The 144179-nt window shown below is 35.2% G+C and overlaps 7 protein-coding genes and 2 pseudogenes across 14 annotated transcripts in view; 3 read left to right on the top strand and 6 right to left on the bottom strand.

Annotated features, from left to right (window-relative positions):
- The first annotated feature begins 23203 nt into the window (after window positions 1–23203).
- Window positions 23204–33733, top strand: LOC132636829 (uncharacterized). Of its 3 annotated transcripts, none has more exons than XM_060353866.1 (14): window positions 23205–23564; window positions 25565–25620; window positions 25753–25927; window positions 26397–26498; window positions 27788–27859; window positions 28748–28864; window positions 28982–29059; window positions 29815–29877; window positions 29998–30094; window positions 30887–30965; window positions 31066–31280; window positions 31711–31856; window positions 32262–32384; window positions 33226–33733. In XM_060353866.1, the coding sequence occupies exons 1-14, from the start codon at window positions 23487–23489 to the stop codon at window positions 33376–33378; spliced, it is 1554 nt and encodes a 517-aa protein (XP_060209849.1). In that variant the 5' UTR covers window positions 23205–23486; the 3' UTR covers window positions 33379–33733. The 3 variants fall into 3 exon arrangements, with proteins under 3 accessions (XP_060209851.1, XP_060209849.1, XP_060209850.1); XM_060353867.1 differs by having other exon boundaries at window positions 23206–23564; window positions 25733–25927; XM_060353868.1 differs by lacking the exon at window positions 26397–26498 and having other exon boundaries at window positions 23204–23564.
- Window positions 33734–35904: 2171 nt separating this feature from the next.
- On the bottom strand, window positions 35905–42021 carry LOC132636828 (cytochrome B5-like protein). Its single transcript, XM_060353865.1, has 6 exons — window positions 41863–42021; window positions 41660–41745; window positions 41491–41528; window positions 37052–37129; window positions 36844–36935; window positions 35905–36378 (listed from the first exon to the last, which is right to left on the bottom strand). Exons 2-6 carry the CDS (start codon window positions 41739–41741, stop codon window positions 36312–36314), a joined length of 357 nt encoding a protein of 118 aa, XP_060209848.1. The 5' UTR covers window positions 41742–41745; window positions 41863–42021; the 3' UTR covers window positions 35905–36311.
- A 4611-nt stretch (window positions 42022–46632) lies between these two features.
- On the top strand, window positions 46633–52530 carry LOC132636827 (senescence/dehydration-associated protein At4g35985, chloroplastic-like). 2 transcript variants are annotated; one of them, XM_060353864.1, is made up of 5 exons: window positions 46633–47270; window positions 48351–48466; window positions 49491–49657; window positions 50410–50494; window positions 50977–51302. In XM_060353864.1, exons 1-5 carry the CDS (start codon window positions 46698–46700, stop codon window positions 51068–51070), a joined length of 1035 nt encoding a protein of 344 aa, XP_060209847.1. In that variant the 5' UTR covers window positions 46633–46697; the 3' UTR covers window positions 51071–51302. The 2 variants fall into 2 exon arrangements, with proteins under 2 accessions (XP_060209847.1, XP_060209846.1); XM_060353863.1 differs by lacking the exon at window positions 50977–51302 and adding an exon at window positions 52087–52530 and having other exon boundaries at window positions 46637–47270.
- Window positions 52531–56664: 4134 nt separating this feature from the next.
- Window positions 56665–85607, top strand: LOC132636826 (uncharacterized protein C3F10.06c). Of its 4 annotated transcripts, none has more exons than XM_060353860.1 (7): window positions 56665–56976; window positions 81082–81239; window positions 82488–83181; window positions 84134–84234; window positions 84371–84479; window positions 84882–84941; window positions 85172–85607. In XM_060353860.1, the coding sequence occupies exons 1-7, from the start codon at window positions 56694–56696 to the stop codon at window positions 85339–85341; spliced, it is 1575 nt and encodes a 524-aa protein (XP_060209843.1). In that variant the 5' UTR covers window positions 56665–56693; the 3' UTR covers window positions 85342–85607. The 4 variants fall into 4 exon arrangements, with proteins under 4 accessions (XP_060209843.1, XP_060209845.1, XP_060209842.1 ...); XM_060353862.1 differs by having other exon boundaries at window positions 56764–56976; window positions 81087–81239; XM_060353859.1 differs by lacking the exon at window positions 56665–56976 and adding an exon at window positions 78176–78488.
- On the bottom strand, window positions 60099–62943 carry LOC132636824 (putative late blight resistance protein homolog R1C-3; annotated as a pseudogene).
- On the bottom strand, window positions 67695–69741 carry LOC132638789 (uncharacterized). The gene is made up of 5 exons (XM_060355557.1): window positions 69366–69741; window positions 69221–69289; window positions 68549–68620; window positions 68399–68471; window positions 67695–68082 (listed from the first exon to the last, which is right to left on the bottom strand). Exons 1-5 carry the CDS (start codon window positions 69377–69379, stop codon window positions 68008–68010), a joined length of 303 nt encoding a protein of 100 aa, XP_060211540.1. The 5' UTR covers window positions 69380–69741; the 3' UTR covers window positions 67695–68007.
- Window positions 85608–85711: 104 nt separating the features above from the next.
- Window positions 85712–88634, bottom strand: LOC132636825 (putative late blight resistance protein homolog R1B-16; annotated as a pseudogene).
- Window positions 88635–128057: 39423 nt separating this feature from the next.
- Window positions 128058–133559, bottom strand: LOC132638788 (pseudo histidine-containing phosphotransfer protein 1-like). The gene is made up of 7 exons (XM_060355556.1): window positions 133478–133559; window positions 130552–130635; window positions 129632–129759; window positions 129490–129558; window positions 128829–128900; window positions 128679–128751; window positions 128058–128361 (listed from the first exon to the last, which is right to left on the bottom strand). The coding sequence occupies exons 2-7, from the start codon at window positions 130606–130608 to the stop codon at window positions 128287–128289; spliced, it is 474 nt and encodes a 157-aa protein (XP_060211539.1). The 5' UTR covers window positions 130609–130635; window positions 133478–133559; the 3' UTR covers window positions 128058–128286.
- A 7931-nt stretch (window positions 133560–141490) lies between these two features.
- Window positions 141491–144179, bottom strand: part of LOC132638787 (pseudo histidine-containing phosphotransfer protein 2-like) — a 12559-nt gene continuing 9870 nt past the window's right edge. Inside the window, exons 3-7 of one of the 2 annotated variants that reach the window (XM_060355554.1) lie at window positions 142841–142968; window positions 142694–142762; window positions 142106–142177; window positions 141956–142028; window positions 141491–141863 (exon numbers count right to left, since the gene is read on the bottom strand). In XM_060355554.1, the coding sequence (XP_060211537.1) occupies window positions 141789–141863; window positions 141956–142028; window positions 142106–142177; window positions 142694–142762; window positions 142841–142968 (417 nt within the window). In that variant the 3' untranslated portion in view covers window positions 141491–141788. The remainder of the gene's footprint in view (window positions 141864–141955; window positions 142029–142105; window positions 142178–142693; window positions 142763–142840; window positions 142969–144179) is intronic. The other variant, XM_060355555.1, reaches the window with a different exon arrangement.

Genomic DNA, 144179 nt, shown 5'->3' with positions numbered 1-144179 from the left:
ACTTAATCTGCTTCTTCTATATATGACTTTCCTGGTTTGGTTCTCCAATTGAAAGATTTGAAATACACTTTCTCCTACCGAGTCTCATGCCATCATCTCTTTCTACTCAACAACACTGAAAAGCGCTTTCATGCGTTAGCATCTGTTGTAGTTTTAAATTTTTAAGCATATACCAACTTCATCATTTTAAGAAAATATGTATATACGTTTCTTCACCGTTTACATTTCGTCTTCTTGATGTTATTCCTCATTATTTGTGTGAGACGTATGTATCTAAATTAGTGCATTTTTATCCTTACCCAAACGTATAAGTTTTAAATCTTTTGGTTTTATGATTTCTTTAGCAGTTTTTGTGTTCAATTTAAATCGTTATTTCTTTTTTCCCGAATTTCTCTTTAAATTTTCTCTACGCGTACCTTTACCATTTTCTGGACTTATTATCATTATTTAAATGTCTTATTTTTATTAAAAAAAAATTCATATTGTCTCCTACTTCTTCATGTGGACCTCACCTTCATTTTTTTAAAATTAATTGTTATAAAAGAGTGGGTGGACGATGATTTCATTCTCAACCCACTCTTCTATAATAGTAGAATAATATATATATATAGTAGAAATATGAGGTGAGCCTATTCATGCTTGTGTAACAGAGCTCAAAGTAGTTGCAAACTTTCATAAAAACCAATGGCAGTTAAAGTAATAAAGGCTATAACTATAAGCAAAGGGTAGAACTTAAATGCGTCCCACAATTTCAGAAAAGTTGTACACGGTTTTTTTCAAGCAGTAATTAAATTAAAGTGGACTGGGCTTTTTGTCCAATAGAAGAAACGTGCAAGTATAAAGCAGTTAGCTACAGTATCCTTAAAACATGAAAATCCGAAAATACCCTTGGTCGACGAGGATTCTTAAGTCCCCACCCATGCTTCTATTATAGTAGAATAGAAATAACAGAATTAATAACAATTACAGCACTGTTATAAAATGAAGCTAAAAAAGTCACAATATTAAAGGATGAAAATCATAGAAATAGAATGACAAAAGAGGAGAGATTTTTACTATTCTTCCAAAATATGTTACAAGTCTATTTCATATGAAAACTTATGTCTCTATTTATAGTGCTACATATGCATTCAATGTATGAGAAAATGGAGGAACCATTAAGATGGTGGAGGAAAATGGAGGAACCATTAAGATGGTGGAAGAGAAGCATTATATTTGTGTATTGGACATCCATAATATATTTCATAACACTCTCCCTTGGATGTCCATAGATGATGTGTATCGTTAAAAACCTTATTCGGAAAAATCCTGTGGGAAAAAGCCTCAATGAAGGAAAAAGAGTACACATATCTAGTAATACGCTTTGAGAGTTGTCTCATTAAAAACCTTACCAAGAAAATCCAATGGGATAAAACTTGGTTAAGGAAAAAAGAGTACAACACGTATTTCACTCCCTCTGACGAAGACCAATATTCAGATGTCGGAGTCTTCGCATTCCAATCTTGAATATCATTTTCTCAAGAGTTGAAGTTGGCAAAGATTTGGTGAACAAATCTGCAGGATTGTCACTTGAACGAATTTGTTGCACATCAAGATCATCATTCTTCTGGAGATCATGAGTGAAAAATAACTTTGGTGAAATGTGCTTCGTTCTATCTCCTTTTATAAATCCTTCTTTTAATTAAGCTATGCAAGCAACATTATCTTCATAAAATACTGTGGGTATTTTTGTATCACACTTCATGCCACATCTTTCTCTGATGAAATGTATCACTGATCTCAACCACACATATTCTCTACTTGCTTCATGAATAGCTATTATCTCAGCATGATTCGAAGAAGTAGCAACAATGGACTGCTTTGTGGATCGCCATGATATAGCAGTACCTCCACATGTAAACAGATAGCCTTTGTTAGTATAAAAGAGACTCATATCGCTAGTTCCCTTCAGATATCGCAATATATGCTTAACTCCGTTCCAATGTCTTCGTGTAGGAGAAGAACTATATCTTGCTAGCAAATTAACAGAGAACGCTATGTCAGGTCTTGTAGCGTTAGCAAGATACATAAGTGCATCAATTGCACTAGGATATGGTACTTCAGGACCAAGAAGCTCTTCATTTTCTCCTTAAGGTTGGAACAGATCTTTACTCACTTCAAGTGAGCGACAGCCATTGGAGTACTTAAAAGATGCGCATTGTCCATGTAAAATCTTTTTAAAACCTTTTCGGTATAAGCAGATTGATGGATAAGGATCCCATCTGTCAAATGTTCAATCTGCAAACCAAGACAAAGTTTTGTTTTTCCCAGATCTTTCATCTCAAATTCTTTCTTTAAATATTCAATCGCTTTTTGGAGCTCTTCTGGAGTTCCAATTAGGTTTATGTCATCAACATAAACAGCGATTATAACGAACTCTGATTTTGCTTTCTTAATAAAAACACATGGACAAATGGCATCATTTATATATCCTTCATTTATCAAGTACTCACTTAAGCGATTATACCACATGCGCCCTGATTGTTTTAAATCATATAATGATCTTTGTAATCTGATTGAATACATTTCCCGAGACTTTAAACCAAATGCTTCAGGCATTTTATATCCTTCAGGAATTTTCATATAAATTTCATCAAGTAAGCAACATAGGCTGTGACAGCATCCATCAGTATAAATAATGTGACATTTTCTGATGTTTGAACTGCTGGTCCAATAAACATTACGTTTATCAAGATGCATCATTTTATTTGGTAATTATTTCTACATCAACATGCTTTAAGAGACGTAGTACTCAGATCCTCACAATCTTATACAATATTGCGTGCCATATTGTATCAAAGATATCGTCGACAAGATATCATTTTGTATCGGTTCGCAATTCGACATAACTTACTGAGATCTCATCACTTCATCATTTTCAGGTACCTGAACCTCGCATAAGGTTTCATGAAGTGTTATGTCGTCGGCTCTTCAAGAGCATTTTGTCTCCTTATTATGATCATTTGCTCCTCCACTTTTCAAGGATTATTATATTTAGAACCAATTGGTCTGCCATGCTCCATACATGTTGTAGACTCTGTCCTTCAGGGACATTAGGAGCATTTTGCAGATGAAATATGAAATAGTTGGGTCAGCAAATGCTTCCAGCATTTGACTTGAATTATCTGAGGATCATACTAATGATAATTCACAACATATTTCTTAGCTGCTTATTCTCTCCCCCTTATTTTAGTGACATATGTCCCCATTTTCTTTGGAAAAATCCATCTGTGTGCTTCGTGGTATATCCATTAATCATGTACCGCGCATCAAATGCTAAAAGATGGAAATATCTAGTTCCTGACCCTGAACCAAATATGAGGGGAGAATTTATCAAAATTTATTGATCTGAAGCATACAAATGCTGTTGTATGCAATATATCATATCTCAGACTAACATCTGAAACTCTGTTCTCATAAGCAATGGTTTAGCTGTATTATGGAAGCATCTAATGCCAAACCAACTTACATATAAACCAACATTATCAAGATGATTGTCTTGATTACGTATTCTGAAAATTCTGCTTCCAACTCAATCATTTTGAGCAAGCAACTTTGTAAATGTCAAACTGCCAGTTGACAATAAACATACATGTCACCGTCTCATAGATGCATCTATTTAAGACATCACGTTGCAGGTGAAGGGGCCCACATTCACCTTTTATATTTTTCAGAATTTTGGGGATTCAGTCCCAACATTAGCTGTTGTAATCAACTTATCATGAGAATAAGCAACACAAACAAATTTTTGAAGAATCTTCTAGTTCTTCAATATGTTTTTAATACTCAATTAGCACATCAGATTTAAATCAGGACAACCAAAATGGTATTTCCAACTAATAAAATTATCTATATCCGTAAAACTTAAGTTTACCATGACGAGTGCTATTTATTTTAGTAAACTTCTGGTTTAATATTGCATGAGATTTTATGTCATAAACTTCTGGTTTATTGTGACATGTGATCCATCATACTCGGGTAACGTTTCATATACATATTCTTACCCGTAGTAACTTAAAAATATTCAATTTTTCAATCATTTGTAGTCCCAATGTGATAACCAATTTTATTGCTAGTAAACTTCAGGTTTACTACGATTTATAACAATTACGATCTGGGATAAATTGTGCAATCATGTATAACCTCTTCAAGAGACTTTAATTTATTTTTCATAATCAGATATTATTTGAACACTGTTGGTGTCATGACACTCGTAAACAAACAATTATCTCTTCTGGAGTCCTTGATTTTTGTATCACCAAATATTGCGTAGATACTGCTAGTATCATGGGAAAAAAAATTGGTTAGACACCACTGGTGTCATGAAAGAAACAGTAATTAAATGGACATTATTAATTGTAAATTACGAAAAGTAAACATTATGTTCTAACTTCAGTATTTCAAATATCTCCTTCAAGGAGACTAGCCATTAAAATCTGAATATTTTGTATCAAAGCAGCAACCACATAGTAATCACACCCTTCAGGAAAGGGATACACCAATATTTATTTCCTTCAAGGAAATCAATAACAACTAACCATAATTTATCAATGTGGTTATAGTAGAAAGCACTTTACTCTGCTTCCTTTTTCTTTAAAATGATACTTTAATAAAATTATGCAAGATGTTTCTATATACGACAGGTACGTGTTGCAATGCCTTAATTTCATACCACACAAATAAAATGTATATTCCTTGTATTTTATCTCTCTAAGAGATAGGTTGTGGTATTTCTTCATTCACTTCGGGAAATGAATCCTGATTATTCAAATGTGCTTGCTATATGACATTGATCAATAACTCGTTATTTTCCTCAAGCACAAGAAGATATTGCTTCAGAATATTTCTCAAATATTTTACCGATTCTTTCTGCTTCATGAGTAAAGTTTAAAGTTTTACCACTTCGGGAGCAAAGTTTAAAGTTTTACCACTTCCGGAGTAAAGTTTAAATGTTTACTACTTCGAGAGTAAATTTTAAGGTCTTACTACTTGAAGAGTAGATCTCGGAGTTATTTACTACTTCAAGAGTAAATTTCAGAATTCTACTACTTGGGGAGTAGAGCTCGGAGGTTACAACATTCGGAGTAGAGTTCAAAGTTTTGCTACTTCGGGAGCAGATTTATGAGTTTACTACTTCGGTAGTAAAGCATAGAATATTCGAAATATTTCTTCTCAATTATTCTACCTCTTCTGGAGTTGAGTCGTGATTTCTTCACAACCAAGAGCACGTCTGTATTTATAAGTTTTACTACATACTATCACATTCACTTCAGGGAATAGATCCGTATTTGTAATATTTATTAGAAGTTTCATTCTTCAGGAATGAAATATATCTGAAAGTGGCTTAATCATATCAAATAATGATAGCTTAGTACCTCTTTTAACATATTGTTACTTCTGGAGCAAATCAAGACATAAATATGATGTAGAGAAATTTTCTCTAACATATCTTTCAGAGTATACCTGACTTCAAAGCAATTATTACTTTATGAGCTAATATGTAGCACCGTGATATATTAAATTTACAAAATTATTATAGAATAAATTTACATATTGATAGACAGTAACCAAAAATTGCATCAATCATAATTTTGATGTCTCATCACGTATTGCTTTTCAGGAGCAATAATGATTTCTCTTTATTCAAGTTCTGCCGAAGTGCTAGCAAATTTGTTTCTACTCATAGTTAGAATCAAAGGTATATAACTTGAAGAATTAAAAAGATATAAATAAGGGGAGCTAGGGCATGACTTTAGCTGGACATGTTCAAGCAGTATAACAAAACATAGATTAGCCACTCCTAAAATGGGAATCCAGCCATATACAGATCAAAATATCCATGTTTATAACTTCGGCATACTCATCCATATATAAGATTGTTTCATACGTGAATTAAATTTGGATTCCAAATATGGTATATAAGCTTTCGTGATAAACATGGAACAACATAAAAGATGTTTTGGCTATTAGACATGGCAACGTGAAAAATTCAACATTCGATGACTAAAGTGTGTTTTATCTTGAAGAGTTTACAAAAGTATTCAGTGAATATATTGAAGAGTATTACTTACCTGGAACCCTCGCATAAAGTCACGGTATTATCAACACTTAAGGATGCTACTGGCAACATTTTACTATCTCAATTGGTTAGAACTTCGTGCTGATAACGTGTTATAAAATGAAGCTAAAAAAGTCACAATATTAAAGGATGAAAACCATAGAAATAGAATGACAAAAGAGGAGAGATTTTTACTATTCTTCCAAAATGTGTTACAAGTCTATTTCATATGAAAACTTATGCCTCTATTTATAGTGCTACATATGCATTCAATATATGAGAAAATGGAGGAACCATTAAGACGGTGGAGGAAAATGGAGGAACCATTAAGATGGTGGAAGAGAAGCATTATATTTGTGTATTGGACATCCATAATATATTTCATAACAAGCACAATATTGTGCGCGTGTACTAATTAATAACTCCCTAATTCAAGGGATCAATTTTAATCCTTATTAATTTATTCCTTATTCGGTACTCTCTCTCATAATTATACTATCTCAAATTTTCTTAATTAGCTATAAAATAAAACTATTTTCCTTAATAAGGTTTATGTCTCTCTAGCTACTCTGTTTTTTTTTTTTTTTTTTTTTCTTCTAGCTGCAGGAGCTATGTATTAACATATGTATGCAGTTAAACTATTTTACAGATAAATTATATTTGAAATACTGTACAAGTACAAATGTAAATAATATACCTGATTTATACCTAATATTTTATGTTTATACATGATTTATAATGTATAATCATCACATATATTCATAATTTATCCCTAAATAAATATAAATATAGATGGAATACAAAATAAATACACATATAAGTTTTATACTATAAATATTTTGCAAATCTATTGGATATATGCACAAGCTTTTTTCCCCATATTTATGGTATATTTCTTATATCTTCATTATACCATGAATATACCATAGGTTTTTGTATATTAATTGACCGCAATCATGCGTACTCTAAATTTTTACTTATACAATATTTATATCATAAAAAATAAATCATAATATGTTCTTCGTGGTTTCTTAATTTTAGTGATGTAGTAGTGTTTATGGAGGAGAGAGAAGAGAAAAAGAAAAAAAATATCATACTCCCTCGGTTCACTTTTATTTGTCCACTTTTGACTATACACACCCCTTAAGAAATAATAAATGAAGTGCATAATTTAGCAATGTACCCATATTAATTGATGCATATTTTTATTGGATTTGAAAAATGATTTGATGTGAGTATTTAATACTATGGGTAAAACATGAAAAAAAAATTATTTTCTCTTGATATGCTAAATGTGACAAGTAAAAGTGAAAATTTATTTTTAGAATATTTGACAAGTAAAAGTGAACAGAGGATGTAGCATTTAATCCTTAATTTACATTGGGAAGAGAGAGAATAGAGGAAAAAGGGTATTTTGAATTATTGGAATATAATGAGTAAGCTGATGGAGGTTACGAATTTGATTGAAATTTAATGTGAATCTTAGGACCCATTTGACCATAAGAATTATTCACCTTTTTTCCGTTTTTTTTTTTTTTTTTTTCAAAAATTAGTGTTTGGCCATGAAAATTCCGAATACAGCTTGAAGTTGTATTTGGAATCTAAAAAAAAAGAAAAACTTGTTTTTCACAACCAAACCTTGTTGAAAAAGCACATTTCAACAACAAAAAAAATACAATTTGCAAAAAACTATGGCCGAACACAACTCCAACTCCATCTCTGAAAGTTAATGTAGGTTACTTTTTTTTTTTTGTTTAAACAGGATACTTTATTTATGTATTCATATTATTCTCATAAAAATTACGAGGGAGAATATTTCAATTTGTTTTTACTTTCTTAGTTTTCTTTCCCTAAGATAGAGCTTTATTTTCTTATCACAAGTGTATCATATTAATATGTATGATGTATCAAAGAGCAAATTATAAGTCATATATGCTTCTTTACACGTTAGCAAAATCTTTAGTGAAGCTACAGTGGAGTATTCAAGAACCAAAAATATTTGTGACATATATTTTATAAATGTAGAGATCGATTCAAGATTTAGATGTGTGTGTGAATTTCAAGCACACGTAAAATTTTTCTTAAACTATTGAATGCTCGAAAGGAAAATCACTCCAAGTAGTACTCAATTGCTGAAATCAAGATTTTCACTGAAGAGAGAAAATATAAAGAAGTATACATAAAAAAATAAAAATAAAAAGTCAAAGAGAAAAATTTCTATCTACCAACATAGTAATAATGTTCCAATCAAGTAGTGTCAACCAACACTCTATGGACAAATGTAGCTCCCCCACCGATAACAACATCATCGAGTCTCAGCAACTATAGTAGAAATTCGGATATGTGCCACACACAATCCATAAAGAGTAACATATTTCTTTTTTTTTTTTTTTTTTTTTTTTTTTATTTATGTCAAAGCTTGAACTCAAAATCTTTAATTAGGTAAAACAATTATAGAAATGGGGCCGTTAGGCACATGGGCAACTAGCTAAGTGGTCAACTACACATAGCTATTCCTTCAAATGGTACTTCTCTTGCGCCAGGCTGCCCCAGTGCTTTGTGCCAGTGCTAAAGATTTGAAGGGCAATTTGGGGGAGTAAAGTGTGCAGAAAGTTTGATCATTTTATAAATTTCTAAGATTATAAAATATTTTATATATTCCTAGAGTATCAATAAAGTTGCGTAAACCTATTCATGTTACTTGCTTGTACTTTGTATTCTACTGTATTGAAGTCATTTAGGAATCATATATTGTCATAATTAGAGGCGAATTTAGGTTTTTCAGAACATGGATGCACCACTAAAAAAGAAGAAAAAAATATTGATCCCTTACTTTAGGTCAATAACTCAACATTCAACTAAGTACACCATTTGACCCTCTTGTTGCGTGGATATCAGCAGATAATATTATACCAATTTTAGAAAATATATACATAAAATACCTGGTTTTACAAAGAAACCATGAGTTCACGTGCCCTTTTGTTAGGTCATAATAGAAAGGCGCTGACTTTACCACGTAGCCTGATCAAGATTGATTTGAGTTACATGAAATTAGAAATGTAACATAGAAAATGACCAGAGCCAAACACCAACATGACTATGACTAATATTAAACTATTTTCTCGACTATATATATGATCCATTGTATACTAATAAATCAGTAGCTAGTTGACAAGTACAGCTGTGCCAGCTGTATGAAAAATGAAATGTTACATTGGTGTAGTTAATAAGTTTGTAATAACAAGTTCAACAAAAAGATGGAAGAAGAATTTAAACGCATATTCCATCAATTGATATGGACCAAACGGCTTAATTATGTAAAGTACCGCTTGCACCATTGGGCAAATCTTTTTCACACAACTAGCTAGTTCTAGTCCAACCAAAAGGGGTGCAGCTGAATACTAGTGAATATAACTTTTTGTTTTTGTTTTGTGGATGTTAGTAAATTTGTGTTCAAACAGTAAATCGGTAAAAAATAGAAAGACATAAAAATATTTAAGATCGTAGAATTCACAAGGTGTCCTTAAGGAATTTAATTCCCTCATTGTATCCGAGGTGTTGGATTACTTCCTCCCAAGATAGAGCCGATATACTTGTCGCTGGAGTGACAATACCTCAAACGCCAAGCGAATAACACAAGACTCGATTTTTATTTGCAAGAAATACGCAGAAGGAGTTCTGAAAATTTGATGCAGAAACTGAGGGAATGCCTCTCTATTTATAACCACAATTTTGAGTCCAAATGGTGCGAAAAAACACCAGTTCGGAAAATGGTGTCCGTCCGTAAAGACCGTGTGTCTTTTTAGAAATTATCATTGGAATTCCCCCGAATTTCAATTTAAGCCGAAGCCGAGCGACGACAACGATGCGAGGGGGAGACAAATGAAGGACAAAGTTCCTATACAAAAGGTACTTTGCTCAAATTTTCATTTCCCCTTCATTTTTCATTCACACTTAACTTAACTCTTAACTCCATAACAGATCTGTGAATTTTGGACGTCAAGTGATTGAATGATAAATTTATCTTAAGTTTGACGTTTAGTTGAAATGGTTTTAACTTTTTTTTAAGAGACCAAAAAAAGTATGGCAAAAAATGATTATCATCATTCTTTTTTTCTTTAACTATTAGATATCTGAAATTTATTAGTACGACTAATTTGAATTTGCATCGAACATGTTCATTAAGAGAGTAGAATACTTCATACCAAAAGGTACTCTATTTCCAAGATCCGAACCCGGGATCAATAGTTAAAAGTTCGGAAATATCGAGCATCCAACATCTAGTATTGATATCTACTTCATAATATGTGTTTGACTTTTAAGTTTTACGATTCATGCTTTAATTTGACGCGTGCAAGCAAATAACGATAATGACATTATTAATTTCCCGATTAAAAAGTTTGATTTAGAAAGTTTTATTTACTAATTAAGACCTGGAGATTGGTTTTTAAATTATTAAAGAAGAAGATTTCTTGTAGTACTTGACTAAATTATGACCAAATCTTGAAAAATCGAGAAAGAAATAAAAATGGATAAACATGGTAGGGTCCAAATTATTATTTAGACTTTTCTGGAACTACGTGTTTCACATGAATAGAATATTGCACTTAATGTGATATATCATACTAGTAATTTCTTTTGAAAAGGACAAGACAAACACCGCAGCACGTGTAATTCCCACTCGCCTAATCCTAAAGACAACCCTTTACATATACAGCCACCAACGGTACCACAATGATACAATCCTCCATGTTAGGCAAAAAAGTGAAAATACCCTTTCTTGCACTTTATAAAGATTCTATTTACTTTAATTAATGCAATTTTTTAAGAATTATTCAAATAATACGATTACTAATATTACTTTCAGTTTTAGAAAATGCATGTCACATAGTCAGTGGCGAAACTAAATTTTTTATCGAGGAGTGTCAAAATATTGTCATGTTTTCTTCATCGTTGTATTTCCTTTTTCATAACTGCTTTAATTTGCTGCACTTGAGCTGAGGGTCCTCCCGAAATAACCTCTCTACCTCTACGAGGTGGAGGTAAGGTTTGCATACACTCTACCCTCCCACGATCTCACTTGTAGGATTACATTGGCAGTAGTGGAGCCAGAATTTTTCCTTAGAGGGTTCAGATATATGAAGAAGTAAATACACGAATAAGCCAAGGTGGTTCAACATTTACTATATATACATAAAAAAATATTTTTAACCTTGTATATATATCATAATTTTTCGCCGACCTGGAAGCTACATAGCTTCCCCGTACACTGGATATGTTGTTGTTGAGTGTCAAAATATGAAAAGCCATACATATAAAGAAATTAATGAAATTCAATATATATATATATATATATATATATATATCTTTTCTAGCGAGTACATATAGCTCCACCACTGATGTAATTGGGATGGAAATGGGTCCACTACTTGATAAAAGCACTCCTTTTCAAATGATTGAGTTGTCAAACGCATTTTATCTTTCAAAACAATATTCCTCGTCAAATGCTCTTTTTGGTTGAGGTAATCACAACAACAAATAGTTCATTCCAGAACCTCGAGAGCACGAGACAAGATGTCAATCGAGAATTCAAGGCGGATTAATCTTTTGGCGACGGGTCCATCCGAACTTAATATCTTTAACGTGTTTACGTGAAAATTAATTAATCTTTCAATGAAATATTTGTATTTTAAAGATATACTCCATCCGTCTCAAAATAAGTGTAATCTTTATAAAAATTACACCATTAAGTGGGCGTTTGGCCATGAAAATCAAATATGTTTCACTTTAATTGGATTTTTGAAGTCGGAGATGAAGTCGTGTTTGGTTATAGTTTTTGCAAAGAATATTTAGTTGTTTAAATGTATAAAAAGTGGAAAAAGTTTAAACAAATTTTTAGGTATTTTTCAAATTCCAAATACAACTTCAAGTTACATTTGTAATTTTCATGGCCAAACATTGATTACCAAATAAAGTGACTAGAAAAAATTGAAAAATTTTCATGCCCAAACGGCTATTAAGAAAGCAATAAATGTTGGGTTTAATAAATAGGTTGAATGAGAAGTGGAGGGAAAATGAGTTATTCCCTCTTGCTTTATGAAATAAGCATTTGTCACTCATAGGTGGTGGAAAGAAAAGTTCTTCTACTTAAAAGTAGAAGCACTCCTTCTTGTTGCTAAAGGATCAAGAAGAGGGTCTCCCCTCGCGCCGTCATCGTCGCTCGGCTTCGGTCTCGGTCTCGGTCAAATGATCTGATTGATTGATAATCTATTTGGACCAAATTTCCTTTAATTTTAATTTAATTAATTATTATTTAATTAATTAATTAAAACTTTCAGATCCTGACCCGTTAGTGACCCGGATCCGCATGTCTGACCCGCGAACCGTTTCATTATTATTTATTTATTTAATTATTATACTGTCATTGAGTGGTTCGCCTGATATCGGAGTTTTTGGTACCAATACACCGGTGAGTGAAATCTTTCTATCCTGGGAGGATATATTCCACATTCAACCTCAGGTACTCGAGGGGAATAATTTTCTTAAGGACACACTGTGCATTCAGTGGGCTAGATTTCTTTTCCTTAAAAAATATTTCGTATACTTTTATCTGATTATTTTTCCAGATTCTGTTTTACATTGATTTATACTTTCTGATTTTGTAAAGTTACTGGTTTCTGGAAATTTTGCTAAGTTACTGTTTTCAAAATACAGATTGATAACAATCTTAAGGAAATTATATTTTATATATTAATCTGTATTCTGTTTTGGAGACTAAAACATGTGTGGTTTTCTACTCCGTATGAAAGTTTGTATTCTGACTTGAAGATATAAAAACATCGTTGGAATATTAAAGTTCATACTTGTACAACGATTTGAAGAGCATAAAAACTTCATCGTTGTTGTTGTGAAAAGTTTGCTATTCTAATTATTAAAACAGTTTGTCAATTTTGACAGTGAAAAGAAATGACAATTGAAAGCGCTACTACTTCTGCGACTGTTGCGGCAACAAGCCGAACTGCTATGCCACCGGCGGAAAAACCGGGCAAATTTTCTAGAGCCAACTTCAAATGATGGCAGCAAAGGGTGTTCTTTTGGCTTACCACTCTTGGTATGTAGAAGTTCACTAACGAAGACCCTCCTGTGCCTGCCGCTGATATGCCGGCCAATGAAAAATTTATGATTGCTGAGGCGTGGAAATAGGCAGTGTTGCTCCCAAACGCACACGCAAGTATACGTGGTCGTACAAGTAATATAGACTATTAAGTCCAGATTCTACTGTTAAACTAATTCAAATTCGAATGAAACTATTCAAGAAAGTGAAAATCAAGATGTTTGTTGTACTAAACTAAAACTGAAAAGTAAACAATTTGTGATGGGTATTTTTGTGACTAGGAATATTTTGACAAAGATTGTAAGAATTATCAGATGAGAGAAAGATCTAGGGTCATGGCTTTCGACAATCCAGTTGATCTTCGGACAATTCCACCTATTTCAGTTCCTGGGTTACTAGTTGACGGGTTAATTATACTTTATGATATTCTCTCGAACTTCTCACAAGCCTATAGATGTTACTATAACGCCTATATCTCTATGGTCATCAGAGGTAACAAGAACACATTTATTTCACCGTATTCAACTAAGTAGGGCTAAGGGGTATATCTCTATCCTCAATAGCGAAATGATTAAATCGAACAAACTCTATTTATTCTTATTACGTACGCGAATTCCCTTTCTCAAGTTCAATTCACGCACCACAGATGGTGTCTAACTATTGGCCAGATAATCAAACAATTGAAATCAAGAATAAATAAGCAACCCACAATATGGAAAATCAATAGATAATAATTGTCATCACATCAACTTTCAAGTCTTTCGCCACAACCCTAGAATTAGGAGGTTAGCTACTCATGGTTCGATCATAGACAAAAGAAGCCATGAATAAACTAGGGTTGAAAAAGATGAAAAATAAAACAACCTAGAGAGATAAAAAGGAGAACGGTGGCTTACAAATCCTTGAATAATCGCAGAATACCGTTCTCAGCTATAAAAACGTGTATATATAGGCTAGGGTAAAAATAATAAATAAGGAATTCAAATCCTAGTCTAATCGGGAAAATGTCCGCAGAGTCCCGCTTTCCTTCCGCATCACGGAAGGATCGCGCAATGGTTTGTAGCTTCACGCCTTCTTCACGCGATGCAGATCGATCGCCTGACTTTCTGGAGCTTCTCGCGATCCTTCCGCGATGCGGAAGGAAGGCGAGGATCTACAGTCGATTAACTCTCCTTTTAGTTCGTCCTTTGCGATCATCGACTCGTCACCTCAGCCAATCGACATATGCTACGAATTCCAATCATTTCAAGCACATTTTCCATCGTTTGTCGTCATCGTACCTATACATATGAAATGTAACGACATAAGTTCAAATACGACGGTTTCGTCATGAATTAAGCGATAACAGTCATAAGAAGAAGTTGTAATACGACACAAAACATGATATTTGTGCCAAATATCAGGCAGCTTTTCTATGCAAGGGCTACATCCTAAGTGCTTTGGAGGATGATCTGTACAACGTCTACAGTACTATGAAAACTTCTAAAGAATTGTGGGATGCACTTGAGAAGAAGTATAAGACTGAAGACGCATGCTTGAAACAATTTGTGGTTGCTAAGTTTCTAGACTATAAAATGATAGACAGCAGAACCGTTGGAACCCAAGTTCAAGAGCTTCAACTTATTTTTCATGACCTTATTGCTGAAGGCATGGTAGTTAACGAAGCATTTCAAGTGGTTGCAATGATTGAAAAGTTGCCTCCTTCGTGGAGAGATTTCAAAAATTCTCTAAAGCACAAGCGCAAGGAAATGAAGTTGGAAGATCTTGTGATTCGTCTCAAGATTGAGGAAGATAACAAAACAGCCGAGAAGAAGTCACGTGGGAATTCAACGGTTATGGGAGCGAATATCGTTGAAGAGGCTGCCCCAAAAAGTAAGAAAAGAAAGAAGTCCATCGAACAAAAGAAAGAGCAAGTCAAGAAAAAGTTCAAGGGCAACTGCTATAATTGTGGGAAAGCTGGCCACAAAGCCCCAGATTGTCGTCTCCCGAAAAAGGACAAGAACAAGGGTCAGGCGAACATTGTGGAAAAGATGAATGATGACATTGATGATCTTTGTGCAATGCTATCGGAGTGCAATTTGGTTGGAAACCCAAAAGAGTGGTGGCTTGATTCTGGTGCCACACGACATGTTTGTTCTGTGAAAGAAGCATTTGCAACCTATGCTCCCGCAGGACCCGAAGAGGAGCTTTTTATGGGAAATACTGCAACAGCCAAGGTTGAAGGATATGGGAAGATACTTCTGAAGATGACTTCCGGCAAGGTGCTGACTCTCAACAACGTTCTGCACGTTCCTACAATTAGGAAGAATTTAGTTTCAGCCGCACTACTCGTCAAAAACGGGTTTAAGTGCGTGCTTGTTAGTGAGAAAGTTGTAATAAGTAAGAATGAGATGTTCATAGGAAAGGGCTACCTTACCGAGAGCCTTTTCAAACTTAATGTAATGGTTGTTGACAGTATTAATAAGAATTCAGCTTCGTCTTACTTATTAGAGTCAAATGATTTATGGCATGTTCGTTTAGGACATGTCAACTACAAAACCTTGCGAAAATTGATTAATTTAGAAGTATTGCCTAAATTCGAGTGTAATAAATCAAAATGTGAAATCTGTGTTGAATCTAAGTTTGTTAAACATCCATATAAGTCTATTGATAGGAATTCAGATCCTTTAGACTTAATCCACACATATATGTGATATGAAGTCAATACCATCTCGCGGTGGGAAAAAGTATTTTATAACTTTTATTGACGATTGTACTCGATATTGTTATGTGTATTTGCTTAATAGTAAGGATGAAGCAATTGACGCATTTAAGCAATACAAGAACGAAGTGGAAAATCAATTGAATAAAAAGATAAAAATGATTAGAAGTGATAGGGGTGGAGAATACGAATCTCCTTTTGCAGAGATATGTTTAGAATATGGAATTATTCATCAAACTACTGCCCCCTACACACCACAATCAAATGGAATTACGGAAAGAAAAAACTGAACATTAAAGGAAATGATGAATGCTTTATTAATAAGTTCCGGTTTACCGCAAAACTTGTGGGGGGAAGCTATCCTTACAGCTAATCGAATACTCAACAGGGTGCCCCACAGCAAAACACAATCTATTCCATATGAACTATGGAAAGAAAGAAAACCCAACTTGAAATATTTCTAAGTGTGGGGTTGTTTAGCAAAGGTCCAAGTTCCTTTGCCCAAAAAGGTAAAAATCAGACCAAAAACTGTGGATTGTGTTTTTATTTGCTATGCTACAAACAACAAAGCTTGTCGGTTTTTGGTTCACAAATCTGACAATCCCGAAATTCATGTTAATACGGTAATTGAATGAGATAATCTGAATTCTTTGAAAACATTTATCCGTATAAAACTGAATGTGAGTCATCAAGTGAAAGATCTAAACGACCGCGGGAAGAACCAAAAGAAAGTACACCAAGTGAAGAGGATCCAAGGCGTAGCAAACGTCAAAGGACATCTACTTCCTTTGGACTAGATTTTGTGACATTCTTGCTTGAAAATGAGCCTCAAACATTTAAAGCAGCGATGTCATCTTCTGATTTAGCATTTTTGAAAGAGGCAATCAATAGTGAGATTGAATCAATTTTGAACAACCATACATGGGAATTGGTTGATCTTCCTCTTGGAAATAAACCTTTAGGATCAAGATGGATTTTTAAAAGGAAAATGAGAGATGATGGCACTATTGACAAATATAAGGAAAGACTTGTGGTCAAAGGTTATAGACAAAACGAAGGCCTTGATTACTTTGACACATACTCGCCGGTAACAAGAATAACATCTATTCGGGTGTTAGTGGCACTGGAGGCCGTATATGGTCTTGAAATCCATCAAATGGATGTCAAGACAGCTTTCTTAAATGGAGAATTGGAGGAAGAAATTTACATGGAACAATCTGAGGGTTTTGTGGTTCCTGGTAAAGAAAGGAAAGTGTGCAAAATTTGTTAAGTCACTTTATGGACTTAAACAAGCTCCCAAACAATGGCATGCGAAGTTTGACCAAACAATGTTGGCAAATGGATTTAAGATTAATGAGTGTGACAAATGTGTTTACATTAAAAATACTCCAAATCATGAAGTCATTGTAAATGCTACGAAACGTATGCTTGCTAGCAAATTTTACATGAAAGACTTAGGAGTTGCTGATTTGATCTTAGGAATTGGGATCCATAAAACTCCATAAGGTCTAGTATTATCACAGTCACACTATATTGAAAGAGTACTTGACAAGTTCAAGTATTTAAATTTCAATGTTGCAAAGACTCCAATTGATGCAAGTTTTGCATTTCAAAAGAATGAAGGTGAAAGTGACTCACAATTGGACCATGCACGAGTGTTGGGAAGTTTGATGTATATTATGAATTGTACACGACCAGATATAACATGTGCTATTAGCAAGCTGAGTCGATTCACGAGTAATCCCAATCAAACTCATTGGATGGCAATGAAACGAGTCTTGGGGTATTTGAAACACACCCAAGACTATGTTTTGCATTATAACAAATATCCCGCCGTGATTGAGGGATATAGTGATGCAAATTGGATCACCGGATCATTTGAAGTTAAATCCACTCGTGGATATGTTTTCACAATTGGGGGTAGAGCAGTGTCTTGAAAATGATTCAAACAGACGTGCATCGTCCGTTCTACGATGGAATCTGAATTTATAGCTTTAGACAAGGCTGGTGAAGAAGTTGAATGGCTCCGGAATTTCGTAGAAAATATTCCATTTTGGCCCAAACCTCTGGGACCTATATGCATACATTGTGATAGTCAAGCAGCAATAGGTAGGGCAGGGAGCGTTATGTACAACGAAAAATCTCGTCATATATGACGGAGACATAATACCGTGAGACAACTACTCTCTAATGGAATTATCACTATTGACTATGTAAAGTCTAGAGATAATGTGTCGGATCCATTTACAAAAGGCCTAACTAGAGAGGCAGTTGAAAGATCATCTAAGGGAATGGGTTTAAGGCTTAGGACAAGTCATCATGGCGGTAACTCTACCTAGCAGATTGGAGATCCCAAGAGCTAGGTTCAAGGAGATCAAACAACTCAATCCATTTTCGTGATGAAGGCAATGTTCAGGAACAAGGACAAAACGTTAAGGCTTTTTAACGAGTTAATAAAGCTTAAGTTTTTTAAGTGGTTTCTAAGTTTGACAGGTTTGACCAAATAGTGTATCTACACGATAACACGTTTAGGAATCACCTATGTGAGTGTGAAGTGTAAGCCGCTTCAAAGAGGATGATTATAAAAAGCCCATTCTCTATACACTCATGAAACCAGGAGATGTTCATGGCTGAAACGAACACAACCGTGAGAACCATAGATGATTGAGGGTTAATTGTGTGACTTATGTTGTCTAGGTATACAACAAAGTTTGACGGTTCAAATATATCACATCTACCGATTGATCGAGTATATCCGATATAAGTTCACTACGAAAAGTTCAAAGGGAAACCTACTTATCCAGATGCAATTAATCTTCGCATGCATATCACACAATTGTCCGTGCATTCCTTTATCTTATAGCCATTCCCCATTCTTCCTATCTATTAAACCCAACAATAGATACAATGTGGAGTTTACTGAACTACCTTATTTGTTAGATATATTTTTAGAACTAAGTAGTATTAAAGATGACTAGTTCTTTAATACTAAGACATAGTTAAAAATAGATATCAATTTTACCGGGCAATTTGCAGAATTGCCCTTCTTTTAGGGCGGTCTTTAAATTTTGCCCCTTATATTTGTGATCTTTAAATTTTGCCTTTTGGCTAAAATCCATGGGTTCCAGGTTCAAACCCCCACTCAGTCAAAAATTTTAAAAAAAAATCGCAAGGCAGAGTTTGAATTTCGCTATGCCCCCACCGACAAAATTTTAATTATGTTTAGGCAAAAGTCTGCAGATGGGGGCAGACTTTTCCTTGAGGCATATATTTTTATTTTATTTTATTACTTTTCAAGGTAAACTTTTAGTTATGCCTTAACTAAAAGTGTGCTCCATGAGACATAACTAAAAGTATGCCCCCATAAGGTGGAACTTTTCCTTAAAGAATAACTAAAGTTTTGCCAGACCCGGCATAACTATAAGTTCCGCCTTATACTAAAAGTCTGCCCATAAGTATGCCGGACCCGACATACACTTGTTAGGGAATAACCAAAGTTATGCCGGACCCGGCATACTCATGCCTCATTGGCAGACTTGGCATAAGTATGCCGGGTCCAGCATAACTTTGGTTATTCCTTAACAAGTGTATGCCAGATCCGGCATACACGCGACCCAAACCTTGCCTTGCGATTTTTTTTAATTTATGCTTGAGCAGGGGTTCGAACCCAGAACCTCATGATTTCTGCGCGAAGCTCAGGATTGCAATGCGAAGGGTAAAAATTAAAGACCAGCAATATGGGGGGCAAAATTTAAAGACCACTCCAAAAGAAGGGCAATTCGCGCAAAAAAAATGATTTTTATCTTGAACAAACATTTATTTTGGAATTATTTATTTTAGCTACTGTGACATTTTGGAACGGATTTAATGCAAATTCTTCTGATGGAGCTAGAAGCAAGCATAGACTTTCGTGGAACTTGCATATGTACTCTATAACATCATCAATCAAATGACAGGTGGATTAAGACATTTTATGAGTATACTGTCACGTTTCGTGCTATCATTGGTGGAATATAATGAGAAATTTCATATAGCCTCATACGACAAAGAGTGTAGATGTATTTATTTAACTAGCGTGCGTACTCGCACGATGTGCGGTGAATATAAACTATTTAATTTTATGCTAAATCTTTTTATATATTCATAAGTCATATTCCTCTATATTTCTACATTAAAGTTTTTTATGTTTGTATTCCTTGTTTATCGTATATGTATTATATTTATTACTTGGTATCATTACATTGCCAAAGCTTGAAATTCTTTTGTTGTTCAAAATTTCTTATTTTTAACTCATCTGTTATGATTTCAGTTGCGTGACTTTATCCATAATATAACTTTTCAAATGATTTTTCATCTCATATTCAAATAAAATATTATCCAAATATATCTACACTATAAGAAGATAATTTTAGAAAAAAATTCTTTTCTACTATTTTGTCTATTGTTATTGCATTATACATTACTTAATCCAATCATATTTCTCTCAAAATTGGATTAATAGATAACTTATCACTATCATTAAAAAATAATAAAAAACATAAAATCAACCAAAAGATCAAATAATAGCTTGAAATTACGACAAAAATTAAGCACTGCCATTGTCAATTCCTACTCCTCCATTCAAGTTCCAAACACTACAAAAATAAATTAATGCCTTCTGTAATCCGAAGTATTATGAGATGTTCTAAAATTCAAAAAGCAACTAAGAAAACTAAATGCTTATAATAAAGTTTCTTTTTTTCTTTTTTGCTAATATGATATGAAAATAAGTAAGCAATATGACCTGCATTAACATAAAAGATTTTCAAATAAGAACACTAACGATAGAGATTCTTTGGAGATATTGATGAAAAATTAAGAATATGAAAGTAACTTATGCAACAAAATGGTCGAGAAATAATGCAAATTAGATCATAAAATGTTATATCACAAGATAAAGCTACATGAGATCATTCATTCGAAAACAAAACTAAAAAAGATTATTCAATCAACTCACACAAAAATAAATAAATTATATCTTCATCATTTCTCATTATTATAACAACTCTACTACTATGTGTTGATAATATCGTATGAGTATATTAGGTGAGTCCATTATTATTATTATTAACAACTACTACTACTATGTGTTGATAATGTCGTATGAGTATATTATGTGAGTTCATTATTATTATTATTATTATTAGTAGTAGTAGTAGTAGTAGTAGATCATTATTAAATTAGGTAATTTTTTGAACTATAATTAATGCAAATAGAATTTGTTGTCAAGTAGCTTGTTCATATTACGCCACTTGGCTTAATATTAAGCTAGACTACTCTCCTTATATAGAGAGAGATATATAGATTAATTATTATTATTATTAATATTAGTAGTAGTAGTAGTAGTAGTAGTAGATTATTAAATAAGGTAATATTTTGAACTACAATTAACAACTTCTTTTATAATTAATTTAAATATAATTTGTTGCCAAGTGGTTTATTCATATTACGCCACTTGGCTTAATATTAAGCTAGACTACTCTCCTTTTATATATATAATATAGATATAGATTTATAGGACATTTTCCCCTTTTTGGAACAACAAAACTTCTTTGATCTCTAAGGTCAGTCACAACTTTGTATTGCACAAATTCATTACATCATTCAAATTTAAAAGTTTAATATACTATATTATCTGTCAAAATAATTTCCTTCTCACTAATCAACCTATATAAGTTAATTTAATACATCTAGCACTGCTTTAGGTTGTGTTTGGTACGACGGAAAATATTTTTCTATTTTTCTTTATTTGATTACACTAAATATTTTGAAAAATGTTTTCCTCAAAACATGAGAAAATATTTTCCTTAAAAATTTGAGGGAAAATATTATCTGAATCAATAAAAACATATCAACGCATTCCCAACCCACCCTCTACCTGCCTACCCACCCACCTCCCCTAATCCCGCCCCATCCAATCCTACCCTTGCCCTACCTCACCTGCCTCCCCCGCCCTCATCCTACCCACCTACCCCACCTTGACTACTCTCACAGTCAGAAATCGCACTCCGACTTTAAAAATCACATAGTGTTTTGCTTTGAATATATGCAAATATTTTTCAAATGATATCTTTTAATTTTATACCAAACACAAAAAAATGAGTAGAAAAATCACTTATTTTCTCGCGGATTTTTTTTTCTGATCATACCAAACACAACCTTAATTTAAAACAAGGACAAGTGAAGCATATTCTTCTCTAATCACCCCCACAAAACCCATTTCCCCCCTTCAAAATATAAAATTAGGCGGTCTCTCTGACAAATCTCCCTTTTCCCTCCTTTCATTCATTTCTTCCCTCTCTCTCTCCTAGTGTTTCTCTCTCTTCTCCCCGTCCAAGTACATAATACTCCATTCGTCATGGTATTCGACTGAACACGAAATTTTAAAATAAAAGAAGTTTTTTAAAATTTGTGATCTAAAATAAGTATTAGTGTGGCTATAAATCACATGATTAAAGATAAAATGAGTATTTTGAAGTTAAATTATTACTAAATATATAAATATGTCTCTCTTTTTTGGACTGACTAAAATAAATGAAAATCTTTACCTTAAAATCAATAAAAACATACCACACATCCCCTAACCCACCCCCGCACTATCTACCACCCCTACCTACCTACTCCACCCACTCCCACCTACCTGGCTATCCTTCAACCACCCCATCCTCCCCCCTACCCCGCCTATCCTCCACTATCAGAAGTTGAAATCTCAATTCAAAAATCTTATGACGTTTGCATTGACATTTTTCATTTTGAGTACTAAATACAAGAAAATGAGTTAAAAAAATCACTTATTTTTTTGCAAAAAATATTTTCCGTCGTACCAAAGACAACCTTAATATAGATAAGGACCCGTTGGCCATAAGAATTATTCACTTTTCTCCAGATTTTTTTTCCCACTTTTTTCAAAAATTAGTGTTTGGCCATGAAAATTCCAAATACAACTTGAAGTTGTATTTGGAATTTGAAAAACAAGAAAAACTTATTTTTCACAACCAAAACCTTGTTGAAAAAGTACATTTCAACAAAAAAAAAATACTATTTGTAAAAACTATGGCCAAACACAATTCCAACTCCAACTCCAAATTTTAAAAAAAGTGAAAAAGTTTTTGATTTGTATGGCCAAACGCTTACTTAATATTTTCTCTTCAAACTAACGTTTCAAACTTTTTTTCTTTTCCGTTATCACTATTTAGCAGTGATATAAAAACAAGGACAAATGAGGCATATTCTTCTCTAATCACTGCACAAAATCTATTTTCCCCCCTTCAAAATATAAAATTACGCGGTCTCTCACAAATCTTCCCTTCTTTCTCTCTCTAATACTATTGGTGTTTCTCTCTCTTCTTCCCACATCCATGCTGATTGATCTGAGAGAAACAACACTGAAATTAACTTACAATTTTTAACACAAAATTGTTTCTCTCTCAGATCTAGGGCATTATTTTTGCCCTAGCACATCACATTTTTGAGATATACATACATATATCTCATTTAAAAAAAAAAAAAAAGTTGTATATTGTGTGTGAAAAAAAATGTCACCGTTTGATGCGTTTTTATTCAATGCTAGTAGAGCATTGTGTCGTCCTCTTGCGGTTTTCATTCAGATCCAGGTATATATTGTTTTCGTTATTATTTAGCTGTTTATGTTGTTCGAAAATTGAAAAATATATTGCTTATTGACTGTTTTTCCGTTCAAAAACTGAGAAATATAACTGCTTAAATTGCTTATTGTTTTCTGCTGTTCGTTTTTAAGGTTTAGATTCCGAAAACTGGGAAATAAATTGCTTATTCTTTTTGCTGCTCGTTTTTTCGTTATAATTTAGCTGTTAATTTTGGTCGAAAACTGAGAAATATAACTGCTTAAATTGCTTATTGTTTTCTTCTGTTCATTTTTACGGTTTAGATTCCGAGAACTGAGAAGGCGGCTCAAGTGTGAGGCTAGTAAATCCTTTTCTTTAGGCTCAAAAAGTTTAAGAATAATACTACATTAAAACAACAAGTATGAAAAAAATAAGAAGAGACAAACACTAATTTTTATGTGTATGTGTGTGTATATACTTAAGGCCTCATATTAAAATCTGGCGTTATGCCACTAATATTGTTGGGACGCCCTTGCATTAAGATCTAATGATTTCATTTAAATTTGAATCCTTTGTTTTTCATGCTTTCTGTAGCTTAAAATTTTGATGCCAATGTAGTTTTGTTGATGAGGAATTTCGTTGCCAATTATGTTGCTGAGAAAGGTTAAAATTATAAAAAAAAAAAGAATTTTACTATTCCTATCATGTTGTATTCACTGTAATTAAACAACTTAGGAAGTTTTTTTTCTTCCTTTTTTCTGTTAATTTTACTTACTATGTTGAATTCACGGTAATTAACAGCTTAGGAAGTTTTTTCTGTTCTTACTTTTACCTGTTAATTTAAATTATTATGTTGCATTCACGGTAATTAACAGCTTGGGAGTTTTTTTTCTGTTTAGACTTCAGAACTGAGAGTAGTTGAAAAGCCATTTTTTTAACCCTCATTGGTTAGAGTTTCTTATCTGCACGTTGAAAGTATGAGGATAATGATATTGTTAATTCACCTTTCATTACAAGTTTTTTGGTAATCGATTGTGTTTAGAGAAGCTTATTTGGCAAGAACTTTTGGTTGTATGTGCATATGATTTATCATTTAAGTAGAGAAGTAATTAATAAGCTCTCATCACATTTCAATGACTCCACAGCTGTAACAGAAGGCTTTGTATGCCCTTGCTATGAATGACTGCAACAAGTTGCTCTTAAAAAACTTATTTTGTACAAATTAGCCTTAGCGATAAAACAGAGAAAGAATTTGATAAAAGTAGCTCATTGGTGCTTGTAGCTATGATGTCCTTTCATATTGGGTTCAATAGGGCAGGACTGATACATGGATAAACCAAGAAACTAAAAGCTACATACAAGTATAGCCAAATCAAGATGAGATGGACGGCTGTTCAGAGGCTGCAGAGGGACTACCACAGGAAAGCCCGCCCCCGCTAGCTAACTTAAATAGAGATTCCCAGATAGCAGTAATCTCTATGTTGAGCATAAATATTCCATTAACCTGTAAAAAGTGGGCCTAACCCTTGGGGATACCTATGATAACATAATGCATGCGGCAATTGGTATAGTGTGAAATTTAACAAAGGGAAAATGGAATTTATTAGGGTACAGATTGCTGAGTGACATGATTTAAATTAAGTCATGGTATGCTGTCTTATACTATAACGTGCATGAGAGCTATCCATATAAGGTTACTAATTAAAAAAACTATCTATATCTCGTTGTTTGGATGAGAATAAAAAGGTTTTGATATGCCTACAGACAAACGGAACATATGTGTAAATTTGCAGTTGTCTGTTAATGGGTTCTTTGCTAATCAAATGTTTGGCAATGTGTTTAACATGAATAAATCTCTGTGCATCTGCTAAAATGCTCTGCTTTTTATCAGTGTTTGTGATTTAATTATTTGGTCTGTGACTGACAAATTAAGAATACTATATTACTGATTCTACTTTCCTGACTTGTTTCTTTATCTATTCTTCTCCGTTTTTTTTTTTTGAAATTTTATTGGACGTTGCATCTTGCAGGGATGTTTTATCTGCTTAATACTGGCTCTTGGATGGGCTTTAGCTGCTTATGTAAGGTATGAGATCTTATGATTTATCTTAGTTGTTTATGGTGGACACTTTTCTTGCTGATTATTTGTAATCGACTTAGGTCATGAATGGATTCTAAGATTAGTGATTTTCATGCAGCTTTTGGTTTCTTTTTGCAGGGGCAGGGAGATTCGACGCATGAAGAGTAGTATGAAGAGTGGAAATAGCTTTGCATTCCTTACATTGGACATTAATGAGCTCGAGCATTCAAAACAGGTCAATTTGCCCCGAGTCTCAGTTGTAATGCCTTTAAAAGGGTTTGGAGAGCACAATCTGCATAATTGGAGAAGTCAGGTAAACGATGAGAAACCTTTGAGCTTGGAGTTTTCTTTGAGTTTTCAATTAAGCTGAGGTACTTGACTTCTGTTTACGCTATGGTTTCTTTATAGCATATATTAGCTTGAAAATAATCTCACGTTTGCTGCATAATTTCTTCCTCGTTTCTTCTGAGAAGCCCGCAGGACAGTATAATGGACTCAGTCACATGTTAATTGTTGTGTCTTTTAGTCTTTGTTGTTAAGTTTTCTACTTTTTGCTATACTTCTTGCATATGGGCGTGTTTGGAATTTTATAATGAAAAAATTCATACTTCATTAAAAACGAAGAAATTGTTGTCTTTTAGTCTCATTTGGTATCTAATTCATATTCATGTTGTTTTTGGATATATGATGAAGACCTTAAATTACATGCTCCTTTTTTCTCACTTAGTCCAAATATTTTATAGTCTGCTGGGTCTTTTTATGTTCCCTTTTGAATGGCGCAGATCACATCTCTTTATGGTGGTCCTGTGGAGTTCCTTTTTGTGGTTGAAAGTACCGGTGATCCTGCTTATCATGCCGTGAAGCAATTATTAGCGGATTTTAAGGTGTTATATTGGGGCTTCTTTTATAGTGTTTTGCCTTAGCTTATTCGCTTTCGTTATTTCGTTTGTATTGCTTTGAATTTGCTTGTCCCTGTGCCGAGGGTCTACCGGAAACACCCTCTCGACCTCCCAAGGTAGGGGTAAGGTCTGCGTACACTCTACCCTCCCCAGGCCCCACTTGTGGGATTTCACTGGGTATGTTGTTGTTGTTGTTGTTGTTGTATATTGGGGCTTCTTTTGTGTTCGAAGAGTTGGTATCTGTTTATATCTTGTTATTGCTCACTTCTCATGATATTTGTTTTCTAAGTTGAAGAAACGAATATCTCTAAATTGAAGAGTTGGTATTTCTAGTTGTTAGTTTAATGTTTGCCTTTTGATTTCCATAGCCTATTCAGCATTAATTTGGTGTTTACTATCATTTTGATTTGCATAGCCTGATATTCTTTGCAAAAGATTTTGCATAGCAGTAATATTCAGTACAATATTTCACGAGAACTGATTATTGCCTTTGAAACTGGAATATAGGTTTTGTCTTGATGTCCTGGTTATATTTTTCATCTTTGGCTCAATCCTCTGTACTCCCTTCTTTCCCTTCTCTTATCGTTATCTTCCCCTGCCAAGAAACCTTTCATTTTGTTCTTCTACTTTATCTTTCTCAGAAAATGCTGTCCAACAGTCACATGTTAATTGGAAATGGACAAAGTAGAGCATGAGAACGATTTGAAGTTTGCAAATAAAGGAATTTTCAAAAACAGTTTAAGACTTGTGATAAAAGGCATACAGGAGAACAAAGAAGCAAAAGATCCAAAAAAAAAAAAAAAAAAAGGAAAGAAAGAAAGAAAAGGAGCATGGAAGAAGAATTAGAGGAGGTAGTATATGCACATCACCGCCGGTTACTTTGAATGACGGATGGATCCAATGATATACCTTTTTTTTCCTTCCTAAAATGATAAGCAACTATATTATGAATGTCATTATTTTAAAGAACCTCCAAGGTATTCGACTATTCTCTCCTTTCCTCTCTCTCTTGGGAAATAAACCAGATTTTCCTATCACTCATTAGATCCTCTCCGGAAGAATCAATCTCTTCTATTCTCTGATCATTGATCTCGTGCCCAAATCAAAAGAGTCATAGTTATTTGAAGGATGGAAGTATTTACCTCAATTATGTCCTTGATTTTTCCCGTGTCTTATAGTTAGAATTTTACCTGTCTGCGTGTCTATGTCAAGCTTATGTTGCATGTATGTGTTGCATTCTTAAACTCTTCACTTGTTTCGTATTCTGCCCACAGGATGCTGTTGATGCTAAGGTTATTGTTGCTGGTCTGTCAACAACTTGCAGTCAGAAGATTCACAATCAATTGGTACGTATCATGATATTATTGTTTACCCTTGGAAATCTTGAAAAGCTCTTTTTCGCGGTCCATTTTTCTTTATACTGATGAGGCAAATCAAGCTTTATCTCTTTTGGAATGTAAATTTTTTTAATAGTTGAGTAAAATTATTTAGTAGATGCATTGCATTATAAGTGCCCAAGTTTTCCGAGTTTTGCTATGACGGAGTAACAGGCATCTTTATTACCATTCTTTGCTTTTCTAAGATGGAACAATTTTTATTATGAGAGTTCAGTTTTGTGCTTTTCTTATTGATGCATGAGTTATAAGCGATGATACTCTAAACTTATCATTAAGAGAACTCCCATTCGAGTTAAATGAACTCTTAAATTTCATATACTTTGTACTCTGAGTATGAAAGTCTTGAAAAATTGGAAGCATTTAATGGTAGACTGAACAAACTGATGAAAGGGAAGGCCATTAGACAGGTAAATGATTCTTTGTTTTCTATTTCAACTGCCTCTAGACTTCTATAGGTAAAGAAAGAAGTCATCTAGCTACACGAAAATCCTTCCTATTTCTCTCTGCCGCTGCTTTTGCTCTCTCTCTCTCTCTCTCTCTCTCTCTCTCGCTTGTCTTTCCAATGTCCAAATTATGGTTCTTCAGTTTCTTATTGAGGGGCAATTTGGATCATTATTCCTTAAAAGAGCCAGTTTGCAGTCAGTTCTTGTTCGAGCTTATAGAAGCCCATTTGATGTGACTGATGGACGTAAAGAATTTGAAGAGGAGGGACGAGTCTAGCACCAGGGCGGCATTTGTGAATCAAAATTTAACGTTGGGGTGGTCGCTTTAGATAGATTGTTTTATGAACTAGTACTTCTTTGGTCTTCTTACTTAAAACAACGCCGTTTTTTGCAGGTTGGGGTGGATCAAATGCATAAAGACACCAAGTATGTCTTATTCCTTGACGATGATGTTAGGTTGCACCCTGGGTCAATTGGAGCCCTTACTACTGAAATGGAGAAGAATCCAGATGTAATTTCTATGCTGAAGCAACTTTATGCTCTGGCACAGTATGCCAGCTTGCTAATCAAATCTTCATTTCATCTATTATGGTAGAGAGATGTAATATTTTGTCTTTATGCTTGCTAGATCTTTATTCAAACAGGATATCCTCTTGATTTACCATCTGGAACTTTGGGAAGTTACTGCATTTATGAATATCACATGGTATGCCCTTATCTCTATTTTCATGTTCTATATATTGTCTGTCAAGTTTGTTGTTTGGTTTTTGCTTCTATATATTGTACTTCATCTCTGTGTAATGTGGACGGAGATTTTAGGGTAAGCTGGTCTATCAAATATTGGTTGTAGTCTTTGTTTTCATTAATTGAAAGGTGTTAGATTAGTACTTTGTCCACTCAGCTATTTGTTTTTAGTTTTAGATCCTGGTCGATCCCAACTTGTTTGGGATTGAGGTGTTGTTGTTGTCTGTTGGTTGAAGTTTTTATTTATCCATAATATTTTTATCTCAAGAAAAAGCTATGGTAAAGACTTTATTGTTGACACACAAATCTTTCCATGAAGTAATCTAGTTTGCACTTGTTGTTATATTAATGTAAATTGATGCCGTATACAGTGAGCTACGCACTAGATCTGTAATTCTTTATCTGCACAAAGAATTGGTTTTCATGAGGCTCTTTTTTGTTTTCATATCTTGAGTGGGAATGACCTATCAAAAAAAAAAAAAAAGGAATTGTATGGGAATGGACTCCAGCTCTTAAATGCTGTTTCCTGACCAACTTGAATCTTCTCCTCTAACTCTGACAGTTTATGAGCTTCCTATAAGATTTGGGGTTATGCGTCTGTGTTGCCTATGCATGTCTTTAGTTCAAATGATTTGCTTTGCAAAGGTCCCTTTTTAAGTTAGTTTGTAGCTTTGCTGACTTTCTTTACCCTGTTGGTTCATTGCCATTTATTTACAGCCATGTTCTATGGGATTTGCTACTGGTGGAAAAACATTCTTCCTCTGGGGAGGATGCATGATGGTTAGTTTTTACCACTGAATTTGTTCCCTGTTTCATGAGTATAGCCATGTTCCCTATCTTACAAACATGTTACCTATATAGCATCTGGTTACAAGTTATTTTGTACCTTTTTAATTCCAGATGCATGCTGACGATTTTAGAACCGACCGCCATGGTGTAGTGTCAAGTCTTCGAGATGGGGGCTACTCAGATGACATGACTCTAGCAGCTATATCTGGTAAAGTTTACCTTCCCTAAATAAATATGACTGCACAAGAGTGGGAATGCAACTACCCGCAAGGGTGGCTCAGTTGGTTGAGCATGGGGCTTTCATAATTGAGGTCTCAGGTTCGAAACCCCCTGCCTACAACAACAGGAGATTTGCCTTCTGGGTTGAGCTCGTCGCACGGGGCGTGCCTAGTGCGGGTTATCTCTCCTGTGTGGTTTGCGAGCTATTGCACAGGAGCTGGGTTTACCCTTTGCGCACCCGAAGGGTAGCGGCTGCAGGTTCTCATGTCATCAAAAAAAAAAAGAGTGGGAATGCAACTGGTGCATATCCCCCTCGCTGCTGTCGAGAAAGCAGAAGTCCAAGGAAAATAGAACTTTGAGTTTTTGTCTTATTCTGCAACTATTGACATTTTAAGAATTGTCCTAATTACGCATCTCTTCACCTGCAAATTTGTACAATGATCTAGTCTTCTCTGAACTTTTGTTTTTTTCCCTTTTACGTAGTGATATTCTTGTCATTGGAAGATATTTCTCAGGACATATGTAACTTAATAGTTATGTGCAGTTTTTGTTGCAGTAATTGTTTTGGTATATTTACTTTTGCTGATTATATAACCCTCTAGGAGATGTTAAATATTGACCGTTTTAATGACCACTGGCACTGTGGTGCTTTGGTACTTCTCGTTTTTAGATTTAGGTGCTTTAGGGACTGTTGTGAGACATTATTCTTTGCAATATCTCTCTTTTTTGGTGGAAGCTATCATTTCTTAACCCTTTTTTGTTTTTTGCTACTTTTTTCTAGGGGCACACAAGAGGCTCATTACGTCACCACCAGTTGCAGTCTTTCCACATCCTCTTGCAACTGATCTTACCTTCCCTAGGTTTCTGAAAAATAGATTAAAGTCTTTATGGAATATTGATATACATTGTGATAACTGCTTGCTGTTGGCTCATCTTATATTTTCTTGTGGTTACGTGTAGATATTGGAATTATTTGAGGAAGCAAACATTTGTACTGGAATCATATGCAACAAATGTTAACTGGATCATGAATCGGGCTCTATTTACAGTCCACTGCTATCTGTCTTGGGGTTTTGTAGCTCCATACGTCATGGCAGGGATCCATGTGGCAGCAGCACTGAGATATTATTTTAAAGAATACTCCCTTGAGGATACTGTGTTGACCTGTAGTGGTGGTGAGCACACTTCTCTTGTGTAAGTAGAAGTAGAGTGGATTGTGGTAGCCATTTTGGTCACATTTTTTTCCTTTTCCCCAGAACTGTTACTTGCTGGAAACCTTGCCATGTCCTCAGTATTTTAGTGTAATGCTGATATAATCCCGAATCTCGGTATTGGCTGTATATTTACCAGTATGCTATTCCCAGTAGTTGGAATTACTAACTCTTTTTTGGGTGGGTGGTTATTCATGAATGTTAAGTAGCTCTTAATTGTTCTTGAAAATCTGTTTATCCTATTATTAGTTTATTGTATTCATTTTCTCTCTAAAAAGTACAGTAAAACTCATATTTTATATTTGGGAACTGGTCACGTGTTTTCCAGTTATTGCTTATTTGGTTGCATATTTCACCCTCTTTAAATTGCACATATTTTTTTGTACTTTGTCAGGGTTGTTACTCGCTGGATGCCATGCCATATGCACAGTGATTGAACTCCTGTCCATGTGGAACTTGACAAGAATTGAAGTTCACTTGTGCAATACGTTGTCTCCCGAGGCACCTCAACTATCACTTGCTTCTTATAACTGGTGTCTTGTAAGTTCATTCAGACTTCGCCTATGAACCAAACAGTTCATTTCCTTTTCTTCCACTTTCCATTGAAGGTCTGATATTTTTCATGGACTACAAGATTTCTGCTGAACTTAGTCTTGCTAACAACTATAAGATTAAAAAGTGGATACATTGGCACTTGAATCAGACAACCACGAGTGGTTAAAATGAATTTCTTAAGAAGCTTATTTATTTGTTATATATTGAAAACAAAGGATTCATATAGTCAAGCCCGACTAGTTTGAAATTGAGGAATAATCATGGACCAATGTGGTTTAAAAATGATCTAGATTTTAGCATGAAAATCCTGTATACTATGTTCCTGTTTGCTGTAACTTTTGATCACGATACCATATTTAATGATTTATTTTATTATGTCCTATTGAGCAGGTATTCATTGCAATGCTGGTTGACAATTTCTTATACCCAGTATCTGCAATGCGTTCTCATCTTTCTCAGTCCATCAATTGGTCTGGCATCCGATATCATTTGAAGGATGGGAAGATATGCAAGGTATGCTTTCCAAAGCCCTTCTGCTTTCAGAGCAGCATTATATTCTTTCATATACATCTGCCTGTTCTAGGATTCGGAGTTCTCTTTATCCCTCAGACTAATTGCTTCAAAGAAAAGCTAGATGTAGCAGAGAGAAATGTTTTCTACTGTGTCAAAAGGGAGCACCCTTTTTTTTTTGGATCAGGAAAAAGAAACTTCCCTTAGCTCTCAATTTTATATTTTCTGTTGAATTATATAATGGTTCACATTAGGTGTACAAGGGTATCTATAGGAGTTTACAAAGATCTTGAGTTGGGATACTCCAACCTTTAATGTTTTGGTTTAGATGCTCAAATTACTTCACACGGTTTCATATTCAGCCTTTAGTAAGTCCATTCTTGCTCTCATATGTATTAAAAATTCACGTGTAAACTCCAAGATCAGGTTACAATTGGAGGAGAGTGTTGAGTCATATAATGTCTCACTGTCCTCACATTATAATGTCCTCATTAGGTATATAAGGGTATCTTAAGAGGTCTATAAAGATCTTGGGTCGGACTACTTCACCTACTAACTTAAAATTTTGGGTTAGATACTCACCTTTCCACCATTCTTTTTTTTAAAATTTATGTTGCATACCTTTATAGGACACAGCTAAGTTGCCTACCTTTATCACAAATGATTGATTTTCTGATGTTCTGCTTTTATATAAAACCGTTCCATACTTCCGTTGTCCTTCGTTTGGTATCTGTTTATGCCAAATACTCTAGTGGTGAAAATTAAACATGTCGTAGGTGTCTGAGTTGGTCTATTTTGGTTGAACATATTGAATAACAATTGAGGCCCGATCCCTTTTTTGCAGATTGACAGACACAAGCATTTGGTTCCCAAAATTACAGATTTGGCAGGAAAAGATTTGCTTGGAAAACAAGGATCAACACCTAAGGTTGCTATTATTAGTTCTTTGTCCAGAACTCTAGCTCAGTGGCGACAACCGAAGAAATACGATATTTAGATAAGTTCCAGTCAGTGGTAAATTATGTGATTCTTTTGATCCCTTGGTGGTAGTGGCCAAGGATTTGCATGACCATTTTTTTTTTGGATTATTTATCCCTTCTGATCTAAGGGCACATCATCGGGATATAGGTTGTCAGTGTAAGGCTTATTGTTTCTGGCGATTAAATTCATCACTTCATTCTTCTCATTCAGGTCTACCATGCTTTGGGCTGGTTTTTGTAATTGTAATGTTATTTGTAATTTGATGTCCATTTCAAAGTTAGCTTAAGATGTATTTGGGTGGCTGACCAATAGATAACAAGTGTAAGGTTATGCTGTTTCTGGTTATTAAATTCATCAGTTCATTCTTCTCATTCAGGTGCATGTTGGACTTGTCTTGTTATTTCTCATTGAGGGTCCATGACGAAATTCTTTTATAAATTTTTGAGCATCTACTCACTTCGGAACTACTTCAAATATGAGGTATTTGAAGTTAGGCTTGACAAATTCTAGTTTCAGACAAAATTGGAATTTTGTTGGTTTTTGAAATGTCTAACACGAGGCCATGATGATATTTTTGTTTGAACTTTAGGTACATATGGTGAGTTTAGCCATTTTTTACAAACTTCTGAAGTAGGTAGACTTGAACAAATTTTTAAAAATTGGATACAAATAAAGTAGTGGTGTTAAATAGGCACCTGTAAATTTTATTAATTTTGGTGCAGTATTTACTAAGTGGGTTTTTTCATCGAAGAAAATAATTTTGGTTTGGCTAAGGTTTTGAGTAACATGAATAATGAATTTATACCTTAAAATACCAATGTGTAAAAAGCGTAAATGCAAGTGAGCTTGGACTTTTCACCTTGTTCAAAGTGTTATACTCTTATATTCAACTCAACTTCCTTAATCACCTGAACAATTGTACATATCCCACAACTATTTGTCTCAAATAAAGACATATATTCAACTAGTCTTTCTTCCTTTTACATTTTGTTACAAAGAAGTGAAACACGAAGCTAGCTAGCTTAAAGATCGTAACGGCAAATAGGGCAAGAATGGCCATTCTCTTTCCATTTTGCAATGCAATCTCCATGAAACACATGTGAACAAGGTGTACACTTCAACTTTCTCTTCCCAAGCTCTTCGAAACAAATCACACAATCATCACTCAAAATATTTTCATCAAGAAAACAATCAACGGTTAATGTTACACCAACATACATCTCCAATTTTTCGCGACATTTGTTAGACTCATCATCAACAATTTCGTGTACTTTGCCTATCATATCATGGATGATAACACGACGATAATTATTCTCAAACTCCTCACCCCAGTTCTCCAGTTTTTCTTGCATGGCATGGTAGAATATGTCATATGACATGTATACAAAAGGGTGAAATTCGAGAAGTGAATTGGCAAGAAGGACACGGTGATATTGGAATTGTGGAGGGTCATGGGGTGGTCCATACCAATATCGTTCAAGTGTACGAAGGTGAAATTGAATGGATAAAAGAGGCAAAGAAGGAGAAATATTGATATCTTTATTGATGCTTAATTCTTCTTGTGGTGATTCTATTTGCCAAATTATGACACAAGCATCCGAGGAGGGATGGTGGTAACCGAAAATAGTATCCATATTCCTTTTTTTGTTTCCCACTCGGTGTGAGAGCTGACGATGGTAGTTGTAGGTAGTAACTTGTGGTAATGGTGGCTGATAATAGTGGTAAGAGGTGATGGTAGATGGTGATTGTTGGTGGTGGCGGTGACTATTAGCAGGGGTTGATGATATATGGCCGTGGCTGTGGTGATCGCGGATGCTGGTGTGTCATTCAATTTGTGTCGATAGTTATGCTGTTATAAATTTTCATCGTTATTTGATTCAAAACTTATAATTAAGAGATACTTATAACTGCACCACAATCAAAACATAAGGAAATGGTCTGAAACTAGTCTTATGTATTTATAAGAGTTGAGAAGCAAATCCTAAACCAACTCAGCTTAGGAACCTGAATTTAATAAGGAAAGCCTTAGTTAATTTTGTTCAAAGAAAGACCCAAAATAAAATTATTAAAAGAAAAAGGAAAAGTAAAAGCGAATACCTTTTGCCCTTTAGAAGATGGATTATCATAAATAATAAATAAGTTAATAAAGTGGATATTGTTCTCCATCCATTTCTTGTTTGTGTAAGAACTAGAACACACCAGAAGAAGCTATTTTCTCTCCCTTATTTTATCGCGGGGTTTGAATTAGCTCCTCCCGATTGTATCTCTTTCGAGATGAAAGAAAAGATTGACAATTTGTATGTTAAATTGAAACTATTTTTCAATTACTTTACAAACACTAGTTATATTCTAATTAGCAGGCTAAAATCATCCCATACAAGGTGGGGGGCCGGGGGGGGGGGGGGGGGGGTTAAAGAAAAGCCGGAGTTGAGCCAAACTCAATCGTTGCTCACTTCTTTTTTTTTGTTGGAAAAATTGATCATTCTTGCTCGGTTTGACAAAGAATATGGCCTATTTCAAGCAAAAATTTCCTAATAACTGGTTAGGTTATAAGTTGCCACTTTGATTCTATGGCAAAAGTCATTATCTGAAGTAAATTGCAGTTGCAAAAAGAACCACCACGTGGGGGATTCTTAGTCAGCATAACTACTCTGTCAACTTGAAGGGGGCTAAGGAACACAAGGCATGGAAATTGGAAATAACAATAACTAGATGCCAAGGCACATACACCAAAGGGCATGAAAAATTGGGTTTCAAATCCATGCTAAGCTGATTAACAAAGTAGATGACAGTACAACTGAACTCGGGAAAATCAGCAATGCAGAGCTTGATATGGGAAGATGGCAATAGGTCTTCGTAGACATAACTGATGCTTCATCACGAGGCATGCGAGCCCCTCGACTCTTGTCTTCAGATAACATTTTCTAACCAATCAATCAAAGCAAGCAATTATTTTTCAAGATCTCCGATGCAGAAGTCATCAATCATCTCAAATACTCGTGTAGCATGTTGTGGCCTGTATGGTTAATAGAATCTAGCTATTTAGATAATACATCCAACAATGAAACTTTTTCTAAAAATAAGGCAACGTAGGGAACTGAGAACCACAAATGGAATAGGATCAATTATGCTCGATGATAAATGACCACGGTGTCCAGGCTAGCTTGGGCACCTCGACTATTCCACCTGGTACTTGCTACCTCTCAAGCCCCACCAGCATAGGTATCGAGTAACTTTGCCCACTAAGGCTTATTAGCCAGATGGGAAGAGTGAGTAAACCAAGACTTTGATTTTGATCATGCATAAGTTCACACAAACTCATATATAACAAGAAAATTTGGATTTAGTATAAGAAGATATTTGGAGGACACTAAAGCAAAGAAACAAATGTGGACATTTTTATTTGAAACAATTTATCTCCTCAGACAATTTCCTACTGTAACTAAATTCGCGAAAGAAAGATATTTTGACAAAGCCTTACCCATAGAAACCTTCAGTTGAATCATCTCCAGCATGTGCTAGGATAGCATCACCCCCTGGGTGTTCTTCGACATACGAGGTAACATCAAACACCTAAAAATAGGAAAAAGCGGAGAAGAGAATATATTAGGAAAAGAATGGTATAAGAAATGTTAATTTGTACAAGTTTAAGTAATGTTTTATGTGGTGAAGAAGAGAATAAAAAAGACCTTATCTTTGATAATAATCCAGCAATCAGTTCTGTTGTTATGCAGTGCAACTTCGGCTTTGCTATATGATTTTACTGCCTTCAGTTCAAAAAGAACATATCCGAAATGAAAGAAAGAAAGAAAAGGAATTAGTATAATCACAGAACATAAGGAAAAATTTAAAGACGAGAAAGAGATTATGCACAATGGACGAAGATTATTAGATCGGTCAGTTATGAAGCTTTCTGCAGTTATCTAGCAAAAAAATTCGATAGCAAGAAACAACAACAAATAGTCCAAAGCAGGTTTGCTGGATCCTTAGAAAGATTTTTGATGCAAGGAAATGGTTAACTGGGGATTCTCCTTTGCAATCAGTACTGCACTCTTTAAGTGGGCCACGAGGATTTAGTATTAAGAAAAGTTATGTATCCATGATGCCTCAATATCCAAAAGCTACTTGGAGCAAACTGGCTCTTAACAAAGGGCTCATTTTCATCATTTTCACAGCAATTGCCACATGGTAAAATCCTTCAATGCTTCTTTTATTGCCCTTATCCCTAAAAAGAAAGGTGCTATAGTAATTAAAGACTTTAGGCCTATCAGTCTTATTGGTAGTGTCTACAAGTTGGTGGCAAAGGTGCTGACTGAAAGATTGAAAAAAGTGATTGGGAGATTGGTCTCAGGTTATCAAAATGCTTTTATAAGAGGCAGACAGATCACTGATGCAGCTCTTATAGCAAATGAAGTCTTGGATTGGAGACAAAAAAGTGATGCCCCTGGTCTCTTATTCAAGTTGGATATAGAGAAGGCTTTTGACAAACTCAACTGGCAGTATCTCACTTCTATTCTAAGGCAAATGAGGTTTGGTGAGAAATGGATCAAATGGATTAAATACAGCTTTTCTACAGTTAAATTTTCTGTTCTGGTCAACAGAAGTCCTGTAGGGTTCTTCTCCCCTAAGAGAGGCATAAGGCAAGGTGACCCCCTATCTCCCTTTCTCTTCATTTTGGCCATGGAGGGTCTCAGTAACATGCTGGAAAAGGCAAAGCAATTGCAGTGGATTGGTGGTTTTGAAGTGGGTAACAGGCCTGGTCTTACCGTTCCTGTTTCTCATCTTCTCTTTGCTGATGACACCCTTATTTTTTGTGGTGCTGAGGAGTCTCAAGTGAGGTATCTCAACCTCACCATTATGATCTTTGAAGCCTTATCAGGGCTCCACATTAACATGACTAAAAGCATTATTTACCCTGTTAATATGGTTCCAGATTTAGAGTTTCTGGCCAGCATCATGTATTGTAGCACTGGCACTTTCCCCACCACATATCTAGGACTCCCCTTGGGAGCTAGTCACAGATCAATGGAGATTTGGAATGTGGTCATTGAAAAGTTTGAGAAAAGATTGGCCTCTTGGCAACAACAGTACCTTTCTCTTGGCGGCAGAGTAACACTCATCAATAGTGTCTTGGATAGTATTCCTACTTACTTCATGTCTCTGTTCCCAATACCATCAGAGGTTCAATATCAACTTGACAAACTAAGGAGGACTTTTTTATGGGAAGGTAATAGCGAAAATCACAAGTATCATCTAGTCGAGTGGGACAAAGTAACTCTTCCAAAACATCTAGGTGGTCTTGGTATAAAGGATTTAGCATTACACAACAAATGTATGTTAATGAAGTGGCACTGGAGGTTTAACCAAGATGATGCTGGTCTTTGGAAGGAGATTATCCAAGCTAAATATGGTAGCACTAGCCATTGGTGCTCCAACCCAATCTTAACTCCTTATGGAACTGGTTTATGGAAAGATATCAGGAGATTGTGGGATGAGTTCTTTCTCAACACTTCCTTCCAAGTGGGAAATGGGGCTCATATTCTATTCTGGAAAGACAAATGGCTTGGCTCTATTACTCTTAAGGATGCTTTTCCCAGGCTGTTCCTTATAACAACTAACCCAGATTCAACAATTGCTCAGAACTGGGAGGACAACTCATGGAATTTGCACCTAAGGAGACACCTAAATGACTGGGAAATAGAGGACATGATAGCATTGCTTGGGTGTCTACAGAACAGTCCAGTTCTCACTCAGAAAAATGACAGGCTTAAGTGGGGCAGTAACAAGGACGGTTCTTATTCTGTCAAAGAAGGCTACCTGCTTCTGACCTCCAACAAGGACCTAATTGATCAATGGCCTTGGAAGCTGATTTGGAAAATCAATTTACCGCCTAAAGTCTCCTGTTTCTGCTGGATTGCTCTAAAAAGGGCTTGTTTAACTCTGGACAACCTCATGAAAAGGAAATTTCATCTTGCTAATAGATGTTACATGTGCCATTGCACCTCTGAAACCATTAACCACCTATTCTTACACTGTCCAGTTGCTACAGATGTGTGGAATATGTTCCTCACTTTGTTTGGTTTGCAATGGGTTATACCGCACACTGTCAGGGAAGTTTTTGTCTGTTGGAGTTCTTGGAAAGTTGGGAAGGTCATCAGAAGAATCTGGTCTATGGTCCCTGCTTGCATTTTGTGGTGCTTATGGTTGGAAAGGAACCAAAGATGTTTTCATGGTATTGTAACTGCCAGCTCAAATCTCAAGGCCAGATGCCTGACTACTCTTTTTAGCTGGATTAATTTTACCCCTGCATACAACCCAGACTCTTTTTTGGATTTTATTAGCTCCTTAGTCTTATGATAGATTCTTGGATTTGCCAGCTCTCTAGACTTACGATAGGTTTTTTGTTATCTTTGTATGAGCTGATATTTCCTCCTCTTTTGTAACTATGCATCCCCTTGATGCCTTTGTGATTATAAAACACTTTACATCATCAAAAAAAAAAAAAAAAAAAAAAAAAACAAAGGGCTCATTCCAAGACATCATTTCATTATGTGGATGGTATTGCATAAGAGATTGTCCACAGTTGACAGAGTTACTATATGGGGAATTTCTGTCCAAACAGACTGTGTACTGTGCAATACTCAGCTGGAGGAGACCTTTGAGCACGTGTTCTTTACTTGCCAATACTCAAATTATGTGTGGTCTACTCAATTGACATGGCTAGGCTATAACAGGCCAGTTAGTGATTGGGACCATGAGGTTCTATGGTTAAACCAGAGGATGAGCAGCACCAGACCAAGAGGTTGCATATTGAGTTTTTGTTATGCTGCAGCAGTGTATCAGATATGGGCTGAAAAGAATGGGAGGAGATTTCAAAAGAAAGTCACTGGGAGCAATCAGAGATATCATTATTCAATTGCACATTGAAGTAGAAAGGCATGGAAAATGGCAGAGTCAGTTGCAGCAGTACAATTCTTATCCAGTTTAATATTAGCTTAGCTGGTTAGTTGACTAAAGGTTTACATTTATTTTGCCGTAGATGAATGTATAAAGAGGATAGATGAGAGAGCCAGTACTGAGTCCAAATAGCACTGGTAGATTTGTAAAGTTGACACTTTTGGTTGAATGAAAATTTAAGCTTTAACCAAAAAAAAAAAAAAAAAAAAGGGATAGTCACCGGATTTGTCAATTGCTTCAAATACCAATATACAATTTTTTTTTTTTGGTAAGTAAATAGCAATACACTAATATAACAGATATATTCATGTCTTTTACAAACAAAGGGAAACACAATCGTTTCATCCAGGGCATCCTTGTGCACGAAGCATCCCTGTTGACACAAGGTTTGGGGAAGGCCTGCAACCCAAGGTGGTGTATAGGAAACCAACCCTAACACAAGCATCAGTGGTTGATTCCAACTTTGCAAATAAGCAAGAGTAATATGAGATATCAAACCATTAACAACAGTCTTACTTATTTATATTCTCACAATGTCAGCATCCAACATGAGTTAACCAATTGTATGGGAATATTTGGCAATCTTTATGGCTTGAGCTAACTTTTGGAATTAAGTTAGGCCAATTTCGATTTTCTTAACATGGTATCAAAAGTAGACCCATCCCTATTGTTCGGCTACCCAACTGGGCCATCCATGTCATCTTACTCTACGCTCTAGATATCCAGTTCTCAGCATGCCGTGAATATTAAAATCTTACGTATTACACATGAATTGTAGTTTCCTTATACGGTCTCGGGCAATCCTCACAACTTGAGTTGATTGACTTTAGGAGTTGAGTTACACCCAAGATCAAATTTTGTTAATACACCGTAAGAACCATTAAAACTAGGGTTGATTTCTCATATGGTCACTCAACTAAGTAATACAGTAGTTACTATCTCAGAAAGTCACCTTTCTTCTTGATTTCAATTTTCTTAGGTGACTTTAGGATAATAACTATTAGTTGAGTGACCATCTGAGAAATCAAACTCACTAAAACTATTAATTTTGACAAGCATAGTTATTAAGTTAACAACTGAAATGAACTAAAATTTAACAACAAAACTACTTATCATGAGCCTAATCAGACAACCAAAAAAGGTTTTATATCACTGTAAATTAAAGTAGTACCTTATTTTGAGCATTCAAGGTGACCTTTTTGGGCTGATCTGTAGTATATAACACAAATGAAAATAATCATATCAAATTCATAATATAAAAACAATTACAAACTTGAAAATCAGATAGATTCAAAGCCAAAAAGATTAAAAGAGAGGTTAAAATTGTGTACATAGCTTACCAGATTTACTGTACAGTCTTGGTATGACAATAAGCAGAGATAACAAGATACCCAACAATATTGTAGCCAAAGTAACATCCATATCTCTACCATTTAACAAATGATGCAAAAACAATCAGTAAAAGGTTACAATTTTTTTTATCCATCTCAACAAAAAGTTAAGTGGAGTGTGTGTGTGTGTGTGAGAGAGAAATGTTTGTTACCGGAGATACTTGGAATCTTGATTTCCCGGTGAAATTTTTTTGAAGTTAGATTCACCTGAGATTGAACTGTTGTTGGCTGGACGGGCCGTTGGGTTAATGGGTCGGGTTGAAGGAATTAGAGGCGGTTTGGATGGTCTCACGTCTTTTGATTTATAAGTCAAAAATTATAAGTTAGGAATTCTAATTTATGATTTTTAACTTATTTTTGTTATTTTAGCTTAAACATATTTTTTTTATCTTATTCAAATATTATAAAAGTGCTTAAAAGCTATTTTGACTTAAAAGCGTCTAAAATAAGCCAATCCAAATAGGCTCTTAGAATACATAGTATTGTATTTGGTAAAAGAACACAAATGTCCTATGCAAGCAAAATAATTATTTGAAAATGTCATCCTAGGGGTCGTTTGGTAGCTGGTTAGGTGTAAGTTATTCATGTGTGAAATTTGTACGGCGTTTGACTTGCAATTAAGAAATCCGCATAACCAATACATTTATAAGTTATGGGGGAATCTATGTATTATTTTATGCAGGGCAAAAGATGGAATAACTAATAAATGAATGACTAAAACCTGCATAAACTAATACATAAACTCCCTCGTAACTAAATCTATGTATTATTAATACCTGCACAACTCTTACCAGCTACCAAACGACCCTTTACTTTCTTGCCCCCAAAACTATTCAAATGTCTCCAAAACTATGATACCAATATGGTTTTGCCCTATCTCTTATATACCATGATGGTGTCACGTAGGACTTCTTTCATTTCTTCAAAAACATTCGTCAACCCTCTGTGAAACCCATATGGTAATATACAGACACTAATAGGATATTATAGAGGATCATTTTAAAAAAAAAAAAGAAAAAAAAAAGAAAGAATAAAAAAAACATCCATGATACCATCACGGTGAAAAAAACATCCATGGTACCATCATGGAATATATGATGGTATCATGGAGGAAAGATTTTAGGTGAGGGGATACTTGAATAAATATTTTCGATCGCACTGGGAGAAGCGAAATAAATTTATGAGGGGATATGACCCCATAAATATTTTACTTTTAATGGGTATTTTGTATTGTTTTCCCTACATATTTACTTTACATAATTTAGTAAGCCTTTTCCAGATTTTTTCCCAACATCAAAACATGTGTACTTTTTGGCTGCAAATTTTTAGAGGTGTGTAATTTTTGTGATAATAATTTCAAAACTATGTACAATGCAAGCAAGAAATGCAATTTTAATGCCTCGAAAATTAACTGAGGTAACTGACTTTTTGACATATATTGTTAGTTCAAAACGGCCTCTTTTACCTCTCAAGTAGGGATTAGGTCTGCGTATACTCTATGTCTCTAACCTTCTCAAACCGACTTATGAGATTACTTTGGATATGTTATTGAGTTGTATTGTTAGTTCAAGTAGCATTTTAGGAATGAAATTTACAAGCACTTTAATTGTATCGTTATAAATGACATTTGTAAATCGACTCCTCGCATAGATACGGAATTTAAACTATTAGTAATGCAAAATTTAGTATCTATAAACATTTGGGTCACAATATTATAAATTGTAGCATAATATTATATATAATATATACACTGGGTGCTTGATTGAAATATTAGTATGTTGTTACTTATTCATCAAGGCTGCGCGAAGCTGGATGGAGACAATGAAATTCAATTGAATCCCTTTTATCAGAGATAGGGCAAAAACATATTTCTTTTTGCATATATATAAATCTTAAAATTCCCCTAACACAAGAATTTTTTTTTAATGTAGTAGTACATGTGGTTCAGAAATTGAAATGGGTCATAAATTTTAATCCCTAACTTCACATTCTTAATTTTTTTATTCTCTTGTTAAAATTCCTGATTCAGCCATTGTTCTTATTCAAAGTCCGCCAAATGATATTATCAAGAAGAAATGAACCCTATTATGGACCATTGGATCATCGAGCTACTGTTACTGAATTGTGCCGAACCTGTAATTTAAAGGGCATTTTACATAAATAGCAACATTTGGGGTTTAATCAAATTGCATAGCTAATGTTTCAATATTTATGTTCTATAGCAAATCAGCCTAACTCCCACATGTGTATTCAATTTTTTTTTAACTGTATTCATGAATACAACAATTTTTTTTCCACTGTATTCATGAAATAACTATCTATATTCATAAATTGGCTTGTTGTATTCATGAATACAACGAGTAAAAATTGAATACATATACATCAATAATTACACAAAAACATCATATTTTCCAGTATGTATACAACAGATACAGGCAAAAAATACAGTATAAAACATTCATACACCAAAAAATTAACAAATATGCCATATTTTCCGGTATGTATACAATAAATACAAGCGAAAAACATTGTATACCTGGTAATATACAACAAAATAAAGCGAAAATCTGGACTTTTTCCAGATCTGACCGGAAAAAATTCCGGCGAACATAGATCTGACCGGAAAAAATTCCGGCGAATACAACGAAAATCTGGACATTTTTTTTCCGACGTAGATCTGAGTTTTTTTCTTCTTCTCCGACATAGATCTTAGTCTTTTTTCTTTTTTGCTTCCAACAATGCTCAGATCCGTCGGTATTCCGGCGAATCGAGATCTGACCGGAAAAAATTCCGCTGGAGAAAGAAAGGGAAAAGGGGATGGGACTGGCAGTGACGGTGGTGAAGGGCACGACATTTCGCTGGAGCTCCGGTGGTCGGTGGTGGCCGGCGGCGGAGCAGTGGGGAGAAGAGGGGGGGGGGGGGGGGGGGAGAGAGATGGGAGGAATGGATTGGGAGTGAATAGTGTGATGAGTATTCTATTTTGTGTGTGTATATATATAGTTACTAAATATTATTAATACACAAATGTTTGCTATGAGAAGTAATTAAGTTAAACTATAACTACTAAATATTAATACCCACTATATGTTTGTTATGCCACGTAGTTATTCCTAATTTGGAAATGGTAGTTCTGCCCCAATTTGCACATGAATCAAAAGGCTAGCCGAACCAACAAAAATGAGACATGTTTATGTGCTCGTCATCATCTCATTCTCCAGCTTATTCTTTTTTATGCTTGGGATGAACTGAATTTAGGTATGAACTTTTCAGAAATATGGACTATTGGAGCTTCAAGCATCATAGCTCCACAGTCCCCCTACACCCACAAACCAAAAAGAATAATTTCACTTTTCAATTTTCCATGGTCCAATCAAATCAACGAAGGTCTCTTTCAACAAGAAAAAAAAAAGAATCAAGAAAAAGAGAGAGAAAAGAACAAACTGAAGATTGTGGTTGTTCCACCCTTTAACAAAGTAAATGAAATTAGTTCACCCTTAATTATGAATTTTGGTTTCAAGCTCTCAGAATGAAGAAATTTCTGATAGAATGTTTTTCCCTATTAATTGGACCTACACGACATGAAGCCGTATTACTCAAGCCAGTGGCTCTTTAGAAATTATTACAACATTGAATCCTGGACATATAAGAGTTCCAAATCGAATCTCTTTATGAGAGAATTATCTTTTGTATTATGGTAATATGCTCCAGTCCCTTTACGACACTTCCATTATTGAGTTAGCCATGCACTTCACATATTTTTAGCGATTCATATGACATCATTAAATGATACGAGTCTTGGATAAGAACCTACAACGCACTAAAACGCTTTATTGCATGATTACACTTTACTCGAAACATTTAGAGTTCCTCGAACAATGTAATATCAACAAAGGGCAAAATAATTAACCCTTACACCCTCTTGCTAAGACTACTATGTTCTCGTGAAATTATATTATGGCTAATACCGGGGACAACTAATGGTTATTTTAAAAAAATAGTGATTGTTCCATAACAGCCGTCCTATCTTTCAAGGTGAGGGTTAGGTTTGCGTACACTCTACCCTCCCCAAACCCCACATAGTGGGATTATACTGGGTTTGTTGTTGTTGTTATTGTTGATTGTTCCATAAATCTTAGTTACATCTGTTAGGTAACTCTTGAAATGAAAATGTACAGTTCTCATTTGCATACTCCTTTTTATTAAGATTTGAATTTTCGGTCACCGAAAGTAATGATACCCCAACAGCAGCTTCTCTTTGAAGAATAGAATAAGTACCAATAAGAGCAATATATGGAATCAACTAAAGTACTAAACTTTATCTATTAACCATCTCCTTTACGTTTTTATATTCCCTTTAAATCCATCATCCTTCTGTTCCACAAAAAGGTCCAAATTTATTCATTCACTATGCCAAATACCTTAATTTTATTATTCTTTATACTTTAGAGTCATTCATATCCTCGTTACTAGCAAGTTATCTCGTATTTAGCCTTGACTTTAACGGAGTTTCAGAATAGATCGAGTAAATTTCACGTGTCAAAATACTTCTCAAGTTGTTCTAAATTTATCCCTTTACTTTTGGCTATGATTTAAAAAATTATCCGGTGGTATATTTTATTGGAGCTCCGTTAAGGTCAAGGAGGTAAGTTTGTGGCAATTTGCTGATGATAAGGATATGAATCAGTTGCGAGGTCAGGATTTTCACTTAAGTGATTTAAAATATAAAGAAGTATACATAAAAAAAAAAATCAAAAGTTTTAACATCTATTATATATATATAAAAAATAATTTTTACCTTTTTGTATATAATTTAAAATTTTGACTTAAGGATTCGCATGCGGGACGCTGGCTCCACCCTGGTATGAATGACCTCTAAAGTATAACTAAAGGTAAATTAAGAAATTTAGAAGAATATTTTTCACCCTTAGCCTTTCTTTTTATAGCTCAAAGTTCTTCCAATTGCAAAGAAAGAAACAACACCCAAAAGATGAGCTTCTTTAAGACAAAGAGATCCAAAAGTTTCCCCACAGCCAAAACCCCATCAGAAAAAGAAACCCCAGAAATCAAGAACATCAAACATGAAGTTCTTTTGAACATTCCAGGATGCAAAGTTCATTTAATGGATGAAGGGGAAACTTTAGAACTTTCAAATGGTTTCTTCACAATTTTTTCTATATCAGAAGAAGATGTTTGTGTTGCTAAAATCATAAAAGTTGGTGATGAACTTCAATGGCCCTTAACAAAAGATGAACCAGTAGTAAAGCTTGATTCTTTACATTATTTGTTCACTTTGCCTGTTACAAATGGTCACCCTTTGAGTTATGGTGTGACATTTTCAGAAAAGGGTAGTGGAAATCTTGGATATTTAGATGCATTTCTTAAAGAAAATGCTTTGTTCACTTGTTCATCATCATCATCAAGTAGGAAAAAGGATATTGATTGGAACGGTTTTGCTCCAAGAATTGAAGATTATAATCATGTTTTGGCTAAGGCAATAGCTGGAGGTACTGGTCAAATTGTTAAAGGAATCTTCAAATGTAGCAATGCTTATACTAATCAGGTTTGCATTTTATTACCTTCTTATTATGATGTGAAAGTGGGGTAAAAAGGATTTTTTGAATTTCATGCAGTCTTTTGATTGTTGAAATGTGTCCGTGATCGAGGAAATTAGTTGTTGTCTCTTTATACGGTCTTGCATAATTCTCTGTTAGAAATTCTACACAATTTAAAGCATGTGACACATATGTCGAGAAAAATCGCATCGGAAACAAAATCAACTTATTGTCGATCATCGTTTAGATGTCGTTTTTGGTGTCGTTTTTCTATCCCAAGGATCTTCTAAGCACTCAACCTCACGCTAAGATAATATGGAGTTCAGAAGGAGAAGTATTGTGCTTAGGGACATTTTCAACCAAGTATTTCATAGTGAAATTAAGTTAAATGGCAGCTCGCCAAATAGTTGGCAGATGTATAATATATATATATATAATTTTTGTGTAACTTACGTATATTGCTATCAGTTATAAATATTTTTGGCCGAGCAGCAAAAATGTAAAGCTATTCTCCATCAAGAACGGTTCTAAAAGTTGCTGAAATAGGCAATAGTTTCCTAGAGAAGTTATGGACAATCTGTAACATGGATAATTATTACCAAAATTCTATAGAGTAGTGGGAAACTGGGAACCCAAAAAATTTAAGGACCATTTTTTGCTAATTCTATCGTTCTCATCTCATGAGTTTACTATCGGAGTTGAGTTAGCCTTAAATTCTATTTTCTTGTTAGGGTCTGATTTTAATATATTGACCACAGTCTAAATATGTTCATGCCCAAGCACCTGCACTACAACAAATATGTTATTTAGCTACAAAATTCTTAGCTATGACATATAATTCGTCACTAATTGTTCACTTTTTGTGACAAAAACTGAAGGCCTGTTACAATGTAGCACATCGGTTGAAGGAATACACTACTGTTGTTTTCTTAGTAACCTTTAGACATTTTTCATCTTATACTTAACTTTTGAGGTTGAATTAGGTTTGAATTCCATTTTTCATTATAATATTAAATGTTAACTTGGAAATCATTTACATTTGAATTAAAAAAAGAATCAGAAGCTAAAAATTAGTAAGGGAAATGCAGGTGCAGAAAGGAGGAGAAAACATCTTAATTCCAGCTGCAGAGAAATCTGGTTCTACTGCTACCAAAAGCAAAGGCAATGCCACAAATAAAAATGCAGTCAATGAAAGCCTAAAACGGTACTAAATTCCTTTATCTTTCTCACTTAGTCAAAAAGGTAAGGGAAAAAAGCTAGAGTTATGTCTAGTTGTCTACCAATAATGATTCTTTTGTCTCATTGGTTTTCTCATTATGTCCAAAAGTCAAGGGTAGAAGTTAAAAATTACATATACTATTATAACGAAATATCTTAGTTTTACTATCCGTATTTTGAGATCATTCATTTTCTTACTGTTAACAGATGGTCTTGTATTTGACCTTGGTCCTATTGGAGCTCCATTCTAAAGTACAATAGAGCTTCATTTTAAACAATTGTCAAAACTAAATGGATAAGTTTAGATACTCCATCTTTTTCAAAAGTATTTTGGCACATGAAATCCATCTGGTCTAAACTAGAGGTCTAGTAAAAATCAAAGACAAATACGAAAACATTTGGTAACAACAATGATATAAATGATCCCAAAGTATAATGGAAGATAAACTTGTTTCACCATGGATTTTGAACTAATATTTGAAGATTATTTCATTAATGGTTTGTTTATCAAGTTGTCCATTATTTCAATTCAAACTTGGAATATAGAATCTGAAGTTTGAAAAACAGTTTTTTCAAGTTTTCACTCACAAACTTCAACTTTGTTTTCATGTTCAAAAACAACATCCACTTCTAGATACTTTTTCAACTTCAACTTCAAATACTATTTTTTTCAAATCTAAACCGAACCATAGCTAAACATCAACTAATATATTTCATACAGTAAAAGAATAAATTTGGATACCATTTCTCCAGAAAATTAAAAGAAAAAGGTGTTTTTGTAGAATATTATGAAGAATATTTTGTCGAATTTGCATTTAGTGTAGGATACTTTACTTCCTTTCGTCTCTTATTTCTCTTATAAATAAATACGAATGTATTCAAATGTATTTAAATCAAGTAATTGAGATAGTCATTCTCCAATTTTTCTCGTGTTTTCTCTATTCTCGGAAATCTCGTGTCAAAAAGTCAATAAAGCTGGAACTTTAAGTTGTCATTGAATATGTTTGTAGTGTGAGGAAGCTGTCAAAAATGACAGAAAAAATGAGCAAATCTATGCTTAATGGTGTTGGAGTTGCAACTGGATCAGTTATGGGGCCAATGGTTAGGTCCCAAGCTGGCATGAAATTCTTGACCATGGTCCCTGGAGAAATTCTCTTGGCTTCACTTGATGCTGTCAGTAAGTAGCCTACAATCTCACTAGGCGTTTGGACATAGATTTGGTTGAAATTATAAAAAGAAAAAATAAATTAAAGTTGAAATTAGAAAATAGTATTTGAAATTTGAAGTTGTATTTGGTCATGTATTTCACTTAGAAAAAAGTTGAAGTTTTGGGAGTGGAAAAGAAAATTTCACGTGAAAAACTCATCTTAAGAAACTAACCAAGAAATCATTCCAACTTACAACCAAATAATAATTTGAAAATACTCTTTTGAGAAAAAGAAAAAAACTTTCATGTCCAAACGGATCCTTAGTAGGTGTTTGACTAGAATTGATTGAAATTTGAAAGAAAAAAAAGTTTTCTAAAGTTAGATTCTTCTTCACTCATGATCTTCAAAAGAAAGGTGAAATAGATGTTCAACAAGTTCGTTCAAGTGATAATTTGGCGGATATGTTCACTAAAGCATTGTCAACCTCAACATCTGAGAAAATGATATACAAGATTGGAATGCACCATCGCCGAGACATTAAGTAATGTTTTTATTAGGGGGAGTAAATACGTGCTGCGCATTTCACTTCAGAAAAGATTGAAGTTGTGTGAATGGAAACAAAAAATTCTCTTTATAACTCATTTCAAAAACTAACCAATAAAATCAGTTTAATGATAAAAAAATCTATGTCCAGACAGCTCCTTATTCTCTCTTTGTTTTCCTTCTTTCCTGTTTTTCCTATTCAATGATGTTTATGATTAATTTGTTGTTGAAACTGCAGACAAGATTTTAGATGCTGCTGAAGCTGCTGAAAAACAAACATTGACCGCAACTTCTGGTGCTGTGACTAGGATGGTCACTAACAGGTACTTTTTTTTTTTTTTTTTTAAAACAGTGCTAACGAGCAAGAAAATGGATGCGCTAATTTTTTAAGTTCTTCACTAGACTATTTCATCAGGTAAACTGTAAACTCTTCACCATTCAGTAGAATAACAATTTAATTGTAAACTGTTCATTTTATTCGTAATGAAATGATTTATAATAATTCATGTTTACCTGATTTTAGATAACAATTTTTTTTAAAAGACTCCCCACCCAGTTAAATAACATCACATAAATTGGAAGGGAGGGAATACTACTATTGTGATATAGTATTATCTGCATTATTCACAAGGACGCCTTTAGCATTCTCTGGTTATTTGAGAGAGTTTATAACAAACTAGTTATAAGACACAGAAGTACCAAAATAATAATAATATAATAATAACATCCCCATGTGACTTGTGAGACTGAAATGAAAACTAGTCCCACATCGCAATAGGAAATGAACTTTTATCTCATTTTGAAGGAATGCGAGAGAGGACTTAACGCCGAGCTCAGTAATGTGGGCTTGTAACTCAAATGGGGGCATTAATGTGGTGGAATGTTGGGCTGTCCCATAAGGTAGGGCTTGGAGGGCTTAGTTTCTGGCCTGCCCTGTCCAAGCGTGGAGTTGGGTCACGTAGCCCAAGCGTAGGCATGAGCTTCTTGATCCCTAAAGTGGGGCGGACTGCGTGAGGCTGGTTTCACAGAGCAACGAATAGCTCCCGCTCTGTGCAGTGGAAGGATAACAGGCCGGTGTTCGCCAAGTCCATATATGCCTCTGGGCTTCTCCAATTAAAACCACCACTTTTTTGCTTATTTGGTTGGCCTATCCGACTCACAAATATAGTAGAAGGTGGGGCGGACTACTTGAGGCTGGTTTCACAGAGCAACGACTAGCTCCCACTCCAAGCAGTGGAAGGATAACGAGCCGGTGTTCTCCAAGTCCAACAAATGCTTCATGGGCTTCACCAATTATACCACCACTGATGTACTTATTTGGACTTAGCCCAGCCTATCCCGACCTAAATATATCAGAAGGAAATTATTTAGGGAAAATTACGCTCTAAGTCTATTTTTAAAAATATTTATGCCACGTAGATTATACTTTGTGTATAAACACCCAATTTTCCCCATAGTTGTGTATAAACACACTTTATACAAGGTTGATACATTATGTATAATGCTTTTTCCCACAGGTATAATGTAGTATATATTGTAAATTCGGCTACGTGGCGTAATTTTTTTCAAAAACTATATAGTATTGAAATTTTTCCATATTTAGCAATTTCAACTTTCTCGCTGCTAGTTTTGATTAAACACCATATTTAAAATGAGTTTTGGATGAACTTATTATACTGGTGCAACTAATATACTAAGCAGTGATTAAAAAGCTGTTTTAATAGAGTGAACATGGCACAGTGGGATTAATGTTTATAATCATGTTTAAATATGGTTTATTTTCAGAAATGAGAAATATGGGCTTTACCTTAAGATCATATCAATTTATATGAATTGAAAGTGATGATTATTTATGGTAGCTAATTTTTTATTTTTTATTTTTTATTTTTTTAAATTTCTTTTGAATGAGAAACAGGTATGGAGAGAATGCAGGGGAGGCAACAGAAGATGCACTAGCAACAGTAGGGCACTGTGCAGGAACTGCTTGGAATGTCCTCAAAATAAGGAAGGCCCTTAATCCTGCTTCTTCTGTCTCCTCTGGTGCACTCAATGCTGCCAAAAATAGAAAATAGTTAAAACTTGTAGAAAGAAAAAAAGTTGTTGTAAGACATGAAGGAATGAAAATGACTGTTTTTAAGTTGCTTGAAAAATATGTTCACAACACAATTTGAATCATTACATTAGCTGAGGGTATATCGGAAACAGAGTCTCTACCTTCATAAGGTAAGGGTATGGTTTGCCTACACATCACCCTCCCCATTTCCTAAGATATGTTGCTGTTGTAATTTGAATCATTACATTGTTGGGCTAAGCCAGATGCTATTAATGTGTTGCAATATTATGCACTTTTTCCTTAAAAGGCTCTCACCTTTAAAAGTATCTTTGCGCTTTATATATAACATCTTTTTCTGATCAACTTTCAAGTTGAGACATTATCTGCAGATGAATAATTCAACAAGCGTATTTACAAGTTACGATTGGACCATTGAAGTCACCTGCAAAATAATTGGGATTCAACTGTGTAAAGATAGTTTGCTATATCTAATTGGGAATATAAGTACTCTCCCACATTGGTGGTGTGAAGAGTTATATGTGAGCCTTAAAAGACCTTGTCACTTTATGTGCTTTGATAAGTGCACACTCCTAAAGTGTTTAAGTAATTATATTATATATTATATTTTAAAGACCTGGACTTGGGCTTGGGCGTGAGTTGGGTCGGATCCTAAATTAAATATTTTATTTTTATTTCTGTGACAGAAAATTACTTTATTTGAATTTTAATTTTAAATTAAAATCTGAATAAACAGATGTATCTGTTCACGAAATAAGGTGTCTTTCTGAAAGGGTCTGATTTGATAAGGTGCCTTTTATCAAAGGGCCTGATGGTTGCCTATATAAACAAGAATTCCCAACGAAGTAGTATAGAAATATTTGCAAGTATATTTTGGCTTTGTTGTATCCCGAAGAGAATCGTTTGTGTTTCCTCAAAATCTGAATACGAGTGATAACTCTTTAAGGACGGTCAAATCTTCACGCCTCAAAGCCATTCTTTGTTTTATTTTATGTTAATTTTTCTTTCAAACTGAACCCTTATCAATCCGCCCCTGAGAAAAGATAGCTTGACTTCTGTACAAAAATGACGTAAAAGTTAATCAATTTTGGGCCGCTAATTAGTGTTTAGCCACCGTTTGAAATACAATTTTAAAAAGCCATGTTCTCCAGGCTCAACCTTTTCCATTTAAGAGCTAGGAATGACTTAATGAAGTACCGGTTTGTCATGACCTGCATACCATATTTCTAAGATATACTATTTTCCTCTTCTTTGTTTGTAATTTTGAAATCATGGAGATCCAATATCATTTGTGAGTAATCCTAAGCAGACATCTTTGTTAAATATAGCATAAACCGTACAAGTCTTTCATGATTTATATGCCACAGTCCCTCCTACCGTCGTCTTTTTACCATCTCTGTCGCTCATCTTTATGGTATTTAATCCAAATTATCTTTTAAAAAGCCCCAAAAGGTAATTTCCGCACAATTATCTAAAAATAGGGATGAAATTTAAAATATCGGCCCCAAAGTATCCATTAAAATTACCTGACTAAAATAGTTTGGAGTAAAATTAGGTGAAATGGTCAGTTTTAAAGTCTGCCACGAGTTTTTACAAATTGTTTAAAAAGTAATAGGAAAATAACCACACTTTAACGTGGAAATAAAATTTGGACAAACATACCCCTACTTAAAACACGGAAGAACTTATAAATGTTTTAACTCCATGAATCGTTGCTTAGTAAGTTTAAAACCAAATAACGATTCATAGGATTTGAAACACCAATCCTTGAGTTCCTCTTGTCAATCCTTGGAATTTCAACAACATTTTCTGGAGTTGTTCCGTGTTTTAGTTGGGGTATCTTTGTCCAAAAAATTTTTCCGTGTCAATAAATAAATAAATATTAATAGTTTATAAAATAGTCGCTAAATATTCAATAACAGGTGTTAAAAGTGGTTATTTATTCACTACTTCTTAGTTTATAGGCTGGCCAGTGGGCCGGGACAGCCCGATCCCGCCCCGGCCCATCCCGAATCCCGACCCGGCCCACCCCGTTTCGTTGGGAAAATAGGGGATGGGGATTGGAGCTTGGCGGGCTCGAACTCGAGATGGGCCTAGAGCTTGTCCCAAGTGACCCTAAATGCAAAACAACTCTAATAAAAGCCCAAACTTGTACTACTCTTGATAAGACACCAAAGCTACTGCACAAAAACCTTAATACTTGCAAACTGTGTGTTTCAAATGGAGAATCCATCAAACTTGAACATATACAAAGCTTCAAGAACCATAAAACAATGGGAAAATACACCCTACAACGCCTTACATTCAATCTAAGAAGATTCAATATTCGTTGGTGAGATTTCTCAGTTATGGCCGGAGCTTCCGCACTACAACAAAATATGCTTTTAACGGCAATAACTTAATTGCCGCTAATTATATTCTAGAATCAATTATTACCGGCAATACCAAACTTTAGCCCTAACAATAAATGCCGCTAAAAGCTTTAGCGACCTTGGATCTAATGGCATTAACCAATTGCTGGTAAATGTTTTTGTGGCAATAACTATTATCGCTAAAAGGAAAATATATTATCATTAAAAACCTCTTTTGGTGTAGTGCCGTTACTAGCAAGTCAACTGATGGACATACTAATAACTGGTCTTTCAATACTTCTAGCCTTAATCTCCATGTTGCACTTTTTGCTGGTAAGTAACTTCTCTATTAATTAGCTTTAAATAACATATGTATAACAAATAGTGATTGATGAGGGAAAATTATGCTCTATGTCTACCAATAGAAAATATTTAGCTGTTTAGTCCATATTTACGTATAAGCATCTTTTATACACTATTATACTATTTTATACAAGGCTGATACATTATGTATAATGTTTTCTCCATTTATAGTATGTATAATGCTTTCCCCATTTATAGTGTCGTATAAACTGAAAATACGTTTACATGACGTAATATTTTACGTTGGACTGTATATTTTTGAAAATGTCGCGTATAATATTGTATAAACTGAAAATCTTATGAGAAAAGATTAGACCATGAGCTAAAATTTTTAAGTTATTCAAACACTAGATGAAAGTCTAATATTTTGTCCGTAAGATTGAGAAACATATGAGCAAACATTAGACCCGAGTTTAATATTATCTGGAAGGTTAGTTTTTCAAGGGTTATATTTGCACACCTTCAAAAATTGGGCCAAAATCTAAATGATGGCCTAACAAAGGGACATTTGTGTAATCAAACCAAAGTTTGACACCCAAATATGAGCCCATTCAAATATAAGCCCAAACGTTGCAGTATAAAAGGCATTAACAGTAGTCTTTTTAGATCCATTTTTTTTTTCAAAGCTTCAAACATTTATGGTGAAGAACCATAAACACGAAATAACTGAAGAAAAATGTGTAAAAAAAAACATAGAAAATATACTTAAAATGCACATATAATATAGATCTGGTTAATTCACAGATCTGTAATAACTGAACTAAAAAAAAAAACTAAATATACTGAAAATACAACATAAATATTCCTCTTCATCATCATCCTCATCCACATTACGTTTGGCTTTAGCAATTTTTTTGCCCTTACATTAACAACATTGTCACCAGCCTTTCTCTTCTTTTGTTTCTCCATTTGAGAAATCTTTTTCAATTTTTCTTGTTGTTTAGTCTTCGAATCAACATATTCCTTAGAACGCCTAGGATCGTTAATTCTTTTTGAACGATTCTCAGCATAAGAGCCTGCAATGGCAGTTTCATGTTGAGAAATTCCCAAAGAAAAATTAGGAATCGCACATTCGGGTTCTATACCTGTATTTCTCATCGGAGTAGCAACTTTCTTAGTCATTCCAATTGAATCTAAGAAAAAACAACCAAGAACAAACACTGATAGTTAAGTACTTAGACTTGCATTCCTGATTCAAACGAAAAAAAAACACCCAAAATATAGGTTAAATACACGGTAAAAAATAAAAATTTGTATAGAATCTTACTTTATTTTGGCAATTAGATTTGAAACATGAGAGAAATCAATGAGTAGTTAATTAGAGATACAAAAGGAAGTTGAATAATTGAAAAACTGATTTGAAATTGGAGGAAAGTAATGGATATGGTGAATAATGGCGTGTATTTAGGAGGTAGGAGAGAGACACATTTTTTTTTTGCTTAAATTTAGGGGAGTGAGAAGTTATCAAATGAGTGGTAAAAACATGGTAGCTATATGAAGTAAATATGATATATTTTAGCTACTAAATATAATTATTGAAAAGTTTAGTTATGTTCTATAAATAGGTAATAATGGATCCTATGCCAAGTAAATTTTAATTTGCGTAAATCATCCAAAAGTTTGACACCCAAATATGAGCCCATTCAAATATAAGCCCAAAAGTTGCAGTATAAAAGGCATTAACAGTAGTCTTTTTAGATCCATTGTTTTTTCCAAAGCTCCAAACCGTGTGTTTCAATGGAGAATCCATCAAATTTGAACATATACAAAGCATCAAGAACCATAAAACGAAGAGAAAATACACTCTACAACGCCATACGATCAATCTACGAAGATTCAATATTCGTTGGGGAGATTTCTCAGTTATGGCCTGAACTTCCTTTACTAGCAAATCTCCGTTGTGGCCTTTGGTACTCACAAAAATTCAAGTCAACATGTTATTTCAAGTCAACTGATGGACATACTAATAATTGGTCTTTTAATACTTCTCGACTTAATCTCCATGTTGCCCTTCTTGCTGGTAAGTGGTAACCTTATGTACAAAAAACCATATCAACACAAGACAATTTTATTTTTTCTGTTTTACCCATATTATTAATTACTCACTTCAAATCATTTTTCAAATCCAACAAAAATATGCACGGGCACATTGATAAATTATGCACTTCATTTATTATTTCTTAAACAGCATGAAAAGTCAAAAGTGCACGAGTAAAAGGGTACAACCCAACATTATTTATTACACCTATATAGCCATATTTTCAGTTTACCTTTGCATAACCAACTTTTTTTTTTTCCTCAACAGTGCTTATACACACAGTATACAACATGATACCAGCAATATACACTTACAGTAAACAATGTGTCAACCGTGTTTAAGGAAAAACTGGTTAAACCGGGTAATTAAGGAAAACTGGGCTAAACCGGGTAAATGTTCTTTGCCAGTAGACATAGAGCATAATTTTCCCTAGAAGTCAATCATTTGTTTGATTCTCTTGGGAAATTGAGCTATATATGCAGTTGCGGAGCCAAGATTTTCATTAAGGGGTTTAAAATATGAAAAAGTAAACACAAGAAGAAGCCAAAGGGGGTTCAATGTCTACTATATATTCATAAAAAATAATTTTAACCATGTATAAACAGTGTAATTTCCTGCCGAAAACCCCCTTGGCCCTTCCTCCCTCCGCCCCTGTATATATGTATGAATATATAGTGTTTAAGACTCTTCTGATTGGAAATGTGTATAATGTTTAAGACTCTTCTGATTAATTAAAGAATTTCGGCCGCCCTGTAAAGTGGTACTCATTCCATTCCATTTATACAAGACCCTTAACCTTTGCCACTTGAACTAGGCCCTGGGGGCTACTATGCAAGAAATAAGTATAACTAATAAGTGGGATGTGATTATCCATTGTGATTATCCATTTCTCAATACTATGCTGCCCTGTTTGAAATTGTAGCATGCATTATGAATTAATATCTTAATTTCTGAGGTCTAAGCACCATGACGACTTTGTCTCTTTCTTCCCTCCTTTCGACTGTGTAGATTTGTTTGTTGGGCTGGCCATGGTTGATCATATGGTTGTGATAATGCTTACTTCATCTTTAGATAATCTTATATTCCATTCGGCCGAGATATTTTCATATAAAGAACTGACAAAATTAGTATGCAGGCTTTTGGCATTGGCTAGTTCCTTAGAGATTGTAAATTAGTTTGCTTTATGCTGCAGAATTGCCAGATTTGCCGGATATTCATTCATGAGTAAAACAATGCCAGAGCATAAATTTCCTTTTTGTTCTATAGAGTTCAAAATTATGTTTTGTCAGACAGATTGCATCAGTAGGGTACATGTTCTTTGCATATTCATGTAAAATGATAAAAAAGCCATGTCCTTCCTTTCTCTTTATTTGTATTGATTGCTAATTGTTTATTGGCGCCATTGGTTTATTCTTGTCATGAACCTCTTGCAATGGTCACTCTAACTGAAAATTTACCCTGCAGCTAAGGATGCATCTGATGTTGATTGTGTATTGAGTTGTGATCTGGAGTCCAATTCTCTTTGTTCCAAGGAGTCTGAAGCCCATCTAAACCTGTCTATTGTGGTGCGTATGACTTCCTTAATTGACTTCGTTGCTTAAATTGTACTGTCCATTTACCTAATTATCGGCATTAACTTATCTTTGTTTTTTTCTCTTTTCTTGTTGGGGGTTTGTGAACAATACAGAGTTCGAAGTTTGACCGGTCTTCGTTGTTGAGAAATCTTCCTTCAGCGGTGAATTTTGCAAAGACCAACTTGTGAAAAGGGAAGAGACTCCTAGTTTGCTGCAGTAGTGGTAAGTATGGCTTTACTATGTTGTCGAGTTTGTTTTCCACGTGTCACTTGTCTTATACTAACTGAAGGTGAAAACTGAATATAACTTGCTCATACATCACATTTCTTAGGGGGGATTTCATGGGGTAGGGGGAGGCTTTTGAAGATGAGACGAGTGGCAAGTCTAGCAGGAGCTGTTCTAGATCTACTTCTGTCTCCATTTTCACCCTGTTTGCCAAGTTGATTGACCGAAGACGTTAGAGTAGCAAAGTTAGTTGATTATGCTTTTAATGAGACCTGTTTTGTTTTGCATATTTTCTGGCAACTTGTCTTTTCTTGATGTCTTTTAGATATGCCAACTGATCATTACTGTAGTCTCTAAAGACAACTTTTGCTGACAAAGTTATTTGTTTGTGTTTTTTAGGGGAGGACATTAGCATTTGTGTTTGTTTAGCAATCTTGATGCCATTATTTGATGACAAAGGTAAGCCTGGGTATCTTATTTCAATTTGGAATTGTTATTTGACTGTTGTAACTAAAACAAAATTTAGCAAGTGTTACCTTTAAGCACAAAACTTAATGTACCAATTGTTTATTGCTCTCCGCCACGAAATTACAAGATGTTCCTTGTCTTTTCTGGTTTTGTCTCAATAAAACATGTAGCTCTAATGGAGGTTTTAAGCAAATATTCTAATTTTCGAGTGCTTTCCTTAGGGCACTTTGATGAAGGGAAGTTTTTTAGTGAGACACAAATCACTAAGTCGGAGTTGAGACGACGATTGGTATTTATTTGCCAATTTGCTGTGAATGCTCGCCCGTCAAGAGGATTCGTTAGGCAGGTCTTTAATTATCTCTCTGGAGGAAATGCTGGGACAACTTCTTGAGGAAACTTCAATTTTGAGGCCTCAAAACATGATCATGAAACACATACAGGGGCGTAGGAGTCGATATGCGTTGAATGAGCCCCCAGATGAAGAGTATAAGGTTGTTTTTAAAATTAAATGAGCCCCAGATGCTCAGGTGTATCTTTTTCTATAGTGAACTCCTAAGGTATATTGCATTTTACATTCTGAATTAAAGTTCATGTAAAACTAAATTCCTTGAAGAATAATTAATAAAGTTCATGGTTTCTACTTCATTTGCTTATTTTACAAATCAGAGACAATGTTTTCCCAATGTGTACGAGTGAGTTCAAAATTTTCATTTTGCAGAGATATACACAGGTCAATTGAGGAGCAAAGTTCATGCCTTACAGGATAGTCGCATCTTACATCTCATAATTTGGACACACGAATACATAGTAACAACTAACAATTCATGAAAGTAAGAGTTAATGGTCAAAAGCACACCTGAATTATCATTTTTTCGTGTGCGAGTTTCTTACTTGAATTATCACCAACTATTCATTAAAATACACCTCAATTACTAGTTGTTTCCTTTTCCGACCTGAATAAAAAGAAATGCCATAAAGGCCTAACTGATACAGACCTCAATAGAACTTGCATAGTTATCTTCAATATCCTGTTGAATCTGCTTGGCAGAATTCCCAACAGATTGTGCACAACCGCTTATATCAATTAGCTCAAGTGTAATTATTTCTGCAAAATCTTGAGGTATCGAATCCAAATACCAGCAAGCCTTGATGAACAGTCGTTCAAGGCATGGAAAGTGAATACCACTGGCTCTCCAGTACCGTATGCCCAAACGTTTGAGTAGTAAGAACTTCAAGCTAGGAAACCCTTCCTCAACCACTTTCCAATCCAGGCCTACGCAAGCATCATATGCTAGTTTGAGGGCCTCGAGTTTGGGCAACTTACCAACAATGCTCAAATCCGTCCACAACAAAGAAGTCCCGCTAAAAGCTAAATTCTTGAGGTTTTGTGGAAAAGCACCTGGAGAAGGAAGGTGCAAAGATGGAAAATGATTTCCAGGAGGAAGATCTTGTGGAGTAGCAATATGAAATTCCAATTCCTCAAGCTGATCTAAGTAGCGAAAATAGAGGATGTCCTTGCTACTACGAAAGTCTTCTCCGATGCCACATATTTGCAACTTCTTTAAATTGGGAAGTAGTCGAAAGACAGACCAAGTACAGAATAACGGATTCCAACCGGATAGACTTTGCAAATTTTTCAGAAGCAAACTTTTCTCTGCAGGCTCATGATAACGCAAGTAATTCCAGTCCAGACAAAGGTGACTCAATTGCGGCATTGTCAAAATACTTGATGGTAATGTGAAAGGATATTGCGAGGCCTCATGATGTGAAACCTTAAGTATGAAAGTTTGTAGATAATGTAGGCTAGATATTGATAGAGGAATGTCTAGTGATGAAGAAATGTCGCCTGCCAGATAGCTCTGCTCGCTGGGGGAAAGAGTCAAAGCTAGGTATCTCAAGTGAATTAAATCAAGTATCCAACTAGGAAAAGTAAAACACCTCAATAAAGCAAGATCTAGTACTCTTACTAGCTTGAAACGTAGTAACTCTGGCTCGAATCCTCGGTATCTATAAAAAAGGAAAATAGAGCGGGCCTCATTATTACGACACCTAGCTAACTCTTTCCCGTTTTGAATACTGATCCGACCTCGACTCTTAGAGGAAATATGCATGGATTGTGCACATGAAGTGGTTTGATCATTTCTCCCTCCATTATCATTCAAAAAATTCATGTTTCGAGCTTCTTTCATGCAGAATTCACGGGTCACATCATGAATTCCACAACTCTTGATTTTTCCATCAAAACTCAAATGGTGTACGAAAACTAAACTTCTGTCTATAAGATCTTTTAGACATTTCTCCGCCACTTTTGTAATGCTTTCCGTTGCTTCTACCTTCAGAAATCCTTCTACAACCCATAATTCCATAAGTTTATCGACAAAAATGAATTCATCCTCCGGGAAGATTGCAAAATATAGAAAACATGTTTTAAGTGATGTGGCAAATTATGGTAACTCAAAGCTAGCACTCTCAAGCAATGAGCATCAAGATCTGTGCTTACCATTGTACTTACATTTTCGGCAACACTTTTCCACTCATTCAATGTTTTGCCAATTTTGGAAAGAAGTCCAGCGATCACAACAATTGCTAGAGGCAATCCTCTGCATTTTAATGCAATTTGTTTCCCAAGTTGTTCAAATTCAGGGGGGCAAAAGCCTTTCGCAAAGACCTTTTCACACAATAAACTCCAACTTTCATCATTATTCATGAGGCGCATCCGATAAGGAGGCTTACCTGAGCTAGCATATTCAGCTAGCTCCATATCCCGAGTAGTCAAGAGTATCCGGCTCCCATAGTTACAGTCTGGGAAACATAGTTTTATATCATCCCAAGCTCCTTTAGTCCATATGTCATCAATGACTACCAAGTACCTCCTGCCTTTTAGAAGCTTTTGCAGTCGGTCTGCTAGCTCCCCATGATCTTGCTGCTCATGAAATTCATCGATCTTCCCACTTATACAAGAAAGAAGGCATAAGAGTACATTTCTCGCACAATACTCTCGTGAAATAATAGCTTTTGCACGAATATCAAAATGAGACATGATGAATGGATCATTGTAAATTTTGTTAGCCAAAGTTGTCTTACCGATACCTCCCATCCCTACAATTGACACAACATCTAGTTCACTTGCTCCTCTAGCAAGTTGATCCTGCATCATCTCGAACTCATTTTCATGACCAACCATCATATTCTCATCAGGCTCTGATAGAATCAATTTTTTTGGTCTCAAAACTTCGCTGTCCTGCTTCATTGCCATCCACTTGTTTATCGCGGAATCAATGCGCCCTAATGCTTGTTTCAACTCGAAACGAAGTTCCCAGAAATCTAATTTTCGCGTGATTTCGTTTTTCTCTAAGAAACTTTTTCTTGATTCTGAGTCAACCAGATCTTCTGTGCTACATGCTAGCTCTATGATTTCAGCTTCTAAGCATGTTAATGCCTCTAAATGGCCAGTTATTTGACAATTTTTCTCCATGATAGCTCTCAAAGATTCGAGCTTTTCATCAAATGATTGCAAATTATAGCCAGTAAGTTGCATTGATTGATCTATGGTTCTCATAAGAGAAGTAATAGCAGCATAAGCCATATCTTTTTTTGTTTTTCCTTCTTTTTCTCTCTGTTTCTCACTCTCTTGTGTGTGTGATGTTGGAGACTTTACAAAAAACTAGACGGAGACTTTACAAAAAACTAGACCAGGGACCAGCCACAATATTCTCATTCTCAATAAAATAATGGACAACTTGCCTCAAAGGATAACTTTCTCAAATAAAATAAACAGAATGAGTGCAAAGTTAGCTGGATCTTGGAATTCGCAAATTGACTACTAACAGTTACTCTCTCCCACTCAAATTATCTGCCTGTTTTTTTAAAATAGTTATCTCAAATTATTTATTATTAAAATTCGAGACAAAATTTATTATTTTTACCATTTTGCTCTTAGTAGTAATTATTTTGGAAGAGTACAAACACTCCAATTATGGGGAGATGACATATGAATATAGTAAATATTAAATGAAGAGATTACATCTTGAAACATAAATAAAGGTAAAATAATGAAAGATCCTCGTAATTAATATTTTCTTAAGGGACGTGTAAGAGAGAAACACGATAAATATTTAAGATAGAGGGAGTACTTTTCAAAAACTTATTTTACACTAAACCACATAAACTTTCTATGGTTAAGCTATTTAATGAGGTGGAATGCATAACTAACCATGATTTAGGAGAGAAATCTATGTGCAACACTAGGGGTGTACAAAGTAAATCGATAAACCGAGTCAAACTGAGAAAAAACCCGTCTAGTTGTTTGGTGTTGAAAAAAAAAACCTGACTATAATTTGATTGGTTTGGTTTTAGCTAAAAAAAGACAAACCGAACCAAACCAACCCGACATTACATGTATTTAATTTTTAAAATATTTTATACATAAAAATATTTATTTGTAATGTAGTTTATAAATATTTCTTTCATTTTTTCGTAGTTTTTTATCTATTATCATATTATTCAAGCTTGAACTTAGAGTTTTGAATGTTAATAAGTTTTATATCCTATGGATGTTAGTAACTCATATAAAGTCCAAACCAAAACCAACTCAACACTAATACTAACAAAAGAAATTCAATTTACCACTAGGAATGACAATGATGTACGATATCTATTATTTAGTTTTGCATAATTGGTTTAGAAAATGAAAATACATAACTTAAGTTTTTTTCTAGTCATGCAATTAATATTTATTAGCCGTACTTATTTTAGCATGGCTTAGTATTTTTAGATTATGGTCATTTTCTTTATAACTTATTAATTAGAAATATTTATTTTAACCGATTTTATTATCTTTTGTTGAATATTTTAATACAATGTCATCACTCTTCTCACATTTTGTGTTATTTTCTTATGAAACGCCTTAATTATATAGTTGTATCTTACTGGGATTAAAGAAATATTTAAAGTAAAAGTTATATGTTTTGTATCAAGACTATTCCAAAAAAAAAAAAACCTGAAAAACCGAATAACCTGAGAAAACCTGAGGTTGAAAAAATCGAATTTTATTGGTTTGGTTTGATATATAAATTTAAAAACTCAATGCAATTGATTTGATTTGGTGTTTAAAAAATCCGAACTAATTCGATCCATGTACACCCGTATACAACACCCATGATAGGTGCATTAGTTACCAAAACTGAAGAGTCTATGTACAATCACATGCAAGTGATTATTTTCTTTAATTATAAACATTCTACACAATAAGCCGTAAATCCTATACATTTTGTACGACCAATATAATTCCACCAGAAACATGAGTTCTCTTTGGAAGGAAAAATTCTCTCATATTTTTTGGTTTCCACTCGATGTTTAATATTCGCATTGGAGCCCGACTATACTGTATTCGAGCCGCGTGGGGCTTCATTAAAGGGAAAACTCTCCCTATCAAGGATTTTTTTAGACCCAAAGCTCAAACCCGAAAACTCTGATTAAGGGATGAAGCAGCTCAAAAATTCTCATATGAGTAGTAACATTGTTCCTCTCTTTTAAATATACTATTAGGTGATATAAAGAATTGTCCTTTTGTGGACACTGCACGAGAAAGTTCATTTGACGACAGCTCACAACCAACAAAAGTTGTGTGAAAGCATCTTCTACTTTTGAAAAGTGATTTTAGTGGGGGCCATTTGCGAGTTAATTTAAAGGGTTAATAACACTTCAGATTCTTAGGTTATTGATAAATTTTGATTGTAAATGCGTATAATATCTGATCAAGTGCATTTAATCTTCAATACTTGATACATGCACTATTGATCTCTAAGCCCGTCAACCGGCCCGGTTTAACCGGTTCAAATCGGTAACCGGATCGGCTAACCAGAACCGATTAATCGTATATTTTGTACCGGTCGGGTTTCAATTTTTTTTAAACCGAAACCGGTTAACTGGTAAAACCGGTGGAATTTTTTTTTTTACTTGGCAGCCGTTGCGGATTTGGGCCCAAATTGGACCGTTGGGCAACGGTCCATTTGCAAAAATGGCCGTTGCCAAACGGTCCCCAACCCCCCCCCCCCCCCCCACAAAAAAAAAAAAAACCCCAAACTTTTTTTTTAACACTTTAACGCATCCCCCATCCCTATATAAACCTCTCTCCATTTCCATTTTAATCCACACCAATTCACTCTTCTCTTTCTCTCAAATCTCATTCTCTCAATTATAGTTACTTTGCAACAATTAGCCACTTTAAATTTCTCTCAAATAAATATTATAAAGTCTTATTATAGTTTCAATTATTAATTTTGCAATTATAATATTGTTGGTAGAGTTGGTGATTTTGCAACAATCCGAAGTAGCTTTGGTGGATTTGCAATTATAGCCGCCTTTATTTTGTTGGAGATTAGTCCGGCAATTTGGTACCTTCGTTCCAACTCTATCTTTATTTTTTGCAATTTAATTTATGCAATTTAATTTGTTGCAATTCATTTTCTTGTGATTTATTTGAGTGTGATTTAAATTAATTCTATTTAATAATGGCGAAGAGATTTAGACGTGGTGCCAGTAGTAGTGGTATTGTTAGGCGTGGGCTTAATGAGGAAACATTTGTGGAAGAAACACCTAATTTAGGTATTGATATTAGTGGAAATAATTCACTTTTAGGTTATGAGGCAATGCAACAACATTATACCGATACTTTTAATGAAATTGATAATGACAATGATGATGATGAAACACAACCCCCCGAAAATCCCATAGGAGATACATGTCCTGCACAATCACATACACAAGACAAACCGCCTAGAACTCGTAAGTCAACTGCTAAAATTTAAAAATTTATGACTAAGGATAGGGAAACCGGAATCGCTAAATGTACCCTATGTGGACCAATATTTACTTTTAAGTAAGAAACTAGTAAGGATGGTGGAACGGGTACACTAAATGATCATATGAGAAAGAAACATATGGATGTTTGGGGAGAGCAAACGGGTTCAAATGTGGGGTATTTAAATGACGATAGATCCACAAATCGGTAAAATTTTTAAGTATGACAAGAAAAAAAAGCGTGTAGAAATAGCTAAAATGGTAGGCAAGTCATCCGATACTCTCAAAAAATGGCTCGAGATATCCTTACGGTTCAAGTATCAACCGTGGCTTTGGAGAGTGCATTTAGCCAGGGAAGACAACAAATTGGAGACCATAGACACTCATTATTCGGCTTTAGCTTGCAAGTACTAGTGTGCATTCGCGATTGGATTAGATCGGAGCGACGCAACCAGAACTTATAAGCGGAGGAAGGCGAAGAGGAAGAGATTGAAGATTTGATAGCAAGTGGACCAGACCAAAATGGAAGACTTTAAAGATATCTCTATGGCCGAATATGATATGGGGGAAATTAACCAAATGATTGAGAATTAGTGATTTTATTATTCTACTATTTTTTTGCAACTCATGTATTATTTGCAAGTTAAAAAAACTACAACTTGCAAATAAATGTTATCCAAGAATGAATAAAATATATGGCTCATTGATCTTTTTTCTATTTACTTGTGTTCATATTTTTACTTATATTAAGTTAGGAATATACCTAAAATATACTAAGAATATACTTATAATATACATGATACATCTACTTTATATATATATGCATCTCATAATATATATATATATATATATGTAAGTTATATAACCTAAGTATATTGATATATATATAAGTATATTCTTACTATATTTTATGTATATGTGGTATAACTTAAGCATATAACTTACTATATATATATATATATATATATATATATATATATATACACACACATACATGATGTATTGCTGACTTGCTATTAGCCTGTTAGCCAGTAAATATATAAACTTTACTTATAAACTTATACAACATATGTAAATATACGTACAATATACTAATAAATACTATAATATACATATACTATACAAAAAAAGAAGAAGAGGTTTTGGACATTTTGAACCGGACCAGTTCCGGTTTGGGGTTTCAAACCGGTAAACCGGAGCCTGTTAAACCGGAACCGGTGTCAGGTATGATATAATGAAGTTACTAGAAAATGCAGTCCCAAAAACTTGAGAAAAACAACACAAGCATGATTTGCCAATCATGCAAGACTTGTGAACAATTTAATGGGATAGGTAGAATGGAGATTGTATCAAAATTTTACCTATCCAACATAATTTGTGAACAAGGCGAGATTTGTCAATCCGACAAGATTTGTGGTCGATTTAACAAGATAGGTAGATATAAGGTTGTACCAAAATTATGCCCACCATATTATAACTTGTGAAAGCATAATTTTCCATTCTTCCAGGTGTGTAGCATGGAGGCTATGTTCTGCATAAGTTCCTTAAATGGGATAAAACTTAAACAATGGCACAGCATGATGCTATTTGTGCGAATCTACCGAGAATGCACAAGAACTTCATCAATACCGGATACCAGATTGTTATTATCACGTTATAATGCAATTCCAAAACCATCTCAAAAACAACAAAGCAATTGGAGAAAAGGAACATAAAAAGAGACTATTCCACGAACTTGCATAAGCAACATGAAAATTAAATTACAGAGTAACAAGACCAAAAGTAGACTTCAGATCACAGACTCAAGTTTTTAACACTGCAATTGCGGACACAAAGAAAAAGCACATTGAAGTTCCCATTAATTTCCACACACATTCAGCTACTCCATCCACTCACTTAAAAGATATATTTTCTCAAAGCGTTGGCTGACGCGAGACGCCAATTCCTACTCGCTGTCAGAATCCATATACCCGTACTCAGGTTTGTCGTCAATCTCAGCAGGTGGACCTTGTTTCCTCGTCTGAAAAGACCAAAATGAGAATGAGCGATAGAGATGGAGGGATTACAACAGTGACAACAAAGAATGAAGTGGGTTAAGAACTGTGAGGTCTCAGGTTCAAATCACTGCAGAGATAAATAAATCTATGTGATTTCTTTCCATCTGTCCTAGTTTTGGTGGACAGAGTTACCTGAATCCTGTTTCTAGTGAGAGGTGGCAGGTATCCAATGAAATTAGTCGAGGTGCCCGTAAGTTGATCCGGACACCATGATTATAAAAAAAAAATGACAACAAATATGCAAAAGACGAGAAACTTTTAAACGATCTTTAAGAGAACCTTGAAGTAATTCTCTAGTTTGGACTGCAGAATCTCACATTCCCATTTAATACCCTCAAACGTAACCTTGGACCTGTTAACATTTCCAAAGTCAATACAATTAAATCATCAGCAACTAATAAAGCCATAAATTTCCTCCTTAGAACTTACGCTTCAAAATCTCCATGCTTCAGGCAATCCTTCATGATGTTGATCTGATGTGTCACTTTTACAGCTCCAAAACTACAAGCACAGAGAGCAGCCTCGGTTACTTGGCAATACAAAAACCTGACGACACTGGCAGCAGACCAAACAAATAAATTTGGAGTAGAATGGACATTAATCAGAAGCACCTGAACATCCTAACCAGGGGTGACAAAATTAGCCCACATGACCCAGCCAACCCACCCAAGTTTAGCTAAAGCGCATCTCAGCCCATCTAAAATTGGACTGGTATGTAGTCCAAATTGACCCATATGAGAAACCTTGTTAATATATTTTTAAAAAGACTTCTTATTTATTTGATATGTTATATATAGCTATAATAAGACACAAATAATTTTATCAAGTATTTACAAAATTTTAATAGGACAAACCAAGAATTAAGTGGGTTGGGTTTTGACCCGCATTTTAGCCCAAGTAGTGTTTGGGTAGGTAATTAACCCGCTCAATTATTAACTTAACCCATTTAACCTGCTCAAATTCAGTCCAATCCGCCCATTTGACACCCCTATTCCTAAGTCCTAAGTCCTAACCACCCGAATAAAAAACGAGGAAAAGAAGAAAAAAATCGGAAGAAAAGGGGAAAACGATCCGTGAAGACAAAGAAAAGAGAACACTTACAGTGTGCTGAAATGATTGAATCCATTAAGTAACCTCTCAATTTCAGGGACATTGTAGGGAGGTCCTTGCCTGAATGAATACATATCAGACCTGTGAGGGGTGAAGAAGTTGAAGAAGAAATTTAGAGAAGAACACAAGTACTTACAGTTGTGGCACCATTAAGCCCTTAAACTAAGCAACTTGTCTGAAATAATCAGCACAAATATCCTCAAGAAAGCCCTCAGTGGTGGTTTCAAACTTTTCATATTCAAGAAATCGCTCACCAAGAATTTGCTGCAGATACATAACATATTACATTCCGTCACGTATCTTTCCATTTTGAATAGAAAACTCATTCTAGAAGTAACAGTTCTAATAAAAAGGCATGTATAGCCAACTATTGGGAATGGATCATCATGATGGGGGATCAAAAAATTTGCAGTCGGATCACATTTTGGACCCTAGGATCTGGCACCGTCTTTCATTCATCGTTTATAAGCTAAATTCATTGTCCTTTGCCTATTAACAATTATCATAAAACTAGTGATTTTGTTATTCTTCCCGTCAGAAGTAGTATATTTGCATCAAGGTACCGTTTTACCCTACTATAATGACCGCCTTTTCTGGACCCCTTTAGTGCCACATCACCTCCATCCTCCACTAGCCCAGCATCCCCAGTGACCTTTTTTTATATAACCGTGGTGTCCGGGCCAGCTTCTGCGCACCTCGACTAATTCTACGAAATACCCGCTACCTCCCACCAGCAACAGGTACCAGGTAACTCTGCCCACCAAGGCTTAGACAGATAAGAAGACATCACATAGTGTTTTTGTCTAGCATCCCGTATGGCTTACACCTTATCAACTTGACCCTACTCCACCCTCCCATATTCCCGTGCCCCTTACACTTACCTTGCCCCTTTAGAGTGCCACCCACCCCTCTCCTTTCTCCCATCCTCCCTATCCTTGCACATTGTGCTTAGCGTGTAGTATAGATGGTCCTCATGAAGATGAACAAGGAATAAAAGAAATAGAAAGGGAAAGCCTGATTAAAAAAAGAAAGTAGGACATAGGATCTGAATCTAACCTCATCAAAAAGTGACTGCCTTAAATTGTCAATGTATCGAGCAAAATTGCTTGCCATCCTGGATATTGTCGAGTTTCTTCAAACCTAGTACACAGGATGTGAAAGCATAAAACTCAGTGCAGAAATGCGTTCAAGCCATTACACGAATATGGAGTTGACGATCCAATGGTATGATATACATGGCACTTGTCCAAAACGAAAAAGAACGCAGATGTTTTAATACTAATCAATCAGAAAAATGGGTAAAACATGCAGTTGCCACATTTGCAAACAAAACTGCAGCCATCAGCTTGTCAAAACATCACGAAATTATCTTTTCGACCCTTGAAGAACTTCTTTCATCTCCATAAACCCCTTTATTTGAATGTGTCAACAGGTTGTAGGATGCGTTGATAAAAAAAATGAAAAAGAAAAAAAGTGACCAAGAATTTCAGATATCTTAAGCTGATGAGTGATGACAACATAACATTATTACTCTGCTATATTTCTAACTGTCTATTGTACTTCTTATTCTCTGATAGTATGCATAATCTCGTACGAAGCTTTTATCAATTCCTAAAGGAACTAAAAAGATGGAGGAAAGCTAATTTTTTTTCACCATTATGGACATGACATGCAAAAAAGTGTTTCTCAAATGACATATTGGATTCTTTAGGCTTGCAAAAGCTTGTATAGTGTATAAAACCTTCAGCAACCCCTAAATAGTAGTGCACTAAATAAATTGGCCGGAGAGTGTATCAGAAAATATAGAGAAGGCAGACTAATATAGAAGCACAGTTTAAGTAGACATACTCATATACAATATGCATTACAAAGAAAAGACAATCAAGAAGGAAGGCACGAGCATTTTATTTTGTTTGACTGAAGCCCCTTGCTTCTAGTTTCCTTTATTGATCTTTTACTTTAAACATGCTACAATTATTGCTCCATATTGTACTGAATGATTTCCTTCCTATGATAATCCAAAGTTTCATAATGCATCACTAGACAACATTAAGCTATACAATGCATTCACAAGATTCGGCCATTTTGATAGAGCTTTAAAAGAAACATTTCTTCTTTTTAGTACTTCTTATTCGTCTTCAATCCAATACCATTTTTTTCTTAAGGCTAAAACTTCCATCCAACATCATTTCTCATAGTAAGTTATACATCATGCAGAAATACCTACCCTCCTACTACAATGTCAGATTTAGATATTATTGTACTGACGTTAATATAGAAGTTACACTTCTCAACACTAGCTTAATAAGAAAGAGCACAAATGTTAAGATTCGCGGCTATACCAGATTAGACAAAATTATAAATGATCATGTTAATGGGTGCTAGTAGCACACATTGAGGATCATGCATGTTATATGAACTAGTTGAGAACTTGAGATCAAACCAAATATTTGTATAGGAATAAATATGAGGCTTAGAGAACCATCATAAAGCAAGTTATATAACATTCAAATGAAATAAACACGGATCAAGTGAAACGGATATAGAGGATTTATATAGCCGACCCGACCCTAATAAATGACTTTCTAATTAATAGTTAAGGTAATTTAATCAGTTCCCTTGGAAAGTATAGCCCTTCAGTAACCACAATTAAATGCTAATATCCGTGCAACCAGATAGAACGATAGCAAAGGCCCAACCGTTAATAAAGGTGGAGATGAGCTTTGCTCAATTGAGGAGTAGTCTTTGATCCCTTATTTTCTTTTGGAGCACCCATATAGTTCCTGTTTGTATAGAGGATTGGGTGTCGTTTGGAGAGAACCACATTTTGTAGGTTTCTCCCCTTTTTGGTATACCAATTGTATGCGGCCAAGTTGGCCTTGTTATTATCAATGAAACCTTGTACTTGATCAAAATCAATAAAAGTGAGATTCCAACATTTAACTATCGAGATAATCATCTCAATTTATCAACAAACAATAATAGGAAAAAGCTAGAGCTAAGAACTGCATAAATCACCCAGAAATCAACTGTCAGTTACAACAACATTAACTTTCTAGTAAGCCTCCTCTAATTACCAACTTCTCTTCTCCGAGTTATCGCAACATGGCATGCAAGTTCAGAAAGATTTTTTTTTTATTATTTTTTTATTTTTTATCTTACGGCCTCCGACAAACTAAATGCAAGCACCAACAACTTTGTTTGCAACGTAACATCATCAACAAATATTTTTGATGACCATGAAATACCTGAGGGGCAGCTGGCACACGGTTCAAAATTTGCTGGAAAATGCGCTCGCCCTTTTACTCTTCTCCCCTTAAATACCAAGCTACACGTGACATGTGGCTAATCACACACATTCTCTTCCCACTAGACCAATGTGTTGAGAATATCATTAAGTAAATAATGTGCTCTCTCTAACAACTTAAGCCCTTGGATAAGATGGTTTTGCAATAGGATTGTACCCTTTGTTTCGATCATCGTTACCCATCGTTTCATAATCTACTGTTATTGTAATGTACTATATTGTGTGAATGGAAACAAAAAATTCTCTTTACAACTCATTTAAAAAACTAACCAATAAAATCAGTTTAATGATAAAAAAATCTATGTCCAGACAGCTCCTTATTCTCTCTTTGTTTTCCTTCTTTCCTGTTTTTCCTATTCAATGATGTTTATGATTAATTTGTTGTTGAAACTGCAGACAAGATTTTAGATGCTGCTGAAGCTGCTGAAAAACAAACATTGACCGCAACTTCTGGTGCTGTGACTAGGATGGTCACTAACAGGTACTTTTTTTAAAAAAAAAAAACAGTGCTAACGAGCAAGAAAATGGATGCGCTAATTTTTTAAGTTCTTCACTAGACTATTTCATCAGGTAAACTGTAAACTCTTCACCATTCAGTAGAATAGCAATTTAATTGTAAGATGTTCATTTTACTCGTAATGAAATGATTTATAATAATTCATGTTTACCTGATTTTAGATAACAATTTTTTTAAAAAAAAACTTCCTACCCAGTTAAATAACATCACATAAATTAGAAGGGAGGGAATACTACTGTTGTGATATAGTATTATCTGCATTATTCACAAGGACGCCTTTAGCATTCTCTGGTTATTTGAGAGAGTTTATAACAAACTAGTTATAAGACACAGAAGTACCAAAATAATAATAATAATAATAACATCCCCATGTGACTTGTGAGACTGAAATGAAAAACTAGTCCCACATCGCAATAGGAAATGAACTTTTATCTCATTTTGAAGGAATGTGAGAGAGGCCTTAACGCCGAGCTCAGTAATGTGGGCTTGTAACTCAAATGGGGGCATTAATGTGGTGGAATGTTGGGCTGTCCCATAAGGTAGGGCTTGGAGGGCTTAGTTTCAGGCCTGCCCTGTCCAAGCGTAGAGTTGGGTCACGTAGCCCAAGCGAAGGCATGAGCTTCTTGATCCCTATAGTGGGGCGGACTGCGTGAGGCTGGTTTCACAGAGCAACGATTAGGTCCCGCTTTGTGCAGTGGAAGGATAACAGGCCGGCGTTCTCCAAGTCCATAAATGCCTCATGGGCTTCTCCAATTAAACCACCACTTTTTTGCTTATTTGGTTGGCCTACCCCCGACACGTGAATCTAGCAGAAGGTGGGGCGGACTGCCTGAGGCTGGTTTCACAGAGCAACGATCAGCTGTCGCTCCGTGCAGTGGCAGGATAATTGGCCGGTGTTCTCCCAGTCCAACAAATGCCTCAGGGGCTCCTCCAATAAAACCACCAATTTTTTGAACTTTTGCTTGGCCCGGCATATCCCCGACTCACAAATATAGTAGAAGGTGGGGCGGACAACTTGAGGCTGGTTTCACAGAGCAACGACCAGCTCCCACTCCAAGCAGTGGAAGGATAACGGGCCGGTGTTCTCCAAGTCCAACAAATGCTTCATGGGCTTCACCAATTATACCACCACTGTTGTACTTATTTGGACTTAGCCCAGCCTATCCCGACCTAAATATATCAGAAGGAAATTATTTAGGGAAAATTACGCTCTAAGTCTATTTTTAAAAATATTTATGCCACGTAGATTATACTTTGTGTATAAACACCCAATTTTCCCCATAGTTGTGTATAAACACATTTTATACAAGGTTGATACATTATGTATAATGCTTTTCCCCACAGGTATAATGTAGTATAATATTGTAAATTCGGCTACGTGGCGTAATTTTTTTCAAAAACTGTATAGTATTGAAATTTTTCCATATTTAGCTATTTCAACTTTCTCGCTGCTAGTTTTGATTAAAGACCATATTTAAATGAGTTTTGGATGAACTTATTATACTAGTGCAACTAATATACTAACCAGTGATTAAAAAGCTGTTTTAATAGAGTGAACATGGCACAGTGGGATTAATGTTTATAATCATGTTTAAATATGGTTTATTTTCACAAATGAGAAATATGGGCTTCACCTTAAGATCATATCAATTTATATGAATTGGAAGTGATGATTATTTATGGTAGCTAATTTTTTATTTTTTTAAAATTTCTTTTGAATGAGAAACAGGTATGGAGAGAATGCATGGGAGGCAACAGAAGATGCACTAGCAACAGTAGGGCACTGTGCAGGAACTGCTTGGAATGTCTTCAAAATAAGGAAGGCCCTTAATCCTGCTTCTTCTGTCTCCTCTGGTGCACTCAATGCTGCCAAAAATAGAAAATAGTTAAAACTTGTGGAAAGAAAAAAAGTTGTTGTAAGACAATAGTTAAAACTTGTGGAAAGAAAAAAAGTTGTTGCAAGACATGAAGGAATGAAAATGACTGTTTTTAAGTTGCTTGAAAAATATGTTCACAACACAATTTGAATCATTACATTAGCTGAGGGTGTATCGGAAACAGAGTCTCTACCTTCACAAGGTAAGGGTAAGGTCTGCCTACACATCACCCTCCCCATTTCCTATTTGTGGGATTACATAGGTATGTTGCTGTTGTAATTTGGATCATTACATTGTTGGGCTAAGCCAGATGCTATTAATGTGTTGCAATATTATGCACTTTTTCCTTAAAAGGCTCACACCTTTAAAAGTATCTTTGCGCTTTATATATAACATCTTTTTCTGATCAACTTTCAAGTTGAGACATTATTTGCAGACGAATATTTCAACAAGCGTATTTACAAGTTACGATTGGACCATTGAGGTCACCTGCAAAATAATTGGGATTCAACTGTGTAAAGATAGTTTGCTATATCTAATTGGGAATATAAGTACTCTCCCACATTGGTGGTGGACGAGTTATATGTGAGCTTTAAAAGTCCTTGTCACTTTATGTGCTGTGATAAGTACACACTCCTAAAGTGTTTAAGTAATTATATTATATATTATATATTAAAGACCTGGGCTTAGGCGCGAGTCGGGTCGGATTCTAAATTAAATATTTTATTTTTATTTCTGTGACAGAAAATTACTTTATTTGAATTTTAATTTTAAATTAAAATTTGAATAAATAGATGTGTCTATTCACGAAATAAGGTGTCTCTCTGAAAGGGTCTGATTTGATAAGGTGCCTTTTATCAAAGGGTCTGATGGTTGCCTATATAAACAAGAATTCCCAACGAAGTAGTATAGAAAAATCTGCAAGTATATTTTGGCTTTGTTGTATCCTGAAGAGAATCGTTTGTGTTTCCCCAAAATTTGAATACGAGTGATAACTCTTTAAGGACGGTCGAATCTTCACGCCTCAAAGCCGTTCTTTGTTTTATTTTCTGTTAATTTTTCTTTCAAATTGAACCCTTATTAATCCGCCCCTGGCTGTGAGGAAAGATAGCACGACTTCTGTACAAAAATGACGTAAAAGTTAATCAATTTTGGGCCGCTAATTAGTGTTTAGCCACCGTTTGAAATACAATTTTAAAAAGCCATGTTCTCCAGGCTCAACCTTTTCCATTTTAGAGCTAGGAATGACTTAATGAAGTACCGGTCTGTCATGACCTGCATACCATATTTCTAAGATATACTATTTTCCTCTTCTTTGTTTGTAATTTTGAAATCATGGAGATCCAATATCAGTTGTGAGTAATCCTAAGTAGACATCTGTGTTAAATATAGCATAAACCGTACAAGTCTTTCATGATTTATATGCCACAGTCCCTTCTACCGTCGTCTTTTTACCATCTCCGTCGCTCATCTTTATGGTATTTAATCCAAATTATCTTTTAAAAAACCCCAAAAGGTAATTTTCGCACAATTATCTAAAAATAGGGATGAAATTTAAAATATTGGCCCCAAAGTATCCATTAAAATTACCCGACTAAAATAGTTTGGAGTAAAATTAGGTGAAATGGTCAGTTTTCAAGTCTGCCACGAGTTTTTACAAATTGTTTAAAAAGTAATAGGAAAATAACCACACTTTAACGTGGAAATAAAATTTGGACAAACATACCCCTACTTAAAACACGGAAGAACTTATAAATGTTTTAACTCCACGAATCGTTCCTTATTTAGTTTAAAATCAAATAACGATTCATAGGATTTGAAACACCAATCCTTGAGTTCCTCTTGTCAATCCTTGGAATTTCAACAACATTTTCTGGAGCTGTTCCGTGTTTTAGTTGGGGTATCTTTGTCCAAAAAAATTTTCCGTGTCAAAAAATAAATAAATATTAATAGTTTATAAAATAGTCGCTAAATATTCAATAACAGGTATTAAAAGTGGTTATTTATTCACTACTACTTAGTTTATACTTTGGACACCCAAGTGACCCTAAATGCAAAACAACTCTGATAAAGGCCCAACAAACTTGTACTACTCTTGATAAGACACCACAGCTTATGCACAAAAACCTTAATACTTGCAAACTGTGTGTTTCAAATGGAGAATCCATCAAACTTGAACATATACAAAGCTTCAAGAACCATAAAACAAAGGGTAAATACACCCTACAACGCCTTACGTTCAATCTAAGAAGATTCAATATTCGTTGGTGAGATTTCTCAGTTATGGCCAGAGCTTCCGCACTACAACAAAATATGCTTTAGCGGCAATAACTTAATTGCCGCTAATTATATTCTAGAATCAATTATTACCGGCAATATCAAACTTTAGCCCTAATAATAAATGCCGCTAAAAGCTTTAGCGACCTTGGATCTAATGGCGTTAACCAATTACTGGTAAATATTTTTGTGGCAATAACTATTGTCGCTTAAAGGAAAATATATTGCCATTAGAAACCTCTTTTGGTGTAGTGTCGTTACTAGCAAGTCAACTCATGGACATACTAATAACTGGTCTTTCAATACTTTTAGCCTTAATCTCCATGTTGCACTTCTTGCTGGTAAGTAACTTCTCTATTAATTAGCTTTAAATAACATATGTATAACAAATAGTGATTCATGAGGGAAAATTATGCTCTATGTCTACCAGTAGAAAATATTTAGCTGTTTAGTCCATATTTACGTATAAGCATCTTTTATAGAAGGTTGATACATTATGTACAATGCTTTCCCCATTTATAGTGTGTATAATGCTTTCCCCATTTATAGTATCGTATAAACTGAAAATACGTTTACATGACGTAATATTTTACGTTGGACTGTATATTTTTGAAAATGTCGCGTATAATATTGTATAAACTGAAAATCTTATGAGAAAAGATTAGACCATGAGCTAAAATTTTTAAGTTATTCAAGCACTAGATGAAAGTCTAATATCTTGTCCGTAAGATTGAGAAACATATGAGCAAACATTAGACCTGAGTTTAATATTATCTGGAAGGTTAGTTTTTCAAGGGTTATATTTGCACATCTTCAAAAATTGGGCCAAAAGGGACATTTGTGTAAATCAACCAAAAGTTTGACACCCAAAGTTCTCCAAATTGGCCCAAATATGAGCCCATTCAAATATAAGCCCAAAAATTGCAGTATAAAAGGCATTAACAGTAGTCTTTTTAGATCCATTTTTTTTTTTCCAAAGCTCCAAACCGTGTGTTTCAATGGAGAATCCATCAAATTTGAACATATACAAAGCATCAAGAAGCATAAAACGAAGAGAAAATACACTCTACAACGCCATACGATCAATCTACGAAGATTCAATATTCGTTGGGGAGATTTCTCAGTTATGGCCTGAACTTCCTTTACTAGCAAATCTCCGTTGTGGCCTTTGGTACTCACAAAAATTCAAGTCAACATGTTATTTCAAGTCAACTGATGGACATACTAATAATTGGTCTTTTAATACTTCTCGACTTAATCTCCACGTTGCCCTTCTTGCTGGTAAGTGGTAACCTTATGTACAAAAACGGACTTTTACAAAAAACCATACTACCTCCGTTCGATTTTATCTGTTCAGTATTTAAAAAATAGATTTCATATTTACTTGTCACTTTTAGCATATACAAGACAATTTTATTTTTCCTGTTTTATCCATATTATTAATTGTTCACTTCAAATCATTTTTCAAATCCAACAAAAATATGCACTAATTAATATGGGCACATTGGTAAATTATGCATTTCATTTATTATTTTTTAAACAATATGAAAAGTCCAAAGTGCACAAGTAAAAGTGAACCGAGTGAGTACAACCCAACATTATTTATTACACCTATGTAGCCATATTTTCAGTTTACCTTTGCATAACCAACTTTCTTTTTTTCCCGCAACAGTGCTTATACACACAGTATACAGCATGATACGAGCAATATACACTTACAGTAAACAATGTGTCAACCGTGTTTAAGGAAAAACTGGTTAAACCGGGTAATTAAGGAAAACTAGTCTAAAGCGGGTAAAACCCAGTAGACATAGAGCATAATTTTCCCTAAAAGTCATTCATTTGTTTGATTCTCTTGGGAAATTGAGCTATATATGCAGTGGCGGAGCCAAGATTTTCACTAAGGGGTTCAAAATATGAAAAAGTAAACACAAGAAGAAGCCAAAGGGGGTTCAATGTCTACTATATATTCATAAAAAATAATTTTAACCATGTATACTAGTACTGTCAACCGGTTGGAACCGGAACCGGTTATGGAACCGGTTAGAAAACCGGCCGGTTCCGGTTCCAAAACCGGAACCGCCTAACCGGTTCCGGTTTAACCGGTTCCGGTTTACCGGTTGTAAACCTCAAACCGGAACCGGTCCGGTTTGGAGTGATTAAAATCTATTTTTTTTTTGTTTTTTGTATTATATATGTATATTATAGTATTTATTTGTATATTGTAGCTATATTTTCATATGTTATACAACTTTATAATTAAAGTTTAAATATTTACTGACTAACAGCCTAACAGCAAGTCACCAATACAGAATAGTGCTTTTCGTATACATATATATGTATAACTTACATATACTTATATATAAATATGTATGTATAACTTAATATATATACTAAATATATGTATAACTTAATATATATACTAAATATATGTATAACTTAATATATATACTACTTAATATATATGTACTATATACTCTATATACTTATATATATGTATAACTTAATATATATACTAAATATATGTATAACTTAATATATATGGTGGTCTTGGTCACTACCCAGTGTAATCCCACAATAGTGGGGTCTGGGGAGGGTAAGATGTACGCAGTATAACTTAATATATATACTTAATATATATACTAAATATATGCATAACTTAATATATATACTATATATATGTATATATATGTACTATATACTATATATAGGTATAGCTTAATATATATATATATATAGGTATAACTTAATATATATACTATATATACATATCTACTATATATACAATATATACTTAATATATATACTATATATACAATATATACTTAATATATATACTATATATATATATATATAACTTAATATATATACTATATATATGTATAACTTAATATATATACTATATATACATATCTACTATATATACAATATATACTTAATATATATACTATATATACAATATATACTTAATATATATACTATATATATGTATAACTTAATATATATACTAAATATATGCATAACTTAATATATATATATATAAGTATAACTTAATATATATACTATGTATACATATCTACTATATATACAATATATACTTAATATATATACTATTTTTTTTTTAATTTTAACCGGTTTAACCGGTTCCGGTTAAAAAAAATTTGGAACCGGACCGGTAAATTAATATCCGGTTAACCGGAACCGGTTAACCGGTATAACCGGTTCCGGTTCCGGTTCCGGTTTAACCGGTTCCGGTTACCGGTTAAACCGGTTACAGTTTAACCGGTTGACACCTTTAATGTATACTCATTCCATTCCATTTATACAAGACCCTCAACCTTTGCCACTTGAACTAGGCCCTGGGGGGGCTACTATGGCTTAATCATTGGCAAATGTGAAAAAACCCGTTGAGTCAATTCTTTGCTTGAAAACGTTTTTTGTCCTTGTCTTGATTAGCTACATCATGTCACCAGCCATAATTCATACAGATCCAACAACCATTGGAATGTCTACAAATCAGCTATTGAGCTAAAGTTGTCATCTGTTACAATGAAGAAGTTGAGGGTTAAGAATTTAAGATTGGTTTTTAATGTTTCTAATCAAGAAATAAGTATAACTAATATAGCTGATGAAAAAATATAAATATTCAATGAAAAATAGCATTGTTTCATTTATATCTTCTCTTTTAATGTAACTTGATTGTAATTTCAATTAAAAATCTGAATAAAATAATCTAGACTTGACTAGTAGCACATTGAGAATATTGTATTTGAATTTAACAACTAAAGTAGCATTACGTTGATGGTTGGAGGTGGGCTGTCTTTGTTCTTTATATACATGATATAGTTGGAGCTAATTGCTAATTGATGGTTAGGACAGAAGGGAGGGTGTATGATTGTTGATTCAACAAGGAAAGGGAAGAGGTTTCCAGATAGTATGTCAAAGACAATACCTATTTGGACCTGTGTACTGAATCGTGCCATTTGGAATTACAGATCGAGATTTGGTTTGGCTGGCACTGCGGAAAAGAATGTAAGTAACAACTTATTCTTTTAGTGTATGCCTATTCTCTAGGAAATAGTTTAATATCTTCTTCTGTATTGAAATGCTTGTCTTTTGTGGATTGCGCTAGTTGCAAAAAATCATCTTCTTTTTTAAAAAAAATTCTTTCTCTAGATTGTAAAGATATATTGGTGGTGTCCATCACTTGTGAATGATGTCATGATAATCAGGCATTTTTGTGTGTCATGTGTATTTATAATCTGGATAGATGTGTTGATTGCCTAATTAAACAACTTCACATAGAATGGGAGGGAGGGAGTATTAGTGAATTGTGATGTAATGTTGGCGTGCTTATTAGTTGACACAATAGATATATGGAGACATGTATTGTCTATTCTGTAAGACAGATGGAGAATTTACTTTGAAAAAGAGGAAAATAATACTGTAGTTAATTTCTAGGATTTTTCTTTTACTTGTATAAAATATACTTCCTTTTTTAGTTTGTCCCGTTAAGAATGACATCTTTGTATATTTAGAAACAATTTAACTTTAAACTTCCCATGTTACCCTTAATGAGATGATTTATAGCCACACAAATGTTTATGGCTTGTTTTTCAGGTAAGAGTCTATGGTTTATTTTAGAGCACAAGTTTGAAATTCTTTCTTACTTAAGTTCCATGCTCAGACAAACACTGCCACAACAATTAGGATGAAGAGAGTAGTTAATTACTAGGACTTGTCACTATAATAGAACATATTATGGTTCTCATTGTTCGCCTCATGAACCTTGTGTTTTGGGAGGGTGAGGATGGCAGGAAACTGGGAGAAACTGTTATGCTATGGGAAGTTCTCTTAAGTTATCCCCGAAAACGTTAACTGTAAATTGGAGGAAGAGGACCACAGCAATATTTGTTTGCTTCTTGCGTCAACAACTGGTGCTGTTCTCTCAAAGCATACGAATTAGGATTAGAGGCCATGTACCTAATGAAAGGGGAATAATATATGATGAAAGAAACATCTTCATTTTTGTGAAAAGAAGTCCAAGGCTTGTGACCTATGGGGCTTTGTGCTTGTCTATCTTATCATTGACTGCATTGCACCTGGAACTTTATGCTTGATGTGCAATGTAGACTTGATATTTAGGATGCGTTGTAAAACCTCATCAAAAGAAAAAAGATAAGTTGTAATTATACCCCTGCATATGCACATTTGTACACACACATAAATGCCTATGTGCTCATCTGCGTACATATATCTTCTGTGAATTCGTTTGAACAGGAGTCAAATGATTCTGCTGAATGTGGTAGCAGTATTAATGAGGGCTCAAGTAGCTGGGATTGTTCCTTGCATCTCCCTTTATGGGTTTCAAATACCGAAAGAGCACTTATTGAGGAGCGTTTAGACGGATGGACCAAGGATCTGGAGGTCAGTGGAGCTGATATTGCCTCCATTGCTTTGTCCCTTAAAAAACCGCTACGCCCACTATGGATTTCACAAAAGACTGTGATCTGGTTAAATGAAGTACCCGATTGTGATTCGTGGGACTTCACTCCAATAATGCTTGTTTCTACATCCTCCCCAAGTAGCAATTTTCAGCAAAGAACAACCTCTGAATTTAGTTGGAGGTACATAGCTGGAGCTGGAGATGATGAGGAAAGTTGGGCAAGGGGCTTGTCGCCAAATCTTTTCTGGAAACATGCTTATGATCTCATAAGTTCTGGTCCTGATATGTGTAACAAGAAGGTAGCTGATATTGTTGAAAAGGATAGGGTATACCGTGCACAAAGGGGAGAAAATGCTCCTCAAATATCTATTAAGCCTTCAAAATCTTCTGAGGGTAGTGGCCATTTTCCTGCTCAAGAACAACTAGACCTGGAGCCTCTATGCTTGAACGGAGATGAGAAGTTTTATGATAATAATTCCATATCTTGGCTTGGGGAAACAAATCTCGCGGTTGGCACAACTCAGCTTGGTATGCTTCATCTGTTATGTTGTTGCGAAGTATTGAATTTATGTTACTTCTGCATGGTAATTGATGTGTATAGCACTATAGCTTGCAGTTTTATTGAGTTTGTGAGTAGGCGACCCCTTTACTATGTTTCTGCATGTGGTATGAGTTTCTGCTGTGTCATGTTATGAACTGGAATTCTTTTAGTGATATGCATCTTTATAATTTGTTGACGCAGGTAAAATTCCTACCAACTTTACTTTAAAGAATTTCTAATTAAAAGTGGAGGTTGGTCAACCACTTGGTTGTCCAAAATGTGGCTTATGCTTCGGGATCTGAATCCTTTGCTAGTGATAGACCTCTTAAGTGGGATGTGATTATCCATTGTGATTATCCATTTCTCAATACTATGCTGCCCTGTTTGAAATTGTAGCATGCATTATGAATTAATATCTTAATTTCTGAGGTCTAAGCACCATGACGACTTTGTCTCTTTCTTCCCTCCTTTCGACTGTGTAGATTTGTTTGTTGGGCTGGCCATGGTTGATCATATGGTTGTGATAATGCTTACTTCATCTTTAGATAATCTTATATTCCATTCGGCCGAGATATTTTCATGTAAAGAACTGACAAAATTAGTATGCAGGCCTTTGGCATTGGCTAGTTCCTTAGAGATTGTAAATTAGTTTGCTTTATGCTGCAGAATTGCCAGATTTGCCGGATATTCATTCATGAGTAAAACAATGCCAGAGCATAAATTTCCTTTTTGTTCTATAGAGTTCAAAATTATGTTTTGTCAGACAGATTGCATCAGTAGGGTACATGTTCTTTGCATATTCATGTAAAATGATAAAAAAGCCATGTCCTTCCTTTCTCTTTATTTGTATTGATTTGCTAATTGTTTATTGGCGCCATTGGTTTATTCTTGTCATGAACCTCTTGCAATGGTCACTCTAACTGAAAATTTACCCTGCAGCTAAGGATGCATCTGATGTTGATTGTGTATTGAGTTGTGATCTGGAGTCCAATTCTCTTTGTTCCAAGGAGTCTGAAGCCCATCTAAACCTGTCTATTGTGGTGCGTATGACTTCCTTAATTGACTTCGTTGCTTAAATTGTTAGTAAGCTTTTACTACTGTCCATTTACCTAATTGTCGGCATTAACTTATCTTTGTTTTTTTCTCTTTTCTTGTTGGGGGTTGTGAACAATACAGAGTTCGAAGTTTGACCGGTCTTCGTTGTTGAGAAATCTTCCTTCAGTGGTGAATTTTGCAAAGACCAACTTGAGAAAAGGGAAGAGACTCCTAGTTTGCTGCAGTAGTGGTAAGTATGGCTTTACTATGTTGTCGAGTTTGTTTTCCACGTGTCACTTGTCTTATACCAACTGAAGGTGAAAACTGAATATAACTTGCTCATACATCACATTTCTTGGGGGGGATTTCATGGGGTAAGGGGAGGCTTTTGAAGATGAGACGAGTGGCAAGTCTTGCAGGAGCTGTTCTAGATCTACTTCTGTCTCCATTTTCACCATGTTTGCCAAGTTGATTGACCGAAGACGTTAGAGTAGCAAAGTTAGTTGATTATGCTTTTAATGAGACCTGTTTTGTTTTGCATATTTTCTGGCAACTTGTCTTTTCTTGATGTCTTTTAGATATGCCAACTGATCATTACTGTAGTCTATAAAGACAACTTTTGCTGACAAAGTTTTTTGTTTGTGTTTTTTAGGGGAGGACATTAGCATTTGTGTTTGTTTAGCAATCTTGATGTCATTATTTGATGACAAAGGTACGCCTGGGTATCTTATTTCAATTTGGAATTGTTATTCGACTGTTGTAACTAAAACAAAATTTAGCAAGTGTTACCTTTAAGCACAAAACTTAATGTACCAATTGTTTATTGCTCTCTGCCACGAAATTACAAGATGTTCCTTATCTTTTCTGGTTTTGTCTCAATAAAACATGTAGCTCTAATGGAGGTTTTAAGCAAATATTCTAATTTTCGAGTGCTTTCCTTAGGGCACTTTGATGAAGGGAAGTTTTTTAGTGAGACACAAATCACTAAGTTGGAGTTGAGACGACGATTGGTATTTATTTGCCAATTTGCTGTGAATGCTCGCCCGTCAAGAGGGAATGTTAGGCAGGTCTTTAATTATCTCTCTGGAGGAAATGCTGGGACAACTTCTTGAGGAAACTTACTTCAATATTGATGCCTCGAAACATGATCATGAAGCACATACAGGGGAGCAGGAGTCGATATGCGTTGAATGAGCCCCCAGATGAAGAGTATAAGGTTTTTTTTTTAAAATTAAATGAGCCCCAGATGCTCAGGTGTATCTTTTTCTATAGTGAACTCCTAAGGTATATTGCATTTTACATTCTGAATTAAAGTTCATGTAAAACTAAATTCCTTGAAGAATAATTAATATAGTCTTCTTGCGTTTTATTATAGTATCATGCAAAGTTCTGGTTCCTACTTCATTTGCTTATTTTACAAATCAGAGACAATGTTTTTCCAATGTGTACGAGTGAGTTCAAAATTTTCATTTTGCAGAAATATACACAGGTCAATTGAGGAGCAAAGTTCATGCCTTACAGGATAGTCGCATGTTACTTATCTCATAATTTGGACACACGAATACATAGTAACAACTAACAATTCATGAAAGTAAGAGTTAATGGTCAAAAACACACCTGAATTATCATTTTTTCGTGAGTTTCCTACCTGAACTATTAGGTGTGTGAATTTCTTACTTGAATTATCACCAACTATTCATCAAAACACACCTCAATTACTAGTAGTTTCCTTTTCCGACCTGAATAAAAAGAAATGCCATAAAGGCCTAACTGATACAGACCTCAATCGAACTTGCATAGTTATCTTCAATATCCTGTTGAAACTGCTTGGCAGAATTCCCAACAGATTGTGCACAACCGCTTATATCAATTAGCTCAAGTGTAATTATTTCTGCAAAATCTTGAGGTATCGAATCCAAATACCAGCAAGCCTTGATGAACAGTCGTTCAAGGCATGGAAAGTGAATACCGCTGGCTCTCCAGTACCGTATGCCCAAACGTTTGAGTAGTAAGAACTTCAAGCTAGGAAACCCTTCCTCAACCACTTTCCAATCCAGGCCTACGCAAGCTACGCAAGCATCATATGCTAGTCTGAGGGCCTCGAGTTTGGGTAACTTACCAACAATGCTCAAATCCGTCCACAACAAATAAGTCCCGCTAAAAGCTAAATTCTTGAGGTTTTGTGGAAAAGCACCCGGAGAAGGAAGGTGCAAAGATGGAAAATGATTTCCAGGAGGAAGATCTTGTGGAGTAGCAATATGAAATTCCAATTCCTCAAGCTGATCTAAGTAGCGAAAATAGAGGATGTCCTTGCTACTACCAAAGTCTTCTCCGATGCCACATATTTGCAACTTCTTTAAATTGGGAAGTAGTCGAAAGACAGACCAAGTACAGAATAACGGATTCCAACTGGATAGACTTTGCAAATTTTTCAGAAGCAAACTTTTCTCTGCAGGCTCATGATAACGCAAGTAATTCCAGTCCAGACAAAGGTGACTCAATTGCGGCATTGTCAAAATACTTGATGGTAATGTGAAAGAATATTGTGAGGCCTCGTGATGTGAAACCTTAAGTATGAAAGTTTGTAGATAATGTAGGCTAGATATTGATAGAGGAATGTCTAGTGATGAAGAAATGTCGTCTCCCAGATAGCTCTGCTCGCTGGGGGAAAGAGTCAAAGCTAGGTATCTCAAGTGAATTAAATCAAGTATCCAACTAGGAAAAGTAAAACACCTCAATAAAGCAAGATCTAGTACTCTTACTAGCTTGAAACGTAGTAACTCTGGCTCGAACCCTCGATATCTATAAAAAAGGAAAATAGAGCGGGCCTCATTATTAAGACACCTAGCTAACTCTTTCCCGTTTTGAATACTGATCCGACCTTGATTCTTAGAGGAAATATGCATGGATTGTGCACATGAAGTGGTTTGATCATTTCCCCCTCCATTATCATTCAAAAAATTCATGTTTCGAGCTTCTTTCATCCAGAATTCACGGGTCACATCATGAATTCCACAACTCTTGATTTTTCCATCAAAACTCAAATGGTGTACGAAAACTAAACTTCTGTCTATAAGATCTTTTAGACATTTCTCCACCACTTCTGTAATGCTTTCCGTGGCTTCTACCTTCAGAAATCCTTCTACAACCCATAATTCCATAAGTTTATCGACAAAAATGAATTCATCCTCCGGGAAGATTGCAAAATATAGAAAACATGCTTTTAAGTGATGTTGCAAATTATGGTAACTCAAAGCTAGCACTCTCAAGCAATGAGCATCAAGATCTGTGCTTACCATTGAACTTACATTTTCGGCAACACTTTTCCACTCATTCAATGTTTTGCCAATTTTGGAAAGAAGTCCAGCGATCACAACAATTGCTAGAGGCAATCTTCTGCAGTTTAATGCAATTTGTTTCCCAAGTTGTTCAAATTCAGGGGGGCAAAAGCCTTTCGCAAAGACCTTTTCACACAATAAACTCCAACTTTCATCATTATTCATGAGGCGCATTCGATAAGGAGGCTTACCTGAGCTAGCATATTCAGCCAGCTCCATATCCCGAGTAGTCAGGAGTATCCGGCTCCCATAGTTACAGTCTGGGAAACATAGTTTTATATCATCCCAAGCTCCTTTAGTCCATATGTCATCAATGACTACCAAGTACCTGTCGGTCTGCTAGCTCCCCATCATCTTGCTGCTCATGAAATTCATACTCTTGTGAAATAATAGTTTTTGCACGAATATCAAAACGAGACATGATGAATGGATCATTGTAAATTTTGTTAGCCAAAGTTGTCTTACCAATACCTCCCATCCCTACAATTGACACAACATCTAGTTCACTTGCTCCTCTATCAAGTTGATCCTGCATCATCTCGAACTCATTTTCATGACCAACCATCATATTCTCATCAGGCTCTGATAGAATCAATTTTTTTGGTCTCAAAACTTCGCTGTCCTGCTTCATTGCCATCCACTTGTTTATCGCGGAATCAATGTGCCCTAATGCTTGTTTCAACTCGAAACGAAGTTCCCAGAAATCTATTTTTCGCGTGATTTCGTTTTTCTCTAAGAAACTTTTTCTTGATTCTGAGTCAACCAAATCTTCTGTGCTACATGCTAGCTCTATGATTTCAGCTTCCAAGCATGTTAATGCCTCTAAATGGCCTGTTATTTGACAATTTTTCTCCATGATAGCTCTCAAAGATTCAAGCTTTTCATCAAATGATTGCAAATTACAGCCAGTAATTTGCATTGATTGATCTATGGTTCTCATAAGAGAAGTAATAGCAGCATAAGCCATATCTCTCTCTCTCTCTCTCTCTCTTTTTTTCTTCTCTTTTTCTCTGTTTCCCACTCTCTTGTGTGTGTGATGTTGGAGACTTCACAAAAAACTAGTGACCAGGGACCAGCCACAATATTCTCATTCTCAATAAAATAACGGACCACTTGCCTCAATGGATAACTTTCTCAAATAAAATAAACAGAATGAGTGCAAAATTAGCTGGATCTTGGAATTCGCAAATTGACTACTAACAGTTACTCATCCGTCTCAAATTATCTGTCTAGTTTTTTAAAAATAATTATCTCAAATTATTATCATTAAAGTTCAAGAGAAAATTTATTATTCTTTTACCATTTTGCTTTTAGTAGTAATTGTTTTGGAAGACTACAAATACTCCAATTATGGGGAGATGACATATGAATACAGTAAATATTAAATGAAGAGATTACATCTTGAAACATAAATAAAGGTAAAATAGTGAAAGATCCTCGTAATTAATATTTTCTTAAGGGGTGTGTAAGAGAGAAACACGACAAATATTTAAGATAGAGGGAGTACTTTTCAAAAACTTATTTTACGCTAAACCACATAAGCTTTCTATGGTTAAGCTATTTAATGAGGTGGAATACATAACTAACCATGATTTAGGAGAGAAATCTACGTACAACACTAGGGGTGTACAAAGTAAACCGACAATTCGCACTAAACCGATAAATCTAGTCAAACTGAGAAAAAAACCCGTCCAGTGGTTTGGTGTTGAAAAAAAAAAACCCGACCATAATTTGATTGGTTTGGTTTTAGCTAAAAAAAAAGGCAAACCGAACCAAACCAACCCGATATTACATGTATTCAATTTTTAAAATATTTTATACATAAAAATATTTATTTGTAATGTAGTTTATAAATATTTCTTTAATTTTTTCGTAATTTTTTTTTATCTATTATCATATTATTCAAGCTTGAACTTAGAATTTTGAATGTCAATAAGTTTTATATCCTATGGATGTATCAACTCAACACTAATACTAACAAAAGAAATTCAATTTACCATTAGGAATGACAATGATGTTGGATATCTATTATTTAGTTTTGCATATTTGATTTAGAAAGTGAAAATACATAACTTAAGTTTTTTTCTTGTCATGCAATTAATACTTATTAGCCGTATTTTTTTTTAGCATGACTTAGTATTTTTAGATTATAGTCATTTTCTTTATAGCTTATTAATTAACAATATTTATTTTAACCGATTTTATTGTCTTTTGTTGAATATTTTAATACAATGTTATAACTCTTCTCACATTTTGTGTTATTTTCTTATGAAACACCTTAATTATATAGTTGTATCTTACTGGGACTAAAGAAATATTTGAAGTAAAAGTTATATGTTTTGTATCAAGACTATTCCCAAAAAAAAAAACCTGAAAAATCGAATAACCTGAATTTTATTGGTTTGGTTTGATGTATAAATTTAAAAACCCGATGCAATTGATTTGATTTAGTGTTTAAAAAATCCGAACCAATCCGATCTATGTACACCACTATACAACACCCATGATAGGTGCATTAGTTACCAAAACAGAAGAGTCTATGTACAATCACATGCAAGTCATTATTTCCTTTAATTATACACATTCGTCACAATAAGCCGTAAATCCTATGCGTCTTGTATGACCAATATAATTCCACCAGAAACATGAGTTCTCTTGGAAGGAAAAATTCTCTCATATTTTTTGGTTTTCCACCTGATGTGCGGTATCCATATTAGAGCCCGACTATATTATATTCGGGCCGCGTGGGGCTTCATTAAAGAGAAAGCTTTCCCTATCAAGGATTTTTTTAGACTCAAGGTTCGAACCCGAGAACTCTGATTAAGGGATGAAGCAGCTCAAAAATTCTCATATGAGTAGTAACATTGTTCCTCTCTTTTAAATATACTATTAGGTGATATAAAGAATTGTCCTTTTGTGGACACTGCACGAGAAAGTTCATTTGACGACAGCTCACAAGCAACAAAAGTTGTGTGAAAGCATCTTCTACTTTTGAAAAGTGATTTTAGTGGGGGCCATTTGCGAGTTAATTTAAAGGGTTAATAACACTTCTGATTCTTAGGTTATTGATAAATTTTGATTGTAAATGCGTATGATATCTGATCAAGTGCATTTAATCTTTAATACTTGATACATGCACTATTGATCTCTATGCTTATGAATATTGATAAATTTTTAGAATTATTAACCGTTTTACTGTAGAGACATATTTTTAGTTTTTGTATAAATTGTAACTCTTTGGTCAAGCACACAGTTCATTGACTTGAGGAAGAAGATGATTTTCTTTTTCTTTTTGGTACTGGTGAAGATGATTTTCACTAGTTGGGTGAATTATCTAAACATCAAACATATCAGTTCAAACACATCAGTTATTTAAAACACAAGCAATTTCTGCCCATCCAACAAAATTTATGCACAATTTAATAAGATAGCGGAATGAAGATAGTACTAAAGTTTGCAAGTCCGGCAAAACTTGTGAACAACGGAAGATCACAGGCAAGACTTAATGAGGCAAGAACTTGTGAACAATTCAACAATATAGGTAGAATGATGATTATACCAAAGTTCTACCCCGTCTGGCATAGCTTATGAACAAGGCAAGGTCCCAAGCTGGCATGAAATTCTTGACCATGGTCCCTGGAGAAGTTCTCTTGACTTCACTTGATGCTGTCAGTAAGTAGCCTACAATCTCACTAGGCGTTCGGACATAGATTTGGTTGAAATTATAAAAAGAAAAATTAAATTAAAGTTGAAATTAGAAAATAGTATTTAAAATTTAAAGTTGTGTTTGGTCATGTATTCACTTAGAAAAAGGTTGAAGTTTTGTGAGTGGAAAAGAAAATTTCACTTGAAAAACTCATCTTAAGAAACTAACCAAGAAATCATTCCAACTTACAACCAAATAATAATTTGAAAATGTTGATACTCAATTTTATCCCCCCTGTCTTTCAAAATATTTATTTGCGTTTTTAATATTTTTGATAGCTTAAGAATAGTCATTTATACTTTACCACAATTTCAATTAGTTTTCTATTAATACCGTCGCTTTTCTCATCATCATCATCATCATCATCATCATTATGATTATTATTATTATTATTATTATTTGCATTATTATTTGCATTATTATTTGCATTATTATCACTTTTAACATTTTATTTACCGTCTTATGCACACACGCATCGCATTTATTTTATGCAATTAAACAATAGCATTTACTTACTGTTAAACTTTTAAAATATTATCGCACGGCTATTACGACATCGTATAATTTTATTTGAGTAGTAATAAATATATGTTATATTAAGTAATATTTTAGCACACGTTAACATATAATTAATTGAAGAAGATCTTTTATTTAGAAGCCCAAATTGTTTCTTTCATCAGCTAAATTTTGAGCCCAAATCCGAACCCAATCAATAATAAATATTTTTCGGACCAGCCCACAACAACCAGCCCACTACCCGTCTAAATTGACCCGACCCGGCCCATACCTCTTATCCTAAAAAAACCTAAATGATTCATCACCTCTTCAGCCGCCCCTCTCTTCTCCCTCTCTCTCTCTCTCCTCGACAAAAATGGCGAAGTTGCAGAACCCTTTCACTCCTACAGACCATGAGCGGTCAATTCGGGAAAGGGATTAAATGCATTGTACCTCCTCTATTAGTGTTGACACCCAATTTTGTCCCTCCTTTATTCAATGTTATTTACTCGGGCTTCTAAATTTATTGACGAACTAAATACTTTATTTTTACTACTATTATTTTCGCTACTTTTATTACGAGCATTACTTTATCACAAATTTTAAATGTTCGTCATCGTTTCATTTTCGGGTTTGGAATCGTTAAATTAATTACAAGACAACACTTTGCAAAATCTTTATTTTTCTACATATTAATTATTAAGTGTCTTTACATAGTATATATTGTAGCAGTTATTAAATTAGAAGCCCAAAAATAACTAAATAGAGGAGGAAGGACCAGTAATTTTCAGTTACATTAATGGCCCAAAATACAAATACAAAATTATTCCCAAACCCAAATAATTAGCCCACATTTTAATACCCAGTCCACTTTTTAGGTCCATTACTCAGCAACCCATTACTCTAGACTACCCGGATCAACCCAACACTCACAACCAACCCGACCCGGTCCAAGCCCATACCTTTATTTTCTAAACCTAAACCTAATCCCTTTCTCTTTCTCCTGTTCAGCCGACGCACACCCCTACCCCGATCTTCTCTTTCCCTCTCTTTCTCTTCTCATCTCCGCCGCCCCTCACTCTCTTCTCTGCACCTCCATACTCCCTTGCTCCCCACGTTCTCTGCACCTCCACACTCCCCTGCTCCCCACGTTATCTGCACCTCCACACTCTTCTGCTCCCCACTTCCTCTTGTTCCCCACGCCGTTTGTCTCTCTCCCACGCTCCTCTCTTCACTTTAACGCTAACAAAACCCTATAAATATGTCAAAGTTGAATCGTTGAAAGGGGGGATTTTTGGTGACAAACGAAAAAAACAACACTGTTGATAGAAATCCTTACTTTCTACTTCTAGCATTTTCATTCAATTCGCCCAAAAGTGAATACAAAACTTTAGTTCACAAAAAATCCGCAGTACTTTCATTCGAACTCGTTTGGCTCAAGGTTCGGGTCTATTCATAACGAGAGAGTAGATTTGACGCCGTCGACGCCTCACTTCACTGCACTCGCAAGAGGTAAAGTTCGATACATTTATTACTCATGGTCTTTAGTTTCTGTTTCGATTAAGATTTTAGTTTATTCTGCTGTATGTTTAGTGATTATGTAGTTTCTTTGTCGTCGCGTTATTTGTTCGATGTTTGGGAGCTGTTAGGATAGGATATTAATCGTTAATTGAATTTGAAAGGTGTCTATTGTAGTTCGAATGCTTAAGACTGAATTTCCAGGACTTAGTGTTACATCCCGTATTTTTGGGCTAGAAAATTGAATCGTTCAATATGAGAAAGTTACCCGAGCCTAGGGCTGTGCATATTAACGGTTAAACCAATAACCCGAATTAATTATTGGGTTATTGGGTTAATGGTTCGGGTTAATGAATTACTGATTCGGGTATCGGGTGGTGCCTTGTGGTTATTGGCTTATTGGGTCGGGTCACGGTTTGGCCATTTTTGTTAACGGGTGAACCGATAACCCGATAACCATTTTTTTTTGGTTTTTGGAAACCACTAAGTAAACCTTAGTGGATGATATTTTATTAATAGTAATACACTAGTACAGAATAAACAAGACAATAGAAAACATGAATGGTCTGCAAAAGCAAACAGCATAAAGCAAAAGGAACAGCCCAAAAAAAAAACCAGTCCCGACAAAATTCAACCTAGCCTCAATTCTTAGGGTTTCAATCAACAACTGAGCTCATCGCCTAAAGGAGATCTCCAATTGTGAAAATGCCTTCTCATAAGACATTTATGATAAAGAAGAAATTAGCGAAGAAGCAAAGGCAAAACAGGCCAATTCCTTACTGGATCCAGATCTGTTTCTTTCAGGTAAAAGTCTTTTGCAACTTATTTCCCTAATTTGAGCTTGATGTTGAAGTGATAAATCGGGAAACCACTGTATTACGCTTCAATTTGGACTGATTGTGTCTTGAGTTATTTGAATCAAACGTACTTGTCCATCTAAAGCCCATTATAGAACACTCTCCATGAAGACTTGAAAATGTAAACTTACTAAACTATTTTTTACTTCTTCTACATTGCTTTTAATTCTCACTCTTGTTTATGTGTTTTTGTATTTCTCTATTTTGGGGTGTTTGTTGGGGTTGGGAAATTAGGGAAATCACTTCCTAGCAAAAAAAGTTCTTCGTTGTTGAAATATTTTTTGCTCAGTTTTGAAGATGGGTTCCTTGTTCTTGAAATCTTAACGGTTAACCCGATAACCGAACCGATAACAAACAACAACCGATTAACCGATAACCCATTAACCGATATCTTAACGGTTCTTTAATGGTTTAACATGTCTACAAACCGATAACCGATAGGTTGAACCGATAACTTTGAAACCCGAACCGAACCGACCGATATGCAGCCCTACCCGAGCCCGGAGAATTCGATCATATTCAAAAAAAAAAAAAGTCGAGAGCTCGGTGTACAAAGAGTTAGAGGTCCCGAAATAATTTAAGTCTTAACAAGTGTGACGACGGTGATTGAAAATAATATTTGGTGTATAAAGAGGTTATGGACTAGGGTTCTACCATATGATTATGATAATGAGTATGAAGTGTGTTAAAAGTGGCTCATGTTCAAGTGAATTACGATCAAGAAATTAATTATGTGAATAGGTGGTTAAATATTAGAACAAAGTGGGAGGCTACAGAATTAATTATGGTATTAAGTAGGATTGCATGGATAAGTGTCCATGGTGGGCTGCCACATGGCAGTGCATTATCCAAGAGTGGCATTAAATTGGTCTTAAAAGTTGGATGAGTCAATGGTAACTTTTTTTACTTAAGGACACGTGAACTGACAAAAGCCACCTAAAATTCTTAAATTATACATTCTTTGCTTTGGATTAAGGAAAAGGAAAGATGCTGCATTATTGACATACTCATAGGAATATAGAGTTGGAAAGTGTATTTTTATTTCTATAGGAGCAACATGAATTGTAATTTCAAGGATGTGAAGTGCAATTATATCAAGAACAATATATGAGTTTCACGCACCACATCGATCTCGTTGGTTTGTTTTATCGCGATGTTGACTTCGGACTTTCTTCGAAGTGAAGTAAGGTTGAAAAAGAGTATTTCTAGAAATATAAGATAAGAATTATTCTCTCCTAAACATATTAAAAATTCATCCCTGTTTTAGCAAAAAAAAAAAAAAAGAAATTGAGACGGGAACTACGAAATTAATTACGGGGGCAACTAGTGAAACGTTGAATTTGAGAGGACATAATTCGGCCACCTATGCAAATAAAGTGATTAGGTGTTAACTTTATAAAACACATATAACAAAAGGTTGCCAGCAAATCATACCAATATACACGTCCTTGTTTGTAAAGCTAGCAAAGAAGAATGTTAATCTTTTGAGAGAAACAAAACACCAAGAACGTGCAATAACTATTCAATATACAAAAAGGGTATGGAAACCATTTTCTCCTATGAACCAACAACCATGAAAGCAAGCACACGGACACGGCTATCCCAATCCATCTTTGAATTTTATAGCAAAAATTAAAAATCTCAAGGGTGTTCTTCGTGCAAGGAGGCGGCAATACAAGAATATTGAATTGAGGAAGGAGAAATTGTGAAATTAGAACAAATAAGTGTAGAAATTCCTCCGAGTAAGTTAAGGTAAGATTTTCTCATTTTGTGGCATAATTTTATTAATGATGTTGTGATGGAAGGATTAAAATTGGATTGGACGAAATTGAAATTAAGAAAATACATGAAATCGTCGTTATATGAAATTGTGGGTTGAAATGGATTTTGAAAAGTTGTTGGGTTGTTAGAATTGTTATGGGTTGAATTGTGAGAATTTTATATGTATATCTCCGTTGTTGGTATTGTTGTTGGTTTGGCCGGTTTGAATTCCCGGATTGTTGTTGATTAAAAATTAGCCGAGCTAGAATCTCGGGGATGGTGTATTTACAGAGGAGATGCTGCCGAAATTTCGGCAGATTATAAATGAATTCATTTGAAGGATTAAGACAAGTGTATGATGCTGAGTCTAATGATTATGTCAACCTTCTTGAATGTAGACAAACAAGTTGGACGAATAGGCGTAGCTAGTAAGGCGCGACACAGGTATGTTAAGGCTCGTCCCTTTCTTTCAAAGGCATGATTCCTAACGTTATGAATTTATAGATGTTCCATATTTTCCTTGTCTTTAAAGGTTAGAAGTCTATGGTCCCAAGGCAATGATTATTTTTTTCGATAACCCGTCAATGTTTTCCAAAATGTCTGTATTTTTTTAAAACAAAAGGTTTTTTTGGTTTTGTAAGCTTTTATGACAATGACGATGGATATGTTTTATAATGACAATGATGAAGTCAAATATGAGAAAATGTCTACGATAGATACGTTGACGATATGTTCCTACCATGAATATGACAGTATGAGGTTTATGATTTTATTATATGTTTTCTCTTAACGTTACTCTTTATTGATAGCCTCGCCTTATAATTTTAGTTCCTTCAAGGTGAGACATGGCGATTATGATTATTCCATAATATAATCGGAGATTACCGACCTTACGTCACCCCGATAGACTTATAGCATTTCTTGGGCTCTCCTGCATGCTGCTCACATGATATATGTATATGGTATATGTATATGTATATGGGAAAAAGGGGCAGAGCGCTATAGACGCTGATATATGAACATGATACATGTATATATATATGGGGTAAGGGGAAAGGTAAGGCGCTATAGACGCATAACCACCTGATCAGTTGGAGTGTGATACATGATATCGTCCCGGACGCGGGATATATGGGCGAGTCGACGTATTTCGGCGCTATGACATGATATGATATGATATGATATGACATGATATGATATGATATGATATGATATGATATGATATGATATGATATGATATGATATGATATGATATGATATGATATGATATGATATGATATGATATGACCAGATAAGTATGCATGGCATCCGCCTAAGCGGCACTCATATGTACAGGTTACTCTTTTATCTTATGACATGTTCTATGTTCCATACAGTTATTATTCATGCCTTACATACTCAGTACAATGCTCGTACTGACCCCCTCTTTCTTCGGGGGCTGCGTTTCATGCCGCGCAGGTGTACCCAGAGGAGTTGAAGCTAATATAGAAGATATTCCAGCAGAGTTGGCAAGCTCCATTTGTTCCTGGAGTGCTACCGAGTCAGAGTACATGTGCTACGATGTCTGATAAATGTTAGAGACTTTGCAGACAGAGTCGTGGGTATAGGATGTCGGTATTGTGAACGGCTCTACTAGCCTATGTGTCATTTTATGTTATGTTATGTTATAGAGTCCATATGATAACAGATTATATTTGATTTGAGTACGATGAAAAAAAAAAGAAAAATTGAAAGCTTTGCTATGTTTTCCACTCCTTATTGATGTAAAAGTCCAAAGAGGTTAAGTATGTAATAAGAGTCAGCGGGTTCGTTCAGCTCCGAATACGGGGTCGGGTGCCCATCACACCCCAGTAAGATCGGGGTGTGACACTTAGGACGTATGTAAAACCGAATATACATAGGATATACAGTGGGTTATCAAGATAAAAATAAGATATACATTCGATATACATCTGATATACACACCATGGTGTGTATATCTTAGGTATATTGATTATATGATTAAAACAGACCGACACTGAATCATCTCTATAATTGTCCTTCATCTATAGGTTTAAATTTTCTGTTTTGGTTAATGCTAACATAAAAACAGTAGCAGTGACATTATTACTGTTAGTGGAGTGCGTAATGTGACCAAATCCAGTTCTGGTTTAGTCGATTAGTTCGCTATTTGGATCTGACTATGTGTTTAGTTTATTAAGTGTGGGATTAGTATGTCCATTAGTTAATTTCCAGCCAAGTATATGTCTGTCTGTTGCTGGAATACTAGGCTTAGTATTTAAATACCTGTTACACGGTCTAAATAGGATTGAGATACAGCCTATAATAAAACTTATGCACGAGTTACAACCCTGCTTTTTTAAGTTATCTGGATTTATCCGCATGTTTGATTAATCTAGTAATGTTAATGAACTAAACACAACATACACAGCTGTTAAGTGTGTGGATTTGTATGTGTACAAGCTCAGAAATGTGTGACAAAGTATGTTGTATCTGTTTCTTCATAAGCACTGTCCATTTGGAGATGTCTAGTCTGTGTTGAGTAAATCTGATTTTGCTTTTGTTCGTTTATACCCCCCATGCCTACTATTTTTGCTGGTTTGGAAATGCCATACCATAAAATACTATCTTATTGTGCTCATCTACCTTGTCCAACTTGTTTGATTTTGTGATCATGATTGATATTTACACTCTTCTGAAATAAGTTTTTTTTTATGCCTTTCTCATCTTAGTATGCACACTTGACATATCTACTTAAAGTTTAGTTATACTTAGCTTAACTGATTAGGACTGACCTACTATTTACTAGATATGGGATCTTATCTCCTTTTGAATGAACTTGTCATTGGGTCTCAAGGTGCATTCTTACCCCTCATGTTTATATTTTGACCACATGTATCTACTGCCTACATTTTCTTCTCACTGATTGCTGTTATTTGCTCCTACTGTAACTCTGACTCTACTTATAGGATGACTGCTGTTTGGTTTGTTTCACTTATCCTTGGCAACTGCCTGTTTTCTTCCCTTTTACCTAAATAAGATTCTTTTTTTGGTTCAAAAGGTATAGTTTTCAAGTCTACTGGCTGGTTCAAAATACTCCATCCTTTCCCTTTATTTACTTTCCTTGCTTCAGCCTTCGTTTGATTCTGTGATTATATGTTAGTTTTGAATAGAACAGTTCGGAATATATAGTTAAACATAATGGTTGCACGAATCCTTTCTTTCTCTTTCATAAATGATGAACCTGCCTGCATACTTTGTTCATAAAGGTCTTTTTTTTTTTTTTTAAAACAGTTCTGCTGTGTCTATTTAAGGCTGTATACTATGTGTATTTGGGCCTGTTTCGTATATTACTCTCTTATCCTAAAACTGTTTGGGCATTGTTCTTCTTTCTTGCATATGTCGCCGTCGTATTTCGGGAATTTGACTTAGAAAAAAAAAACATTGGGTTCAGCTGCTGTTTGACAGTAGCAGCCCTCTAGGTTGATCTAAATTGGTTTAAAATTAGAGTTTCAACCTGTGTATAAGCTGTTGTTTTCATAGTACCACTCTTGTTTGGGCTGTGTCGTTTTTAGCTATTTTCCTAGTTAAGTTTTCTGCTATTTAAATTTTGTATGAGTATGAGTTAATGGGCTCGATTTCATATTTGTTAGTGTCGTTCTGATCTTTGTAGGAATTCAACATGATTAAGTTTACAGGTTTAGATGTCTAGCTTCACTTAAAATTTGAGTGAAAAGCATGAGTTTATTTTCCTTTGCTGTTTATCTTTTTTCAGTATGCTCAACTCGGCAGAAAATGTTTGTTTGGTTAAATACCAGCTTTGTAATTGTTAATGAAATCTTCATGCATTCCTCGATAAGTTTATGTTATGAGATTGAGCTTATGTTCAAGCTTAGATTAGTATGAGATTGGGTATTGCCTAATGTTTCAGCCCGTTTTACTTCTTCCTTTGAGCATTTTAGTTCCAAAACATGAAAATATATATTACAATGAGTGACTTTCTTTGTTCTCCAAGCATGTTAGAGTTGTACAAATGTTAATTGCTATATAGATCTTGAGTTATATTTTACATGTTTTAACCTCACCCGTTGATTATATACTAATCCTTTTCTTTCGTTTTTATGCATGACTATCGCATGTGAGTCCGAGGGACTCGTTTCTTCTACTACTAAAAAAACAGCGTTTAGTGACGGACGTATTCCGTCGCTAATCAGCATATATCTGTTGCTAAACATGTGTTGCGACGGATTAGCGACGGAATGTCGTCTGTTGCGATTTTGCGCGTTGCTAACCTATTAGCGACGGAAAAATGAAATCCGTAGCAAACTTAGCGACAGAGTAGCGACGTATGAGATCCGTTCCATATTATAGCAACGGATTATTTTGTTGCTATTGTTATGAATTCCGTGACTAATTTCATATTTCATTTCGTCGTTTTAGTAAATTAGCGATGAAAACCATTGTTGCTAATCCGTCGCAAAATATTTGAATTATTTGTGCCTGCATTTAGCGACAATCATTAGCCTACTGTTTTCCCTCTAGCAACGACCAAAATCCGTCGTAAATCTGTCATAAATATTTTTCTTCCGATTTTTTTTTTTAAATACACCTGTTGAAACATACTAAATACAAAGTAATAAATACCCTTAAAAATAACTGACATTCACATAAAATAATATTTATAAAAAAGATTCAAAATAGATAGCGGAATCCTAATCGTTAAGTCCAAAACACTGACAACACCAAGCTATCAACTACCAAAAGAACCCACGCATCCATCAAGTATTGCTAGTGCATAATTTTGTTCTTTCCAACAAAAAGCAAATAACATAAAAAACTAATGCATGGGTGAAGGACTACGATCATTATCAGAAACTAAAGGATCAACATCGTCAACGTTAGCAATAGTAGTGAGACTGTGATTTTTCCCGTAATACTTCTTGATATCTTTCCTGTAATAAGTAGTGAAATTAAAACATCAAGAATACTAATCATTCAATTTCTACCAAATAAAAAGAGAAATGAATTCCAAAGATAAGGGAGCAGATATTTATCCATTTTTCGTTGGAATTGAAGTCTCACGATGACCAATGAAAAAGAGTTTCATACAACTTGGATTTAAATGATCATATACACTGTCTCATAGTCAAGTAACATAACATGAAAACAAAGACAATTAGAGTTCCTAAACAACAAATGTAGTATCATGTTCAAAATAAGAAAAATATTTAAAGTAAGCATCCGAGTATCAACATGAGGCAGCTCTTTCCAACAACCTCAGACTAGTAGTTTTTGACCTTTGAACTTGCTCAAGTATAACAATTTTATCTCCAGCCCAACATCAACTATTCTGCACTGTATTGCAGTTTCAGTATTTTTGCATTGCATTTTTTGCATTTTCTGCACAGCTTTTTCAGCATTTCTGCACAATTTTTCAGCATTTCTGCAGTTTTTCAGCATTTCTGCACAATTTTTCAGCATTTCTGCACAGCGTTTCAGCATTTCTGCACTGTTTTTCAGCATTTCTGCACTGCGTTTCAGCATTTCTGCACAGTTTTTCAGCATTTCTGCACTGCGTTTTCAGCATTTCTGCACTGCGTTTCAGCATTTCTGCACAGTTTTTCAGCATTTCTGCACTGCATTTTCAGCATTTCTGCACTGCGTTTCAGCATTTCTGCACGATTTTCTAAACTGCGTTTCAGTATTTTTTTAGTGTTGTGCTTCAGCAGTGATTTTTTTCTGCACTGCGTATTTGTATTTTTGCACTGCATTTTTTGCATTTCTGCATAGGTTTTTCAGCATTTCTGTACTAAGTTTCAGCATTTTAGTACAGTATTTTTAGCATTTTTGCACTGCATTTCAGAAATGCTGAAACACAGTGCAGAAATGCTGAAAAACTGTGCAGAAATGCTGAAACATTGTGCAGAAATGCTGAAACGCAATGCAGAAATGCTGAAACGAATTGCAGAAATGCTGAAACGAATTGCAGAAATGCTGAAACGCTGTGCAGAAATGCTGAAAAATTGTGCAGAAATGCTGAAACGCAGTGCAGAAATGCTGAAAACGCAGTGTAGAAATGCTGAAAAACTAGCATTTTTGCACTGCATTTCATTAGCATTAGCAGTACAAAAATGCTAAAAATACTGTACTAAAAGCACACCAGTAACAACATAGAACATCAACAGCAATGCAACTTTATATCCCATTTGTAACAAAAGCATACATATATCTGAGCATACATATATCTGAGCAGTAACAAAAGCATACATATATACCATTTGTAAAAATATAAAGCAGATTAAAGGAAACATATGAAAATATATATAAATATACCTGGAGATGGCTTGCCACATTCCCTCTTGTAACTCCTTCAACATTCATCAGGTCAAAATCTTCTTACGGACATTAGAAACAGGACGAAAAAATTAGTCCATTAATATGGAAGTATCCATATAATAAAAGATACACAAAGACTAACCACAGTGATGCTAAAGAAAATCACCTCCAATGCATAAATATGACTGCAATTTGCGGATACCATTTATGCGGATGACTGCAATTTGAAATCGATTACAGTAGAAAAATCATAGTACAACAGTAGATGATATACTTTTTTTATCTTTTAATATGTACAAACAAAAAGGTTCCTATATACTTTCATGCAATAAACAAGAAATGAGATACAATTCTTATGTAAGGTCTGTAAAATCAACTTTACAAGTACCAAAAGAAGCTTCAGTTTCCATATTCCAAGGGAGCAAATAATACTCCACACCACCTGTCCAACAAGAAAGTGCTAGAATCATTAATTATCGGTTGGCTGCTATAGTCTTGCAACTACAACTTCATAGTGTTACAAATCACCAAATAGCAAAGGGCATATTATACTCCGCAAGTAGAATCAGTAAAGCACAGAAACATAAACTTGGCATGATGTCAATCTATGCCTGCACACATAGCTACAATACAAAACGAGCAAGAACTGCCGAAACGCCCTAAATAGACTCAGCAGAAATCATTCTCACCGTTTTGTCAATAATAATTGAATTTTGACATGAGTAATCGTCTTATCTCAAGTAATCGTACTAGTTCTCCACAATACAGCATGAACATTTTAATAACAAAATGACGGAAGGAGATCTAGGAACTACGCAGATCTTGCAGTCTCAATAAATGTCATTTAAAAAAAGTATATCATCTTCTGTGTTTTAACAAAATGCAGTCATTTCAGTGCAAGAACAACACCAAACTTACTCAAGTTTCAGCCAACATAACACAGCAACAGAACGATCAGAAAGGCTCAGCAGCTATCAAAACAACAACCTTGTCTAGTGTAGTATCTGTTTAAACACAGAAGCCTTGATCAGGTATAGTAACCTGTTCATTTTTATGCAATGACTTAAGCCAACAGAGCCTAGCTGCAACTCAATCACACACACGCGTGAGAGTCAGCATGGCATATCTGTGTTCTTTGAACCAAAGCTGCCATCAGAGCCTAGCTGCAGCCTTGGGATGGGGTTACAAATGCCAGAATCAGTCATGCCTCAAGATGCAGTAGCATCAGCAGTTATGCATAGCAAAGAACACCTTTTATCCTGGTGCAGCCAAGCATGAAGCCACAAATTGGCTCAAAATGCCACAAAGATGGCTCAGAACATAGCAACAAAATAGCAGGGCTCAAGGTAGTAGTAACCTGATTCAGAATCATCCTCAAGTGTTGTATTTCTTTGCCTTCTAAAAGACAACAATCATGTCAAGTGTAACAGCTTCTATCAAATGCACAACTATATATTAAGAGCAACAGTTTTACCCCAACATACAACAACAAAATGACTAAAAGTGCAGCAATTTTTATTCAGGATTTTCGCAATGTAGCATCAATTCTTATTTGGCAAAAGTAGGCACCAATCAAGTATAGGAGTTTCTATCTCAAAGACCACATATGTTTGTTGTAAATGCAATCATTCAAACACAGTAAACAACTCTCAAAGTGCAGATACAAAACTCATTCAAATGTAGTAGCAGTTCATCAAATAGCAAAGTAAGGCACAAAATATGTCTCCACTATAGCAGTTGCTTGCCTAAAAAACAATCAGCAACCTGACACTTATTTCAGCTTCTAAAGATGCAGTAACATTTCAACCAGGATGCATCATTGAAACACTCAGAGCAGCAGCAAAAGGCAACGCAGCCAGAAGTTCTGTCTTCATCATTAATACAACTGAATGACCTCTAAATGGAAGAACAAGCTGAAATAACTTAGTGAAACAGAAAATATCATTCACCTTTTAGTTAAAAAAAATGACAAACTGAAACTGAAACAAAAAAAATTGAGTAAGAAACCCAGTTCACTAACACTGATTTCAAATCACAGAATATAAAGAATGTTGAGTTCTTCAAGCTTTTTCTCGACATGCAACAAATTAAAACAAACTTTAACCACCAAATAATATTATCCTACAAGATTTAGCACAAACAAAGGTCGAATTTCCATTTTCATCAGATTTTGGCCGAAATAGAGATTCCCAACACTTAACCTTCAAATAAATTATAAACCCAACAGTTTTCAAGACACCAACTTTGATTTTAGCCAAAAAAAACTTAAAGACACTCTGTCCTTTAGATAATAAGCAAGAAAACACATATATCTTAATTTCGTTTTAGATTTAATGTCAGAAAACACAAAGAAGGAGATAAATAATAAAGAAACTGCCCATAAAACATAGAAAAATCAAAACATACCTTTCCTTTAGATAAAAGTTGCAGTAGAAGAAGAGAAAAACACAATAGAAACCCTAGATTCACATTATTTTGATCTATGTTGTGCTCTCTCTCTATGTTAGCAATTTCGCACACACTCTCTCTCTATCTGTGTTGGCTACTGTGTTTGAACTGAAATGAAATAATGTGTGCCCTAGCTAGGAGATATCTTTTGTTTTACATTTAACGACGGACTAGCGACGGATTTTATAATCCGTCGCTGAATAATATATTGATTTCTTTTAATAATTAATATTGCGACAAATTTTTCCGTTGTTGCAAATATATATTTTTTTCGAGAAAAATTAAAGGCCTAGCGACGGATTTTTCATTGCTGAATCCGTCGCTAATGAAAAATAAAATTTGTCGTGCCTCTTCTGTTGCTAAATCTGTAGTGAAATTTAAGGCGCCAAAAATTCGCGCTAATTATTAGTGAAGAAACTCAGTTTTCGTTGCTAATCCGTTACTATATAATGAGATAAAATTTTAGTTGCTTTTCTCGCGACAAAATGAGAAATCCGTAGCTAATCCGTCGTTAATTAGCGACAGAATATGGTCTGTCGCTAATATTCCGTCACTAAACGCTGATTTTTTAGTAGTGTTCCACGTTTGGCGTTGGGCTAAAAGCCCAACATGACCTCCTTCCTGTCCAGCCTCTGTCCGCAGCACAAATAGAAAACAAAATCTGGGCCAAAGCCCAATAGACAAGAACAACATTCAACAACAATATATAAATGATTCTGGGCCGAAGCCCAATGGCAAACAAAGTGTAGCAATTTCCCTTAAATGGCTGAGCCCATTTAGTCATCTTCGTGCCTTTAACTTGTATTATTTGACTAACACTTTTTCTTATTTTGTTTTTCCTTAGCTAGAATAAACCTTAGTGACATTAAGGGGATTAGTTTAGTAATGGGTAGTTAATTTCACTAATTACATTCACTTCTATTTATATTCTAAACTATTTATAATATCTATAATATTTTTTAGAACAATTGACATACAAAATAGCATGACCACATATTTTGGCTAAAAGAATCATAATTTATGCTTACTATCTTAGAAGTTTAAAACATCACAAATTTTACACTAACGTTAGCTCATTCTAAGAAATGAAAAGGCAAACTAATTTGAACAGATAACTCTTTCACTTTAGCTCCTTTCCAACACTTGAAATGTATATTTGTTTAAAACAACTTTCATACAATATAACATTAAACTAATAACCTTTCTATGAAATCTTTAAAACTTATTTAATGTTAATCTTACATTAACTCTTTTAATTTGTGAGTCCGCATAACTCACTTTTTCCAAATACATATAAACATTACATGTTCCGCTTCTTTTAGTTTATTTTAACTAAACTCTTTTATGCAATTACCAGTTTTACTTTAAACAACTTTATCAATATTCACAAAAAAAAAATCATTTTTCTTTCTATAATGTTACATTTACATTTAGCCTAATTAAATTTTAGTCCGGTCGGTTAACCATTGTTAATGGGTCTTAAAGGGTGCCTAATACCTTCCCTTTAGACTAATTGAACCCTTACCTAGAATTTTAAGTTTCGTAGATCTTAAAACAGAGTTAACTTTAGAAAAATAACTTTAATAAACTTTAGGTGTCCTAATTCACCATAAATAATTAGGTGGCGACTCCTTAACAATAAACAAAAACAGGAATATCCAATATGTCGTACTCCTACTTTAACCCGGTTAAAATGGGGTGTGACAGCTTGGCGACTCTGCTGGGGAATAATTAGGTTCTAACCATAACGGACTTAGTTTAAATAGGCTTTGTGTGCTTATTTTAATTACTTTATTTGTTTGTTAACTGTTTTTACATGCTATTAATTGTTTGTTTGTTTGATATAAACTATTTGTTTGATATAAACTGTTTATGTGTTACTTGCTTTGATAAAACTGTCATTCCGTTCATACTTCCTCCATTCCTGGAAAATTCACACACTTAAAGCGGTTTCGCGGTTCGCGGCCGTACACTACAAAATCACCCTTTAGTTGGATCGATCTTGTGGATTTAGTCGATCGGCGGTGCAGTCGACGGCCACAGACTTTCCACTCCCAAGTTGTCCGCTTGGGGGAAGCTTGAGTCATAGGAAACCAACTCTTAGTCTGCCTACGATAGAGCTAAACCAACACCTTTATTAGGAGCATACATCTCATGCCCTAGGAGGTTTAATACCCTTGGTGTATTAAACCCATTAGACGACTTTACCCAAACGTCCAAGCGGGTTCACGACCCCGAGTGACACCAATCATACTTTATATGCATGTTTGAAGGATAGTTGTACCTAAATATTGACTATTTGCTCTAATTAATTAAACTTTAGGAGGGAGGGAATGACTAACGTTTCTATGACAGGTATGGATTTGCATTGGAGTACAATGAATGACGAAGATCAATGACATCACAAAACGGAGTGGATATTTAGACATAGGAAATTGTATTTACTTTACTTAGATTAGGAAACACTTTATGTTTTATTCATTTGACATGTAAAAAATATTACACTACTTTTGTACTTTATTTTGGGGAAATAGAATTTGTTTAATTAATCAAAGCAACGGGATGACGTATTATGACACACTTTACCCTTCAAACAAACGTTAGGCCTACCTCTGGCACGAAGAGGTCACCTGCATATTAGGACGCGTTATTATTGTTTGATATAATCGTTTACATTTGTTTGACAATTTGTTTGACTTTATTTGACGAATTATTTGCTACATGACTTATTTGAATCTACGTGATCATGACTTTACCTAGATAGGTTAATGACACTGACATCATTTGCACTTTATGTTTCTTTTTATGTTTATTCCCAAAGAGTTGATTCGTGTTGACACTCAATGGCCGACCATCCTTACATCACAAGGTCAAAGACGTCATCGTTACCTGAACGTAGTTGGGTTGTTCAAGGAAATGAAATTACTATGTCTGATCCGGCCACATCTATTGCAACTGGTTCGGAAAACATCGTGATCTCTAGTGATTCCCTTGAGACTTCCGAACATAGAACTACTATTCAACATGATGAACATATCGCCCGCCTGACTCAAGAGATCGAGGATCTACGTGGAGAACTAAATCGGGTTAGAGACTTGACCAACTTATCCGTTACACTCCAAAGTCCACCTCCTGAACCTAGGAATGTCGCACCAAACCCGCCTCGCACCAAAAAGAAGAAAAAAGATGTAGCTGCAGTCATGAATATCCAAGGGCATAAGCCGAGCCAAGCCATTACATACTTTAACCACCCACCACAACCTTTCTACCCTTACCACTACCCTGAACCCTACCAAGCTCCACCATCTCCTTACCCTGTCTACAACGCCCAAGCAAATTACTACCAACCCCGAGCACCTCCATATCAAAACCCACGTCCACATCAATCCGTTCAAGCTCCAACTTACCAAAATTGACCACACACTACACCTAAAGCCCGTCCAAACCATGACATAAAAAATACCCGTAAGTACACTCAGATCGCTGAACCCTTGGCCCAGTTATTCGAAAGACTGAAAGCTGCAGGTCTGATACGACCGGTTGAAGGGAAAATTCCCGATCCTAGTCCAAGATGGTTTGATGGTTCCAAGCGTTGTGCATACCATTCTGGAGTTGCTGGGCACGACACTGAGGATTGCTTTGGTCTTAAAAACAAAATCGAAGCCTTGATCAAGGAAGGAGCGATCCAGCTCGCTGAAGCTAAGCCCAGTGTGGTCCACAATCCTTTACCTACTCACGAAGAGGCCAAGATTTGAAAGAATCCAGTGTGTCAATTGGAAAGGTGGGAAGGGGACATGTCATCAACTTTTGTCGCTCCCGTAGGAACAATCCAAAGACAAACACACATGAAGATTACTGCTACAACTACTCACAATGCCGAGACATCGACCATATGGGGTGCCGAACTATGAGAGACTCTGAAGAATTGGACTTGTACTCCGTCCCTGATTCGCCGCGAGTCTTGGTAGTTTGTGTTGACACCCAATTTTGTCCCGCCTTTCCCCTTGAAATACCTATTTTTCGCTTCCAATATTTTGACGACTTCAAAAAATAATTATTTGCATTGTTTACTATAATTATTAGCTTTCATTAATACCGGCATTTCATTATCCTGTCATTATCTTTACTACCGTCACTACTACCATTATTATTATTATTACTATTATTATTATTATTATTATTATTATTATTTTCTGTTATTATTATTACCAGTATTTGCGTTTCAGCATTTTACCAACTTCTGCATACGCATCGCATTTATTTCGCACATTTAAATGATAGCGTTTATTTATTGTTAAATATTATTGCACGGCTATTACAACATCATATAATTTTATTGCCTGAGTCCTAATAATTACATATTTTGTATTTGGTAATATTTTGTCACACTCAGTATATGGTTAATTAAAATAGGTCTTTTATTCAAATTTAAAAGCCAAACTATTTTTTGCACTCAGTCCGTATTTTGATTTATCTGACCCAAATCAAAGCCCAATCAATTCATGGATATTTTTTGGACCAGCCCATATTTTCAGCTAACCCGGTCCATTACCCCTTTGAGTCCGACCCAGTCCATTAATCATTTTTACCCGACCCGGATAGCCCAATGCCCATTTAACAAAAAATGAAACCCCTTAGGGTTTCATTTTCTTTTCCGCCGTTCCCTTCCCCCGCTCCCTTTCTCTCTCTTCTGCTTTCCCGCTCCCTTCTCTCCTCTTCCTCTCTCCCTCGTCTCACCCCACTCCGCCTTGTCCCCCCCCACGCTTTTGTTCCCCCCACGTTACCTCCACTCTTTCCTGTTCCCCCTCACGCCTCTGCTCACCCACTCGCCTTTGTCCCCCCACGCTCACTGTCATCCCCATTCCCCAGTTCCCCGCGCGTATCCCCTTTTTATTCAACACAATGCAAAGCAAAAAAAAAAGGGAGGGTGGTGTTTTGAATCAGAAAGGTTTTTTTTTTAATCGAAAAAATCCTCTAAAAAACGAGTTTGCAGTCGCCATTTTTCTAAAAAAAATAGATATTAAGTTTCTTCAACAACTTAAATTCCCCAAGAAGGATGGTTTCCAGTGGAAAAAATCCCTCTTAAGCAATATTAGTTACTTCTGCATATCGGGTCAAGAATACCCAAATCAATTTTTGTTTTTCGTTTGCTTCGGTACTGCTTTGAATTCGAGCATTGCAATCTCGGATTTGATAGTGTTCGAGCGTGAATCGAAGGCCCCGTACCCACTTCGCTGCACCCGAAGCAGGTAATCCCCCTTTTCATTTATTTTTGCATTTTTCTCGTTTCTTTAGTTGCTATGTGTAAGCTTAAATTTGCCATTTTTTTTTATTAAGAATGTTCATGTGATGAGTTAATTAGTTAAATAATGTTTTTTTCGGTGTTAGTTCGTTTTTACTGTTTCTGCGTGATTTGTGTACGTAGTCTAAACATATGTATATGTGTTAGAGTAATTGGTCCGTGTTGAATCATATTCGTGTTCAATCTTGATTTTAGATTGAAAAGGAATAAATATTATATGAATCAATTTAACTAGTAACTTAATTAGTGATTATGTGAACTAATTTAATAGTGGTGATTAGTTTGTTGTTGCATTCATTGGACAATATACTATGTTTAGTCTGCTCATATAAACATGCTTTAGAAGTCATTTGGTCTAGGCTGTTTATGCTAAGTGTGCACTATATATTGGTCGTGTTCTAGTTAATCATGATTTACAGGTTGTTTTGTTAGAATTGATTAAGTAGGCAGATTTAGATGTTGTTTGATCAAGCGAGCTAGTAAGGATTTCAATATGTTGTATTAAATGTTCAGGATGTTTGGCATAATACCATGGCTTCTTAAAGTTGATTATGTCATAGTTGCTGTGCTGATTGTTATTTCCCTTAGATAGGAGCTGATGGTATATTGTGCACCAAAGAATCTGTTCATTTGTACCTAATTAATCTGCTACTTTTCTTAGAACAATAATAACTTTTGTCATAATCGGATGCTAATCTTTATCTCTTTTCCCCTTTCTTTTACATGTACACATCGGAGCAAACGGAGTCTTAATTCGGGACTTTATCAAAATAAAGTCTCAAGATGAGACTCGGCACACCCATCCATAGAGTCATCTCGTTCCGCAGTTCTTAAATCACATCGGGCAGGCGAAGCTCGTTAGAGTCTGCCTGTAACATCTGTTCTTTTTTTTCTTATCATTCATTTTCTTTTATCCATTTTTTATGATTGCTAATTTGTCTGCGTTTTGGATTGTGCGTGGTTTAAATTAGGTGGAGAACCTATGATTCATGTAGGATTAGAAAGGGGTAGATTCTATCATTTAGGATTACCGCTCTGAACATCAAGTACTTATTTTCACCATATAGAGTGCATCATTCATATAATAATATTTTAAGCTTTGTTAGTTATAAGTTATTTTTTTTCTCAAAAGCTATTTTCTTAAATTTTGAACCTCAATTAATTAACCTAAGTTTGGCCGGACAACCGTAGTTAACGGATCCTAGAGGATGCCTAACCCCTTCCCTTTAGGATAATATAGAACCCTTACCTAGAATCACACTGATTAAGCAGACTATTAACGGAGGTTTAGTTAGTTCTACCTTAGTTAATAATTAGGTGCCCTAATTCACCTTAAAATCAATTAGGTGACGACTCTTTAAAACAAGCAAAAATAGGAATCACCAATATGTTGTACTCCGCTTCAACCCGGTTAAAATGGGGTATAACAGTTTGAACATGTAGTGAAATTGTTTTCAAAATTGAGGCTTTGAATCATGCCTAAAACTTTGTTTGCTTTGCTTCATCTTTTGGATTGCAAATCTATGAATGCATTTCTGATTTTCTTTAATCATCTATTATTGTTATTTTTTCACTTTATTTATCAAAACTGTCAACTCTACGATTGTGACATAAAATGAACGATGAATAACATAGTCTCGAGAAAATAATAAAGAATAAAACAAGATTCCAGATGAAAGAGATCGAAATAGCCGATAGACAATGACACAAGCATCAAGGCTATCAGTCAAGAAGAAATCAAGGACGACATTAGGTTAGACAACCTAGTTTGCAACCTTTCCTTTAATACACGTGCGAACTACGTTCCGACCTGATTCCCGAGGTGGGATACGTAGGCAGCCCATGTAGGGTTCGGTTGTATTATAATAGAAAATCCAAAAAATCCTTATACAAGGAGAACTACATATAGCCTGATTCCCTCGGCGGGATTCGTAGACCATCAACATACAGGTCCGTCACACCCAGATAAAAATCCAACAAATCTTTTACCATTTGTATAACAGAACTACGCTGACCTGATTCCCTTGGTGGGATACGTAGGCAATCCAAATCGGGTTCGGTCCCTTTATCAGAAAATTTAAAACCATTTCTATGTACCTTATGAACTACGTTCTGACCTGATTCCTTTGGAGGGATACGTAGGCAACCTATACAAGGTTCGGTCATACCGCAACATAAATTTAGCATACTCTTCTGAACCCAAAACTGGGGCATATTTTGAAAAGATATAGACAAAAGAACAATTGTGCATCGACAAGATTAAGGCTACAAGACAGGAAGTATTATGAACCGATTACTTTAGAAGTGTCACAATCTAAAGTTGGCAGAATATTTTACAACTTACATATATATACATTTACACATATATCTTTTCTTATATACATATACTTACGTATATATCTTTCCTTATACATATACTTACATACATACCTTTCAAATGAAACACTTTCTTTCAATTGTTTCACTACTGTTCATCTACCGAGGCTTGAACGGAGATCACAAGATCCAAACAAATAAGACGAATGGAGCAGCTAACAACGTCAAGCTTCGAGTCAACACGAATCAACTTCCCCCTCCCAAACTAAGAATTTTTCTTTGAGTGCAAGAACCTAAAATCGCGAGATCAACAGTCAAGTCTATCAATCAGGGCCAAAAGCATCATTTGGCTCATTATGGCCTCGCCTCAAAAGCCATACGGCTTTACTTCCAATTTTATCTTTTAATTTATTTTATTTTTATCACAATAATTTAATGACTTTATATACCTGTTTTTGTAGGTTGACGAGATTGAAGGCGAATTAAATCAGGATTTCGTGTCCTTAATTTGGCCTGTCACGATACCATCAATATCATTAGCCGAGCGATCTGACTCTTACTTTACTCTCCGTTTTATTATTTATTTTAAATACTTTAATGAGTTTACTTTAAATTTTGTAGAAATCAATATCACACTCCGAGGATAACTATACATTTTAGGCTCGTCCGCCTTTAATAGGACATCATTTCTTCAAATGCCGGCACTGCATATGCACTACTGCTTTCAAATGCCCGCACTGCAAAAGCACCACACCGGCATTGCATTATTACTTTCAAATGCCCTGCAAAGGGACAATATCATTGTTCGCAAACGCACAGCATTTAGGCTCGTCCGCCTTTAATAGGATATTTTAGGCTCGTCCGCCTTTAATAGGACACTTTAGGATTGTCCGCCTTTAATAGGACACTTTAGGCTCGTCCGCCTTTAATAGGACACTTTAGGCTCGTCCGCCTTTAATAGGATATCATTTCTTTAAATGCCTCACACGGCATATGCATCATGTCCTCGAAAACAACCGGAGACATACTTGGGTTCGTCCACCCTAAAATAGGACATATTGGGTTCTTCCACCCTAAAATAGGATACTTGGGTTCGTCCACCCTAAAATAGGATACTCGGGTTCTTCCACCCTAAAATAGGATACTTGGGTTCGTCCACCCTAAAATAGGACATATCGGTTTCTTCCACCCTAAAATAGGATGCTTGGGTTCGTCCACCCTAAAATAGGACATATCGGGTTCTTCCACCCTAAATTAGGATACTTGGGTTCGTCCGCCCTAAAATAGGACATATTGGGTCATTCCACCCTAAAATAAGAATTCACATTTTTATCTTGAATTTTACAGGTTTGGCGTCGAGTCTCCGAAGACAACCGAGGGCATCATTCGACTATACAGTCTCATATGCATAAACCAGACGGCTGCACTATGACTTTACTCTCTACTTTATCATTCACTTTACCAACTCTAACGATTTTACCTTTAACTTTAAAGGAATTATCATTAAGCCTCCGAAGACAATCGGAGATATATCATCAAGTCCCCGAAGACAATCGGAGATATATCATCGAGTCCCCGAAAACAACCGGAGACATCACATGGCTACACAGCCTCACCTGCATAAGCCAAACGGCTACCCACTTACTTTACTCTATACTTTATCGCTTTATTTCATCATCTACTTTACCTACTTTAACGACTTTACCTTAAATTCCGCAGATATCATTTATCATCGAGTCCCGGAAGACAGCCGGAGGCCTCATTATCATTTAAAGTCTTCAAATACAACTGGAGATATTCAGCATAAACATCGCGCATTCATTCAAGTCCTGGAAGACAACCAGAGACAACATCTGGCCACACTGCTTCATTAAAAGCCACACAACTTCATCTTCATTCCCACACTCATATTTATTATCATTTTACACTCTTTATAATTTTACACTTCCAACTTTACTACTAATTTTGACATGAATTTCAGTTTTGGCAGAAAGTACAACCTGCGGAGACGCAACACAACGTGGAACTTTATCTTACGCAGTGAACTGGGGCAAACATGCTAAAGAGGAATATCAAACTCACAAGCAAGGGTCGCGGATCTACTCTCGAACTCGACTCCGCCTACGTCCACAAACATGTGATACGTAGGTTATCAAAATTATTTTTCATATACACCGCTAAGACTCTACTCAATCAACTCTTTTCATAAATCTCGTATTCTTTTCTATATCCCAGTGTCTCCATAACTCAACACTGGGGCATTTTTTTTTGGAGAATTTACATCGTGTCTAGTAGAGTCCTATTTATGGGTGTGTTGTGCACCACATTTATAATTAGGAGGCTATAAGCATATGTTCCATTCTCGTCACCTGTCTACAACCCTCGTAAAGTTATAAATCCATAAATAACATTCTCTCAACAGGTTCGACCATAATTCCTTCTGCCCTCATAATATTTTCACCAATTCCCCTAAACTGCATTTTCTCAAGTTCATGTTTGTCGGTCGGAACAAAATTGGCTGCTACGTCAACTTCTTCGCCCGAAGACTCTTACATCGTCTCCGGTCGAAGAGGGGCATCTGTTGACACCCAATTTTGTCCCTCCTTTATTTAATTTTATTTACTCGGGCTTATAAATTTATTGACGAACTAAATACTTTATTTTCACTACTATTATTTTCGCTACATTTATTACGAGCATTAGTTTATCACAAATTTTAAATGTTCGTCATCGTTTCATTTTCGAGTTTGGAATCGTTAAATTAATTACAAGACAACACTTTGCAAAATCTTTATTTTTCTACATATTTATTATTAAGTGTCCTTACATAGTATATATTGTAGCAGTTATTAAATTAGAAGCCCAAAAATAACTAAATAGAGGAGGAAGGACCAGTAATATTCAGTTACATTAATGGCCCAAAATACAAATACAAAATTATTCCCAAACCCAAATAATTAGCCCACATTTTAATACCCAGTCCACTTTTTAGGTCCATTACTCAGCAGCCCATTACTCTAGACTACCCGGATCAACCCAACACTCACAACCAACCCGACCCGGTCCAAGCCCATCCCTTTATTTTCTAAACCTAAACCTAATCCCTTTCTCTTTCTCCTGTTCAGCCGACGCACACCCCTACCCCGCTCTTCTCTTTCCCTCTCTTTCTCTTCTCATCTCCGCCGCCCCTCACTTTCTTCTCTGCACCTCCATAATCCCCTGCTCCCCACGTTCTCTGCACCTCCACACTCCCCTGCTCCCCACGTTATCTGAACCTCCACACTCCTCTGCTCCCCACTTCATCTTGTTCCCCACGCCGTTCGTCTCTCTCCCACACTCCTCTCTCCACTTTAACGCTAACAAAACCCTATAAATATGTCGAAGTTGAATCGTTGAAAGGGGGGGATTTTTGGTGACAAACAAAAAAAAACAACATTGTTGATAGCAATCCTTACTTTCTACTTCTAGCATTTTCATTCAATTCGCCCAAAAGTGAATACAAAACTTTAGTTCACAAAAAATCCGCAGTACTTTCATTCGAACTCGTTTGGCTCAAGGTTCGGGTCTATTCATAACGAGAGAGTAGATTTGACGCCGTCGACGCCTCACTTCACTGCACTCGCAAGAGGTAAAGTTCGATACATTTATTACTCATGGTCTTTAGTTTCTGTTTCGATTAAGATTTTAGTTTATTCTGCTGTATGTTTAGTGATTATGTAGTTTCTTTGTCGTCGCGTTATTTGTTCGATGTTTGGGAGCTGTTAGGATAGGATATTAATCGTTAATTGAATTTGAAAGGTGTCTATTGTAGTTCGAATGCTTAAGACTGAATTTCCAAGACTTAGGACGTATGTAAAACCGAATATACATAGGATATACAGTGGGTTATCAAGATAAGAAGAAGATATACATTCGATATACATCTGATATACACACCATGGTGTGTATATCTTAGGTATATTGATTATATGATTAAAACAGACCGACACTGAATCATCTCTATAATTGTCCTTCATCTATAGGTTTAAATTTTCTGTTTTGGTTAATGCTAACATAAAAACAGTAGCAGTGACATTATTACTGTTAGTGGAGTGCGTAATGTGACCAAATCCAGTTCTAGTTTAGTCGATCAGTTCTAGTATGTCCATTAGTTAATTTCCAGCCAAGTATATGTCTGTCTGTTGCTGGAATACTAGGCTTAGTATTTAAATACCTGTTACACAGTCTAAATAGGATTGAGATACAGCCTATAATAAAACTTATGCATGAGTTACAGCCCTGCTTTTTTAAGTTATCTGGATTTATCCGCATGTTTGATTAATCTAGTAATGTTAATGAACTAAACACAACATACACAGCTGTTAAGTGTGTGGATTTGTATGTGTACAAGCTCAGAAATGTGTGAAAAAGTATGTTGTATCTATTTCTTCATAAGCACTATCCATTTGGAGATGTCTAGTCTGTGTTGAGTAAATCTGATTTTGCTTTTGTTCGTTTATACCCCCCATGCCTACTGTTTTTGCTGGTTTGGAAATGCCATACCATAAAATACTATCTTATTGTGCTCATCTACCTTGTCCAACTTGTTTGATTTTGTGATCATGATTGATATTTACACTCTTCTGAAATAAGTTTTTTTTTTATGCCTTTCTCATCTTAGTATGCACACTTGACATATCTACTTAAAGTTTAGTTATACTTAGCTTAACTGATTAGGACTGACCTACTATTTACTAGATATGGGATCTTATCTCCTTTTGAATGAACTTGTCATTGGGTCTCAAGGTGCATCCTTACCCCTCATGTTTATATTTTGACCACATGTATCTACTGCCTATATTTTCTTCTCACTGATTGCTGTTATTTGCTCCTACTGTAACTCTGACTCTACTTATGGGATGACTGTTGTTTGGTTTGTTTCACTTATCCTTGGCAACTGCCTGTTTTCTTCCCTTTTACCTAAATAAGTTAGAAATAACTCTGACTCTTCTTTCTTGCTTATGTCGCCGTCGTATTTCGGGAATTTGACTTAGAAAAAAAAAACATTGGGTTCAGCTGCTGTTTGACAGTAGCAGCCCTCTAGGTTGATCTAAATTGGTTTAAAATTAGAGTTTCAACCTGTGTATAAGCTGTTGTTTTCATAGTACCACTCTTGTTCGGGCTGTGTCGTTTTTAGGTATTTTCCTAGTTAAGTTTTCTGCCTATTTAAATTTTGTATGAGTATGAGTTAATGGGCTCGATTTCATATTTGTTAGTGTCGTTTTGATCTTTGTAGGAATTCAACATGATTAAGTTTACATGTTTAGATGTCTAGCTTCACTTAAAATTTGAGTGAAAAGCATGAGTTTATTTTCCTTTGCTGTTTATCTTTTTTCAGTATGCTCAACTCGGCAGAAAATGTTTGTTTGGTTAAATACCAGCTTTGTAATTGTTAATGAAATCTTCATGCATTCCTCGATAAGTTTATGTTATGAGATTGAGCTTATGTTTAAGCTTAGATTAGTATGAGATTGGGTATTGCCTAATGTTTCAGCCCGTTTTACTTCTTCCTTTGAGCATTTTAGTTCCAAAACATGAAAATATATATTACAATGAGTGACTTTCTTTGTTCTCCAAGCATGTTAGAGTTGTACAAATGTTAATTGCTATATAGATCTTGAGTTATATTTTACACGTTTTAACCTCACCCGTTGATTATATACTAATCCTTTTCTTTCGTTTTTATGCATGACTATCGCATGTGAGTCCGAGGGACTCGTTTCTTCCACGTTTGGCGTTGGGCTAAAAGCCCAACATGACCTCCTTCCTGTCCAGCCTCTGTCCGCATCACAAATAGAAAACAAAATCTGGGCCAAAGCCCAATAGACAAGAACAGCATTCAGCAGCAATATATAAATGATTCTGGGCCGAAGCCTAATGGCAAACAAAGTGTAGCAATTTCCCTTAAATGGCTGAGCCCATTTAGTCATCTTTGTGCCTTTAACTTGTATTATTTGACTAACACTTTTTCTTATTTTGTTTTTCCTTAGCTAGAATAAACCTTAGTGACATTAAAGGGATTAGTTTAGTAATGGATAGTTAATTTCACTAATTACATTCACTTCTATTTATATTCTAAACTATTTATAATATCTATAATATTTTTAGAACAATTGACATACAAAATAGCATGACCACATATTTTGGCTAAAAGAATCATAATTTATGCTTACTATCTTAGAAGTTTAAAACGTCACAAATTTTACACTAACGTTAGCTCATTCTAAGAAATGAAAAGGCAAACTAATTTCAACGGATAACTCTTTCACTTTAGCTCCTTTCCAACACTTGAAATGTATATTTGTTTAAAACAACTTTCATACAATATAACATTAAACTAATACCCTTTCTATGAAATCTTTAAAACTTATTTAATGTTAATCTTACATTAACTCTTTTAATTTGTGAGTCGGCATAACTCACTTTTTCCAAATACATATAAACATTACATGTTTCGCTTCTTTTAGTTTATTTTAACTAAACTCTTTTATGCAATTACCAGTTTTACTTTAAACAACTTTATCAATATTCACAAAAAAAAAATCATTTTTCTTTCTATAATGTTACATTTACATTTAGCCTAATTAAATTTTAGTCCGGTCGGTTAACCATTGTTAATGGGTCTTAAAGGGTGCCTAATACCTTCCCTTTAGACTAATTGAACCCTTACCTAGAATTTTAAGTTTCGTAGATCTTAAAACAGAGTTAACTTTAGAAAAATAACTTTAATAAACTTTAGGTGTCCTAATTCACCATAAATAATTAGGTGGCGACTCCTTAACAATAAACAAAAACAGGAATCTCCAATATGTCGTACTCCTACTTTAACCCGGTTAAAATGGGGTGTGACAATTAGAGTCAGCGTTGAAGAGGTGATCTTCCCTCTTTCTGGTTTCTTTTCAATCTGGAAATCCTTAATGAGGTTTGTCCGTTTGTAAGTTCAAATCCTGTCTTTTATCAGTTCCCTTTGCATTTTCACGGTATAAGCTTAATGGGTTTTGTCTCCTTCTCCTTTTTTTCTGATCCGATGACATAACAAAGCATCCTAACGTTTTGATTTGAATGGAATTCGACTTAGAAATCCCGCCCAAATTTTTGCACCCCAGCAAACCCTAGGACTTTTCCTATAAATACTCGCATCTTTAGTCATTTGAAGGGGGATTTTTTTTGGGAGCCGCCTCAATTTCCTTTGAAAATATTAACCTTCTTCAATATCTCTGGGTACTCAATCGAAATACTATTTATTTTTATTTTTCTGCCCCTGCTATTATTTCGAGTCTGAGCGAATGCAAGTTTGGAGTCTGTAGTATTCGAGGGTAGATCGGATATCCAAAACCCTATTTCGCTGCACCTGAAGAAGGTCAGTAATCTTCCTTCTCTTTTATTCTTTGTGCATTTTCTATTTTCTTTGCTTGTTGCGTGTTATGTGTTTAGCTTAAGCATGTTGATTAGTTTAAGTTAGTAGGATGATCCGTTTATGCATTAGTTTTGGACTTGTTATGTAATTTGCTATCCATGCGTTTTTTTTTTATGCTAGATCAGTGATTAAAGCATGTTGATATGTCAGTAAATTGGTTAAATAATTCCAGTTATGTAGTCAAGCCTATCTTATCTGATTTATGTAGTTATATGCGTGGGAATGACTCAGTTTAGCCTGAAACATATGAGCAAGGTCTGTTGAGTAAGGTTTAGGTGTTAGTTTAGCTTGTTTTAGTTATAAGAACCAATTGCTTTTGTGGTTTAGCTTAAGTTCATCATGCTCAGTTTGTATGTCTAAGTATCTTGAGCTCTATATGTGTGCAAGTATACATTATTTTGGTCCTGTATATACATGAATATCCCCATATTCCTCATTCGAGTCTTGTATATGATGTATACTTGCAAGTTGTTTGTTTTGTTCTATGTGCCTGAATACCACAAAATGTCTTGTCTGAGTTCAGCATGTGTTTGTATATTGCAAATATGCCCTGTTCAGGCTCTGGATGTGTTTGTATGCTGCCAAATGTACATTGTTTAAATTCTGGACACGCTATTTATGCAACAATGCCTTATCTCAGTTCAGTAAATGATGGAATGTTGCAAGATACACCTAGTCTAGATTCTGTGTACCTCTGTGTTGTCTGCATATTGGAAGGAGTTAGACTTGAGTACATGCTTTTTGTGCAAAAAATGGTTTGGAGTTTTTTTTTTTTATTTCCTTTTGAACTTGACTAGGCTTATGTGTGAAATCTGAAAAGACTGAACATGTTGATTATACCATGTATATACCACTGTCTATGATTGCTGGTCCCTCATGTTATGCCATGACTGGGTGTAGAGTGAGTTACAAGTGTGTGTTTGCAGTTGGTGTGAGTTCCAAATGCTGTCTGATGTGTCCAAAATGTATGTCCTTGAATCATGACAGTCCTTTTGCTAATTCTGTAATCTCAATTACATGTGACTTTTTTCCTATATGTTAGAATAGGGCTGGAATCATCCCTAGATGCTCTTTGAATCTTGTTCCTATCATGCTTGACCTCTACTCCTTATTGACTATGGTCTGATCCTGAATATGCATATAGTTGTGTCCTCCCATGTATGATCCTGTCTCCTTGCATTTTAGCCTTGCCTGCTCATGCCTATGTGTTTATTTGTGCAATACCTCATTTGAAATAACTCTTCACATGCATAGTCATTACATAGTACTTTGCCAAGCCTCTCTTCTGTCTTAATCTAGGCACAGACTAGTCAGCATACATGCCCATCCTCCTTTGCTGCATATGGTGCTATGTGATTTTGAATGCTCATGTTTCTTGTTTTATATCCCATGCTTGCCTCGACTACACTTAACCTTTCCCCTTCTGAGCTATCACACTGTCTGAAGTGCTTTGCATACCTCAAATGCCTATCTGTTTGCATTATGAGAGCCTGTCCATGCCTTACGTGCCCTATCACTTGTTAATAATATATCCATGCTCCATGACTCACCACATAATTGTCTGTAGCTGTCCAAGTGTATTAATACCCATTTAGTAAGTTCATATTCATTGCATCTATCTGAATGACTGCCTCGGGGATATGACATGATTCTGTGTCTATTTAAGTTCTTATATGTTTGTGCATTGCAAGTATACTGTGTGTGATTATGTTTATATGTGTATATCTAGAGTATGCTTTAGTTGATACATTTATGGGGAGATTAGTTGATCATTATGAATTAAGCTTGAACCCTCCCCGGTGTTAGCCATGCCTGGGATTCATGGAAATCCCTTGGAACTTGTGCAAAATCGGGAAGACGGGGGCAAAAGCTTTCCAATAATAACCTTCTAAGTATCCTTATGAATGTGTATATACGAAGTATATTCAAATATACATAATGTATATATAGGTCCCTTGTTTGTCTTGAATATCGAAAATGCTCTGTTATGTTGGTTATCTTTTCATAAAATCTTATATTATAAAATTATGTCGTCGCTCTAATCTTTTTTTTCCTTTTCTTCTTTTGCATGACATCGGGAGTTACGAGAAGTCTCAAATGAGACTCGATTTCGCTGCTAGATCAAATGACTTCAGCGCTCCACTTTGTGTCTCTAGCTCATAAAACTCGTCCAAAACAATTTCCCATGACATTCGAGACAGGATCTCTCTATTCGGGTCTCCCCCCCCCCCCCCCCCCCCTCGGAAAATAATCAGGGCCGAATCAATGAGAAGGGGGGAGAAGACAAGAAAGTGCTACATTTAAAGCATATCTTACATTTTTGCTTAATTTGTTTATGCTTTTTGTGTGATTGTTTGATTACTTTAGAACACCTAACTTAGTGGGCTAATTGGGATGTTATTTCGGTATAATAACAAAATATTTGGTTCATTTTATGACTCTAGAAGAGCTTTTAATCGGATAGGCCATTTGGGACGTTATTTTGATATGATAATGGAATTGTTTTAATTCATTTTTTTTTTATATTTTAGTATATCTTTGAAAGAAAATGAGCGTTATTTCTATATAGTAATGGAAGTATTCTAGCACATCTTTGAAAGAAAAAATAAGTTTTCAATTTTTCGAAGTCTTCATTTTCGCCAAGTGCCTAATTTAACCAAAAAAGAGTCTGCTTATAAAGTTATTGTGTCAAATTTACATTAACTATTTATCTATCTTATCCGGTCATTCAATATATTTCTAAGTTGTTAAAACCAATTGATACCTAGTCTATGAGTTATATTTCTAACTTATAACTAAAGTCTTTTCTACAAGTCTTATTTTAAATAGCATTCTTATATTTCCATTTATAACCTTAGCAACAGTTACAAGCCATTTTCTTAAATATTTAAAATGCTATATTTGCATTTTTAGACTTAATTAATTAACCTAAGTTTGGTCGGTAACCGTAATTAACGGATTCTAATGGATGCCTAATACCTTCCCATTAGGATGTTTAGAACCCTTACCAGGAATCACATTAATTAAGCAGACCATTAACGGAGGTTTAGTTTAGCTTCACCTTATTTAATAATTAGGTGTCCTAATTCACCATTAAAATAATTAGGTGGCGACTCCTTAAAATAAACAAATAGGAATCACCAATATGTTGTACTCCGATTTGACCCATTTAAAATGGGGTATAACAGAAAATACTCTTTTGAGAAAAAGAAAAAAACTTTCATGTCCAAACGGATCCTTAGTAGGTGTTTGACTAGACTTGATTGAAATTTGAAAGAAAAAAAAGTTTTCTAAAGTTAGATTCTTCTTCACTCATGATCTTCAAAAGAAAGGTGAAATAGATGTTCAACAAGTTCGTTCAAGTGATAATTTGGCAGATATGTTCACTAAAGCATTGTCAACCTCAACATTTGAGAAGATGATATACAAGATTGGAATGCACCATCGCCGAGACATTAAGTAATGTTTTTATTAGGGGGAGTAAATATACGCTGCACTCGCATTTCACTTCAGAAAAGATTGAAGTTGTGTGAATGGAAACAAAAAATTCTCGTTATAACTCATTTCAAAAACTAACCAATAAAATCAGTTTAATGATAAAAAAATCTATGTCCAGACAGCTCCTTATTCTCTCTTTGTTTTCCTTCTTTCCTGTTTTTCCTATTCAATGATGTTTATGATTAATTTGTTGTTGAAACTGCAGACAAGATTTTAGATGCTGCTGAAAAACAAACATTGACTGCAACTTCTGGTGCTGTGACTAGGATGGTCACTAACAGGTACTTTTTTTTTTTTTTTTTTAAGAAAAAACAGTGCTAACGAGCAAGAAAATGGATGCGCTAATTTTTTAAGTTCTTCACTAGACTATTTCATCAGGTAAACTGTAAACTCTTCACCATTCAGTAGAATAACAATTTAATTGTATGCTGTTCATTTTATTCATAATGAAATGATTTATAATAATTCATGTTTACCTGATTTTAGATAACAATTTTTTTTTAAAAACTCCCTACCCAGTTAAATAACATCACATAAATTGGAATACTACTATTGTGATATAGTATTATCTGCATTATTCACAAGGACGCCTTTAGCATTCTCTGGTTATTTGAGAGAGTTTATAACAAACTAGTTATAAGACACAGAAATACCAAAATAATAATAATAATAATAACATCCCCATTTGACTTGTGAGACTGAAATGAAAAACTAGTCCCACATCGCAATACGAAATGAACTTTTATCTCATTTTGAAGGAATGTGAGAGAGGACTTAACGTCGAGCTCAGTAATGTGGGCTTGTAACTCAAATGGGGGCATTAATGTGATGGAATGTTGGGCTGTCCCATAAGGTAGGGCTTAGTTTCTGGCCTGCCCTGTCCAAGCGTAGAGTTGGGTCACGTAGCCCAAGCGAAGGCATGAGTTTCTTGATCCCTAAAGTGGGGCGGACTGCGTGAGGCTGGTTTCACAGAGCAACGATTAGCTCCCGCTCTGTGCAGTGGAAGGATAACAGGCCGGTGTTCTCCAAGTCCATAAATGCCTCATGGGATTCTCCAATTAAACCACCACTTTTTTGCTTATTTGGTTGGCCTATCCCCGACACGTGAATCTAGCAGAAGGTGGGGCGGACTGCCTAAAGCTGGTTTCACAGAGCAACAATCAGTTGTCGCTCTATGCAACGATCAGCTGTCGCTCCGTGCAGTGGCAGGATACTTGGCCGGTGTTCTCCAAGCCCAACAAATGCCTCATGGGCTTCTCCAATTAAACCACTACTTTTTTGCTTATTTGGTTGGCCTATCCCCGACATGTGAATCTAGCAGAAGGTGGGGCGGACTGCCTGAGGCTGGTTTCACAGAGCAACTATCAGCTGTCGCTCTGTGCAGTGGCAGGATAATTGGCCGGTGTTCTCCAAGTCCAACAAATGCCTCATGGGCTCCTCTAATAAAACCACCATTTTTTTGAACTTTTGCTTGGCCCGGCATATCCCCGACTCACAAATATAGTAGAAGGTGGGGCGGATTACTTGAGGCTGGTTTCACAGAGCAACGACCAGCTCCCACTCCAAGCAGTGGAAGGATAACGGGCCGGTGTTCTCCAAGTCCAACAAATGCTTCATGGGCTTCACCAATTATACCACCTTTTTTTTGCGCGGAGTGCCCTTCTTTTGGGCTGGTCTTTATATTTTGCCCCTCATTTATGCCTTCTTTAATTTTTGCCCCCGCCGCCTGTTTAATGAAAGTTTTTTGACGAAATTACCCTTACCCCATTAAAACCCTTTCTATTTCGTCATTTGCCCTTTTCTTTTCTTTTTTAGCTTCTTCGTTCCTCCTCTGTTTTGTGTCTGTCTTATCTGTTCTAAAATTTAGGTACGAATTTGGATCTTTTGCTCGTTTCAATATTTGTTTTTATGTTAAATTGTTGTTTGTTGAATTGATATCTTTGTCTTCGTCGTTTTTTATATTTAATTGATCCTTTTTGATTTAAAATTATAGTGTTTTGTTAAAGTTTCTGTATGATTTTTTGAACTTTAGTTTCGTTCCCCATGTATATATTTTGGTTTTTTGAATGTCGTATTATGAATGTCATAATATGTTTTAGTTGATTTTGATATGCCTTTTGGTTTTCTCTTTGTTGAATCTTTGAAGTTTTGTCTGTGAACAGCTGTTTTATGTTGTTGCTGTTGTTTTTGTTTAATAATCTGGTTTTTGTGAAGAATGTGTTTGTGCAAGGCGGCATATGCCTGTTCCAGCAGAATTTTTGTTTTTTGAAACTGAATTTATGCCTATTCCGGCATAATTTCGTAATTTAAGTTAGTTTGTATGTGTTTTGATTTTTTTTTGTTTTGTTAATAATGTTGGTTTTTATGAAAGTTTATTGTTTTCCTGATTATAAACTTTAGTTTAAGATTTTTGGTGTTTTTTTTTGTTTAGTAACCTGTGTTTTCATGAAGACTGTGTTTGTCTGAGGCAACATATGCCGAGTCCGGCAGAGTTCTTGGTTTTTGAAACTGAAATTATGCCGGTTTCGGCATAAAGTTATGCCTGTTCCGGCATAACTTCATGAATTAAGTTAATTTATGTGTGTCTTGGTTTTTTGGTGTTTTCTTGTTAATAATTTTGGTTTCTATGCAATCTTATGTGCTTTTGGTGTTGTTTTGTTAATAATGTTGACTTTTTATGCAATCTTATGTGTTTTGGTTCTTTCTTCTATTATGCAAGTATTTGTGTACCAGTCTAGGGGCTGATTTTTTTATTATGGTATATGTTAATTATTTTCATTTTCATTTTTGGTTTATTCTTATGTAAATTCTTGGTTTCTGTTGACATTAATTTTTCTTTTATAGGAGGAACATCCCTTGGTTAAGTTTGAACACTAGGTTGAAGGAGGTGGCATGTGGAGCGGTGATTTTCATTTTCGGAGTTTGATTTTGTCCTTTTTGAGTCTCTCTCAATTGGACTTGTTGAAAAAGGATGTGTTTGGACAGTTTATGGATTTGGTTGATGTCCACCTGAGTGATAGTATTTTCCATTGCTTGATCTTATCGCAACTTTCATCTAGTAATGATAATGCGTTAAAATTTAAGATATTTGATCGCATGTGTGTATTTGATTCCGAGTCTTTCCGTCTTATTACTGGTTTGGATTCTTGTGTTGGCGATTTTAGTGTTGTGTCTAGCAGACCAAATAGATTGCATTAGTTACCAAAACTCAAGAGTGTATGTACATCACATGCAAGTGATTATTTTATTTAATTATACACATTCGTCACAATAAGCCGTAAATCCTATGCATTTTGTACGACCAATATAATTCCACCAGAAACATGAGTTCTCTTTGGAAGGAAAAATTCTCTCATATTTTTTGGTTTCCCACCCGATATTCGATATCCGTATTGGAGCTCGACTATACCATATTCGGGCCGCGTGGGGCTTCATCAAGGGGAAAGCTCTCCCTATCAAGGATTTTTTCAGACTCAGGGCTCGAACCCAAAACCTCTAATTAAGGGAAGGGATGAAACAACTCAAAAATTCTCATATGAGCAGTAACATTGTTCCTCTCTTTTAAATATACTATTAGGTGATATAAAGAATTGTCCTTTTGTGGACACTGCACGAGAAAGTTCATTTGACGACAGCTCACAAGCAACAAAAGTTGTGTGAAAGCATCTTCTACTTTTGAAAAGTGATTTTAGTGGGGGCCATTTGCGAGTTAATTTAAAGGGTTAATAACACTTCTGATTATTAGGTCATTGATAAATTTTGATTGTAAATGGGTATAATATCTGATCAAGTCCATTTAACCTTCAATACTTGATACATGCATTATTGATCTCTATGCATATGAATATTGATAAATTTTTAGAATTATTAACCGTTTTACTGTAGAGACATATTACTTGAGGAAGAAGAAGATTTTCATTGACACACAGTTCATTGACTTGAGGAAGAAGAAGATTTTCTTTTTGGTACTGGTGAAGATGATTTTCACTGGTTGGGTGAATTATCTAAACATCAAGCATATCAGTTCAAACACATCAGTTATTCAAAACACAAGCAATTTCTGCCCATCCAACAAAATTTATGAACAATTTAATAAGGTAGTGGAATGAAGATGGTACTAAAGTTTGCAAGTCCGGCAAAACTTGCGAACAACGGAAGATCACAGGCAAGATTTAATGCGGCAAGAACTTGTGAACAATTCAACAATATAGGTAGAATGATGATTATACCAAAGTTCTACCCCGTCTGGCATAGCTTATGAACAAGGCAAGATTTGTCTATCGGACACTTGTGAATAATATAACAAGATAGGTATAATGAAGTTACTAGAAACTGCAGTCCCAAAAACTTGAGAAAAACAACACAAGCATGATTTGCCAATCATGCAAGACTTGTGAACAATTTAACGGGATAGGTAGAATGGAGATTGTATCAAAATTCTACCCTATCCAGCATAATTTGTGAACAAGGCGAGATTTGTCAATCCGACAAGATTGTGATCGATTTAACAAGATAGGTAGATATAAGGTTGTACCAAAATTATGCCCACCATATCATAACTTGTGAAAGCATAATTTTCCATTCTTCTAGGTGTGTAGCATGGAGGCTATGTTTTGCATAAGTTCCTTAAATGGGATAAAACTTAAACAATGGCACAACATGATACTATTTGTGCAAATCTACCGAGAATGCACAAGAACTTCATCAATACCGGATACCAGATTGTTATTATCACGTTATAATGCAATTCCAAAACCATCTCAAAAACAACAAAGCAATTGGAGAAAAGGAACATAAAAAGAGACTATTCCACAAACTTGCATAAGCAACATGAAAATTAAATTACAGAGTAACATGACCAAAAGTAGACTTCAGATCACTGACTCAAGTTTTTAACACTGCAATTACGGATACAAAGAAAAGCACATTGAAGTTCCCATTAATTTCCACACACATTCAGCTACTCCATCCACTCACTTAAAAGATATATTTTCTCAAAGCGTTCGCTGACGCGAGACGCCAATTCCTACTCGCTGTCAGAATCCATATACCCGTACTCAGGTTTGTCCTCAATCTCAGCAGGTGGACCTTGTTTCCTCGTCTGAAAAGACCAAAATGAGAATGAGCGATAGAGATGGAGGGATTACAACAGTGACAACAAAGAATGAAGTGAGTTAAGAAACTATGAGGTCTCAGGTTCAAATCCCTGCAGAGATAAATAAATCTAGGTGATTTCTTCCCATCTGTCCTAGTTTTGGTGGACAGAGTTACCTGAAACCTGTTACTAGTGAGAGGTGGCAGGTATCCAATGAAATTAGTCGAGGTGCCCGCAAGCTGATCCGGACACCACGGTTATAAAAAAAAAATGACAACAAATATGCAAAAGACGAGAAACTTTTAAACGATCTTTAAGAGAACCTTGAAGTAATTCTCTAGTTTGGACTGCAGAATCTCACATTCCCGTTTAATACCCTCAAACGTAACCTTGGACCTGTTAACATTTCCAAAGTCAATACAATTAAATCATCAGCAACTAATAAAGCCATAAATTTCCTCCTTAGAACTTACGCTTCAAAATCTCCATGCTTCAGGCAATCCTTCATGATGTTGATCTGATGTGTCACTTTTACAGCTCCAAAACTACAAGCACAGAGAGCAGCCTCGGTTACTTGGAAATACAAAAACCTGACGACACTGGCAGCAGACAAAACAAATAAATTTGGAGTAGAATGGACATTATTCAAAAGCACCTGAACATCCTAACCAGGGGTGACAAAATTAGCCCACATGACCCAGCCAACCCACCCAAGTTTAGCTAAAGCGCATCTCAGCCCATCTACAATTGGACTGATATGTAGCCCAAATTGACCCATATGAGAAACCTTGTTAATATATAAAAAGACTTCTTATTTATTTGATATGTTATATATAGCTATAATAAGACACAAATAGTTTTATCAGGTATTTACAAAATTATAATAGGACAAACCAAGAATTAAGTGAGTTGGGTTATGACTCGCATTTTAGCCCAAGTAGTGTTTGGGTAGGTAATTAACCCGCCCAATTATTAACTTAATCCATTTAACCTGCTCAAATTCAGCCCAACCCGCCCATTTGACACCCCTACTCCTAAGTCCTAACCACCCGAATAAAAAACGAGGAAAAGAAGAAACAATTCGGAAGAAAAGGGGAAAACAATCCGTGAAGACAAAGAAAAGAGAACACTTACAGTGTGCTGAAATGATTGAATCCATTAAGTAACCTCCCAATTTCAGGGACATTGTAGGGAGGTCCTTGCCTGAATGAATACATATCAGACCTGTGAGGGGTGAAGAAGTTGAAGAAGAAATTTAGAGAACACAAGTACTTACAGTTGTGGCACCATTAAGCCCTTAAACTTAGCAACTTGTCTGAAATAATCAGCACAAATATCCTCAAGAAAGCCCTCAGTGGTGGTTTCAAACTTTTCATATTCAAGAAATCGCTCACCAAGAATTTGCTGCAGATACACAACATATTACATTCCGTCACGTATCTTTCCATTTTGAATAGAAAACTCATTCTAGAAGTAACAGTTCTAATAAAAAGGCATGTAGAGCTAAGTATTGGGAATGGATCATCATGATGGGGGATCAAAAAATTTGCAGTTGGATCACATTTTGGACCCTAGGATCTGGCACCATCTTTCATTCATCGTTTATAAGCTAAATTCATTGTCCTTTGCCTATTAACAATTATCATAAAACTAGTGATTTTGTTATTTTTCCCGTCAGAAGTAGTATATTTGCATCAAGGTACCGTTTTACCCTACTATAATGACCGCCTTTTCTGGACCCCTTTAGTGCCACATCACCTCCATCCTCCACTAGCCCAGCATCCCCTATGACCTTTTTTTATATAACCGTGGTGTCCGGGCCAGCTTCCGCGCACCTCGACTAATTCTACGAAATACCTGCTACCTCCCATCAGCAACAGGTACTAGGTAACTCTGCCCACCAAGGCTTAGACAGATAGGAAGAAATCACATAGTGTTTTTGTCTAGCATCCCGTATGGCTTACACCTTCTCAACTTGACCCTACTCCACCCTCCCATATTCCCGTGCCCCTTACACTTACCTTGCCCCTTTAGAGTGCCACCCACCCCTCTCCTTTCTCCCATCCTCCCTATCCTTGCACATTGTGCTTAGCGTGTAGTATAGATGGTCCTCATGAAGATGAACAAGGAATAAAAGAAATAGAAAGGGAAAACCTGATTAAAAAAAGAAAGTAGGACGTAGGATCTGAATCTAACCTCATCAAAAAGTGACTGCCTTAAATTGGCAATGTATCGAGCAAAATTGCTTGCCATCCTGGATATTGTCGAGTTTCTTCAAACCTAGTACACAGGATGTGAAAGCATAAAACTCAGTGCAGAAATGCGTTGAAGCCATTACACGAATATAGAGTTGACGATCCAATGGTATGATATACATGACACTCGTCCAAAACGAAAAAGAACGCAGATGTTTTAATACTAATCAATCAGAAAAATGGGTAAAACATGCAGTTGCCACATTTGCAAACAAAACTGCAGCCATCCGCTTGTCAAAACATCATGAAATTATCTTTTCGACCCTTGAAGAACTTCTTTCGTCTCCATAAACCCCTTTATTTGAATGTGTCAACAGGTTGTAGGATGTGTTGATAAAAAAAAAATGAAAAAGAAAAAAAGTGACCAAGAATTTCAGATATCTTAAGCTGATGAGTGATGACAACATAACATTATTACTCTGCTATATTTCTAACTGTCTATTGTACTTCTTATTCTCTGATAGTATGCATAATCTCGTACGAAGCTTTTATCAATTCCTAAAGGAACTAAAAAGATGGAGGAAAGCTAAATTTTTTTCACCATTATGGACATGACATGCAAAAAAGTGTTTCTCAAATGACATATTGGATTCTTTAGGCTTGCAAAAGCTTGTATAGTGTATAAACCTTCTGCAACCCCTAAATAGTAGTGCACTAAATAAATTGGCCGGAGAGCGTATAAGAAAATATAGAGAAGGCAGACTAATATAGAAGCACAGGTTAAGTAGACATACTCATATACGATATGCATTACAAAGAAAAGACAATCAAGAAGGAAGGCACGAGCATTTTATTGTGTTTGACTGAAGCCCCTTGCTTCTAGTTTCCTTTATTGATCTTTTACTTTAAACATTCTACAATTATTGCTCCATATTGTACTGAATGATTTCCTTCCTATGATAATCCAAAGTTTCATAATGCATCCCTAGACAACATTAAGCTATACAATGCATTCACAAGATTCGGCCATTTTGATAGAGCTTTAAAAGAAACATTTCTTCTTTTTAGTACTTCTTATTCGTCTTCAATCCAATACCATTTTTTGCTTAAGGCTAAAACTTCCATCCAACATCATTTCTCATAGTAAGTTATACATCATGCAGAAATACCTACCTTCCTACTACAATGTCAGATTTAGATATTATTGTACTGACGTTAATATAGAAGTTACACTTCTCAACACTAGCTTAATAAGAAAGAGCACAAATGTTAAGATTCGCGGCTATACCAGATTAGACAAAATTATAAATGATCATGTTAATGGGTGCTAGTAACACACATTGAGGATCATGCATGTTATATGAACTAGTTGAGAACTTGAGATCAAACCAAATATTTGTATAGGAATAAATATGAGGCTTAGAGAACCATCATAAAGCAAATTATATAACATTCAAATGAAATAAACACGGATCAAGTGAAACGGATATAGAGGATTTATATAGCCGCCCCGACCCTAATAAATGACTTTCTAATTAATAGTTAAGGTAATTTAATCAGTTCCCTTGGAAAGTATAGCCCTTCAGTAACCACAATTAAATGCTAATATCCGTGCAACCAGATAGAACGATAGCAAAGGCCCAACTGTTAATAAAGGTGGAGATGAGCTTTGCTCAATTGAGGAGTAGTCTCTGATCTCTTATTTTCTTTTGGAGCACCCATATAGTTCCTGTTTGTATAGAGGATTGAGTGTTGTTTGGAGAGAACCACATTTTGTAGGTTTCTCCCCTTTTTGGTATACCAATTGTATAAGGCCAAGTTGGCCTTGTTATTATCAATGAAACCTTTTACTTGATCAAAAGCAATAAAAGTGAGATTCCAACATTTAACTATCGAGATAATCATCTCAATTTATCAACAAACAATAATAGGAAAAAGCTAGAGCTAAGAAATGCATAAATCACCCAGAAATCAACTGTCAGTTACAACAACATTAACTTTCTAGTAAGCCTCCTCTAATTACCGACTTCTCTTCTCCGAATTATCGCAACTTGGCATGCGAGTTCAGAAAGTTTTTTTTTTTTATCTTACGGCCTCCGACAAACTAAATGCAAGCACCAACAACTTGGTTTGCAACGTAACATCATCAACAATTATTTTTGATGACCATGAAATACCTGAGGGGCAGCTGGTACACGGTTCAAAATTTGGTGGAAAATGCGCTCGCCCTTTTACTCTTCTCCCCTTAAATACCAAGCTACACGTGACATGTGGCAAATCACACACATGCTCTTACCGCTAGACCAATGTGTTGAGAATATCATTAAGTAAATAGTGTGCTCTCTTTAACAACTTAAGCTTTTGGATGAGATGGTTTTGCAGTAGGATTGTACCCTTTGTTTGGATCATCGTTACCCATCGTTTCATAATCTACTATTATTGTAATGTACTATATTGTAGATACAATGTTTGAATAGATTGTATTGTTTGTTGTTGTTTAATAATATTTTTACTGTTTGGTTTCACTGTATCATACTGTATTGTAGCTATTAAGTGTACTAAAATGCCCTAAACTATTATAATTATTAAATTTTCATTAATTATTCATAAAAATAATATAAGACAGCATCTTTCTGCTACTTTTTCAGAAATCATGCCATGTAACAATTAATCAATTATTATTAAATGGATAGTGTTTCCATGTTAACAAGCACAGAAGCATGGGAAAGCAAGGGAGATAAGGAAAAACTTTCTAGGATATCTACACATTGTTCTTTAATGATCTAAGATTTTAAAAAATCATACAGGATGCTAATAAAAAAAATATCCAAAACGTTACAACAAATAAAAGAAAGAACTCCAAAACTGAGATATATATACAGTAGAATAAGAATTTTAAAAAGATGGTTATGGACAAAAAGAAGTACCTCTGCAACTTTGAAACAATGGTAGAAACCTGAGCAAATAGAATATTAACTAAAATTACTAAAGCTTTTTTTTAACCAAAACATAGAAAATGACGGAGATGAAAAAAAAAAAAAAAAACGAAAACGAGAGCAGACAAACCAAAATGTAGAAGGAGACAGAAGAACAAAGACTTAGGTAGAATATTTGGGTGGACTTAAATAATACTAGGGTAAATGAAATATTAAGTAAGTAGTACATAATTGGAAAGCGAAATTAGGTAACAATCTGATCACACCAAATGTTGTTACATATGGTATATTAAACAATACGATACAATACGTTTTAATTAACAATCAAAACAAGCACTGCATTCGTAATAACGATACAATGGGTAACAACGATCTAAACAAGGTGTAAGTGCAATATACTATTTACCAGAAATGGCAGGAGAGAGCAATAGCAGAAACTTTAAGCAGATTTTCCATTCCATTTTGAGAGAGATGAATTTTCCGCTGGATCACTTGGGATGTAAAATGGAAAAGAGAGAATCCCATTTGGCAAAGTGCACAAATATCAGTGTTTAGGACTCCTATTTATAGACTTTAAATAGTCTGAAAATTTGTAAAAATTTAAAAGTTTAGTCATTTCAGAATTGCGGGTCACTTCAGACCATTGGATCTAAAGCTTTTTATACGGTTTTATTTAAAAGAGAAAAATGGGATCAACCGACTTGATCAGTTTCCTGTCAGCCGACCGCTCTATCACTGAGCTACTGAGGAATAATAGGAGATTTGATTCCTGTTTCCAACCCATGACCAGTAAGAGTATCTGGCTCTACCTATTTAAAAGGACTCAATTTGGATTCCTTAGTCTGATCCAGTAATTAAGACATTTGGTGGTCGCCATTAGTTTTTAAGTCCATTATGTTAGTTGGACCAAAGGTGCTCCACTTTAGCAAACTTATGGGACTAAAGATACTCTTAGATTATATTTGAAGACCAAATAGACCTGCTCCCATAGATAGGGGACATTTTGGCTAAAAGCTCTCAAAGCAAAACTTCATACCTAAATATATTTCATCTTCAAACCTGCGGGTTTAGCCGAAGGTTTGAAGTTTTGATTGTAACAGTCAAACTTTAGACTGTCATAGGGTATCAAATATGACCCAAAAAATTGATGGCCCACCCAATCCGCACAGAATCTTTTGGGTTGGCATAACATAATTGAAGAAGGGGTCATTCGCAGTTTTGCACCTATTTTGTGCTGGTCATTATTTTGCCCCTCAAGACAAATAATTTATTTGTTGGGGCGTAAGTTTATATTTTCGCAGCATAATATCCTACAAGTTATGCCCACGCTTTTCAAGAAGAAATTGCACGACTTTCCTTTCAAATGGGCTGGTCTTTAGTTTTTGCCCTTCAAAAGTGAGCTTATGCCTAGCGGGGCATAAGTTTGTCAATGACAAAGTACGATGCGAAAATATAAATTTATGTCTCACGAAAAATATTTATTACGAGAGGCAACAATTAAAGATCAGTACAAAATAATGACATAAGTGCCAATGACCTAAGATAATTCTGTTGGGTTGATTTTAGCTCTCCCAACATTTATTAAAGTTGAAGTGTCTACTTGTGCAAACCCAAAGTTGAAGGACGTACTTGTCAACTGAGGCCAAGTTTGAAGGGTTGTTTATGTATTATGTCTTTACTAAAGTATCTCAACTTTAGCCCAATAATCCCATTTGGCAAAGTGCACAAATATCAGTGTTTAGGACTCCTATTTATAGACTTTAAATAGTCTGAAAATTTGTAAAAATTTAAAAGTTTAGTCATTTCAGAATTGCGGGTCACTTCAGACCATTGGATCTAAAGCTTTTTATACGGTTTTATTTAAAAGAGAAAAATGGGATCAACCGACTTGATCAGTTTCCTGTCAGCCGACCGCTCTATCACTGAGCTACTGAGGAATAATAGGAGATTTGATTCCTGTTTCCAACCCATGACCAGTAAGAGTATCTGGCTCTACCTATTTAAAAGGACTCAATTTGGATTCCTTAGTCTGATCCAGTAATTAAGACATTTGGTGGTCGCCATTAGTTTTTAAGTCCATTATGTTAGTTGGACCAAAGGTGCTCCACTTTAGCAAACTTATGGGACTAAAGATACTCTTAGATTATATTTGAAGACCAAATAGACCTGCTCCCATAGATAGGGGACATTTTGGCTAAAAGCTCTCAAAGCAAAACTTCATACCTAAATATATTTCATCTTCAAACCTGCGGGTTTAGCCGAAGGTTTGAAGTTTTGATTGTAACAGTCAAACTTTAGACTGTCATAGGGTATCAAATATGACCCAAAAAATTGATGGCCCACCCAATCCGCACAGAATCTTTTGGGTTGGCATAACATAATTGAAGAAGGGGTCATTCGCAGTTTTGCACCTATTTTGTGCTGGTCATTATTTTGCCCCTCAAGACAAATAATTTATTTGTTGGGGCGTAAGTTTATATTTTCGCAGCATAATATCCTACAAGTTATGCCCACGCTTTTCAAGAAGAAATTGCACGACTTTCCTTTCAAATGGGCTGGTCTTTAGTTTTTGCCCTTCAAAAGTGAGCTTATGCCTAGCGGGGCATAAGTTTGTCAATGACAAAGTACGATGCGAAAATATAAATTTATGTCTCACGAAAAATATTTATTACGAGAGGCAACAATTAAAGATCAGTACAAAATAATGACATAAGTGCCAATGACCTAAGATAATTCTGTTGGGTTGATTTTAGCTCTCCCAACATTTATTAAAGTTGAAGTGTCTACTTGTGCAAACCCAAAGTTGAAGGACGTACTTGTCAACTGAGGCCAAGTTTGAAGGGTTGTTTATGTATTATGTCTTTACTAAAGTATCTCAACTTTAGCCCAATACTCCCAAGTCTAAAACTTGAAGAAACCGCAAATCTTTCAATGGCCGGTTTGTATACTTGAAAAACAATTGAATCTTAGATATTTTTATAATAAATCTGTCTCATCTTTCATCTTTTTGCAAAAAATCATCTTGATTCTGATGCCGTAGACAAAGAGAATTTCCAAAATTCTTGGTGTAAGGATAATATATGTATCGTCGTTAGTGATTTAAAAGGCGGAGGCGTAAGGCGGAGCATTTTACATATGCCTAGGCGAGGGATAAGCCCCATGGTATTTAATTTTTAATATTTCATAAAAGTAATATAATTACAATAAATATTTTTTAAATAGGTAAAATTACATAAAAAAAAATAGAAGTATATATATGTGTGTGTGTGCGCGCTCGTCCGCGGGCACGATCCTCACAAAAAAAATAATCAAAGCAATCCATTATAAGCCACTTACAACTTGTAATTATATATAACATAATTTTACAAGTTTAAACAATACAATGAAATAAAAGCTATTATGAAATGCAAATTAACTCTAATATCTTAACTTTCAAACAATAAAAAAATCATAATTTCTTAAAAGGGAATAGGCATTATTACCCCCGAACTTTGGCTGAAGTTCCTACGACACACCTTATATTTTTAGGGGTCCTATTACCCGCCCTAAACTTTTTAAAAACAGAATAAATATCACCCTAAGCGCTGACACTGCAAGGAGGGTGTATTTCACTCTCTTTGGGAGAGTGCAAAGCATAAAATCTGATAAAATATACACCTGCCATTTTTTAATTGGGTATTTCACATTTAATTACACCTAATTAGTTATCATTAAAGCTTAAAGTTTTTTTTTTTTTTTGAAAGTTCTTGTTAACTCCGGTAAATATGAGATTGGGAATAGATTTTGTCGCTGGAAAATCTTTTGTTGCCAGAAAAGATTATCACTGGAAAAGATTGTCGCCGGAATTTGAAGCTCGCCGAAAAAAATAGTGTTGGAATTTTAAGCTTGCCAAAATTTCAAATTCCGGCCATGTGTTTTGAATTTAGCTGGAAAAAAAGGAGGAAAAGGGACAGTTATGGTAGGCTTGCATAGGAAAGAGAAGAAGAAAGGAGGGAAAGAAAGAAAGAAAGATTAAATATACATATGGCATGGAGAGTGGATGTCACTCGCTCATAAGAGTTTGGATATCCAGTTTCAGGGTGGTATTTTTTTTTATTTTAAAAAGTTTAGTGGGGGTAATAGGACCCCTGAAAAGGTAAAGTATATCGTAGCAACTTCGGCGAAAGTTCAAAGGAATAATGATGCCTTTTCCCTTCTTAAAATAATATTACTATCATACTATTCATTTTATCCCCCTATAAGCAAATAATCAATAAACTTTATCAGTTTTATAGTTACAACGTAACTCCTTCATGAAGAAAAATAAAATTACATATAACAAAATAATAAAATATGATAATTTTGATACATAGGACACAAGACCAATGACAGGTGAAAATGTACAATTCGGCTATGTATTTTGAAAAGAAATCTTAAGTGATATTCACCCTCACGATACTTTCAAATAGTAAATATGCAATACTACGACTTGTTATATGAGTTACACCCCATCTTCTTATTTCTATAGATGAAAAAGGGGATAGTGCATTGTTACCCCCCCCCCCCCCCCCCCCCCCCTGAACTTTGGCCAAAGTTGCTAAGACACACCTTACCTTTTCAAGGGTCCTATTACCCTCATGAACTTTTTTAAAACGAACTAATTATCACCGTAAGGGCTGGCGTGGCAAGGAGAGGTATTTCACTCTCTTTAGGAGAGTGAGAAGTATGAAATCTGACACGAGTCATTTTTTCAATTGGGTACTTCACATTTAGTTACACCTAATTAATTATCATTAAAGCTTAAAGTTTTTTTCTAAACTGATATATTTTTTAAAAAACTGTGGAAAACTGATTACTTTTTTCTATATATGAATAAAATATCTAGTTTTCTAGATTTAGTTTAAAAAAATGGATTTTTGACATTTTTCCAAATTTTTGTAAAAATTTAGTTTTTTCACATTTTGACAAGAAAAAAAAATACTTTTTCCAGATTTTATTTGAAAAATAAAAGTGTCTTGAAAAAATGAAATCATGAAAATCTAGATTTTTAAGTCATTTAAAAAAAAAAAACAGTTTTCCATATTTTAAGAAAAATCCATGTTTTCAGATTTGATTTTTTTCTTCAAAAAAACAGGTTTTAAAAAAAATATGAATTTTATTTAAATATCCATTTTTTCATTTTTTAAAAGAAAACTCAATTTTTCAAATTTTTAAATAAATTGCCACTTAAGAGAAAAGAATTAAAAAAAATTAAAAAATATACATGTGGCAAGGAGAGTGTATGTCACTCTCCCATTAGGGAGTAGATATCCAATTTCGGGGTGATAATTTTGCCATTTTAAAAAAGTTCAGGGGGGTAATAGGACCCTTGAAAAGGTAAGGTGCGTCGTAGCAACTGGAACCAAAGTTCAGGGGGGGTAATAGTGCCTTATCCGATGAAAAACTATTAAATATCATTCATTTGGTAAAGAATTGTGAGGTCAACGATTTTAGTTAAAGAATTTAACATATAGTTTGTGTAAGAATTGTTAGGTGAGCCTCGAGCGTTGGGTGCTAGGCGTGTTTAGGGCGTATAGTCAGGCGCTTAGGGCGTAAGCCTCATAGGAACTAAGCCCCGCACGTGAGCCCCAAGGCGTTTTTCCAGTGTCACCCTAGGGCGAGTCCTGAAATTGCCTTTTAAAACACTGATCGCCATATCGTGTATGACCCTTTTAATGTCGTGCTTGTCTTACAAACATTCAACCGAGGATCTCAAATCCGACCGTTAAATTATTGATTATTATTTTTGTCTGATGCTATTGTTCTACTTTTTTTTTTAAATTGACTTATAAATACTTTTAATATTTATCAAATGCGAGATAGCATAGAAATGGAGGCGAAACTCTTATATATTAATAGTTAGAAGTTTTTGTACAGATTGCTCTTCAAACGTATTGGTCTTTAATTTTTCCCCCTCATATCTGTGGTCTTTAATGTTTGTCCCTACCGCTTATTTAGTGAAAATATCTAGACCTGTTTCGCTCGACATAATTTCTATAACATTTTTATTATCGGAAACTGAACTTTTGCCTCACTCGACACAAGTTCTGTAGGGATTAATGTTTACCCCAGAAAAGGGTACAGTTGAATTTGTTAGTGGTCTAAAGGATATGTGGATCAATTTGTGATAAAATGAATATTAGCCGAATTCTAACAACAAAACAATAAGAGCTTGAATAGCTTAGCCGGAGTGATTCTCTCAGTTGGAGTCAGCCTGTTCCTAGTTGAAGCTCGATGACCGGATTGACAGAAATGAATACAAGAGAACACTGAATATATTGCTTAAGTAAAGGATTGTTAAGAATATTGTGCACTGGAAATCTGATGACCTTCACAAGAATAATAGGCTCTTATTTATAGCACAAGAATCAACCCTTTAGCTGTGATTATCTAATAATTAAGACCAATTATGAGCCTTAAATGCTCATTCAATCCTAATCGTAACGTTTCAATTGGATTTGCTCCGATTGAGTAATGGTTGCGAGCTGTATCTTCTTCATTTAATGACCCGATCCAATGACATCCCGTGGCAATACCGGCTCAACAGATTTCCTCTGATTAGACTCGGAGACCCTTATCCTGTTTCGACGAAATGGCTAATAATGCCTTTACCTGTGCTGCCACATGTCCTGCTGCTAATACGCCATGTGTCAAGCTTTACATTTCCATGTATACAATTAAGTTATGCGGCATAAGTTGTATAGTATCTTTCAGATTATATTGAATGTTGAAAGTTTTGCCTTTTCGGGCATAACTTGTGTGGATGTTATAATGCATAATGCTGAAGGTAAATGTAAACTATGCCAAGCGAAATCTAAATTTCACCGTTTTTTCAGATTATGTTTAGTGTTGAAAGTTGTGCCTTGTTCGGCGTAATTGGTTGGATGTTATGATACATATGCTGAAGCTAAACATAAACTATGCCGAGCAAAATCTAATTTATGCGGCGTCAAAAGTGCTGAAGGGCAAAAATCAAAGACCTCCCCAAAATAGGGGGGCATTTTTGCGAATGATCCTAAAAGTTAATCATGGGCAAAAAATAATAGACTTGCACTTCTGGTATATCTTAAAATTTTATGTAAATGTGTGAATGGTCAAAGGGACATCTTTTCTAACCTTTCTTTTTGTTTGTTTCTGGCCTACTGCTTTTCTTCTGTTTTGAAGGTCGTTAGGAGTATTCAATTAATGTGTACCATGTTTATTAAGGATTAGTTTCATCTGTTATTTTGTGTATATCATTGGTGTTAGAATTGATAAAATCATTGAGATCAAGAAGCAAAGCTCATAAGAAACTATGCTCTATGAATGCATTAGTCGCTAGACTTGAACCAAGCAGAAGGTTACAATTAATACAACGTTCATCGACTTAAGGGCGAAGAAATTTTTCACTGTTTAGGCGAATTATAAGACATCACACATATTAGTTAATAGTTATTCAGAATACATGCCGGCAAAACTTGTGAATAATTTAACAAGATAAGTAGATTGAAGCTAGTACCAAGTCTTACCAGTTCAACAAAGCAGAACAATTAAACAACGCAAAATTTATCAATGCCGCAAGACTTCTGAACAATTTAATAAGATAGGCAAAATTGTACCAAAGTTCCGCCATCCGGCATAACTTGTGAACAAGGCAACATTTGCCGATCCGACAAAATTTAAGAACAATTTAACAAGATAAGTAGAATGAAGATTGTACCAAAGTTATGCTTCACCCATATTTGTGAAAGCGTGCTTTGCCATCCTTTTTTTTTGGTACAAGTTCCTTACACGGGACAAAGTTCAAGCAGTGGGATGAGATGATACTATTTGTATAAGTATCTCGAGAATGCACAAGAACTTTGATTGATAACAAATACCGTATGATTATTATCGATGTTGCACGGACTCTTAAAAGAATGTTGTCACACATGTGTCGAACAAAGATTACACTACTTTTGGAGGATCCAATGAGCACCCGATTGCTTTTTTGGAGAGTTTGAACAATATAGGTTAATATCACATTATAATGCACTACCAAATTCTCCTCGTCAAATACCCCTCCCAGACAGAACCATGTCAAACCAACAAAACGATTGGATAAAAGCAACATAAAAAGAGAGTATTCCACAAACTTGCATAAGCAACATGAAAATAGATCACAATTTTTTAACACTACAAATAGGGATATAAAGAAAAAGCAGTTTGAAGTAGCTTCCTAATGTTCCCATTTAGTTCCACTCACATCCATTATTTTGACCGACTGATTTTCTCAAAGCATTGGCTGGCCCTATGCGCCAACTCCCTACTCGCTGTCACTGTCCATATACCCGTACTCAGGTCGGTCCTCTATCTCAGCAGGTGGACCTTGCTTCCTCGTCTGACAAGACCAAATGAGAACGAGAGATTACAACAATGACAATAATTAATGATGCTAAAGATGAGACACTTTTATACAAACTTTAAGAGAACCTTGAAGTAGCTCTCTAGTCTGGACTGCAGAAGCTCATTTGCCCGTTTAATAGCCTCAAACGCAGCCTTGGACCTGTTAACATTTCTGAAGTCAATACAATCAAATCATCAACAAATAATAAAGCCATAAATTTCCTCCCTAGATCTTACGCTTCAAAATCTCCACGCTTCAGGCAATCCTTCATGATATTGATCTGATGTGTCACTTTTACAGCTCCAAAACTGCAAGCACAAAAGTGCAGACTCGGTTATTAGGCAATATAAAAACCAGACGACACTTGCAGTAGACAAACAAACGAATTCGGAGTAGAATGGACATTAATTGGAAACACCTGATACATTTAAATGTAAACATACTCTTGGAAATACCCATTCACAGGCTACCAAAAGTACCTCCATTTAACTTCCCCATTTGATCACCCTCTCCTCTCGTAACCATGAAAACATGACCCGCCCAAGTTTAGCTCACCCATTTAAAATTGGACTGATTGATATGTAGCGCAAATTGACCCATGAAAGAAACCTTGTCAAAATCCTTTTAATAAAGACAAATAGTTTTAATCTTAAAAAATTATAATAGCACAAACACAATATTAACCAGCCCGCCCATTTGACACCCCTACTTCTAAGTCTAACCACCCCAAAAAGTAAAAAGAAGAACGAGGAAAAGAAGAAAAAAATGCGGAAGAAAAAGGGAAAATGATCCGTGAAGACAGAACAAGATAACAGTTCTCTCACCCTGTGGCGAACGAATTGAATCGATTAAATAACCTCTCTATCTCAGGGACATTGTAGGGAAGTCCTTGCCTGAATGCATACATATCAGACCTGCGAGGGAGGAGGAGAAGTTGAAAAAGAAATTTAGAGAAGTACACAAGTACTTACAGTTTTGGCACCACTAAGACCAAAAACTCCGATGATTCTTGGAAATACTCATCACAAATTTCCTCAAGAAAGCCCTCATTGGTGGTTTCGAACTTTTCAAATTTATGAAATTGCTCATCAAGAAGTTGCTGCAGATAACAACATTTTACTTTCCGTCACGTACTTTCCATTTTGAATAGAAAAACTCATTCTAGAAGTAACCGTTGAAATACAAAAGTCATGTATAGCCATCCGTCAAAAAATTTAGACCCTAGGATCAGGCACTTTATCCTTTGCCTTGTAACACCCCGCATCTTGGAACTAAGTTTAAGCTCATATCATTAGAAGTCTAGTGAAAACACTGTAGGTTTGAGCGTTTGCAAAAATGGTTGATAGGCTTATTTCGGGCAGCGATAACTCCTTGATCCATTGCGAATCTGGAAGAACCTCCTTGATGAAAGTTGTAGCCCTATTGAATATCTTTCCAACGGTATATTATGAGGATTAAACGGACATCTGTGCAAAGAGTTATGCCCATTTGAGTGAAGCATGTTCGCTGGAAAAGTCGTCTGCGTTACGGTGACGTTACGGACCGTAACTCGTGTTACGGGCCGTAACAGTGAGCCGTAACACAGACGAAATTTCCAGAACCTCACTGGAAATTTTGTTCACGATACGGTCCCAGGATACGGTCCGTCCCTTGTGTTACGGGCCGTACCTTGTGTTACGGACCGTAACAGTGTACCGTAACACAGGGAGAATTTCCAGAAACTTTCTGGAAATTTTCGACAAGGTACGATGCCACGTTACGGTCCGTCCCTTGTGTTACGGGACCGTAACATGGGCGTGTTTTGGTCCGCAGTTGAGTTTCGGGTCACCTGACTTCGGGAGGCCATAACCCCATCGTAAGTTGAGAATTTGGGAAAACTCAAAGAATGAAAGTTGTAGATAATTGAAATACCTTTCCAACCATAGGTTGTGGGTTCACAGGAGACGTCGGGATAGGGAGATATGGACATTTTAAGACAGAACAGTCCCGACCCGTTTTCAAGTTGGGTCAACCCATTTTCCCCTTGGTATATATAGAAAATAAAACCCTAGCAGCCCACTTTTTCTCCAAAATTCAGATTTTAGAGAGAGGAAGTGAGAGAGAAGGGAATCTAGAGAGAAGAAGGAGAAAATCAACCAATTTTAAGGCCCGAAATCCCAAAGTTCGTGAAGGATAATTTGTAGTACAAGTTGTGGTCGTCATTTTAAGCTAAAGATCGGACTTGGGGGTGTTGATTTCGTGGTGACTACCCAAAAGGTAATATTTCTACTCCCTATTCATTTGTAGTTGTGAATTGATGAATTCTTGGGA

This window comes from Lycium barbarum, chromosome 4 (genome assembly GCF_019175385.1).
Source record: "Lycium barbarum isolate Lr01 chromosome 4, ASM1917538v2, whole genome shotgun sequence".
NCBI classification, from domain to species: Eukaryota; Viridiplantae; Streptophyta; class Magnoliopsida; order Solanales; family Solanaceae; genus Lycium; species Lycium barbarum.
The sequence above is the reverse complement of the archived record's forward strand: the minus strand, read 5'-3'. Positions and strand labels throughout refer to the sequence as shown.

What these genes read in the sequence shown, in the direction of transcription:
- LOC132636829 (XM_060353866.1), top strand. Translation starts at nt 23,487, where the DNA reads ATGTCACCGTTTGATGCGTTTTTATTCAATGCTAGTAGAGCATTGTGT. An exon ending in AGAAGATTCACAATCAATTG is followed by an intron (nt 27,860 to 28,747) that starts GTACGTATCATG and finishes CGTTTTTTGCAG; the next exon opens with GTTGGGGTGGATCAAATGCA. An exon ending in GCATTTATGAATATCACATG is followed by an intron (nt 29,060 to 29,814) that starts GTATGCCCTTAT and finishes ATTTATTTACAG; the next exon opens with CCATGTTCTATGGGATTTGC.
- LOC132636828 (XM_060353865.1), bottom strand. Translation starts at nt 41,741, where the DNA reads ATGGATGTTACTTTGGCTACAATATTGTTGGGTATCTTGTTATCTCTG. An exon ending in AAGACTGTACAGTAAATCTG is followed by an intron (nt 41,529 to 41,659) that starts GTAAGCTATGTA and finishes TATATACTACAG; the next exon opens with ATCAGCCCAAAAAGGTCACC. An exon ending in TCAACTGAAGGTTTCTATGG is followed by an intron (nt 36,379 to 36,843) that starts GTAAGGCTTTGT and finishes TTAACCATACAG; the next exon opens with GCCACAACATGCTACACGAG.
- LOC132636827 (XM_060353863.1), top strand. Translation starts at nt 46,698, where the DNA reads ATGAGCTTCTTTAAGACAAAGAGATCCAAAAGTTTCCCCACAGCCAAA. An exon ending in GCAATGCTTATACTAATCAG is followed by an intron (nt 47,271 to 48,350) that starts GTTTGCATTTTA and finishes AGGGAAATGCAG; the next exon opens with GTGCAGAAAGGAGGAGAAAA. An exon ending in GTCAATGAAAGCCTAAAACG is followed by an intron (nt 48,467 to 49,490) that starts GTACTAAATTCC and finishes ATATGTTTGTAG; the next exon opens with TGTGAGGAAGCTGTCAAAAA.
- LOC132636826 (XM_060353860.1), top strand. Translation starts at nt 56,694, where the DNA reads ATGGAGAATCCATCAAATTTGAACATATACAAAGCATCAAGAACCATA. An exon ending in CTGGCACTGCGGAAAAGAAT is followed by an intron (nt 81,240 to 82,487) that starts GTAAGTAACAAC and finishes TCGTTTGAACAG; the next exon opens with GAGTCAAATGATTCTGCTGA. An exon ending in ATCTAAACCTGTCTATTGTG is followed by an intron (nt 84,235 to 84,370) that starts GTGCGTATGACT and finishes TGAACAATACAG; the next exon opens with AGTTCGAAGTTTGACCGGTC.
- LOC132638789 (XM_060355557.1), bottom strand. An exon ending in AAGCATGGAGATTTTGAAGC is followed by an intron (nt 68,472 to 68,548) that starts GTAAGTTCTAAG and finishes AAATGTTAACAG; the next exon opens with GTCCAAGGTTACGTTTGAGG. An exon ending in AACTAGAGAATTACTTCAAG is followed by an intron (nt 68,083 to 68,398) that starts GTTCTCTTAAAG and finishes TGGTCTTTTCAG; the next exon opens with ACGAGGAAACAAGGTCCACC.
- LOC132638788 (XM_060355556.1), bottom strand. Translation starts at nt 130,608, where the DNA reads ATGGCAAGCAATTTTGCTCGATACATTGCCAATTTAAGGCAGTCACTT. An exon ending in TTCAATCATTTCAGCACACT is followed by an intron (nt 128,901 to 129,489) that starts GTAAGTGTTCTC and finishes CTGTGCTTGTAG; the next exon opens with TTTTGGAGCTGTAAAAGTGA. An exon ending in AAGCATGGAGATTTTGAAGC is followed by an intron (nt 128,752 to 128,828) that starts GTAAGTTCTAAG and finishes AAATGTTAACAG; the next exon opens with GTCCAAGGTTACGTTTGAGG.